The sequence below is a fragment of the Haemaphysalis longicornis genome, unplaced genomic scaffold (assembly GCF_048455015.1).
Source record: "Haemaphysalis longicornis isolate Haplotype H1 unplaced genomic scaffold, Haemaphysalis longicornis Haplotype H1 scaffold_8, whole genome shotgun sequence".
Classification (NCBI taxonomy): Eukaryota; Metazoa; Arthropoda; class Arachnida; order Ixodida; family Ixodidae; genus Haemaphysalis; species Haemaphysalis longicornis.
In genome coordinates this window covers 137845824-137990002 of record NW_027526445.1, presented here as the reverse complement: position 1 = coordinate 137990002, position 144179 = coordinate 137845824, and the positions used below count along the sequence as shown (strand labels likewise).

The 144179-nt window shown below is 47.7% G+C and overlaps 3 protein-coding genes across 4 annotated transcripts; 1 reads left to right on the top strand and 2 right to left on the bottom strand.

Moving 5' to 3' along the window:
• Window positions 1-45297: 45297 nt before the first annotated feature.
• LOC144149878 (alpha-ketoglutarate-dependent dioxygenase alkB homolog 4) lies at window positions 45298-48339 on the bottom strand. The gene has a single exon (XM_077681592.1). It carries the CDS (start codon window positions 48224-48226, stop codon window positions 47264-47266), a length of 963 nt encoding a protein of 320 aa, XP_077537718.1. The 5' UTR covers window positions 48227-48339; the 3' UTR covers window positions 45298-47263.
• A 1236-nt stretch (window positions 48340-49575) lies between these two features.
• On the bottom strand, window positions 49576-84323 carry Brms1 (breast cancer metastasis-suppressor 1-like protein). Of its 2 annotated transcripts, none has more exons than XM_077681593.1 (9): window positions 83887-84323; window positions 83334-83424; window positions 80922-81049; window positions 67717-67796; window positions 65351-65447; window positions 56320-56415; window positions 55409-55473; window positions 52503-52542; window positions 49576-50040 (listed from the first exon to the last, which is right to left on the bottom strand). In XM_077681593.1, exons 1-9 carry the CDS (start codon window positions 84014-84016, stop codon window positions 50030-50032), a joined length of 738 nt encoding a protein of 245 aa, XP_077537719.1. In that variant the 5' UTR covers window positions 84017-84323; the 3' UTR covers window positions 49576-50029. The 2 variants fall into 2 exon arrangements, with proteins under 2 accessions (XP_077537719.1, XP_077537720.1); XM_077681594.1 differs by having other exon boundaries at window positions 52512-52542; window positions 83887-84322.
• Window positions 84324-84544: 221 nt separating this feature from the next.
• Mrpl22 (mitochondrial ribosomal protein L22) lies at window positions 84545-99803 on the top strand. The gene is made up of 3 exons (XM_077680240.1): window positions 84545-84660; window positions 93990-94572; window positions 99597-99803. Exons 2-3 carry the CDS (start codon window positions 94019-94021, stop codon window positions 99730-99732), a joined length of 690 nt encoding a protein of 229 aa, XP_077536366.1. The 5' UTR covers window positions 84545-84660; window positions 93990-94018; the 3' UTR covers window positions 99733-99803.
• Window positions 99804-144179: the final 44376 nt, after the last annotated feature.

The window sequence follows — 144179 nt, the reverse complement described above, 5'->3', positions numbered from 1 at the left end:
TGAGTTGCGTGCCGAGAGTAGCTATTTCTTCACTTCTCCTTGGCATCCTTTTACGCGCACGATTCAGTCGTCGCTTCAAATGAATGATGTCCCTAGTTACCCATGGGCTGCGTCTTCCCATGCGTTTGGCCTTCTTAGGCACATATTTTTCTAAGCAGGCGCGTACAACTGACACAAAGTATTTCCAAAGACTATTTATATCATCTTCGACAGGGATATTATCAAGAGCGCATTCTAAGTAGTCCGTAACTGACGTGTCGTCAGCACGATTAAAATTATACACATGTACAGAGGGATTTCTTTCTAGTTGTATATTACCCATAGTTAAAGTTGCTACGACTGTTTTATGATCTGATATGCCATCCTGTATGTCGATATTACAATTGAAGGTCCCGTCTGTCAAGAAAAGCAAATCCAGGGTAGATTTATTTTGTCCTTGTGTCCTGGTTGGTTCTTTGACCACCTGAACAAGGTTATGCTTAAGCATGATCTCTAACATTGTATCAGCGCTAGGCTTTTCAACTAATCCCGTAATTCTCGCATTCCAATCGACACCAGGTAAATTAAAGTCCCCTGCTAAAATAATTCTACTTCTGGCATTCCTTATAGTATTTAAGTGCTGGTCAAGAGTACACAAAAACTCAACTGGGCTTCCGGGGGTTCTATAGATAACGCCCACCATCAAAATGGTGGTATCAAGAAACAGTTTGCACCAAACACTTTCATGCCCGTTTATGAATGACACAGTTTCATATCTGAGTGGCTTCTTCACTAATAGTGCTACGCCACCACCTCGTGTTGCTCTATCTTTGCGGATCACACTGTAATTGCCTGGGAATACTTCCTCGTCCTTAACGTCACTGTGCAACCACGTTTCTGTTATGGCAATTAGCTCCGCGTCGTGGAGCAAAGACAAGTATTCAAGTTGTTCTACCTTATTCACAATGCTTCGGGCATTTATGTTCAGTAATCTTATCTGTGGCTGCCTTGCGCGTCAGTCAACTTTTTCGGAAGCAAGTGGCCGCTCGTTGCGCAGTCTCACGCGCACGTTCTGCTCGAAATCCCATGTATAAGCAATGCTATTGATAAAAAGCTTATCGTGAACAAGGTTGACCTTTGCACCGGCGCCTTTCTCAGTCTGCGCCGATTTCCAAAGTAGCCTTCTTTTTTCAACTGTTTCCGGGGAGTAGTCATCAGAAACACTGATTTTCGTTCCTTTGAGTTTTTTGCAGTTCTTGAAGATTGCCACCTTTTCATTGAAATCGTACAATTTTAGTATAACAGGCCTATCACGCGACTGTTTCTTTTGACCAAGCCTATGTATTCTTTCAACTGACGAGACCATGACGCCAAGTTTCTCAGAAAAGATATTTTTTACAACCTTCTGCTCGATGTCCTCACGCGTTTCGTTTTCACTGGACACCAAATACAATAACATTATTGCGCCGTGCCCGGTCTTCCAAATCAATTAGTCGCTGCTGTTGATGCTGAACTGTTCGTTTAACGTCTTCAACTGTTCTTTCTAAAATTTCCACCCGAGCACATTGATTCATAATTTTAGTGAGGCTTTCTTCCAAATTGGCAAGCCTGTTGTCCATTTGATTTTGCTTTTCCAAAATTTGTTCCAGCAATTCTTCCACAGTTGGACCAGGGTTCATTTCTACGTCCCCAGAAAGCAAGACCTTCAGGTCCAACCACAACATGCTCAAAATCTCAAGACACTTCACAGGGAGCGGCAGCACCAACAGACAAAGGCAATTTGACCGCAATCGTGATACGGGAGAGTAATAACCAACCTGCAAAACAAGCCATGAGTGGTCATGCGACATTGCCGCTGTCGTGCTGCCGCTCCCACTGAAGGTAGTTGGTTGAGGTGCCAGCTTTATATGCCCGCTGCCCGCTGCCGATGTCACTCCTGCTTGATGGTCCGATTGGCTCATCCAAGTGACGTCCACCGCTGCTGTACTGGGCACCGCATTGCTGACGATAAGCGGCAGAATCTGCAAAACAAGCCATGCGTGGTCATGCGACATTGCCGCTGTCGTGCTGCCGCTCCCACAATGGGTTGTTTCGGGCTACACCCATGGAGCGTCATGGTATTTGGTGCCGTTAGCTGTAATTTTTTAATGCTTTACGTTCGCCGGACGTAACTCAAAACATTGGCCTAAAGTTCCGTTGGACGTAACTCTATAAACTGGCTTAAAGTTACGTCGGACGTAGCTCTAGTTTTCAATTTTGGGTTCCGTCGGACGTTACTCTAGAAACTGGCTTATAGTTCTGTCAGACGTAACTTTAGTTTTCAATTTTGGGTTACGTCGGACGTAACTCTAGAAACTGGCTTACAGTTCCGTCGGACGTAACTTTAGTTTTCAATTTTTGGTTACGTCGGACGTAACTCTAGAAACTGGCTTAAGTTACGTCGGATGTAACCCTAGTTTTCAATTCTGGGTTCCGTCGGACGTAACTCTAGAAACTGGCTTAAAGTTCCGTCGGACGTAACTCTAGTTTTCAATTTTGGGTTCCGTCGGACGTAACTCTAGACACTGCGAAAAATAAATTTAAGACGCCGTACGTCGTCACAAAGAGGCGATGGGAGAGGAAAATGGCCGAACAAAAAAAGATGATGCAAGAACAAGAGAACCTTGCACCGCGCAGCTTCCAGGCGCTGGGGAATGGCGATAGGGCAAAAAGTCAAGAGCGGGCGTCACGGTCGCAAAGCCGCACAGCCGGAAAGGTTATCAGTGGGAGCAACAGCCGAGCGGCGAGCAAAGGACGTTCTAAATCACGGGAAAGAGTGAGATGGGTTCAGATTGCCGGGGGTAACGGTGGCGGGAAAGGAAAGGTCGAGATGCAGTCGCGCGCATCGAGTAGTTGGAGCGCCGAGAGCGAGGCAATCAAGACGATGCGGGAGATGATGGAAGTGCTCCGCAAGGAGAATGCGCAGCTGCGCGCGGCAACCGAAAGGAACAACAGACAGATGGAGGAACTCAAGGAACTCATGAAGGCTAACGCCCGCCAGCAGCAAGCGCAGCAGCCACCGGCGCAGCAAGAGCCGCAAGAAAAGCCAGAAGAAGAGGAGGTCAAGGTGACCGCGAGGCAATCAACAACGTCCTCGGAGCCGGCGATAAAGAAAAGGGCGGTCGAAAACCTCCGCGAACGTAAGCTCGCTGAGCGAATAGACACGCTAGAAGGCAACGTGACGCAGCTGACGGCTCGTGTAACGAGCCTAGAACAGACGTGCCAAAGCATCTCGGAAGTAGTACACCAGACCGCCACGGCGGTTCGTCAACTAACGGAACAAATGAACAACATCCAAGCATGGATCGGAACTCAAATAAGACAGTGAGAACAACGGCGAAGAGCCTCACGGCGTGGCACTGGAATTGTAACGGGTTCGCAAGCAAGAAGGCGGTGTTGCAGCAGCACATACAACAGTTGGCGAGGAAACCAGACATTATAATGATCCAAGAAACCCTCGTAGAAGAGACCCGACTTCCCGTGTACAGGACGCATGCCAGCCCGCCCAGCCGAGCCGCAAGCGGCAAGGGACGAGGCGTCTGCACCCTGGTGAGGAAGGGACTCAACTGCGTGGAGAGGGAAGGCATCAAGAACTCACTGATCGAACACACGATGATCGAAGTAATAACTGGAAGGAAGAGGAAGGAGAGTACATTTTTCGTTAACATTTACAGCAGCCCAGCGCACAGCAAACAAAAATTCAAGTCAATCCTACACAAGGCTTGCAAGACCGCCGGAAGCAAAGACAACCTAGTAATCTGCGGCGACTTCAACGCTCCTTGCCAGGCCTGGGGCTACGCCAAGACGTCGGCCAAGGGACGCGATCTCCTGACCGACGCCACAGACGCGGGCCTCACCCTCGTAACGGACCCGGCGCACCCGACGCGGATCGGCAACTCGGTCAGCAGGGATACCACGCCGGACCTCACCTTCGTCAGGACGCCGAATGGGGGCCGACAGCCCGAATGGACAAACACCGGCCAAGACCTGGGCAGCGATCACTTTATTATTGAGGTGACGGTGCCGCTCAGGGGGACATCGGAAGAAAAACGGGTCCACAAAATCACGGACTGGGACCTCTACCGAAGCCTGTTACCGGCCGAGGAAGAGGAGATTCGGGACGTGGACAAGTGGACAAACAAAATTTTAGAGAAAGTTTCGGAGGCAACCAAGGAAATTGAGACCGGGGAGGAGATAGACAGAATTGACAGCCGCCTTGCCCATTTGCTGGAGGCGAAAAGATCAATTCAGGAACGGTGGCGAAAACAACGCACCAACCGCAGACTGAGAAAAAGAGTGGCCGAGCTGAATCGCACTATCGGAAAGCACTGCCGCACGCTTTGCCGGCAGCAGTGATACGAGACGTGCAACGCAGCCGACGGCCAAATGCACAGCGGAAGAACATGGACCATGCTCCGGCACTTGCTTGACGAAACGAAAACGAAATCACACCAGAGGAACAGCCTAGCTAAGATCCTAAACAAGGCGCTGCGCGAGCTAGGAGAAGAAGTGCGCAACCGAATTAACAACAAGTACCTGCCAGCAAGCCCCGAGGAGTCGCACCCAGACTATCGGGGAGCGGCAAATGAACAATTAGACAGGGACATCGAGGTCTGGGAGGTGCGGGCAGCTTTGCATGAGCTCAACTGCCGATCTGCTGCGGGCCCGGACAAGATCACCAACAAAGCACTCAAGAACCTCAACGAGGCGGCGATTGCGAGCCTGACAGCCCTCTTCAACAAATGCTGGAGGGTGGGTAGGTTACCCAAAATGTGGAGGACGGCGAAAACCATCCTCATCCCAAAACCGGGGAAGACGCCCAGCATCGAAAACCTCCGCCCCATCTCCCTGACCTCGTGCGTCGGGAAGGCGCTGGAGCACGTCTTGATGACCCGCTGGCGAAAGTATTTAGAAGACAACGACTTGTTCCCGGAGTCGATGATCGGCTTCAGGAGCAAGTTGAGCACACAGGATGCAATGATACAGCTCAAGACTGAAATCATCGATGACAAGACCAAGACGCGTGACAACAAGGCCATCCTGGGGCTAGACCTGCTGAGTGCATTCGACAAAGTCAAGCACGCGGCGGTTTTGGCCCAAATCAGCGAACTGAACATGGGAGTCCGGACGTACAACTACGTGCGTGAGTTCCTGTCAGAACGCACGGCAGAAATCCACGTCGGTGACATCACGCTCGAAGAGAAGAAGCTCGGAAGCATTGGGACCCCACAGGGCTCGGTGATCTCACCGCTGCTCTTCAACCTGGTGATGATCGGGGTCGGCCGGCGCCTGAAGTCACTGGCGGATGTGCGCCACACCATCTATGCCGATGACATCACGTTGTGGGTCCCGGGTGGCAGCAACGGGCACATAGAGTCGACACTACAGCAAGCAGTGGAAGCCATCGAGAGCCAACTTGACGGATCAGGACTGGTATACTCCCCGAGCAAGTCAGAACTCTTGGTGTTGCCACCGAAGGGTGCAAGAAGGAAGACGGCGGAAGAGGAAGCCGCGGCAAAAGACAAGATCATAATCCGAACCAGCAACGGACAGGTGATCCCGGAGGTCGGGAAGATCCGAGTGCTGGGCATGTTAATCGAGAAACGTCGCACGAACGGCGAAACCATCAATCGCCTTTCGGCTAAGGTCACCGCGGCCACACGCCTCATAAAGAGAGTCGCCAACAGAAAGGCTGGCATGCGAGAGGACAGCCTGCTACGGCTAGTTCAATCGTTTGCCATAAGCCACGTGGCGTACGTCGCCGCCTTCCATAACTGGCGGTTAGACGAACGAAACAAGATCAACGCGATGATACGGAAAGCCCACAAGGCCGCACTCGGACTTCTCGACTGCACGAGCACCGAGAAGTTGCTGGCCCTCGGCGTGCACAACACGCTCGAGGAGATCGGAGAAGCACAGCGAGCCGCCCAAATCGAGAGGCTCAAGGAAACCAAGACGGGCAGGGCCATCCTCGCTAGACTGGGTCTAGACCCCGGTACGAGCGAGGAAGAGCTATGCGAACAAGAAGACGTACCCGAAAACATCAGGAGAGGAATGTGGGTCTACCCCGTTCCAAAGAACATGGACCCCGAACACAGCGGAGAACGGCGGAAGGCTCGAGCCAAGGCCATGGTCGAGATGCACGCTGAGATGCCGGGCACGAGGTACGTGGACGCGGCAGAGTATCGAGGCAAGAAGACGTACGCGGCGGTGGTCATCGACGCCAAGACCGGCTCAACAGTCACCGCGGCAAGTGTCCGGGCACGTGAGGCGAGATGTGCCGAAGAGGTGGCTATAGCCTTAGCCATCGCGGACCCACACACCAGGACCATTCTGTGCGACTCTAAAGGGGCCGTGCGGAACTTCGCCAGAGCGAGAGTGTGTAGCAGAGCAGTGAGGTTGCTCGCCTCTCTGGACTTCGCGAACAGGCACGTGACAGTGAAGTGGTTCCCCGCACACGCGGGGAACGAAGTGTCAGAACGATATGTGAACCACAATGAGGCGGCGAACTCTACCGCGCGAGTGTTAACTGGCCGCGCGGCTGGAGCGAACCCGTCTGCAGAACTGTGGGGGGAAACCAAAGACAGGATGGGGACATATAACGAAATCACGACATACTATAGGATGAGAAGAAGAGAAATGGCGCCGCCGCACCCCGGCCTGGCCAGGGAGCAAGCGGTGGTACTAAGACAATTGCAGACGGGTTCCTTACTGACCCCGGTCATCATGAAGCATGTGTGCCCCGAGCAATACGAGGACGATACGTGCAAAGTGTGCCGCAGCGCGCGGGCTACGATGGCTCACATCCTGTGGGACTGCTCGGCAAGACCTACAGAAGCGTCAATGGAGACAAAGATCCCGCCGTGGTACCTGACCGCGGCGCGGAGCAGTGACAAGGACGTACAACTACAGGCCGTCCAGCAGATCCTGGCGGCACTTGAACAGCATCGCCCGAGCGAAAGCCGAGAGGGTCCGGCCGCCCAGCGCGGGCAGGCCGGAGGACCTCGACGCTAGTAGCGAGGGAGCTGCCTAGTAAAGAGCCCAGCCGGAAAGACGTAGGGCCGCGTCACGGCACTTCGGTAACGGAGGCCGCCTGCAGGCGATTTTAATAAAGTCTACACTCACTCACTCACTCTTTCTAGCAAGGCATTTTTGTTTGAAGATGAAGCGGACTTGAAGGGGGTCGTTGTAAGCTTGGTCTTACGGTAAGGTGGCTTTCCCACTTTGAGTGTTGAAGCACGTGCAGCACGTGAAGCACGTCCATCTTCACGACCAGTGAAGCACGTCCATCTTCGGAAGGAGCATCGTCGCAGAACATGGCTCTAACTCTTGTTAGAAACTATACCGAAACAAACTGAGTGACCCTAAACTAGAGTCGCCCTAAATTAGCCGTTAGGGCGACTCTAATATTACTGCGAGTTTTATTTACTTTTTAAAATTGAAGTTGTGAATATTGTGGAATTCCCGTCTGCTGCCAATACATGAACTTCTACCGGAGGAAAATAGACAGCGCCATGTTTTTCTACTACTGGAGTAAAACTCTAGTTCGTCAAAGTTCCATTCAGTTCATTAAACAGGAAGTATGCTCATTAGCAAATTACAAACAAATATGTTTCGCTTCGTGCACCTTTCGGACTACGGCGCCATCAAATAATACTGTCGCCTGCGTTGAGGCTCGGCGCCACAACTTTGCTGGTCATCCTTCTTCATAGAGTGAAATGAGCAGTGAATTTTTAAGTGCAGGGGACTTTGTGGGCTCGCCTTGTCGTCGTCGCTCGCTCGCTGGTCTCAAGTAGATGAAAAGAGAATTTATCAAAACAAGTCACAGCTAGGACCAGCTGTAGTTAGCTACTACACGGGTCGAAAGGGCACAGGACATACCCAGTGTGGTACAGAAACAAAGTGAACATCACACAAGTTCACAAAAAAATGACCGCGTATCTGCTTCTTTCGTTGCAAATGTCGTCAAAAGACGATAGTCTTTGTAGACATTTGCAAAGGAAATGCCCCCCTTTGCTTTCCCGCTCACCTCTCATGCTGTTCCTGTACCGTCGCTCTCATCCCAAGGTAAACACACTTAACGGTTTGCTCAAGGCGATTTGAATTTACCGCGTTCCACTGCTACAGGCCTGGTTCCTCGATGCCAGCGCTGCAGTACGGCGGAGACGCGCGCGAATGGAGGCGGCCGACTACAAGGTTAAAAGAACCGCGTTACCAGTGCTCCACATGCGTTCCAAGCAGAACGTGGAACCTAGCTAGTAGAACCTTTCGTTGCTGTTGCCGCGTGATTCCTCATATGCCGCCAGGAGATGGCGCGCGCAACAGCAAGCGGCGGTTTTCTGCAGTACATGTAGAATGCCATTTGCTATCCAAAAACAAGTGGCCATGAATTCTTTTGAAATAAAGGAACAATGTAAATATCCCTTGTGTACTAATTTCCTGTCTTATATTGGCGTAATGTCTTGTTCTTATTCAACAAAGTTGACAAGTATATGAACATATAAACCGGGCTTAGACGTTCACATTTGGCTGTGAGTATATAAGACTATTGCGCAATATTTATTTTACTTTGGCCGGGTGGCTGAATAGAGTCACAGACAGACCAAAATTTCTGCGTTTAAGTCGCCCAAGACATCGTCTTTAAAAACAAGGTCCACAGCCCCGAAGTAGAGCCACACACCGCGTTCCGTCGTCGCAGCATAACTCGGAGACTTCAAAAGTCAAGTGGTTTATATAGTCATCAGCATTCGAAACTCGTGAACCGCAGGCGCTTGTAATGCACCTCCCCGTTGTTTAGCGCTAAGAAACCTGAAGGTGCATTTGAGGCAAAATATACGTAATTAACAGGCAGCGTCCGCGTTCATTTAGTTAGGAACGCTCGTTGGGTTGGTTTTTACGATAGTAAGTGAAAAAAATTGGCCGCGTATCTGCTCCTTTCGTTGCAAATGTCGTCAAAAGACGATAATCTTTATCGGCTATTGCGAAGTAAATGCCTCCCTTCGCTTTCCCGCTCACCTCTCATGTTGTTCCTCATGCGTCGCGCTCCTCCCAAGGTAAAGACGCCAAAGGTTTGCTTAAATCATTTTAAATTTCCCGCGTTCCACTGCTCCAAACCGGGTGTCTCGATGCGAACGCTGCCGTACGGCGGAGACGCGCGTTAATCGAGGCGCCCTACTTCAACGTTTATAGAACCGCGTTTCCCTACTCCACGTGCGTTGCAAGCAGAACGTGGAACCTATCTAGTGGAACCTTTCGTAACTGTTGCCGGTTGATTTCTTAAAATGGCGCAAGAAGCTATAGTGGCGCGGGCGACAGCAGGCGACGGCGGAGTGAATCCTTTTTCTGCAGTTGATGAAGTATTTAATTTCGCAAAATTCAAGCATGTTTGAATTTTTTATAAAGGTACACTGCAAATATCAGTTCTGTATTGATTTGCTGTCTCATATTTGCGTAATGTCTTGTTCTTCTTCAACAATGTTGACAAGTATGAACCTTACACCGGACATAGACGGGTAGATTTAGCTGTGACTATATAAGACTAATGCGCAGGCATTGTTTTGCTTGGGCCGGGTGGCTGAATCGAGTCACAGACAGACAGGCAGACCAAAATTTCTGGGTTTAAGGAGCCCAAGAAAGACTATCGTCTTTAAAAAAGTGGCAGTGCAACGCCGGCACGTGCGGGAGGAAAAGCAGGCACAAAATCCCGCTGGCGCAGTATCAGGCAGGGGTCGCGCGGGCACTGCGAAGGAGGGGAATTTGATTTGCATTGGGTGGTACCATGCAGTGAGAGGATACTTAAACATGGTTAAAAGAAAAGGGGTTAGATACACCGTGGGGTACTGACTGTACAATTTGTAAACAACCGGATAACATAGACCACGTTTTTATACACTGCTGGATGGCGGTTCACTTTTGGGATGTTATGCAGCGAACTTTACACAAAGACTTCCCACTTACCCCGCATGGTATACGGTATTTACCCACAGAGAATAACGAAGGAGTCCCCTACGATTTAATAATGCTCCTGGGCCTTCACAGCATATGGAGGGCGCGCATGGCGTGGCTCCATGGCGACGTGGATGCCCGACCGGCCCGGCAGTTTCTGCGGGAGAGTGTCACGCAGTTCGTTGAGGGGCTGAGAGTCCAGCAGCCAGTACCAGATTGGTTGGATTTTTTAGAGCCGCTAATTTCTCTAAAGTGATGATTAAATAACAAAGCCTAGCCGGAAGCACGGCTGGTATGTTAATGTCGGTGTTTGTTGTACCGAATGCAGTGTGGTTATTTTTGTGTTGTAAGTGTGTGTTGATGACTGGTAATAAAGAAAAAAAAAAGAGAGGATAACGGCGCTAAAGCCCGTTATGGCGAACCACTGCTCAGTGCTTCCGACAGCTTTCACATTTAGTGGAACGGCTTTAACTTTTTGGGGACTACGTAACTCCCTCCTTTGGGCAGCGTTTCTTCAGCGCGGAAAGAGAATAAAGCCGGCTTAACGTTCGTTTGTCAGGTACATTTCCATTCTTACGAAAGCCCTGAACTCTCTGCCAGCACGGTACTTCTGCATCACGGTACGTATTTCTCCTTTACACGTGCATGTTGTATACGCAGGCCCGCCTCACTCATCGGCCTCGAACTTACGACACAATAGCGCAGTCAGTGTTGGAGTCATCGTTCATACAATTAGGCGATGAGGTAACCCCGCTCGTTTTTCAGGAGGTGTTACCCAGTCGTCAAGCGTTATCTGCCGCGTCGTCGGCGACTGTCACTTCATCATTAGTCTGCTCGATAAAGCATGCCCTACGGTCACTGAAAGGGAGCTGTGACTGAAAGCGTCGGCTGGTGAATGAAGATTACATTTATCTGAAACACTTTATCTGGTGTGTGTGTGTGAGTGTGTGTGTGTGTGTGTGTGTGTGTGTGTGTGTGTGTGTGTGTGTGTGTGTGTGTGTGTGTGTGTGTGTGTGTGTGTGTGTGTGTGTGTGTGTGTGTGTGTGTGTGTGTGTGTGTGTGTGTGTGTGTGTGTGTGTGTGTGTGTGTGTGCGTGCGTGCGTGCGTGCTTTTGGCGATCGCGTTAAGTAGATGAACCGAGGCATGTGGTTTAGCCATCACGTGTCATAAAGAAAATGCGACGTAAGGCCTGCCTTCGCAATGAAATTTTTTTGAAGAAAGTGCTTTTTCTTTACCCTCAACTTTATCGGAGGTCTGTGACTTGATAGTGTTCTGTCCGCTAACGACAGCACCGCTGACTTTCATCTTTCCCTGCCTTCAGCGATCATTGGATGGTCCCCGTTCCACGACGCCAGCTTTGTGCTCTGGTGGCCCCGGAGAACACATTCAACTCAATCTCCCTAGCGCCATGAGCTATATTAAAATTCTTGTTCTCACTTTTCAGCCACATCGAAAAAAAAAAAACGACATAATTATTCTTAAATCATTCTTTCGACAAGCAAAAAGATTACCAGAACATATATCTGGTCACCCGGCCACCACTCCGTCGAAGGGAACGAGGGGGCACACGCCGCTGCCCGTGGTCATACACACTGGGCCGTCACCCTAGAAGGAGAAAACAACGACCGACCTACCCCAAAGCCAGCATTACTCCACACATGCAGCGAAATCTTAGTACACTGCAAAAACGACCGCCGTCGCTTCCCACCATCCACTTCACAACTAACTCGCGTCGAAGAAACCACTTACCGGCGCCTACAAACCAATTCCTAACCCCATAACACCTTACTAAACGCTATGTACCCCACTCAATACCCTGCCACCTGTAACTTCTGCCATGTTGCTGGCACCCTATACCACGTGGTATGGGAGTGCCAACGTTCCCCAACTCTAACCCCAAATCCCAAACGTATACATGAGCAGTGGCATGAAGCCGATGACGAGCTCCGAGCTATCGGACGAGCGGCGAATGGTGGGACGGGACCGGACGGCCAGGCATCTTTGAATAAGGATGCCTCTCTCTGGGTGAAGGCTTTAAGAACATCCTCCTGCTCAGCAGTATAATAAATGCCTGTCTCTCTTTCTCTTAAAATTTGGGGGAACCGAAGTGAGCCCGTACATTTAATGTCAAACCCTCGCACGTTAGTAATGGCCATAAAGGTCACACGTTAATCATCCTGGCAGAGAATTAGTGTTCGGCGGCGGGTTTGTAACCCTTCGACGCCGAGAAGTATATGCCGCGAGACGACAGGGCGTGTCTGCTGATGTTCGTTAAACTTTGATCGGGTGCGGTCCACGTCATCACCTTTTAAAGTATTGGGTTACTCAAACGCGAAGATTTTGGTCTGTCTATCCGCGACCTCCCTTTCATCGAGAGGCCATGGTCTGCCTGCCTGTCCCTCCATCCAACCTTCAGGCTAAAAGTTAAGCAACTCGCCAAAAAGACGTATATTAAAGCAAAGCTTTCTACCTCTACCAACAACGGTTTCGTCGTGGCGTGCGCCACAAGGAGCCCCCAGCGCGGCTGAGGAGGGGGAGGGCGCTTTTCACTCCCGGAGCACAGCGTAGATGGCTCGGGGAATGGGCCCAGCGTTCCCCGCGTGCCGGAGTCTGCTCACCCCGGCGGGCGCGTCAGCGGTACCACCGTCGGCTTTGTTGTCTGCTTTAGCGGTGGTTGTTTTGGGCCTGTTTTGGCGCAGCTTCGCATCCATTGCGTGCTTCCTTCGCACGGCTTGATTAACTTGTTTGGCAGCACCTCCTGGGTAACCCAGACCCGACGGAATTAAACGGTCGTACGGCAAAGCTACGTTAAAGATCTGTTTGCAGGGTGGGAAAACCAAATGTACAAACCACATACAGACATCTCGCCGCTAGAGAAACGATGCCTTTCGCGCACTGCTTACCAGGAATGGGAGTCCGTTTTCACCAATTCGGTCGTGTTTTTATTTATTTATTTAAATATTTTATTTATTTATTTATTTATTTATTTATTTATTTATTTACAAATACTACAGGCCCTATTCGGGTCCAAGTAGGAGTGGGTACATACATAGTACAGCAACATTAATTACCGCTACCGCTAACATATATTTGATTAGAATCGAGATAAAGTTTTAGAATAAAAGTTATAGAATCAAGCTTTAAGAGGCATTGTATACAAAAGGCGAAAGGAGCAACTGGATCTGAAAAGTAGCGATTATAAAAGTTCCATCTGCTTTCTCGCAATTTCCAAACATAATAAACTAACTAGTTTAAATCTGTATAAATGGGAATCACTAAGCTCACAAGTCGAATTGTTTAGGTGTCTGCGTTTGTGTCGCGCGGTGGTGTCCCCGAGCTAGCACATCGGGATGGCTTGGTTCCGCTGCCTCACCCTTCAAAAGACGCTCTTCGCTTTCTTTCCGCCGGCACACGGCGGGTAGCAGGTAGGTTTTCACAGCGTCGTCATAGTCCTTGCCCTTGTGGCCTGAAGGGGTCGCAGTTACACACATTGAAAAAATTGGCTCCAATTCAAGGTGTGAAGGTGGTTGGAAAGCAAAGCTTTAAACGACACCCACAACAATTGCCCGTGCAACGTCACTTGAATCCACACACGTGGCTGTACAAAGACTGAAACCAGAGATTCTGCCATCCGTTACCTGGAATTCGCGGGGGCGGCGTCCCGAACGCAGCGGCGTCGGCCACGGCCGGGCTACAGCGGCGGCGTCCGCGGCTCTAGCCCGGCCGTGGCCGGCGCTGCTGCTGCGTTCGGGATGCCGCCCCCGTGAATACCATGTGGTGTGGTGTGTCTTCTAGCGCAATTTTATTTCCATCATGACCTGTTTAGCCATGAGATATGGCCGCAGCGTTTTCTTACGCTTTTGCCAGGCGAGGCGTGCGGCGTGATGGCCCACTCGCCAAGAGAGGAGGCGCAGAGAAGGTAAAAGTAAAATCTAGTCTTCGGCGCGAATATAAGCTGTCAGCTGAGTCATTCTACCAGAGTTAATTCCGTGGGGCTTGTTACGATTGAGCCGCCGCTGGGCTTCGTTTCAATACTCCTCGGCTGTGCGACGAAACCTCCTACGTGCGCCTTTCAAGCAGCGCCCCCCCCCCCCTGTCGGTGACTCACGCTTGCACGCCTCGACTTGTCTGGATCTCTGGCGCCTATCTATCGGCGCGATCAAGATTCGATGGCGTGCTGACGCAACACGTGGAGACCTGCCCCAAGGACACAGAAGCCCCGCGTCCGCTGCAAGAGACCTCCTCTCTCCCCTCTCTCGGACTCAGCGTGCGCCGCTACTACCGACTGCTCACGAACTCTGGAAATAGTGTTGTGTGTGCCTGTGCCGTTCGTGTCGGGTGCACATTTTAGAGGGAACGTTTGTTCCGACCGTTAGCGCTTTGGGTATAAATACGACCCCCCCCCCCCCCAAGCGGTGTATTTCATTCCTGTTTGAGCAGTGAATCAATGCTGTCACTCTGCTCGAGTCCTCTACTGTAACCTCGCCCGTCGGGGCATTGTTTTTTGGCTCCGGTTCATCTCTCTCTATGAAGTAAACAAGTTACGTTTTGCCTACGGCATATCGTTTGAGAACAGCGTGGAAGACGGGACTGAGCAAGTAACAGACGACACAAGCGCTGACGAACAACTGTGCGATTTTAATTCGCAAGAAAATATATACGCTTCGAGCTTCGCGATCGCTGCGCCGCCTGCCTCCGCTTCTCCGCGGCGTTGACGGGACTTGCCCTGCGTGCCTGATAGGGGTTCGTGTAGTATTTTGGTTTTGTTTCGCTTTTTTTCACGTTTCCTCGCCCTAAAAAAAACTTATGGTGACGTCTTAGGCAAAAAGTACGTCTAAAAAAGGTCACTTAAAAAGCAGCTGCGTCTTCGTAGAGTACGCGATCGCCTGCAAGAGTACCCGGGGACGCGGTTCTGCGCACTTCGGCGCCGCTCTTCCGGGCGTCGGCGACGGCAGCAACATATCGCTCATGTCACCTCCAAAACATCAGGCACAAATGAATTCTACTGTCACCTAGTTTAGACCTGATACTGGCACAATGAGAGTTTGGCTTCATTTTGCAGCGTGGACAACGAATGCGGCTTCGTTTCGAATGTATACGTCGCAGAAAAATATGTTTCGGGGATGTGATTACCCAATCCCGGACAATAACTTATGCCTTTTATAAAATGTAAACCATGCGAAAATCTTAAGTATATTCGAAGCCTGTGCGCCGTTAAATATGTGCCCACACGCCATATAGCAAGAACCAAGGCAAGTTAATGAAACCACGGAAGAATAAATGCTGTGCAAGTGCGGAATTAAGAAACATAATAGCTCCAACGGAAATGAAAAAAAAAAAAAAAACAGTGCAGCTTGTGACATGCTAAAGACGTTCGTCGAAACTTAAGCCAGGCAGGGTTCACTAACTATACGCGAAATGCACTGCTATTTCGCGAGACATCAGTGGGGGGGGGGGAGACGCTGTGTACAAATGCGGAGCGGAATCAAATCAAGCAATGAACGTTTTAGTAATCCCATACATCAATCTCGCATTCACTGTCGTTTTGTTTTTCTGCTTCAACGAAGAGCTGATCGTACGGCGGACGCATTTTTGGAAGTATACAGGGTAGGCTGTACAACAAGCGATGAAAGGTGTCGTTGGAAGAGTGTGGTATGTGATAAGACCCTCTGATTTCAGTTTCTGCTTTATTCTGCATGCTCCCTGTGCCATATGACGATATTTCGAAGAAGCATGCAGTCGCGGACACGGATTGTATTCTAAGCCCGTCTCCGCGCTGCTCGCAGAGGATATATGTAGCACATATAGGTTTGCGGGCGCTCACCTCACGACAAGACGACTCGTCGTGTGCTGATCCCCGAGTATAATTAGGCATTGTCCATCGTACGTTTGTTGAATATTCCCGAAATTAACACAGACTGGCTAGTAAATGGTGGTGATCAATATCTGAGGTATAATATTAATAAACGTAATTAGCATGCTGTCAGGTATGCGTGCTCCGCTCACTATGTAAGCTCACAATACCGATTTAAATCACAGTGTATAGCCGTAGCATGAACATCTGAGGAACCGGTGGCTACGGAGACACGGCTAGTAAATTCAGGCCAGTGTAACTACAATCGGCTCCATCATACGTCGGTGCCGCGACGCTGGCCTGTGACACACACCTGGCGCTTATACAGACCGAATATACCACACTTAGATCGCGTCAGAAACATTTGCACTCTCGTAAACACACCCCATTGCGAACAGAGTGACTGCTCCACATAAACATAGATTTCAAACGCCCGCAAACGGTAAATCTCAGTCGTGAACGTGCCGGCGGCACTGGGGAGCGGGGCGCGGACTCCCGCGGCTGCTTTCGAAACGGGCCGCTAGGGGGATTTCAGCGGCGCCCCTACAGGCCGCGCTCGAGGCGTATACATGAAAAACTAGGGGAAGAGAAGGAAAGAGACATAAAGATACGAAATAAAATTTTGACAAAAAAAGGTGATAGCAACTGAATAGTGAGTATGGCAACGACAATCTTTCGCCGCGTGACGAATTGAAGACGACTAGTCACGTAGGTACGCGATTTCTTTATCCAACAGGGCCACGGATGGTTCGCTGATACAGTCGCTCCCTTTCATCTTGATTTGGAAGGCCTCGAAGATCTCCCTCTCCCTTCGCCCGCGGTAAGAGGTGAGTGTGGCGCATTCAGTGAACCGGGGGGTGCAGCCGCACGAGGCGCAGTGCGCTCACAGCGTGCCACCTGTAGAAGACCTGACTTTGTTGGCGTGCCCGACAACCGATGGGCGGCGAAAGGTTTGCTTTTAGTTGGTTGGTTGTTATATGTGTTTTACGGAATAACTCCGGGTTTCCGTATGAGTATGAGAGAGGTGGGTCACGTGACTATTTTGAAACTACCTAGCTTTGTTTGTCACTGTGGCCAATCAGTGGCCTAGTGTGCGCTAATCAATGAGCCATCCTCCCTCTCAACTTGTGACGTCCCTGTTATGGGCGGGGTTTCTGGGGTAAAACAAAGGACATGGATGTTTTTTGGGGGATGGAAAGTTGAGAGAGGAGACGAGAGCGCGGCGAGCCCCGCTCGACCCGCGATCATGAGCCTTGAATGTTGTAAATACGTGGTGTAAATAAAGTGTACATATTGACATCTTGCTTATTGGAGTAGTCCGTCGTCGGCTACGTGCCGTCGGCCAACGAGCCAGCCATTCGTCGCTTCATCGGATCAGCGATCGTCGACTTCGGCGACCGATGCTGCGGAGGGTCACATTTCTCTAGTTTAACTCCAGGTGTCCGAAATACTAGCCTTTCACGTTTGGGCGTTTGCCTAGAGTACTACTGGGCGATAATGTAGGTTAATCGGGTAATTTTGCCGCAACTAAACACCTGGTAAAGCTATACTGTCGATTTGTCTTCGCGCATGGCAGCGATGCGGTTGTGTTTTCGGTGTTGTTTTGTCCCTTGCCTGACCAAGCCAAAGCCGTTCCAGTAAGACGCTTCAGAGTCACCTGTGAAAACAGCAAATTGTCGATCGGCTTAGACCTATAGGGTAGACCGTTTGCCCAGGACATCTCATCAAGCCCATCCCTCCGGAAAATGGTTGATGATCACCCTTATCTATCGGGATATTCATCCCCTGGTGGAGAAGCTAGCTGTTACGGATGAACGGTGGTGTGTGTTTGACGCGGCCCGTAGGCTTTAAAGGAGCCATGAAGAGAAATAGCAAATTTGTTTTATTCGAAAGATTTCGTGTTTTATAGTGCCCCCAGCGCTTGTCCGGATACAAACGGTGCTTTATTCACTGAGAAATTAAACAATTTAGGTTAAAATTTTGATTTTCCCGCTCAATCGTTCGTTTTCGTGGTCCCAAATGACATCACAGGAACCGACCGCTCTGCAGCCTAGAATACCTTCATTCACGCATCCGCCGTACAGGGTAGAGACACGTATACGCTGGCGCCGCCATTTTCGGTTGCTCGCTCGCCACCGAAGCAAGTCATTGTGTCAAAACCGTGCTAAAATTATCGCCGCAACGCGGTTTACTGAAGAAGTTTGAATCATATTGTCTGTTTCGCGTTGCTAGGTCTCGTGGGAAACGAAAAGAATAACGCGTTGAGCCCGTTGGCCCAATTGCGGCGGCACGGGACCGTTCAAAGGTTGTCTCCACCCTGTACAGCGATGTCGGTTTGTTCCCGCGTTTCTTTACGTTACCCGAACCTAGATGGCGCCACCATACCGTGGCAAGCGTTTGGTTTGTTTTTGCCCGCATTTAAACCTGGCTTGTTTTTGTTCTGGGAGAAAATATTCGTTCCCTGAAACAGTGCTCGCTCGACAAATGGGGTCACGTAAGACACCGTTGCTTGCGTCAATCGGCCAGTGTCGTCTGAGACAACCCCAAGCCCCGTAGTGCTGTGCAGCTAAACCAAGCATGCTGTGCGCAGTACGAACAGCAGAACGCATCAGTACTTCTATGTTTACATGTGTTTTCGTAACTTCCACTGTTTGTCCCATCATTCTTATTGCTTTGTAAAGAATGTGCCCTAAATTTAAGCGCAAATCGCTCGTTCATCTAGTTTGTAAGCCCTACCTAATTTTCGTCTGCTTCTGCCAGCCTCCGCCAATCGCAGAGCTTAGCTCATGTGACATCATAGGTTCTGTTGCGGGAAATGAGCTGGTGGGTCGCATGACCATTCCCGTTTTTCCTAATTATGTAGCTAATTTGAGCGAAGTTTACGTTAAAAGTGGTGTCAGTATAATTCTAATGAGACAATCTTTTGAATGAACCAAACTTGTGTTTTCTCTTCATGGCTCCTTTAACAGCGCACATGACCCGCCGATGGGCTTTCTTGCAGAGCCCAAAGGTCTGTTGTAAAGACCACTTTTAGGACTAAACCGTGCGATTCAGTACACGCTGCGATGTTCATGCGACTTAGAGAATGCGGTGCGGCCAGAACCCTCTAGTGCATGCACCGGCTTTCCGCGGCGGATTTTCGCTGCGTGGTTCGCGGTGTGATTCATTGCGACTCCGATACTGCGAGAGTGCTTTTGCTTGCGTGCGTGCGTGCGTGCGTGCGTGCGTGTGTGTGTGTGTGTGTGCGTGCGTGCGTGCGTGCGTGTGTGTGTGCGCGTGCGTGCGTGCGTGCGTGCGTGTGCGTGTGCGTGTGCGTGTGTGCGTGTGCGCGTGTGTGTGTGTGTGTGTGTGTGTGTGTGTGTGTGTGTGTGTGTGTGTGTGTGTGTGTGTGTGTGTGTGTGTGTGTGTGTGTGTGTGTGTGTGTGTGTGTGTGTGTGTGTGTGTGTGTGTGTGTGTGTGTGTGTGTGTCTTAAAGGTCTTAAAGTCTTAAAGTCTTAAAGTCTTAAAGCTCCGCGGAGAACGTTTTTCCCGTTCGAGCTGTCATGTTGAAAGCACGCCGGTGTTCTGCTTCCTGTAACATCGCTTTTCTCCACTCGCCATACATCAAACGAGGTAGGTAAGTTTGGAATCGACTTTTCGTCGTCGGAACGGAGGCAACTTTCTTGCAAGCCTCTCGCCCACCACGCTACCACGATGGCGCCGGCTGTAGTAGTCGTACGCCTTCGTCCTTGTAGCACCAGTAAGTAGGTCTTGGGGCTCCATCCCGAGTGTGTGACACTTAGGCGTATGGGGCGGTTGTCTAGAAAGGACCGGTTACAGTTTTCGGCTGGCTGGCTTGGAAATTATTGTGCCGATTCCGTAATGATTGCAGCTTGGCTCACGCGATCAAACGGTTTACTCGTGTACAGGGCAAGGTCATAGTCAAGGTTGCCTGCTGCGGAAGTGCGATTGACGACTCGCTGCAGCAGCCATTGCCAGTCGGGCGTATCCGGCCGTAAGCCAGTTTGTGATGGGTGGAGCCATAACCAGTAGTTTCATGCTATTATTTTTGAGACGTTCGATGAGACTGCAAAGTTTCGGAGCCAAGGTAATGGGCAGAATGTTAGATAATTTTGAGGGATCTTTATTAGGCTTTTGAATGGCGTGGACGTGCCTGAGCTTGAGGTTGTCCAGAACAGTGCCTATAGCACAAAGATCGTTGATGATGTCCAGAAGCACTAGGTGGGTAGCTTCGTACAGGTTGCGAAGATGTTGCCAAGGCAGCCCACCATGTCCCGGAGCCGAACGTGGTTTGCCTAGGTGGAGGGCAGCCTGTAGCTCTGCAAAAGTGAAGAGGAGATCTAGTTCCTTAACAAACTGTCATACCGGTAACTCTGTTGCTGGGGGTGCGTAGTGGGATAAGCGGGGAGGGGGGAGTCAGCTATGAGTTGCTGTTCCACAGCATCAGGCATGCCATTTAGAGTGAGTGTGTAGAAGCGTGGACTAAAGCTTGCGCTTGCCGGGCATCCCGCGCTACACACGCCAAAACTTGGACAGGCCGCCTTCCTTTCCAAGTGTCGCGCAGGGGCTGTGCTACTATTCGTTGGCCAGACATGTATAATATAGAATACACTTTCATATACGGAGTATGTCGAATGCATAGAATACAAAAAGAACATTGAATATTTTGGCAATAAAACTACTCGTGGGCAATAATTTTTGGCCTTTCAGACGCTCTTCTCCATGCAGTTAATATTAAGCTCTATCAATAGGGGCTTTATTTTGGGCATACATTGTGGTGCCTATTTCAAATGGCACTTATAGCTCTGAGGGCGTTGCTTTCAAATTTGGCTTCAGTAAAAAAAGAAAACCTACTTTGCTTATCAGCGGGAAGGAGTGAAGATAGCGCGGGCTACAGAATACTCCTCAAGTGGGTTAAGCACCGACAGTCACTTCACGCGGATAAGGCATGTAGTCTTGCATTTTTGAACGAAGCCGAATTAGGGAGCAAAACCCTTTAATGTATACATCCTCAGTTTTAAGCTCAAGGTTGAAGGAAGAAACTTTAAGGCACATCCAGGTCTCGTTGCCAAAAAGACAAAATTTCAACAATTGGCTTATGATCAGGAGTAGGCCGAGCAAAATTTTAGATTTAGTAACATAAAAGAGAAGGATATTGAAAAGTTTGCCAACATTAGTGTATTTTTTGTGCGTGCAAACGACGTCCTTAGAAGGGCTGGATTGCATTTCAGCGAGTTATCAGAAACTATATCTTTGAAGTAAAATCTTCGGCCCGAGCTTTGCTGAATGGCGTAAAGGACGCAACGGATAACCGTACGTTCTTTAGCTGTAGAAGCAATGGTATTGGTTACCTATCTTGAATTATCTTGAATATGTGTTGTGAGTGTGTCAGTTGTGACGTAGGTTGACAGCGGGTACCTCAAGCCAGAGCAATGGTCACTGGTGCTGACGTGTGCCGTGGGAGACCGAGACATGTTCGGAAGGCCTGCCCTTTTTGTATACACTGGAGTGCTGGAATAGTTTTGCTGCATGTACTGAAAATAACGGCAAATCTGTACGCCAATGAAGAGGGAGCCCAACAAGAGTGCATTGTGCAGTTTGTGGGCCTCACCTGTGCAACGCAGGGCAGCCTGCCAAGGTGCTAACCATGGGTTCGAGTGAGCCAAGCCGTATACGGCAGCGGCGGCCCTCGCCACGCGTGTGCAGTCACTCCGAGAAGACGCAGTAGCTCCTCAGAACTGGATTGAATTCCCGGTTTTCCACGGTACAACAGCCAGCCCTGGTATGACACTCCTTGCCGTGGGGCATAGAGGGGGGTACCTGCCGACCGTACGCGTCAAGCCACAAAGCCCGACCGCGCCGGGCAGTTAATCGGCAGCTGTTGGTCCAGCGGCGTGAGCCACCGAAGCGCTACGGGTGATCCACCCCAGATAGGACCGGAACCGACCACCAGACTGACCGAGCAACCAATAATAACTTTAATCACCTGCGCAAGCAGTGCGCGCGAAACCAGAGGGTGCATGCAAATCCGACTCCCGGTACGTAGCCGATCTCACGCTGGTAAGAAAACGGCGGCCGCTCAAGCCGAACCGAGCGAGCTGCGTGCGTGCACGGTACCTGGACGGAGCCGGGGCTCCGTCCAGGTACGATTCCTTATTTCTTGTGCCAATGATGATATGAGCCACAGGGAATAAGGGCCTCTTCTCCAAAGAACCTACTTTGGCTCTCCAGAAAAGGTCTCTGCCAACCGCTATACGCCGACAACATAGAAGTTTTTCGCATAGGAGACCATTCTGCCATTATTGCACAAGGGGCATGCGTAAGAGGCTTTTGTGTAACGCAAGCACTCCTTCGCTGCTAGACACGAACTTCCAAACCCTGGCTATGCAGATAATAAGGGGTCAAGCAGGCGCCATTTTGGAGCCACGCGAGCACAAGCCGTCAAGCACCGCCAGCTACCCAAAAATGTATATCGTATTTTTATTGCAAGCGACGTTGCCGGGACATTGCCCTCGACTATTCTGAAGCAAGGAATAGAGTTCACTTAGCGAATTCTCTCCCTGGATTCTATAGCTCCGTCTCCCTTCTGGGCTCTCTCTGTCATCCTGTACAGAAGATTTTGAGGACATTCTGGCCTACTATGAAGACAGCGATGCCTCGGCCTCTTACGTGGACCTGGGTAGGTGGCTTGGCAATAAATGCTCTATCTCCCTCCATCAATCCCAGCTAACTTTACTTTGTCGACTATGGTCTGGAGTAGCCCTCACGAAAACTTACTCCCACATCATAAGGATGGCCGCCAGTATGCCTCAAATGCCTGTGGCGCTGAAGATACTACACGATGTACACCCAAGAGCAGAAGTTTACGGACCATGAAAGCAGCAATTTTGAGTTATTTCTCTGCCGCACGGCAGCCCGGAGTACTATGTGCGGTAGTTTTCATTATTTAAGTACTTATACGACATCTCACATGCATTCGACAGTTTGTCGGGCTACTATAGGAAGAAAAATGACCTAAAATTGCCATTTCCCTGGTCCGTAAACTTTTGATCGTGGCTGTACATTGAATTTACGCTTGAAAAAGGTGTGTTTTCCACATAGCTCAGCCGATTTCACAGTTGGCCGGTAACAGAGTAGACTGTCCTAGGATATTCGACCCGACGATCGGTACGACGGGAGAAAACCGAAGGTGTCCTCTATTATACAACGATACTGGCTCACTAAGAGGGTTCAACTTAAATTGAGAACGACTCAGCGGGCAATAGAGCGGAAGATGACAGGTGCGACATTAAGGGACAAGAAGAGAGTGGAGTGGGTCAGGGAACAAACGCGTGTTAAGGACATATTAGTAGAAATTAAGAAGAAGAAATGGACGTGGGCAGGGCATGTAATGCAAAGGCACTAATGTAATGTACATTACATGTACATGTAATGTACATGTAAAAGGGCATGTAATGCAAAGATAACCGTTGGTCACTAAGGGTAACAGAGTGGATCCCTAGAGAAGGCAAGCGTGACAGGGGGCGTCAGAAATTACGTTAGATGGTCAGATGAAATTAAGAAGTTTGCGGGGGTAAATTGATCGCAGTTAGCGCGGGACCGGGGTAATTGGAGATTAATGGGAGAGGCATTTGCCCTTCAGTGGGCGTAGATAGGCTGGGGATGATGATGTTGATGGTGACTAGCTCAAATAAACGACTCTAGTAACCAATGAGAGGGCTATGAATTCATTAACCAAATCTGTAGGGCAATTTGGTGCATTATGATTAAAAAAAATAGAGCGTGACTTGGACAACGACGGTAAAGAAGGACGACGGGACAAGCGCTCACTTGCAACTAACATTTATTGAGGCATCGTCGCATATTTATACATGAATCATCAGGAGCATGCGCACGCGCACTTCGGTACACTACATGGAACGTCGTCCTTCTTTACCGTCGTGGTCCAAGTCGCGCTCTATTTTTTTGAATCAGGGCTATGAATGTGCACAAAATTTTTTATCCTGTTTACCGCTTTTCTCCTTCCTTATCATTTACCGACCCAGCAATTTTCCTGCAGTACGGGATAGCGAAATCTCCCTGCCTTTCCATTCGCTTTATCCTATGCCTCCTTCAGGCGCCATTCCGTTGATAATTCGACAACAAAGGCTGGCAACAATGTCTGTTCCTACAACTGCCAAATCTGTCTATTAGTCTCGCGTATTGACGCAATCTTCGGAAAAACACTTGTGTGCTCTCTTGTCGGCGTGGCGTTGCCCCACGCCGCTGCATCGATTGTGCTTTCCGATATCAGAAAAAAGTTGCGTCACGGTGAACGGAAAACATCCACCATGCCATGGCCTTGACCGCCCGGCTACTAACGACACGCCTGATTGACTTCTTTGTACACTGGTTGGGTATGGGCTTTGTGATATGACCCAGGACGTGGTAATGACTCACCTCCAGCTCGTCTTCTAAATTACCGGCATGATTATTGTTAACGCGTACCAGGAAGCAATTTTTAAGTGCATTGCGTCGTGTGTTGTAACCTTTACTTCCTTGCACTACCTATGACACTACACTCCGGCGAAAAATCTGTCGTTATTATTCATATCTCAAAGTTCCTACACAGTAACTTTATTCTGTTCCTTACACCCCTCACGGTAATGTAGCGGCAAAAGCAAAAAAAAAAAAGCATTTCGGAATAATTGCAAGAAAAGGACTGCTTTTCATTCTTGCAATTCTCGCGTATGTGACGAGTATGCGGATTCCGGAAACTAAGGCGTATGCCCTCCTATAAAAAAGGATACCGAATTGCGTTTGTCAAATTGTTGTTTGTGCTTGTATTGCACAGAGTGGCTAAAAGCATACTTTTCAGCGATTATCCGCTCGCTAACGTAGTTTTTAATTTATGAAGCCCGAAAGACAAAACATATTCCATGCGACATCTGCGGGCGGTCGCAACAACTACAGCAGAGATTAAACATAGAGATAATATACTGACTCTAGAGGGAAAGCGCGCCGCTGAGCCAATGCATTGGAACCGTACGACACACAGTGGCAGACATGATACAACGATTTGAAGGTTGCCAGCTGAGTTTTTGCTTACTAAAAACGGCGAAAGCGATGGGTTGTAATCTGGCAACGAGCTACTGTGGCATTTCCGCGTCCGGCTAGCGAAGTATGCCGGGATCATGGAGGAAAGAAAAGCTTTTCCTCCATGGCCGGGATTAATTGTAACATGGCGGACCGCTGGCCAGGCGGATTTTGTGTAGGCGGCGTCGACAGCATTGCGTAGTTTATCTCCTGTGGGTAGGTAACCGACGTGTTTTCGGTTTAGCGTGTGACTTATATGTACTGAGACTATTTGAGCAAGATGTGGCAACGCTCACACAACACTTGCGCGCAAGCTCGAATGCGACTGATCGCATGCGCGAGGACGTCAAGGAATCAGCTGATCCGTACTGGGGCGCACAGAAAAAATGAATCTCCGTCATGATCTCCGTGCATTTTTGCGCTGTGCTGCTTTGTTTGCCATTCTGTGACATTTTGCGAGTCGCTCAATGCTTTTCAAATGAAGTGAAGTGAAGAACTGTGGCTTTGTAGCTGAATGTAAAACCTTTGTTGACACACACACACAAAAAAAGAAAAACGTTATCGCAATGGCCAACGCTGATATTCCCGGTGAGTCGCGGCCCTTTGAAGCACAGGAACGAAAGAGCGCGGTCGATCGCAGGCCAACGGAGTGGCAGAATGCATGCCAAGGGAGTATGCGAAATACAGTCAGTGACGTGTCCCGTTTTCCTTTCCGTCTGTATTCGTCAAGTTCTAGCTGCTTTCCACCACTTCAAAGGGAAAGCTTGCGGTACTGAATGGGCAGTATTGAATGGGCAGTAATGTGCTGCACAGAGCGCGCGAGGAGAGAACATTGACTTGTTGACTTATTGTGATTGATTAAAAAAGCAACCGCATTTCGTTACCTATTTTTTCGTTCTACCTTCACGAACGTTTGCGCGAAAGTTCGAAGCACGGAGAGCTGTAAAAAGTTCCATGAATAAAACAACTGGAACCGAACAATTATAAAAGTTCCTTTTATTTCTCTTCCAACGGGAACAATCGCTGGCTGCCACTCCGTAGCCTGTAGTGAACTTGCGGTCGTCAAGGTCAGATCGGAATCGCTGTTCCGGCGTCAGGTCAGAGGCAATAGACAGGGTGTTTAACGTGAAGAAACGAATGACAGCCTCGCAAGCGCCCGGGGAGGCACTTGCTCAGCGCGTGCATCTGAGTTGTACCAGTTGTACGCGTTTTGCACGCACGCAGATCTGAGCTGGATACTGCACACGCACACACACTGCGCAAGTCAGGCGCAAGGGCCTCGCCACTTCCTAGCACACTTAAAGAAATCGAAACCAAAACTCAGCTACGCACTTACTTTTTGTTCGCAAATTAGAGCTTAATTACACTAAAAGTTTTTTAGAGCTAGTTTTAATTACAAAGGCAATTATTTGCAACTGTTTTGCTTCAGTTTTTTGTTTTAGTTAAATAATTAACGAACAACTTTTTACAAAACTGAATACAATTGATCTGGCAACCATGGGAATTGTATCATGTCAGCGCCCACGATTCGTACGGTCTCGGAGCTCGCTTTACCCCCCTGAGATTAAAAATGACGCGAAATTGTATTGCGGCATGGAGGAAAAAAAAGCTTAGGAGAGGCCCCCAGCTATCCCCGCGCATTGGCAAAAGTGTGGAGGAAGTCACGTGTTTTTGGCGGCCATTGGAAGTCGCGTTAGCAACGGCGTCCTAGCAACAGCCCGCCCGCCGTCCGCCAGTCATGGAGGAAAGGCAGCGCCTGCCTTGTCGTCCGATTGCGAAGATTGCTGCTTCGCTTTGCTGCGCTGTGGTCTTGCGGAACTCGAAAAGGATGCTGCGAGTTGCGACTGCTGCGCCGATGTGAATATGTCATTTAATTTCTACTTGCAAGTGCACCTTGTACCGCGTCAAGCTATTGCTCCGGTCGCGATCACGACGCGCCTATTGAAGTGCAGATATCGTGAACGCGCCGTCCGGTCGTACGCGCGGACACCCGTCTGGTAGATTTTCGGGAAGTGATACACGGTGTGCAGTACGTAGGCGACTTGCAACCGAACGATTCGCAACTCAATTTTTTGGTTATCGCCGCTGCAATATATAGTTTGCTAGGCCGGCAATGCGCGGCAGTGCTTTTGCAACTGTTACAAGGTAGATTCCCAGTTGATATAATTCCATCGTCCCTGTTGACTGGAAGAGTTGACTGGAAGAGTCCCTGTTGACTGGAAGAGTGCTGGATCTGGAATCTGGATCTTTTTGTGGTCTCGCTCTGGATTTCGCTTTTCAACGCTTCATACTGCGAGGTTAGTGTATGAACGTTTTCAACTGATATCACCTTGAATTTATTGACACTGAGACAAGTTGAAACTTGGCGAAAAAAAGTTTATTGACGCCACCCACCCTCTCATTTTTTTTTTACTCAATAAAACGTTTTGCCTCCTCCTGCTCCTCCTCCTCCTTCGCAAAAAATTCTATCGAAGGCACGCGAACAACGGTAAAAACATTCCACAATTTTTTAGCGTGAAATCTGCATGAAGTACTGCTTACCTATATATATAGAACGGCCGTTTAATTGACTAGTCATCTCTGGGATTGCCAGTGAAACTGCAACGCAAACTTGGGCACTTTCCAGTCCGGTAGCCGCACGGCGTTCGCCCACTGTTTGCGGCGTTCTCCATCGCTTGGGAACCTATAAACGGCGGCGATTGCAAACAAAGGATGAATGCACACCAATGTACAGCAATACTTGTCAGCGGAATGATGCACTAACCGGTGGAAAGTGACGCCCAATTCCTTGGGTACCGATCGCGACTTGCAGCCTGGCACCGAGTATTGCGGCATTGTTAGAGCGAGCCGCTTCGCAAACCTGCTGCGGCCACATTGAAGACGTGTAACAGTGTAACCGCGCGTTTAGGTTCACGGTTACGCGCTGCAAAACGGCCTTCTACCTGCCTATCAGCTGATTTCCGCCGGCTCGGCGCTGGCAGATGCAGACGACAAGAGAGGCGATAAAGGACGGAGGAGGCGGAGAAGGTGGACCGAGAGAGAGAGGCAAAAAGAGTCCGCCAATGGCATGGAGGGCCAATGGTCCGCCATTCGACTTACAGAAATGGCGTTTCCGGCTGCGCTGGGTGTGACGTCAGGGCCTCTCCTAAGCTTTTCTTTCCTCCATGTATTGCGGTATGATTGGACAATGTGAAAGTATGGTCCCTAGAAATTGTGCTAGTCTGCCGTCCGCGCGCTTTCTCTATGGGAAGGCGTGTCCGCGCCGCTGATGCACGCACAGCGCTGCGCAGAGGGCGCTGCGAGCAATCGGAGCGCCCGAGCGGCCGGAGCGAGAGCGGCCGGCCTGTGCCGCCTACTGCCGCGGAGCGCGAGCGCGCATCGGGGTTTGTCGGCCACTTAGAGCGATGAAATCGAATGGTACGAGGTACATCAGCTCACAATTGAAGGTACGATAGTATTATAAGACCTTTTAGTTTCACGCCCCAAGTTTTTCGCGAATTGGAGCCTCTTTGCGGCCGCTGAATTTCGCGAGTGAGACCGGAGGATGAAACCGCAACAACCAGCGTAGCCGTTTCACTACCACCGCTTGAACCATTATTAAAGTGAAGCTTTCTATGTCTCACTGGTGGCGTATGTCGCCTCGAAAAAGCATTGCAGGAAAGCCAACTGTCTCTGATGACGGTGATATTTGTGAGTAAAGTGAGAGGGAAAAAAAACGCTTCCCGTGGTCAGAATCGAAGCTGGCTCCATCGCGTTTTGAAGCCGACGTCTATCTCAATGCGCATTTCCAACATGGTCAAAGCAGTTTGGATTTGGAGAGGAGTGCAGCCAGAAAAATTATCCACTCTTCCACTCCGCAACGATGGTTGAACACGAAGCTTTCTTCGCGTGAAATCAAATGGCAAAGGGTCGATGTCAAATCCGACGCGATCATAAGTCCAAAATGCGTTCGGGTCAAAGTGAAAGCTGAATGAGTCAAATTCAAAACTCAGACGACAAGGAATCCCTCACAAGAAAGCTTCGCGTTCAACCATCAATGTTCAGACAGTGAATCCCGTTCAAAAAGAGTTCCCTGCGGCATCAGAAGCTGCGTTTCTTCCACATCGAAACTACCGGGTCATTTCCGAACGTCATTGACGGTGACAAGCACGCAGACGGCTGGTAGGCTGACAAAAAGGAAAGCGAAAGCTTGAGTAAAATGTTTTGCCAGCAAAAACTTGTTCCTATATACTTTGGGCAGAGTGCGGGGGGAGGGGGGAAGGGGGATAAAGCAAGGTATATATGGTCATGACAGTATAAATCAACCTCAATATTTTTACTCCTTGGTTTCAAACAGCCGCGATTATAATGATTGGCCATAACACAAATATTCTCCCGTTTTGCTTTCCCCGCGTGCGTCTCGCGATTCCCTCCGAGTGTGTGGGTGACCAAAAAGAACCTGTGCGATGAGGAATGCAAGCGAAGTTACTGATTTGAAGCGGGGTGTTATTAAAAATCAGTTTCACGTACCCAATGCTGGCGAATGTTTCAAATCGTGGTATTCACGAAAATTACAGGCACGCATAAGAGGTTTGATAGTACCCAATTTTTTGAAAATTTCGAGGTAAACGGAGTGTTTTAAGGGAAATGAGAAAAGTGTATGGCCAGATCACTGGAATAATAGCTAGTCCTGGTAACAAACGCTCCAATGCACAGGGACGCTTCCGGAATACAGGCAAAATAATTTTCAGAAAAAAAAATTTTTTTTTAGGTATTGCGGAAAAAGAACTGCGTGATGCACGCCTGTTTCGCCTTCGCATCTGGTCCCAAAAAAGTGTTTTCGAGCTTCTCAATGCCGCATCAACTGTTGGTCGCCAACGCTATATTCCATCTTACTGTGAAGCAGGCAAAGCTAATGCTTTTCTTGTTCCTGCCGTTTTTGGCACTTCTTGAGACCCGTCGTCGTCCACATGATCAGAAGCGTCTTCCCCAGCTATATCAACAATGTAGGCGTCGGACAGCACTCCGCTAACGGGACATCGGCCGCGCACAGTGCGTACCCCGCGCAAATTGGCCGTTCGCGACGGTGTTCGGCGGGTAATGGGAGCTTTTTAACCAAGAGCTTATCAGCTGCCTGCAGCGGATGTTGCATTGCGTCCTCTTTGTCAACATTTCGAGATATCCGTGATCCCCAAATGGACGTTTCGAGACAAAGGGTGGAAAATGTCGCCTATGGCAGGTATATGCACGGTAAACAAAGGTTTCGACTTAACCGGTATTTCGAGATATCCGAGTTCGAGTTAAGGAGAAATCACTGTATCGGATGACTGAAGGTGGTTAAACTTCGTATGCATGTGCACACGTCTTGTTTTTTTATTCTGAATTTACATTTAACAGATTCCCAGTTGACTGGACGTAACTGAGGGGGCCGCGAAGACGCGCCCTTAAGGGCCTCCAGATCAACGATGCGAAAGGTCAGAAGGCACCGGTTCGAGCTGCTTTATTTACATACATGTACAAGGGACAACATCTTGGGAAACTTGCAAAGAAAGACGGTTCCAAAGAGCCATACAAGAAAGCGGAGCGCCGACGCACCACACACACATTTTCAGGCGCTGACTAATCCATGAGTTAACAACGGCGGGGATATTCACAAAGAACGGTTGTTTGCTTGGTAATAGCTGAAGTGCCGCATGATGTTTCCAAGCTGGAAAACGATGCCGTGCCGGCAGTGTTCCCGAAGCTCCCGAGTACGTGCCGAAATCGAAATAGCGTAGCGGCACGATTCCGCGGTTTTTAGGAAACTCGATCCTTCATAATACGCGAAAACGTACTCCTGTCACTTCACGCTTCGGTTAAAACTCTTCGTACTGGTAAGAACCAACTTATTTGGCTAATCTGGTTTGTCGACAGAAGCGGATAGGGTTCGAAAAGGGGCAATTAAAATGGGCTGAACCCGCCCAGAAACAGGGCAGAAATACGAAGGCAGCAGCGGCACCGCAGAGCGTCGTCCGCCGCTGCCCATTGCGCCGGCCGGCCACCGCGCTCCGATTGACTGCAGCGCCGCCGCTGCATGCATCACGGAGGAGCCCCCTTCGCGGCCGGCGGACGGCAGACTAGCACATATTTCTAGGGACCATAGTGAAAGCTTTTCAAGTTCATGCATGCGCAATCGTGTTTCTGTCAATTTCATTTTTTTTTTCAGGGAAACTTTTAGTATTATTGTAACAAGCATAGGTATCGGAATGTCGTTCTTCAAGGGGTTTTTCGGATAGTTGTCCTCATCAGTTTCGGTTTTGCTTCCCTGCAACAGCTCGTTTGGCGTCCGGTGTCATCATTGGTCGCACATCCTCGATACCTCTGGAATCAGGATGCCGCGCTTCTGCCATGCTGTCGGCTGCACAATGGGTCGGGTAAGCCTGCCAACCCCGCTCAGGGCGATCAAGAATAGCATTATTCAGCGCTAAAGGAAGTACCGGGGAGTACGCAGTGGCTGAATTCTCTCAGCGCCATTGGAGATGCTCAATTAGGAGGCGTTATTCCCGCACCTTCGAAGCTCTCTTGGATTATCTCCGTAGTTACCACCAGGTCATAAAAGGCGCGTTGACACAAGGCCCACAGCCGGCTCATCCCGGGAAACTCGACTGTTGCTTAGGGTGACCAGACGTTCCGTTTTGGCCGGGACCGTCTTTTGTCCCAATAAACAATCAGGTCCCGTTTTCGCAGAACTTCATGGTTTCAAAATTGCGCCAAGCAGGTTGATCAAACCAGAAATGTGCAGACTTACTGCAAGTATATTTTACAGATATGACCTTAATTACTTTGATATGTTTACCGGGAGAGTAAAGTTTAGATCTATTCTTATCGATCTTTGTTATTTCTTGATCTTTCTTGCCTAAGACGATTTGCAGAGGCGTAATTTCATCACAGCAGCATTGTCAAGCAAAACATTAAAAAGAAACTAGAACAGTAGAACTTTTAATTCAGGTATTTCGGTCTCTGAGAGGTAGTTGTAACTTTAAAGAGATACAACAGGTATTTTCACGGCGCCGAGATTTCTCGCGTCGCGGAGCTGGCCCTGTGTTTTCCTAGAACCAGGGCTCTATAGTGAAGGGCGTTCTCTCTCTCTCTCTCTCTTTTTTTTTCCATTGTGAAACCGACGTGGACTTCACTTTGCTGTCAACATTGCGTGCAGTCTCCAGTAAGCAGGCCCAGGGACAAGTAATCCCCCAGTGTTTACAAATCACTTCAGTGCCTTCTAAAAATATTTCTCTGGACACGTGCAAGTCACGAAGAAGCACCATCACCAGGACGTCCTCCTCTCTTCACGAACCGAGCAAAGTCTCTCCTTTTTTTTTTTTTTTTTTTCTGGAGAGAAATAGACTTAGCGGTATGCGTCCTCATAGGTGCAACCCTGCATCCGTTTCGCGCAGAAATGCGAGCAGATACGGGTGTGATCGCCATGTCCAGCTCTTGAGATCTGGAGGTCTCCCAGGATTGATCCCCATTCCCCGCTCGCAGAACTGCTGAACCGCACTGAACCGCTCGCTGTACGCGAGCGGTTCAATGTTGGACTGGTCCTTAGCAAATCGTCCGTGTCAGCTGCTCACGCGCTGTGGTCTACAAAAGGGGCACGTGGCAGCAAACGTCGCGTGGCAGCGGGAAGGCCAAACGTGAATAAGTGCAGAGGCTAGCCTCTGCAGTGACCAAGTAGTTAGTGGTTTTCTTAGCTAAGAGAACCCCGACTCCAAGCTTCCGCAGCAGCGAGCGAGACTACTGGGGAAATCAGTTCCACGCGGTCGACGGACAGCGCGGCTGGCGCGGCGGCGGTTTTCCTTTTCCACTGGCAGTTCTATGGCTGACACCGGAACAAATGGGTTTACCCATGCCCTGTCCGTGTTTTGTGGATTCGCCGGGACGCGTATGCTCCCTGCCCACACGTACGGCCGGATCGCACCTGCCACGTAGGCTTTCTCTGGCCACTACCACTTCTTCCAGTATCCATCATAGAAAAACTGCTGGTGGAAAAAATGGCTGCGGCTTATTAGCTCAGCTAACTCCGGATATGCAAAACAAAAACTTGGCCTAGTCTGGTTGAGGCACTTTGTTAGCCTTTGATTTAGCTGTAATTATTATACCATTTGTCGGAAGCCTGCCTTTGTCTACGGTTGTGGTCCCGCTTCGGGCGTTTTCCGAGCCGAACGGCTTGCCTCCGCGGCGTGGTCAGACACCGCATGTCCATGACGGCTTAAAACCAGATCAAACCAGCCTCCAGCTACCGCACAACGCTCACAGAAGACGGCCCGGCCTCGCTCTCATTGATGGACAAGCTCGCATGCACGCGGCGAGTCAGGTGGTCAGGCGCGACCGGCTGCGGAGAGCGCATGCGCCAAGCCGGCAGCAGCGAACGCGACCGTCACCGGAGCTTGGCAAGGTGAGTCACGTGATACGTTGCCAAAGGGTATGGCGCAGCTGCGGTCAAATGAAGGACAAATTTACCGCCACGGTGAAACCGCGCTCGACGAGATTCAAAAGAGAACCTCCCCTGCGCACCGCCTGCTCTACTTCCACTGCGTATAACTGACCACCCCAGTGGGCTCGCTCGGTGGGTGCAGGTCCTGCTGTTGTGACTTCGATCAGGGTTGGCATTATACCCAGCCCCCTCCCCCCCAGTGACCCACGCTTGGCCTGCCCACTATTCCCAGCTATCATGCACCAAGATTTTAAAAAAGAGCAATGGCGTTACTCGAAGAAAATCTGGTGCGTAATGTTTGCAGTACTGTGGAGAAGCGGGCAGTATTTTTTTTCCTTAATGAGACTTAACTAAATAATTGTAATTAATTACCTAACTCGAGAATTACTGTCCTAGTCACTGAAGTGTCAATGAGGCACTTGCAGGTACCCACGAGGGGCATCTAACGCGGTATTTTCAGCGAAGAACTAATTGCGTACTCATTTATTCTGACTCATAAAGAAAACCCGCGAAATATGAAAAATACCACGTGACGGCGCTTCCGCGCGCATTGTAAAGCAGCGTCCCCAAATAAGCTGATTGAAAGCAACTGCTTCGCCTGTCACCCGCCCGAAGAGACAGCGCATAACCTTGATAATGGCATGCATGGAAGGAGCAGCAACAGCAAGATTCGTGGGGCGCGTGTGCATTCATTCTGGCTACCTCAGAGGCAGCCTGTTTGAGGACATTGCTTTACGATGCGCGCTAATGCGCGCGGAGGCGCCGTCACGTGGTATTTTTCACATTTCACGGGTTTTCTTTATCAGACAGAATAAATGAGTACGCAATTAGTTCGTCGCTGAAAATACCGCAGTTAGATGCCCCTCGTGGGTACCTACAAGTGCCTCATTGACACTTCGGTGATTAGGACAGTAATTCTCGAGTTAGATAATTAATTACAATTTATTATTAAAGTCTCATTAAGGAAAAAATACTGTCCGGTTCTACACAGCACTGCAAACATTACGCACCACGTTTTCTTCGAGTTACGCCATTACTCTTAGCTGGGACACCGTGTATATCACGCGCTGTTTGCGGACACCTGCCCCTTTTAAATTTGTCTGCTTCCCGCGTCAGAAGCTGATGCTGAACACCTAATGTAGACTTGCCCAGCTCCTAGAATGTAATGAATGCAACACCTTTAAGGCACAGGGCTCCATCTTTGTAGAACCCCAGGTCTTAAAGGGACAGGCAACCGATTTTCGAGGAGCATATGGTCTATTCCAAATGAAAGCGCATCACTTAAAATACCTAGAACTGAAGCGGTTTTGCTGAAAGGGTGATTGCATTTTTGAAAGCGACTTTTTTAGTCCTACCAGCCTTATGTAGGCTGCCAAGAGGAATGCTTGCAACCATGACAGCGAGTGGTACGGTAAAATGTATATTCTAGTTCACTCTAGTAAAATGCATTTAACCAGGGGCAGATCCAGATTTTTTATGAGAGGGGGTCAGCTTCTGTCATGGATGGTGATGATGATGATGAGGAGGAGGAAGAGGAGGGGAAACCTTTTTGACTTTTTCTAGGACCTGAGGGGTCATCTTCTTGGGGGTATAAATTTATGGGAGGGGGCAGGACATCCGGACCCCCCCCCCCCCCCTCTGGATCCGCCAATGCATTTAACTGTACGTGGGATGAAGAGAAGCATTTGAGAACTTATCCCCGGGATAAAACAATAACAAAATGCGGTCTTTGCTATACTTTCATCTGGTTTTTCAATATATTGCGTGAAGTATAATGCCCATACCACTGTCGTTTATTTAGACCGTGCAAATGTGAAGCTTCGCACCTGTAGTCAATGGAGAAGCAAGTGACTCGAAGCCGTCCCAAATGGCCGTGAATTTCAGCAATAAACTTGGAAGAAAAAGAAGTGTCTCGTAGGCCAAGCTCTGGTTCCTGCTCACTACTCCTTACCAGCTTGAGGGTAGGGAAGGATGAGTGGGACATTAGCAGTGGCGGTTAATTTGCAGACGCGCAGGGCGAAGGAAGGTGCACACGCACGGAATTGCTCCATCAGTGACTCATGAAAGCAACAAGTGATCCAGTCATCTAAATGTTGGACAAGTAGCCTAACAACACTTTAAGTTAACAGAAAATCGTTGCGGTCCTGCAATGCCCGAAACTGTCATGGCAGTGCCTACTGCACTTGCGTTGTAACACCATGCCCATTGCCCTTGCAAATGGCATGTGTCTAGCAAACTGCAAGGTGAAATCATGGGGCAGCTTCTGACAAAGAGCTCTTGCTACAAAAAGGAATCTGCAACACCCTGAAGTGGGCGTCACTGAAATTGCTGAAATTGCTCAGCCATACCAGCACGCCTTCACAGTGTGCTGCGGCCACCCAAACAGCGCTGCTGTCTCTGTGTCTTTCCGAAACGCATCCTTTTCATCATTGATGGCCAGGGTGACATATCCTCAAAGCCTGCTCTTTACCAGTGTCCTAGTTTGGAACCATCGGCGGTGCAGGTGCATTTGTGCGAGCAAACAGAATTGGTCACGTATCCAGCTATTTTGCTGCAACTGTTATTGAAAGACAATAGTCTTCTGCTGTCACTGTCATGTAGCTCCTGGTCCTGTCACGTTAGTCTTTCCTTCCCCCCCTTCCGTTGTTTGTCACGTATCTTACTCGTCCAATTGTGAAAGCAATGTGAAAGTTGAAAGCAATGTGAAATGGTTAACAGAAGGCCAGTACGCCTTCTGTTAACCATTTCACTGCCTCTCTGCAGCTAACTTAGGAAACCACATGCACACACCCTGCCACTCCCAAGAAAACTCGTGCAAAAAATTGTTGAAGAGATGTTGCGCCATCTGTTGAAAAGTCCCATAAATGCTCAGATTGTGTCAAGTAAATTTTAGATAACACATGAAGTGCGTTTTTTTTTCATCCACGTCGCTACAGTGACTTGTAGCGTCGCTTCGTCTTAGCCATTTTGTCTGTAGCAGGTTAGATGCGAGCAACCCAGGCAGCACAGGACTATTCGGCCTAAAACAGGCCGGTGTACTTTGGCCGGTGATTTTCTGTCCGGCCGTTTTCCGGCAGCCATGTTCGGCCCATGTCCAAATGTGGGCCTTTTGGCCGTATACGGCCATACTCCCATGGCTGTTTAACGGCCAGTGTCCGTCGGCCAGTCGGTTCTATCTCACTACGGCGGACAGTCGCATTACGGCTAAGAGTGCATTACGGCTGAACGTCGCAACACGGCGGAGAGTCTCACTACGGCTGAAAGTGCATTACGGCTGAACGTCGCAACACGGCGGAGAGTTTCACTACGGCTGAAAGTGCATTACGGCTGAACGTCGCAACACGGCGGAGAGTCTCACTACGGCTAAAAGTGCGTTACGGCTGAACGTCGCAACACGGCGGAGAGTCCCACTACGGCTAAATGTGCGTTACGGCTGAACGTCGCAACACGGCGGAAGGGGGACCCTTTCAGCCGATCAGCCGTTCAAATGATCTGCAGCTAGTTGCGTTCAGCATTGTGGCAGCTGGGCGTTACGGGCAAGAGCCTGGATATATATTTCGGCGTGTCTTTCCCGCATTTTCATTATTTTCCGGCACTTGCTTTATTTCGTGCGTATTTCGCGTGTTTATTTTTTACGGCTGAAGTAGTGGTACGGCTAAATAAGCGTTTAATTTTTAAATACGTATTATTTATAGAAGAATTTGAAGTATGAATAATATTCCTTTACTCAAAAAAAGGTCTCGCGGGGTTTATGCATAATTATCGCCCCAAGTCTATCCTTTTCTTCTCAGATAAGGTTTAAAAAAAACTAATTGAAACCAGCCTTTTTCGCCATTTTAAAAACATCCGCTTGCTTCCCCTTTCTCAGTTAGGTTTTCGTGCTGTCCTATGAACTAACATTATCACTGTATGCCTAACAGACAAAATTAAATCGTTCATTGACCGCTGTGACGCTGCTGCTGAGTTTTCTTAGAGTTCTCGGCAGCATTCGACACAAGGGACCATGCCGTTCTTTTCATTTTGCTTGAGCGTTATGGGATAACAGGTCCTGCCATAACTTGATACGAAGCCGTCTACTAATCATGCAACAGACATTAATTTCTACAGGAATATCATACCCTGTCACAGTTACTAGAGGAGTTCCACAAGGCTCGATCTTGGGCCCATTGCTCCTTTTAATTTAACAAATGATCTTCCTCTCTGTTTTAATTCCTCAATGCATACTTCATATAGACGGCACCACCGTCTTTAACTGCCATCAAAATAGCTGTGCCTTGATCTAAATGCTAAAGGCTGACCTGGTTTCCTTCCAACTATTGTGTCCTCTTAATTTAAGAAATTATCTTAACGTACCTAAAACTTGCTTTTAGATGCGAAGCAGCTTATGGAGATGACACCGGAGCATGAGATAAATTGGGTTTAATAAAACAAAATGAGTGGTTAACAAATGGCGCAGAATGGGCGAAAAGTGGACAGAGAAAACACTACAGCATTCAATCTTTCAGTCAATCTTTCAAACAACCCGCCGCAGTGGCTCAGTGGCTAAGGCGTTGCACTACTGAGCACGAGGTCGCGGGTTCGATTCCCGGCCGCGGCGGCCGCTTTTCTGATAGAGGCAAAAAGCAAAAAAGCCCGTGTGTTCGAGATTTCGGCGAACGTTAAAGGTCCCCAGGTGGTCAAAATTAATCCGGAGCCCTCCACTACGGTGCGCCTTGGGGGTTGTGGTTTGCGACGGGAAAGGGAAAGGAAATTCACTGGGGATATTTTGAGCTTCATCGCCTGTGTTGCGTCGGCGCGTAAAACCATCAATCAATCAATTAACAATCAATCTTTCAAACAGACAATCTTTTTACAGGCAATCTTATCGCTCTTACGAAATCTTTGACCGGCATTTGTCGGCGATTCAGGAAAATGCGCATGATTCTGTCTTGTGCAACGACTGCTTTTTTTTGCGTTGGCGGCTTCTGGCGTTGGCAGGTTCTGCCACAATGTGTATATTTTAATATAGCAATCTAAATACACTGAAGAACACAACTAAGGGATATTGCGCGCGGGGTTAGGGTTGATGGTATAGTGGCTCCTGTTTTTAATGCAAAAACGTGGAAGATATACGTTGGAGAGCTATTAATTAACAAATAAACAATAAAAAAGTCCCAGAAAACAATGAAAATGCGGGAAAGACACGCCGAAATATATATGCAGGCTCTTGCCCGTAACGCCCAGCTGCGACAATGCTGAACGCAACTAGCAGCAGATCATCTGAACGGCTGATCGGCTGAAAGGGTCCCCTTTCCGCCGTGTTGCGACGTTCAGCCGTAACGCACATTTAGCCGTAGTGAGACTCTCCGCCGTGTTGCGACGTTCAGCCGTAACGCACATTTAGCCGTAGTGCGACTCTCCGCCGTGTTGCGACGTTCAGCCGTAGCGCACATTTAGCCGTAGTGAGACTCTCCGCCGTGTTGCGACGTTCAGCTGTAATGCACTTTCAGCCGCAGTGAGACTCTCCGCCGTGTTGCGACGTTCAGCCGTAATGCACTCTTAGCCGTAATGCGACTGTCCGCCGTAGTGGGACGATGCCGGCCAGTCGACCGGCTTACGGTCATACGGCCAGATTCCAGCCGTAGGGCTCCGGCCATTCCATAGCCACCCGTGTACGGCCGAAGTACGGCCGCCGGAGGACAGCCGAGATGCGGTCGTCGGACTCCAGCCGGAATAAAGCTACCGGAATTACGGCCGTGCTACGGGCATTGGAGTTCAGCCACAGTACGTTAGCTGTACTGAGGCCGGTCACTGCATGTCGCGCAAGCAGATGACTCATTCACGCGGTGCAGAAGCAGCACAAACCCAGCATTTTGGGTCCAATGCAGCCACATCAAAGTGAGCTCGCGCGCAACCACCAGCCGTCAAGCTTTCAGCACAGCCTTGCTTAATTACCAGCCTCAGTTGACAGCAAAATTCATTTATTAAACAGTGCTCACAAATTGTAGTTCCTTTAATTGCTGCGCCTCTTTTACTGTCGAACACAGAAAATATTCAGTTCTTTGTAGAGCTTGAATAGATGTATTGTCCAGGTCCTGATATCCTCTGTGAGGCGGCTTACCTGTAATAAACGGGGAAAGAGGAGGGGGGGGGGGGGGGACGAAGGGCGCATACTTTAGTGGGTTGAATTTCGGAGAGATAAATTGCGCCGCTTTTAGGCAATTTCATTTAGGGGAATATTCCGGAAAACTTTCGTGCTATGACTACATAAACTATTTTTATAACAGTTGCTTGACCAATTTTGATGTATATAAAACCGGCGTGATTGCCTTTACGAAGCGTTTTGGTTCTCAAAAAACACTCAGGAGCACTTATTATAACTCCTTCACAAAAAAGTATGTCCAGTTTTTGCCCATTTTTCTTGAAAAGACATTTTCTACTTGATCAACTTTTCTGATGATCTTGCGCCGGGCTGATCCTAAGAAGGAGCGAACAGGTACTTTCATTTTCAATCTATTTTAATGTTGTTTTCATGAGTATACGTCCACATCACTTAATAGTCCAAAAGAACTTAATTTTGTTCTAATGTCATACTACGTTCAAAAAATTCTAGACGCGTTGCGAATGACGCTCTGCTTCAGGTGGCTGCACTTGTATCCCTTTGTGTTCACGCAAGGAAAGGCGTAAAATTAGAGTTACATAATTTGTTGCAAACCAATAACATAGAAATGGTAGCATGCATACAGAAAACCTTGCATACTGCAACGAATAGGGCAATAAATATTTTATTGGTCAAGGTTGAATGCGTAGGATTCTCAACCCGTCGGAGGCAAACTTGCGCCTCTGGAAGTTTATTTATTTATTTATATATTTATATTTATTTATTTATTTATTTATTTATTTAAGTATTTATTTATTTATTTATTTATTTATTTATTTATTTATTTGATGCCTGCTGGCCTTTGCATGCATTACAGAAGGGAGATACATAACAGTAAGCAATAAATATGAGACAAAATAACAAAATAATTCTACAAAGCGCGCTGAAAATCGTCAATATAAACAGGTAATGCAGTCATACGTGGAAGATAATTACACTGCAGTATTGATGTAAAATAAAATGAATCGCGCAAGGCGTCACCTTTAAAGGAAAGTTAAGAATTTGCTTTAATCCAGCGGTCCCACTTTGCGATATATAGAATGGCGCTTGGACATACTTCTCCCTTTCTATTCCAGTTTTCGAATGATAGATATTACGAAAAAAGTTCAACCTGTGGTTTCGTCTGTGATCTTTCACGTCCTGCAATTTCAGTTTACTTTTATTTTCTCTCATGCTAAGTTGAGCGTGCCAATTACCTAATACGAATCGCACTGACATATTCTGTATGTTTTCGAGCGTATCAACCAGCTCTTTAGTGTAGGGATCCACGAAAACACAAGCGTACTCTAAGATTGAGCCCACATGAGTGAAATACGGTTGTTCTTTTCAGTTAGATGGAGGTTCACTGAAATGTCGTCTCAGAAAGCCAAAAACATATGCAGCCGTAACTTTTATGGTGTTAACCTGCCTATATAACCTCTAACCACTCCCTAAATAAACTCCTAGTTATTTATATTCCTCGGCCGTTGTTAAAGCAGCATAATTTACGATATACGTATTCAATTGGAATGAAGGTTTTCTGGTAAAGGTGCCGTTAACACACTGTGTCACATCCTTAATCAGCACACCAGGATGTTATTAAATTCAAATAAAGCTGCAGGTATACGGAATCACGTTCGTTCGCTATAGTCCGGTAAACTACACAGTACTTTTGAACAAAGCTATAGGGCCAAAAGTAATAAAAATGAAAAAAACCAATTCATTCAGTTCATAGAATGAGATGTACTACGCAGAAGGTGATATGGAACACCATCATTTGCTTTTTTGCAGTACAAGAATATACAGTCAACCACTTTAGGCTTATCTATTGCAATAGCTAAATCGTGCGTGAACTCAACAATCTGCGTTCAGCAAGAAAATCCTGACAAAATTCGTGTTTGCTAGGATGCTGGCGATTATGTTTAACCAAATGAGTCATATCCCAAGAGTAGCTAAGCTCACCTTCAAACATCGGAACTAAATTAACAGCTAGGCTTCGTCAGGGACAAGGCTCTGTTGTTATCGCAAATTTAAAATTTATTTTTCTAAATAGGCAGTCGTAAAATCCCATGAAGTAACACAGTGCAGGGCATGAAGTTGATCCTACCAATGCACGAGTGAGTCTCTTCTACGTTTATTACCAACAACATAGTGCAACATTGCTTGTCGCAGTTCAATTGTAAGCAGAATAACTTGCGCTTTTGCCCGCACTTGCCTTTCTTTGGTGGGCAGTCCTTGACATGGTGGCGGTTTAGCTCCTGCGTGGTGGCCACTTGTTCGACGCCCTTGAAGGCCAGTTATTTTGGTGAACCATCTCCATCTCGGATCGGACATCTCTGCCGGGTCGATGTCTCCAATGCTCTCCATTTCTTTAGGGAGCGAATAGCCTCGAGATTATGCGTCGACGAAGCCGGCGGCCGAGGCGTGGTAGCGGCGATGACTGGCGAGGCTTAGCTCGCCCGTCGATGTGGCACAGCCTTCTTGTGGCAATAAATGACAGTTCGATGGCCTAAAAGGTTCCCTGCTAATGTCCAGTGAGTCCTTGCACCTTGCCCGGTCACCAAGAACACTCATTACTGTTTGACAAACGATGTTCGTTCATTTAAAACGTAGAAACACGGAGCGGATGAAAAACGCGTCCCCGTCGTTCGGCTCCCTAATGGCTTTTTCTCCCCCCAAGAAAAAACCGGTCGGTCTCCTTCGACACACGTCTGTGCATGAATTCTCGGCGCCCAGGCGCGTGCCGTTGTTCGGCTGTATGCTGTTTGCCGAAAAAATGACGTATAACCAGATAGCTTACGTAGGCCGGTCTCCTCTTGAACACCGGTTGCCAAATATTCTGTGGCCATTCGCTTGCCGTAATTCGGCCGAGGACAGCTAACCAAATGAAAAAATCACGCCATATCCACGGAATGAATGATGATAAGTGGAGCGAAGCTCGAGAGGGGGAGATCATCGGTAACCGTAACTCTCCGGTGAAAGTTCACCCATTACATCATTAAGAAAGACGTAAAACTGTGTGCGTACATTGTACAAATCAACTTTTATTTTGTTCTTGTTCGTTTGTTGTCGTTGTTGTAGGATTCGTGAGGCTGCAAGCAAGCGCTCGTATCGGCAGGCAAACCCCGATGCAGTGAGAGCTCGCGAGGCGGCTGCAAAACGCATCAAGCGAGCTCAGCCCGAAGCTGCCGACGCGTGCTTTAAGCGCGACTTTCTAGACGAGATATTTAGGGCGAACTTGTGCCCGAACAAGACGAGAGGAAACGAGCGAAGGTCCTTGCGTCTCGTTCGATCTCCGAGAACGACTGCCTGCGTTCGTGGCGTGATCTCTTGCGTGATCTCCCCCTCGGAGTGCACGTGCGCTCGCGCCTCCGTTGGCGAACACAGACAAGCTCGCGCTCCCGGTGCCGAGTTTGCGCTGCCGGTTGCAGCCGGTTCTTGCGCGTGCAACGCGGCCCACTTTGCGACATCTCCGAAAGCAGGCGGCGGTCACGTACCACGAGACACAAGGGATGGACAGACCCATGGCTTTAGGAGCTTCGCCCCTAAAACGTATATTCGGGGGCCGGTATCCTTCATAACACTGGTTGCCCGAAGAAAACGAACGCCGAACGCGCGGTTCACCGTTGAAACAACGAATGCACGGCAGCCGCGCTCCGGCCGGTCTCCTTTCGAACACCAACTGCCGCAAGAATACCAATATTCTGTGCCCGGTCACTTGCCGTGCTTCCGCCGATTACCCCTTCCCGAAGAAAAAAACGGATGCCCTAAGGCCGTACTTCGGCCGTTCTCTTTCTCAACATCGGCAGCCGTAAGAGAACTGAATATCTGGCAGCCGGTTAGCTGCCGTTGTGCGTCCGGACACGGGCGGACGGAAAAATACCGAAGCGCTGGTTGCCGAATGTTGGCCGTTCAACGCATGATCAGTGGCTGCCAGAACATGGATGCTGGCCGGACATGCCAGAAAGCGGCCATAGACGGGCCGGTCTTCGGACACACTTTCTGTGCCGCCTGGGAAAGCAGCAAAAACAGTCTCGCGAACTGCATGTTAGCTGCCAGCGGCCACTTTGTGAGGTGAGTTGTTTCGAAAAATATCATACTAAAAAGTTTTCCAAACGCCCAAACATCCTAACTAGCTGGCAAATATTTCTGTCATTAGTTATGTGCTAATTCACTTGTATTCCATAGAACTTTCTTTTGGATAAGGTGATCCTGAGTAAAGTGTTGCACATCCTGCAGAGCATTACTGCCATAAAATTTCCACCAAACGAACATGCAAAAAAAAAAAAATCCAGTAGCGAGTGGGGACCAGCCACATAAAAACTCAACAGTGAATTGTCCAAGACATTTTGTTTCTTTTATGCTTACAGCAGCCCATGCAGACATCTTTTGTTGAAGTGCTTGCTTTTATCTTGCCTCTGTTTGGCACTGTTTTTAAAGCGTATCTTTTTAGGTCATTTCCAATCATAAAGACCAGTCTACATGTATCCTTAATTAAAAGAATGCTGGTACTTTTGATTGTGTGCCTACGTGTCGCATTAAATATACCTGACATTTCTTTTACGCCAGAAAATGAATACACGCATAGGCCATGCCAACCCTTTTAGTGATTTGGAACGGTCCTGCCTATATATATGCTTCGTGCTCAAGCATTCTTTCACTTCAGCTGGGCGGCTGAATCGAGTGACAAATGGGCAGACCAAAATGTTTGTGTTTAGGACGCCAAAGAAAGACTCGTTTCTAAGAGAGGTGAACCTAATGCACTCCATTTACATCCAGCATAGCTTGGTGATATATGCAACACATTAAACTTCAGCCGATAGTGTCAGACACTGCACCATGATTATGTTCCGTCAGTGATTATGTGCTGTACTGACACATGCTGTAGTGAAGCTTTCAGGTGGCATAATCTCGCCTAAGCACTGATTACCGTATTTACTCGTGTAATGATTGCACTTTTTTTTGAAAAAAATTGATGCAAATTCAGGGGTGCATTCTTTACGCAGGGTAAATTTTTTGCGAAAAATTTTTTAACACAGAAAACGCAAGCAAGTTGTGGGTCAAAATTTTTACGACAGATTTCATGAGCATAATTAAAGTAACAAATAAAAACATAATAAAATTTCCGCACAGCGCCACCAGCTCCTTTGCAAAGTGACGAAAATGCAGTGTTTTCATGAATTGCAGAATGCACCGAAACGAGTTTGCTACGAGGTGACAAGAGCTCGACCAATAAGTCACTGCCACTGTCACAGTGCGGGACATCAAAACAGACAAGGCTGCCTATGCAGCAACCTGAGCGCGCTTTTATCTTTGTCTTGTGAGTACATTATGTGAATTTAGTGAGTTTCTTCTTCATTAATATTGAGCACATGCTTGCTGATATTGCTATTCTCGGCAAGTCTGCCACATTAATGTAGGCATGTCCTCTTTGAAAGGGAAGGAAACAGAGGTACGACCATTATAGCCTAGACTTGGCACACATACGACATATTGCTGCGGCTAGCTCAGAGGGCGCTCATAGCCTGGGAAATTAAAAAAATTCAACTTTGACAACAAACTTCAGGGGTGCGATCATTACGCGAGTGCGATCATTATGCGAGTAAATACGGTATAATACGAGACATGAGAGCAGACATTGCATTCCCTGCCTACGTGGCAGCAGTGACACAGAATTATTTCTTTTCTTTTTGCACAAAAGCCACAACTAGAACTCCAAAATGGAAAAAGATTAACCCTGCTGTACATGGCCATATGCAATGAAGTAGTACTGTGCACTGCTTGCACTCTTTCGGGCATTGGGAATGAGCGCATGAAATGAGCAATACACAAGGCTATTAATAAAAGCTGCATGTTAATATTTCAGGAAGACAATAATACAGGTTTCAGGTTTCTGCGCTTCAAATGCAATGATGCACAGCTGCAGCGGTCTCCGCTAAAACTGGCAAAGGCAATACAGAATCAAGGAAGAGAAGTTCAACTTGGAAACAATCTAGTGTCTGACGGAACACCGTCTGGTCAGGTAAAACGCATGTTCAACGATGAAACGGAGATCATTGACAAAGTCAGAAAAGCAGTTTGACGTTTCGGGGCTCCCTACGGGTACGTTGTTCACAATTGAATCTCGGGAACAACTGTGAACAAGGTACCCGTAGGGGTGCTGAAACATCAAACTGCTTTCTTGGCTTGGTCAGTGACCTCCGTTTCAGCGCTGAACAAACTTGGAAACAACTGTGCCCCTACAAAACACGCAAACAAGAACAAAGTCGCTGTTGCTATAGCGACACACTGCAGACGCTTTATGACCACGCCCTTCTTATTACCGATATAAGCAAATCAACTCGAAGACTAGAACAGCCAGCAAATGATTTTCTAAGGCAGGATATGGCTTGTAGAGCAATATAACTGGGGCTGGCTTGGCCTAAATTTGTGTACTTCGCTATTTGGCATCTGCGGGTGGTATTCACCACTTGTCCTAGCCAGCGCCCGTACTTGCAAGCAATGGTTTGATTGCTTCACACAACAATACGGCCGGACATGTCATTACTTATGCCTCTGGTTATTGTTTGTTTCGAGGTAACTTCTGGGCAATTGCCATCAGCTTGACTCTCTCACTCTCAGTGACAGTGTTTTGCATCTGCACTTTTTTTGTACTGCCACCACACTGGTGTTGTCCTGTTGACGCTGTCAAGCACAAATTTTGCAGTGCATTCGTTACAGCGCCTGTCAAAGTGAATCCAGTCACCTCTGCAAGCCATTTAGGCAGCCCTTCCCAAATAGCTATCTAACCTGTGTGCTGGAGCCAGAATTAAAGGATTGGTTGGCCGTAATAATGTGCGGTCTGCACTTGCAGCTCCAACTGATGTGGTGTAAATACTGCATACTTGTGGCATGCTCTCGCCTGCAAGCCATGGTACAAGTCAAGCCAAGCCAAGGCACTGAATAAAGACTCCTTACATGTCTTCTTGTCAAGTAACTGCCGTGCATATATATGAACACACATACACTTGGGTTTGCCTGTGTAACGTCTAGACGTTTTCATAATTGCAGGAGAAAAGAGTTGAAGCTTGCTATTAGCATACATTCACATCGTTGACCATGAGGTTACGTTGTCTATAAAACACCCCGTACAAATTTCTCCCCTTGTCTGGACTAAGATCACATATTTCTCAATGTTTGTTTACTTTTGTTACCGCAACACAGCTTGATCCTGATGAATCACCTCATTTCGTTGAAACTGTGCTCTCTTGGCATTAAGCACTGCGACTAAATTTTTTAGTGTTACCAGAAACCATTTTTAATTTATTGAGGAGAAACTAGGCCAGTATTTTTGTGCAACAAAGCATATGAACACTACATCACTGATATGCAATCTACAAGTGGAGCTCAGTAAAAACAGCAAGCTTTTTTTACTGCAAATTTTTTCAACGCGTCAAACCGCGAGGAATGCGAAATACTGTATATCAGGCATTTCCGATCACCTCATAAATGGTAATGAGACGTTTTCTGGACTATGAGAGCTAGAAAATCAGTGTGTAAGGCGGCTTGAGTCATCGACCGGGCTAGCTGTAATGAAACACAAGAAACGTCCCAACAATAATATAAATTCTTCCAATCTACCACACAACAAATAATCATTAACCATGTTGCAAGGACAGGCCGCTATGGCGGAACTAGACGGCCGCTTTACGTACAGTGTTCTAGAACTATTTTAGAACACTGTGCCTTATGGACAAAGCGCGCATTTGGGTATCTTTCAAAACAACGAAACTCTCGGGGGAAAACAGGGAACCAGCAACGTTCACACCCTCATCTTAGCAATGTCGAGCAGTTGCGCGCCGAGATCGCACGAGGCGCCTCCTTCGAGGAACTCCTCCGACAGTTCGCGCACCGTCATAGCGATGCGGCGGCTGGTGATGTCGTCGCGCAAGATGGAGTGGTGCCACTTGTAGCGAGCGTCGCTGTCCAAAACCAGCATCGAGCGCCGGGGCAGCGCAACCTGGACGACGCAGAGGCGAGGCGGCGTCCGCACCGAAATGGAATCCTTAAACTCGTCACTCCACGACTTGCACGCGCGCCTGTCATGCACCACCTGGCCGATCGCTGGCGCTCGCTGGAGTTCGTTCGTAGACGGTTCGTCGAGGAGGGCCTCGTCTGTGAGCATCCAGTGCTGTTCGGGCTTGGACAGCGTGAGCACGGTGTCGGACAACAAGTTAAAAGTGACCAGTCGCGGTCCCCAGAGCCACCAGTCGTCGTAGTGCGGGTCGATGCAGGAGCCGCGCTTGGGGCTGTAGTCGAGGTTGCACAGTTCGACCGCCTCGAAGTCCTTAACCCACCGCCGCATTTTCTGCTCGACGCTCGTGAAGTACGCCGGGAGCCCGACGAACTCGTTGGCCCGCACCCGCTTCTTCTTGAAGTTGACGCGCGGCCCGAAGTCCTGCTTGAGGCGACCCGACTGCGAGCCGACCCATTCTCGCGTATCGATGCCGTCGGCGAGACGCGATTCTTCGTCGGGCGTGAGGAACTCCTCGTACACTTCGATTCCGGGCACTCGTAGCGGAGGGGAATGAACTCCGCTATTTTGGGTGCCGCTCTCGTCAGTCGAATCGTCTATCCAGCCGGGCCAACAGAGTCCGCAGCCGGCGCAAAAGGTGAACGGATGGCGCACCTTGCGCTTGGAGATGGCGTGCTTGCTGGGCTCTCTAACTTGCTCGCATAAAAGGCAGGACCTGACGCCCTTGCACGAGCACTTGGGCTCCTCCATTGCGGGGTTTATGAGTTACTTTGCTAGCCGCGAAATAGTTCGCTTCCATGCACGCGCGATCATGACGCGAATGGAACTGTGGGCGCCGCCATTTTGCTTGCGTGGCTAACTTCCGTTGGTAGGTGGCGACAGGCGCTTCCGGCTAGTTGGCATGACAACTGAAGGTAAACAGATGGCAGCGGCCAAGGATAAGCCGAGGATGCGATGGGCGCTGCCTTTAAAGTCATTTACCTGCGTTGTAGTACCTGTTTTAGCCTCGAACAGCAACACTATGCGTTGAAGCGTGTTGACTGTCCGCTCTAAGGTGAGAATTGCCGCCGAAAAGAAATTCTAATTCATTTCATTTTAAATGTTCGTGTTGCAGACCGCTTTCTCGGTTAGGCGGGTGGGAGCTGTTGAAGTTCTTTAAAACCTTCGTAAAGAATAAGAAATAACATTTGATCGTGGAGCAGCAGTGCTCTTGGACACAATTTCGATGTATATTTGAAGAATGTGACCATTTGTAGCGAGCTGCTTTTAGTGTATAAATTGTATCGCGATATTCTCCTCCACAACTAGTTATTTCGGTTACGTAAACTTCCGCATTTGCAAGCAAATAAAAAGAAAGCATGGCTCAAAACTTACCTAGAAATCCGGGTACGCCAGTTGGGTGTAGTTATTTCTTACCACGTATGGCAGGTTTCTTCTATTGCAGAACTATTGCACCTGCATATTATACATAAAATAATCTACATGCATATATAATACCTTTATGCCATTTTGACAGTTCGATAAACCTATTTGACAAGCCACGAACGTAGACAGACCACGTGTGGCAAGTGTAATTTCCTTGCTAAAACTTGCCTAACACATTTGGTATATACAAAAGCCTGTGTGTATGTGTCCACGCATGCGTTGCTAGAGATCACTTGATTTGATAACTCGAGAACATGTTGAACTTCCAACACACCAGCAACGTGTGCATGAGGCTGCATTGCGATGTCGTTGCACAAGACCACAAAATAAAAGTTGCACAAGGGATGACTGTCCCACTTTTTAAAAAATTAAAGACTATTTCCATATGAGTGCTTGCAAATACTTTTTGATTGTGAACAAGTGTCTCTCAGATAGGATATTCCACTTCTAAGTAGGTAAAATCCTGGCACTTTAATTAAACGTGTTGATACGCCGTGCCCCACCTCTAAACCAACCTAGAAGATGCCAAGCCACCCCATTTCGTCCACCCTTTGATGCATTTGTCTATTTTCCGTCCTCCAAAGCTTAGAATTATTCTTTGTGGTGTACACTTACTCCAAAACAGCACATTTCTGCATGTTTCTTCTCGGCCAGCAAAGTAAAACACATCCACATCGTTGAAAAGTTTCATTTTATTTACAAACCAGCAGGGCTCGGAACTTGGTTGCAGCCTATCTCAAGCCACAGCATGGCATCTCACAGGGGTAGTCCATAAGAATGCTTTGGCAGCAACAAGTTGCAACAGGCATCCTTACTTTATCTATCAACCAATACATTAAAACACACACGCAAACCAAACACCAAGAACAGAAATCTCCAACAAAGGTAACATACACAGGTTCTAATAGAACCCTATGATGCTGAACAAAAAAACAATCCGACAAAAAAAAATGCATGCTGCCTGTACAGAAAGAAAAAAAAAAGGCCTGTGCTGTGCGCGCATTTAGTGAGCAGGTGATTTTGGTGATGACTTGAATGGCTCCGTCCCTTGCTTCTTTGTACAGGTGGGACGCTTGCTGTCCGATGGCTTTGATACTTTCTTCTTGGTGGTGGTTGGATCAGATGACTTTACACGAGGACTGTTTTGGGGGCAGAAAAAAAGAAAAAATAGTACACTCGCATTAGTGCCATGAAACAGCAGTGCCGCTCGCTCAGACACAGGGCAATGCTTACGTTTTGTTGGCATGCTTACGTCCTGTAGCGCGCAAAGAGAAACATTCTGCTCACTTCACGAAGCACTTGGCTACAGGTTGTGCAATCCTGGACAAATTAAACGCAAAGTATACGACCTGGAATGCCCAGATTGCGTGTGTTCTTTACCTCGTAACTCTAATTATGGTGCTGCAACTCGCTTACACTAACGATATCTGGTAACAGAACTTACGTAATATTCCTAAAGTTGGGCCTTTTTTCCTCTCTGCAGATCGTAAGCTTCAGCTCTGTACAATCCCATTTATATTAAAGCGAAGCTTTCAAAGCCTCACTTACACCTTAAATTGTGATAAGTAAAAGCACATCAAGTGCCTCAAAACAACAACAACAACAACAAAAAAACGCTTTCCTCGGTCAGTGGTCTATCTGACTACACCATTACGACACGGCTGCAGCAGTTTGGATTTCGAACTTTGACTCGCGCGGCATTTTAACAAAAGGGCGTTGTTTTTGTGTGTGCTTGTTTTCTTTGACCGCAACTCTACATTGGACGGGGGCAATGTGAGCAAAGAAAATTGTAAAATTAAAAGGAGTCTCTAATCATAAGCACCTGCATGGGGTGATACCTAAAAGAATGGCCATTGACTATTTAGGGTATCATGGCCGTGAAGGCATCAAAATGTGATTTTTAAAGTACGGTAGGCGATGTCTGTGGCTGGTACTAACATAGACACTCTTAATAAAAAGGCTGGTGGGAGATATTTGGAGTGGGACGGTCTGACTGAACTTCACAGTGGTGCTCCCGTAAAAACTAAAGGAACAAAGTAACAAGTACATTTGTTTCAGTACAAACTCGTTCAGTTACCCAGGAATGTTGCATACAAAGAGTATTTTATGGCCACTTATTTTAATGCGCAATGTGAAGACAGCCGTCCCTTTGCTCCATTAAATCTGCCGCATTACCTTTTAAGCACAGTCTCGACAGCAGTTCTTGCTTCATTTTATAACCAATGGCAGATTTATACTTAAAGTCTGACACCCCTTTTTTGTTTTTTTGCTATACTATTATAAACGGCCATAAAAAGGAGATACAGAGATGGCTGGACTAAAGCTTTAACGCGATAAAAAAAAAAAAAAAAACACAGAACCCATAAGGGGTGAAACATGAGACACCGTGCGTGTGGTGCAGTGAATGCAAAATGCTGGATTCCAGGCGCATTCCGTTGGGGAATCAATTAGGCCACATGATGGTGACCTTAAAGCACTATCACTCAAGACACGACGCTTGAAAGTTGATGGACATTTTGGGGCAGGCATTTGCTGCTGCCATCTTCCACAGATGATGGGGAAGAGAGGTTAGTGGTGGCTTTCCTATAACCCGCTTATACCCTATGCAGCAGACAATGATATCTCAAGTGCCACATTTCAAGCATGACATTTGAAGAAGGTGCTCTGCTCATCTCAACCTTTTAATTCAGCGCCTTGGACGAAAGCAAACTCTCGTTCGGAGCAGTTGCGCACCAAACGGTGATAATAATGATGACACAGTCATTGGGCCAACAACCAGCTTCAAGTGATTGTCAGCAGTAAGGAAGACATGTCCTTGCAAGTGCTCCAGACCTACACATTGGGCTGTTCTCATTGCTCATCATGGTTAAACTGCCATTCCATTTTTTTATTTTGTTTCAATCTCTACCAATGGGTACAGTTCTTCACCTACGTTACATGCATATTTAAAAAAATAAAATAAATAATAAGACTTTACTGGAACCAAAAACTGTTGAAAAAATGAAATACAGCACCTTTATTTAGGAGGTTAAAATAACTTCCAAGATTGGCACTGAATGGGCAAGTACTATACGCAAAATACCTTAAATGTACAGACCACCTGCTTTCTGAGCACAACAGCCCATATTAAAAAGAGATGAAAAGTAAGAAAGAAAGAAAACCCAGGATGAACACTATAGTAGTGGGCGGTGCCAAAATGTTTCCACAGTTCGCTGTTCACACAACCGCTATACTCGGTTACAACTCAAGAACGGCACCACCTCATGTAGTGTACCACTCCGCCAAAGCGCAGGACCCGTGATGTCAGTGCGCGTGCGTTTTGAAAGGGGTTTGCTATGAATGCGTCATATCGTCTGCTTTGTCTCACGCAGTTTGCTTGTCATCACTGGAGTCGTTTATAAGCATATTAAGTCCAAAAAATCACGGGAACGGCTCACGCCATGTTCAAAATATTCCCAGTAACGCCCTACTTGCGCCGTGCGGAGAAACATCCGGCTACGGTGATAAGGCACAGCGGCAACTTCCGGTGCCGTTCTTAAGTTGTCACCGAGTATAGCGAACAGAAAGGTTATCCCTCCAATAAGAAAAAAATCGCACAGACCAAACTTACTGTCATTCTTCTGCCTGGCTACCTTGAGTGCCTAAGATGGGAAAAATGCAGAATAGGAGAAGCAAAGATGAGAGAATAGAACGAGTCACAGCAGCAATGCACATGATGCAGTAACCACTCGAGAGTCAACAACCACTACACTTACCCACATTTCAAAATTAACCGAGCAGTAGTTTATTTTTTACTGAGCCTCTTCTGCAACATCCCTTCTGTTTAGCCCTTCACCGAGTTGCACGTCTAAATTAGACATCTTTTTTTTTACATAACATATGGTAATTGCTCATAATGTATGTCGAGGAAGCTGCGGAAGTCTGCGCTATAACTAAAACATGCACAAACCAAACCACATGTACACCCTCCATTTCAACGTTTTTTTATTCATCATCAAAGCTTTAATTTCAAATTTTTTTCTTTCACATCAGCTGCTGGTGCATGTTTCTTCAAAATTTCAGATAAGTTCTAAACTTCTTTTTTGTTGTCGTTGTTTTGGGGAGGTGCAATTGATTTCTTAATGTTGGAAAGAACAGATACCACAGTGGCCGAAGACTGGTCGATACCGCCAGTTCAACAAGGCCACAACGCTCCCATTCACCACTTTTCTTTCTTTTGTTTTTGCATGCTACCATGTTCGCCGGGGATGGAATAGGTGGTTGCTTATCAAAACACTGTTCAGGCAGAGAAAGTTCTTGGCACAGTGGCTAGCTATCTCCGGAACCGCGATGGTTGTAGTTATCATGCAACCTTAAATTGAATGCGCGAATGAAAAGGCGCATATTCTTTTTTCATGTGAACAACTGTTAGAGGGGAGCGGTGCGTACACTGCTTGAAGTGGCCTTCTTTTTTTTTTTTTTTTTTTTTTTTGAGACCTTACAACGCCACGCCACATCATGCTCTAGTTGATTGGCCAGGAACCAACAAGAAGTAAGATCCCATTCCAACACGGGCACAAGATTGCAACTTCCTGTACGCACCCAGTGCCACGTACTCGTTTTCTTCGAACACTCCTGTCATTTTGAGCAACCAGTAAAGAAGACCCGCTGCTTGGCTGCAATAGCCTAATGGGTAGGATCGTGGGTTTTGGCGCAAACGGCCTGGGATCATGCCCCAGCATTGCATAAATTTTTGAGAGAAACGTTTTTTTTAGCGCAAAATATTTTCTTGGCTCAATTATACACATTCTTTTTGTAAATAAGGTTGGTTTGGTATCACATAGGTCAGTTTAACAGTGGTTTCATGACATAACACATTTGATTAATGTTCTGCATTGCACCGGAAGTGCAGGTGGCTTGTGCCTATCTCGGAACGGAATATCGCCGACCAGAAAGCGAGACCCAATCAGTTTTCCTTTCAGGCAACTGGTGTGCTCATGTACTGAGTTTTGTGGCTGGTGAAATATGGTGATCACAAATACGCACGTTATACAGAGTCCCACACTACGAGTGGATGAGCTCTAAAAGGTCTGAACTGTTAATGGTTCTTGAGACCACTTCCTCACAACTGTTACCTTTTCTGTGTGCCTGGCCTCGCAATTTTGTTAACAGCACCGCTACGAGCATTCAACCTGCCTGCGTTGTTGCTTTTGTCCCTCATTCGGTCACTGCAGCATTAGCCCAAGTGTACAGCCATCAAAAGTGTTAACAACAACAAAGAACGAGGTGCCAGCTTACGCACAGGTAGGCAGCTTGCTATAGCGCCCTGGGTAATCAGCGAGTTTGTGCGCATGCGCTGGAGCTGCCGACTGCAGAAAGTCAGCAACGGGAGCACCGATTATCAACCGCCGAAGATGCGCCGGTGGCTATCGTAACCTGCCCCTCCGTGCACAGGTTGGCACCCGCTTCTTCGTTATTGTTAACACTTTTGACGACTGTACGAGGCATGCTGAATGCCGGTGAACTTGTTTTGGCTACATCAACCGTCCCTTCTACGAAAAGCCGCCACATTAACAGATGCCTGTTCAAAGAGACGCAAACCTGCATGCACTGAGGGTCAAGTGGGCAACGCCAGAAGACTACCTGATTTCCCACAGGTGCTGCAAGTTAGAAGAGTTGGATCGACACACTTGGTGAAAACCAGCACGATGGAACACAGACGGGACCAAGACACACGGGGGTGTGACGACTTATTGATTGATTATGAGGTTTAATATGCCGACACTGCTCAGGCGATGAAGTGCGCCACAGTGGAGGGCTCCGGATTAATTTTCACCACCTGGGGATCTTTACTGCACCGAAATCTTGAACACACGGCCGTTTTCGCTTTTCGCCTCCACCATGAAAGCGGCCGCGGCGGCTGGAAATTGAATCCGCGCCTTTGGGCACTGCTGACATGACGACGTATTACAAAACTCCCAACAATTTGCCATCTAGGCGCGATGACATATTACAGCAACTCCAAATCTAGCTTCATTCCTTTTTGCTTCAGCAGCGATTATGGATACACACATTATTGTAAGAGTGAAATTACCCAGCTACATTCCGGTGACAAGTACTTCACAGTTACCAGCTATACACACGCAAGACCGCATATGAATAGCTGTGCTGCCTAAGACACATACAGGAGGGAAAAAAAGGTCAATAAGAAAGTTTGTGTACTGTCAACCCACAATTTGGTAGCGTTAACTACTGCACACATACAATGGCGCTATAGTAGAAAAAAGGCATAAACTGCGACCTATAACTACGTAACAAGGACGACAACCTTGCTACAATGACGACAGTGGTTCCGGTTTCATGTCCGACCCGAATGCACATTCTATTTCAAAATTCTAGCTTCTAAAGATGGAAAAAGAAAGAGTGCCTACATGTATCGGACAGACAGGACATTCCTTTTGTTTTTTCACAACACATCCAAGAGATGTCCTCTCAAGAGTCGCCAAGAGCAATACTAAGTCCACCCACCTTTCTTATGGCCGTCCAGTCTTCGAGGATCTCGTTCTCACGCAGCATGTACACAATGTAGGGACGTGCACAGACGAAACAGTCAAGGTGAAAAACGAGAGTCCTGTGCTGTGCAAGCAGTCTCAGCTCTCGCCGCATGCACAAGCTACATATGCAAAGTGCCCCCAGTACAAACCCCTATGTACTGTTGATGCTGCACAGAGTGACTATCATATTTTCCAGTCTATAAGGCCTACCGTTGTATAGGTCATGCCCCTGCTGGTTCCCCTATGTGTGAAAAAACATCTTGATTTAGTTGCACATACAACATTTGGGGCGATACAACTGCTCAAGTAAACTTGCATGCGCATATTGTCATGGCTAAATGTGCGCAAGCAAAAGACGGATGATTTATTGTTTTTGTCAGCGAACCCTCATGACAGATATCTGCGGACCACTGGCATGACATGCAGGAAACTGTCAACAACTGTCGAGGCTCCAACGCCTCTCAAAGCTATTTCAGCACGTTCACCAATTTTTCGTAAATACTGACCTATAGTTTGCTCACAGGGACCTTGTGAAGGTTAAGTGCGCACAAACGGCTAAATTCCCCAAGGCCAACTTGTCATGCCACGACCCAGTGAGGGAGAGTTGTGTGAGAAAAACGACACTGCCTAATACGTTTTTGCCTTTTCGCGATCAACTGATGATGTGTCACCGAACAAACCCTGATCATAAGCTACACGTTTCTTACTTTAGCATATTGCAGTAATTAGCTGACTCTCTTAGCTTCTTCAGCATACCTTTCAAAATATGAAAATTAACAAATATTAAAAGAAACATACCACAATGAAATTACCAGCAGAAGCCTGATTAGTAACACACAGAGTGACTGACATGGTTCCTTCTCATCAAAAATAAAAAAAGGATATCTGAGACGGTGACCGGCTTTTTCCGCCTGTCCGTTGTCGACATTGGGTCCGTCTTGCGCCGGCTCTTTTTGTGGGTGACCTGTTCGGTCCAGAGATCTGGGAGAGGGTAAAAAGGGTGAGACGAAGAGGGGAGGAACATTTCATGTCACGTCATTATTTTGCTTCAAAGAGCAGGCAACACACAAAGAACCGCGTAAGTGCTGTTTCTCAAGTACCCAACCAAAGACAAATGATCGATTATTTCACCTACACATTCCATGTGGTTGAAATCTGGGAAGACATTTGCAACCCAAATTTGTGACAAAACAAGATACGTCGTTTGGTGCGCCTATCAGGTCCTCTTTGGTGGCGTTTAACCATTAAAAAACAAGCCCCTTCCTTGGCTATGTCACAAAATCTCCCGCAGAAATTGTGCCTCACGAAAGGTATTCCGTCACGACACACGGTAAACAGCACAACCGCCAAGAAGCAATCGGAGCCTTTTAATACATTCCCTCCTATGGTGTGACTCAACAAATATTCCCCTAACAAATGGACATGGAAAAATAATCATTCAGGTTAATTTAGAGCTCCTTGGGACCATTAATAAGTGCAGAAACCTCACACATGGTGTTTTTGTCCCCACCCACCTTTATTATAAAAACTGCCGGCACATCCAGGCACCCATGACCTTGTGATTAGCGGCACAAGAGAATGAGTGATTGAAGTGAAACAGCGTAAGGATTGTACAGAAAGGTGTCAACGATGGCGATTGTGGCTTTACCTTTTGCAACGGGTTGCCGTGCCTTTCACATGGCAGAGCAAGAAAAAAAAAAAATCCCCAAAAGAGCAATCACTTCTGCTATACTCGGTGACAACTTAAGAACAGCACCGGAAGTTGCCGCTGTGCCTTATTACTGTAGCCGGATGTTTCTCCGCGCGGCGCAAGTAGGGTGTTACTGGGAATATTTTGAACATGGCGTGAGCCGTTCCCGTGATTTTTTGGACTTAATATGCTTATAAACGACTCCAGTGATGACAAACAAACTGCGTGAGACAAGGCAGACGATATCACGCATTCATAGCAAACCCCTTTCAAAACGTGCGCGCACTGCCGTCACGGGTCCAGCGCTTTGGCAGAGTGATACACTACATGAGGTGGTGCCGTTCTTGAGTTGTGACCGAGTATAGGTGGCACTGCACCATGAGTCCACATTATGCTTGCTGCAGAGCACCCAATGTCCACCAGTGTCCCAGGCGCCTTTTTGCTGCCTCCACAAATTTGTCTCGACCGCCTCTTTGGTGAATCCCAATGCAGCATGTGCGGCCGTGGCGTGGGCAGCAGTGAGAAAAGCTGGGCAGTTGACAACCATGTGTGCAATAGTCTCTTCCGCTCCCCTACGGAGGATGCAAATCATTGACATGCCAGCTTAGCAGCACCTCGCCAGCAGACTGTTGCCCGTGGTGTTGTTGAACAGGGTCATTCAGCAAATGTCCTCCTTGTAGGTGCAGGATAGTGCCAGAGACGGCTTTGCCGTCGCCAGTCCCAGCCACTCTGCTGCCTCAGATCGATTCCCTAGATGGTTCACTGTCACGAGTGTCGCCGCTGCCGGCCCGAAGCAGTTGTAAAGCACTCTCATCCTCTTATCCACTTTGCTGGCAGGCTGTGCAGCCACGTTTATGACCAGCACCAGCACGTGAAGCCACCTGTTCTTGTAGCTCGCCTTTACCACTGCTCCCCTCGCTGCCAAGGCGGACCAGCCAACGTCCCCTTGCACTGCCTCTTTTGTACACTGCCCACGGGTGCTCCGTGCCAGTTGTACCACCGATTGCCAGAAATGTTCCTGGAACTTGCGAGTGCCTGAGGACAGATGCAGCATGGACGTACGTAATGGCAGTACGTAATGGCAGGCACGGCCACCAACTTCCATGGTGCCCCGGTCACCTCATAGCAGTTGTGAGACCACAGGGACTGCCGGACTAACAGGCCTATATTGCGAGCTGCTCTTGCCTTGAGCTCTGTGTCATGCTCGGCAAGGTAGTAGCTGGCCCCTCTGCTCAGCCCGAGTACTTCACTGGGTGTCGTCCTGTAGGGACTAGCGTAGGGGTCGACTGCAGTGCCCCCAGACTCCACACCATCACAACACACTTGGCGGGGTTAAACACAAAGCAGCATTCAGTCATGCCCACAACACCGGTGTTCAGCAGTGCCTGCAGTTCCCGAGGAAAGCCAGCGGGGACCACAAAATTGTCTGTGTAGACCAGTGCTGGAATGTGGAACCTCAACATCTGCGACATTCCAACGTGAAGCCATGGCCAGATTCCTCGAGGTGCCGCTGTATCACTCTCCCTACGTATATAATGAAGCAGAGGGGTGACGGAGGGCAGCCCTGTCTCAGCCCGTGCACGACTTCGACGGGCAATGCTACGTGGTCCTGCCAGACCCCCTGTGCCTGTACATTGACGTAGAGGGCTCAGAGCAAGCCCACATATCTCTCCTTCTGGTCAAACATAACCGGGATGCTCCCCAGGGTCTCCCAGTCAATGATGTGGTGGGCCAAGTGCGATTCCAGGGCTCTCATCCCCCCCCTCCTTAATCTCACCCCATTTCTGCCCCTTTCCTGCTCCAGTGCAGGTTCAGGAATGCCCCAGAGCTCACTTTCGTTGTGGTCCCCCATGTCGGCTGTGACCAGACCATGGGGCACTTTACAAGACCACCTGTGGCTTGCTGTTCCCCAACTCTGTATCCCTGGTTCAAGGCCTCCACCACCCACTGATGGGCCATGGTGTCCTACGTGCCCAGGCTGGTGGACAAGTTGACCTGCCCTGCCCTGTCGCTCCCCCCCTGCTGCCGAGGTCTGTCTCTGTAGCTCTGAAACCTTTCGCCAAGGGGGGAGAGGCTCCCCTAAAAAAAGAGACGAATGTCTGACGCTGAACGAGTCAGTCGCCAGTTTAGTGTAGTGGTCTCCTTCCGGGCCTGTCTCTCTAGGCCAGTGAGCTGCCCCACACCATTTCAAACCACAGGTCCAGCCTCCTGACACACGCTCTGGGCAATGTTGTTCCAGTGCTGGCACTGTCACCCTCACACCTCACCTCTGCGGCTGCACAGGTGAGGAACTGGCTGCAAGGGGACAGTGTGGTGGTGCATGTGATACCCTTCCTCAGCAGCACCAGCCCTACTCCTAGGAAGCTGTGCGAGGCCAGCGCGAATAATCCACCAGTCCTTTTCTGCTTCCTGCTTCTTCTGCATCACATCAGTCACCTCTTTGACTGTCACCTTTGCTTGCGTCCGCAAAGTGACGACTCCGTCCCTCCCCTCTTGACCGAGTATGGCCGGGGCTCTAGTTGGTAGGCATTCATGCGACCAAACAGCCACGCATCCCCTGGCTGGCTGCTGTCACCACGGGGTTCACGCATATTGTGATTGTGCACCAAACTGCTGGCTCGAGCATGACTGCCCCTCGGTCTGTGTGCCTGGTCGGCCACTTTGCTGCCCCTCCCTCACTGCTGCCTCAGCCTTTCTTCTTTTCTCAAAGCCTGCCCGTAGTGCATGGGCAGGAGGTCGACCGTGTTCAAGCCCTGGCTACTGGGGAGCTACTGCAGCAACTGTATGGTGTGGCTTGCGCTCACCAGACAGCCTCGCTTGGTTGCTTGCCTCTGCTTCTTCCTCCACCCCATTCTTGCACACCTGCGTTCGGGCTTTTTCCTGAGCAGTGGAGAACAGACACTCCGGGTCTGTCCTGTCCTCCCCATCCTCAGCTACTCCAGGCCAAGTCCGCCACTTGCACTCCTCTGTTTCCACCAGATGTTGCTCGTGTGTCCACTGTGCCTGTGCTTCCAAGGCTAACCCTTCATTGAGCTTCACTTCATATCTGCTGTTGTGCCTCCTACGGCCTGTTTCTGAGCTCACTTTGGATTGCTGCAAGCTCAGCTTCCAACTTCCGGAATGCAATGGCCATCGCTTGTCTGCAGCCCCTGCCAGCACCCGTAATCTTACGCACAGAACGCAACCATAATTTCGCGCCTCTCGAGCCTCTTTCCGGGTGCCAAGCTATGCCACTTTCAGGACAACCCAAGATTTGCAACCCACACCAGTCAAAATATCCTCGCAACCTTCAGCCACATCCAGAGCCATTTTTTCCTGCTCGCGGCACTTGTTCATTTCTGGGGAATCTTGGTGAGGCACGAATCTTATCTACCAACACCAAAAACACTTCATACGCTAACATACCACTAACAAACCAAATATTAACAGATGTATTAATAAAATATTCTTAAAGCGACACTGAAGGCAAAACCAAAGTTGGCCCAAATAGATACGCTGGCGTACTCAGAAAATGAATATACCAGTCACTGGGGCAGTACCTTGAAAATAATACCGTAAATCATCACAAAATGAAGCTATCAGTCACCAAGCAGGGAAGACGCACACAGCGACTGAACGGACATGCCAAATGAAGCTATCAGTCACCAAGCAGGGAAGACGCACACAGCGACTGAACGGACATGCCAAATGAAGCTATCAGTCACCAAGCAGGGAAGACGCACACAGCGACTGAGCGGACATGCCAAGAGTCAAGTGAGGAACACCAGAAAGAGAAGCATGCACACAAGCTCTCAAAGAAACACCTAATACAGTTAAACCTCGATGTAACGAACTTCAATGTAACGAAACCCTCGATGTAACGAACCACGGAATTTTTTGTAACTTCAAGTGTATGCACACCATGTATTTTCACCCTCTGTGTAACGAAGTCCCGTTTGCCGGAATTTCAATGTAACGAAGTTTCATGGAGAACTAGGCACGAAATTTAAGTTGTAGAAGATGCAAGCGCCGAAATGGGGTCCCAATAAAACGCGAACGGCGACACGGGTCGCCCAATGCCGCGGATGCAGCCAGCCACGGAGTCCGAGTAAGCCCCTTGCCTACAACTGCGTGGCGTGCATACACGGCTGGCGCACTGTTTCTGTCGAAGCTTAATCGGCATCAGCGTGAACCACACGCAGCGTTTTCTCCCTGAAAAAACGCAAAACGCGCCCCGCAAGCCACAGGCGCGCTGACGCAGCCGCGGAGACCACCCGCGCGATGCGGGTAGCTCCAGCGACCGCTTCTAACCGCTCGCTGAAACGCAACTCGAGGGGCAAATGAGAGGGGCAGGCGAGAAAAAAAGCGGATAACGTGGGCGAACTTTGCATTGTAAAACGTGACACGCGCCGCTTGCGAAAGCGCCCATCAAATATCCTCCGCGGTGGTAAGCCTAATCGCCTCTGGCGTTGCCGCCGCCGCCGCCGCCGCCGCCGCCGCCGCATACCGCCGCTTTGCACTTCGTTCGAGTTCGCTCATGCTTGTTGGGTTTCATCGTCCCAGCAAGCATTTGTGAATCTTTATAAGCCTTGCACGCGCGGTTTTTTTTTTTTTTTTTCACACCGGCATCCGCGATTGCGTGCCGGCGGCGGGAAGTGACTCGCGCTGCGCGCGGCAGTGGGAGGAGCCTGACCAGTTTCGCCATGGTTTCGCCAATGGGGAGGCGCGCACCCTATGGCGGGAGCTTCGAAGCGCCCGGGGATGCCGGCTGGCTAGACGACAAGGCTTACCGCCGCGGAGGATATTTGATGGGCGCTCTCGTAAGCGGCGCGTATGACGTTTTACAGTGAAAATATCGCCCACGTTATCCGCTTTTTTTCTCGCATGCCCCCTCTCGTTTGCCCCTCGAGTTGCGTTTCAGCGAGCGGTTAGAATCGGTCGCTGGAGCTACCCGCATCGCGCGGGTGGTCTCCGCGGCTGCGTCAGCGCGCCTGTGGCTTGCGGGGCGCGTTTTTGCGGGAAGAAAACGCTCCATGCGGATCACGCTGATGCCCACGTAGACGATTAAGCACCGATAGAAACAGAAACAGTGCGCCGGCCGTGTATGCGCGCCACGTTTTCTTTTTCAGGAAACGCTTCACGGGATGAATTCTTCATTATAACCGCGAATTTCAATGCAGCGAAATTTCAATGTAACGAAGTAAATTACGAATTTTACCGACTTCGTTACATCGAGGTTTAACTGTATCTAACATTTATACGTGGTATTCATTGAAAAGTTTAGCTGTCAATTTCTTCGTTTCGCAACACTAAAATGGCCACGGACATGGCCAAAGCGCCAGAGACATGGCGGGGCTGGTGCCACTGCGGCCGCACGCCGAAGAATAAAAATAACACCGACGTGAGTCGTCTGCTCCGTTTCAACCCGATTCTCAACATTGGTGTCAACAGAGTTGTTATTAATCGCACTCACATTGGAGTCGAGGCATTACTTTGCGTTCGGCGGGCTAGAGCTGGGAATGTCCAACCCATATCATGCGCTTAGCACGGACAAACAAGTACTCCCGTCCCATGGGTGCCTCGCTATTGAATACAGGCTATACATGCACAGGTATACCTCAAGTTGTGCCAACATTCACAAGCTGCCAAGTTTTCGGTGACAGTTCCAATGGTTATTTCAGGTTCAGTATAGTCGCATGCGTATTACCTCCAACTGTACGTATACCAAGGCTGCGCTACACAAGCCCATCGGTCGAGCCATAAATTTGAATGTACCGTAAAAACCCGCGTCTAGCCCGGGGTTTTTTTCTAAATTTTAGGATGCGAAATTTCGGCCCCGTACTATATGCGGATCCCCAAAATCTTCGGCCCGAATTCACAGTTTTGGTTTCGGTTTCGGCATTGGGCGGTGCTATCATCATCATCAGGTGTCTGCGCACTTCTGCGTTAGGTAGCGTTGATGGCGTTGGTGGCGTTAGTCCTAGAGACCTACAGGTACAGGCCCTGTTCTGTGGTTCTGACGTGCAACACTGGCCATTGCAATCACCTGGCGCACATCACGACGGCCACGGTTTTACTTCTGTGATTTTACGCCATGTCAGGACCCGCAGGCAGTACGCGACTGCCTTTAATTGGATTGGAAAACGTTTATTGAGCATAAAAGTGGGTGGCTTTCTTAGTCCAGATGGCCGTGAGCTAGCGCAGCAGCTTGGGCGCGAGCGATGAGGCGTTCTATTTCTGCTGCCGAAACCATCGGCAACTGTGTCACGGAGCGGCAGTTCGGCATAAATGAGCGGAGCATTCGTGCTTGGAGGAAGCAGAAGGAAGCCCGTTTTGCATGCAGTGGCCAGAGAAAAAGTTTCCGGGGACCAAAAAATGGAGCGTTTCCCGACGTGGAACGGGAACTGACGGAGTTTGTTCAGAAGCAACGAGCTGCACATCTCGCTGTGAACATCGAGCTGCTGCAAGCAAAGGCCAGGGAGATTCGCTCAAGACAAAGGCATTCAGCGGGCAGACTTCAAGGCAAGCAAGCATTGGGTATCTCGCTTCATGTCGGCGTACGTCAGTCTCGCAGAAGCTGCCAGAAAGCTACGAAGAGCTGCTTGTGGCTTTTCAGGCTTTTTTGTGGCCTCCATCTCAAACGCGCTAGATGGCACGGAGGATGAGGTACTGTTGAGGGACATTTCCAACAACGGAGCTTCGGAAGAGAGTGCATCAGACGAGGACGACGAATAATCAAGTGCGTAAATAAATGCATCTTTCTGTTTTCCTCGAACTATATTCGCGTGAAAAAGTTTTTTCTCGCGTTTGCTATCCCCAAATTACACCTCGAACTATACGCGGGTTTTTACGGTACTTTTCGACTTTTTGGATGAAAGTGCACATGCATGCCTACACAGTATTAGCACGCAAATGCACATGTGCTGCCATTCAAGTGTACCTAGGCACAGTTTCCACACTAGGCAATGGGCGCGGTTACAAGTGGAACTAACAGATGGCGCCAGGTATCAAGCCAAGTGCATCGAAGCGACTAACCATCCACAACGACTATTCAAATCAAGAGAAACCCTGACGTCGTCCTCGTTATGGTTGCACTGTCCGCTAGACGCATTGTAGGTAAAGCTAAAGGTTACACGGCAATGTCATTGTTTAACCACCATCGCCCGCTTCGTGCACCACCAAGTCGGGCGCACATAGAGCAACAGGTACCGTACTTACACCCGATTCTAACGTGTCCCCGATTCTAATGCACACCCGATTTTCCTGGCAAAAAAAATGAAAAAACTTCCACCTCCGATTGTAACGCGCACAGAACTTTGTGACCCAGATAAACGAATGCGACAAAAATGGGCGATTTATTTCCCGAAGTAATCTCATCTCACTCATCTTACTCCTTGTTGCTCTCCGAGAGCTCCTTGTCACTGTCCGCTGACTACAACATCTCGTCCTTGGTGCCGTCAAGCGCGTTCGCGATGCCACACTTCTGAACGAACGTTCAACCATGGTCGACGGGATCGTGGCCCACACCTCACACGCCCATCCCGCGAGCTTCTCCAGAGGAGCATGCTTCAGCCGACCACTCGTTTTGAGCACGTGAGCCGCTCGTAAACCACTCGTGGAAGCGGCGCACCTTCATTGCCGTTGCTGCCATTGCTGTTATCAAGTGCGCAAGTGGAACGATTTCACGGTTTGTGTGAACGCCGATAGAAAAGCGTAGGCACCTCGGCTTCCTGCATCAGAAAAATCATTGCTAAAAGCTTGAGATGGCGATGGGTGGGACGAAATTTCCGCAGTTTCGGTTTCGCATCTGATTCTAACGTGCATGCGATTTTCGGCCTATTTTTCCGGGAAAAAAGTGCGCGTTAGAATCGGGTAAGTATGGTACATGAACATGTAGGGCGGGGAAGTTGTTTCGTCGCATACGCTGAGAGTCTGACCAGTGGCTCCTGCAGTCACGATGGTTCACTTGGTAGGTTTTATTTTTCCTGCTAGACCACACCGCTGTCTCACTCGCTTCCAGTCTCCGTTTTTGGCACATGAAAAGTCATGAAATGGCGCGATGGAAGAAATGTGTTTTTTAATTGGCGATTTCCCGGCAATTAAAGCACCTTTCGGCGTCAAATAAACACTGAGAGGGCTACGGGGCAGTTCAACTTTCGTCTGAGCCCAGCTGGCTAGTTGCCTCCAGTGTCCCTTTAACACAACTTTGTTATCACCCGCACATGCGAGCGATGTGGGGAAACGTACCTGAGGTGATGTCGATGCTGTTGCGATCCTCTTCGAGCCGCCTTATCTTCTCCTCCAACTCGCACCGGATTGAGTCCCGAAGCAACGCCCGCTCGCTCTGCAAGGGCGACAAACCCAAGACGTTCATTGAGCAGCCCCACCAATTTATACGACTTGAGATCCAGCCTGGCTTGCTTGTTTTAAGGGGGACTGCTAATTCACGACTTGCTAATTCACGACCCACGGACGCGAAAACCATCGTGCATTGATGCGAAAATTTTTACAGACCCATGAAAATGTCCCTGATGGCCTATATTGCTTTATCTAGAGATGTGCCACCTTTTACTGAAATAAACAAATAAGACACATTTTGGTTAACGAAGTTTTCACTAGATGGCACCAGCTGTCTAGCAAGTGATATCTCAGTACAGAAGTGACATATCTCCAAAACAAGCAAACTATGCCGTTGTGAACATTTATCTGTATTTGTAAAACTTTTCATATTGGTACAGGATGGTTTTTAAGGCCCTGTTTCATGAAGTAGTGAGTCCCACACGAACATTAACAAGTGAGTCCCTCTCAACGCTGCAGGAGAAAGTGTCTGCTATCTGAGGCTTGAACATAAATGATTTGCGCCATTAAATTCATGCCACCATGCTTCACACACTAACTGAACGGCTCCAAACAGAGCTAAAGCATCGGTACCGCACCCTTTTAAGTTAATATTTAAATCACTGCATCAATGACGACGTTACGCTTACGCATACAGTAGGCTCTCGATAACTGAAACTTCCAAGGGACTGAAAAAATTAGTTCCATTTAACAGGAGTTCCGTTTACTGCGAGAGATGTGCTATAGTGCAAATTTATGTGTATACACACTCTTAATACCATTTCATGGAACTCTAAGCAGGTGAATGTAGCATAGAGTTTTTTTCAGAAAGCAAAAAAAGTACAAGAGATTTAGGCACAACATCCACAAAGTTTATTTGGCAACAATTAGTCACTGTGCACTAAAAAATGCATCATTTTTTTTTTGTTTGTTTGGGTCCTTGCAACTGCATATTCAGGATCAGGATCTTCAGCAGCTGATGCTCATGGCAATGGGTCTGACAAGAACTTTTATTTTCGGTCCTGTTTACACGCAGACGCGGAAATTTCAGTTCTGATTACCAAAAGTTTTTTTACGCTACCTGAATACAAAACCAACCAACTTACAGGCTACCGATCCGTTTAGTGGAAATTCTTTAAGCCATTTTCGTTTATCGAGACTCTACTGTACTGAAGTATCCTTGCTTTGTTCTTTGTATTTGATAAGCAATCTTTCTTTCGCAGGACTGCACGATTATTCTGACGGAGCAATTCGCGGGCATGCCTACCGAGCACTTGGCTTTCTTGTGCCGCTTCGGTGTCTAGCGGGAAAGCTGTGACGAGGTGAACGTCCAATGGCAACAACTTTCAGCACCAACAATGCACCTTGTAGTTTCTTTCCTTCTTGGTTTTATTTTTATTTGTTTATTTATCTTTTTTGTGGCTCCGCTGCACCACTGGGCAATGGTGACCCGTTATAAAGGGCATAGTCACCACCACCACCACCATCACCAATGCAGACACACACGTACTGGGTGCCGAGGGCTTTGCAGATTTTACGGCTACCTCTACAGACTCCTGTACGCAGTCGCAAGCTTAATAAATCCAGCTTAGAAATGTTGGCAATGAAAAGTGACCCGCTGCTCTCATGGTTTAATAAGTTTTTGATTGATTGATTGTAGGGTTTAACGTGCCGACGCAACGCAGACGATGAGGCGTGCCGTAATGGAGGGCTCCAGCTTAATTAACCACTAAAATCACATCTATTTTAAATCAAGCCCCTGAAAAGACATCAACTGAACGTGCTTCTCTCAAACCACATCCTTCATCAAAGTGCTGGGTGCCCCAGTCAACCATGTTGGATTTGTTGTTCCAAATTGTTTCTGTGTCCCTTCCCCCCTTGAGAGTAGATGCCCACCCTGTCAAAATTTTCTAGGTCAATCCTAAGCCTTCTCGACCACAAAGAATTCAAAGAATGAGCTTTACATTCAAATGTGACAAAAATATTTTACAACAGTAAGAAAGAAAGGTGGTTTCTCTACCTTTCCGGCATAAAGCTTTTCAGCCACGCTCGGGACGTAAGTTGTAAACTTAATTTTTTGCCGCCTGCGCATTTTCGGCTTGGCCTAGAAAATTTTGACAAAGACTGTAAATAGCGTTCTTCCTGCTTCTACTCGCCTAAAATGATGTAAGCTGCAGTTTCTGCAGTAAAACAGGCTGGCTGGTCACACTTACATGCCTACACACCACACAACAAAAAAAGAACAAAAGAAAGGATAGAAGGAAAAGAACCCCTACCTCAAAGTTCTGAAACGCCGCTATCTCTTCCGCGTCGTACTTCCTCTTGATGTTCTTGAGCTTCATCTCTCGCAGAATACCTGCGTGTGAAAACAATAAATGCGCACAGCTTACCACCTTCAAAAAACCTCTTCAGGCCGCTGCCTAGGGGGAACCAGCTAGGGCGCCTGAAAGTGTCAACACTTCGCGCTTTTTTCTTACACATGGTACCACTCGAAGCAACACCCGCCGTCAGAAAACGCAAATTTTGTCGGCTCTCTTACGATGGCAACTTCCACTGTGCCATCATCTCGCGACCTGACGAAATCCGCCAATGTAAAGCAACTTGGAAAGCTTGGCAGCTGATAGACAAGCCTGACAACGAAAGCCGCCATGCAGGATAGTTCTGCACTCAATTTTGGAATGCCCTGAAATCTCAAAAGTAGCATTTTTTTCCTCACTCCAATCACATTTCAAGTCTCCTGCCAAAAGCTGCGAGCGATCGCACCATCTGCAGAGGCTCTATTCGCCCCGAGATCAACACAGTCGACCCCTGGCGCAAGACACCGTAAAACGCGTGCTGCACATTGATGGGAAGGGGGGGGGAAAGAAGCCAGAATATGTGCACTTGTTTAGCAGCACGCAATAACATACTGGAATCTTGGTACCACTGCTAGCGGACTTCATCTAGGATTGCAATAATCAGCGGCCATTGCAGGATAACGCACTCGTTCATTTCCGCAAAACATTGTCACCGCTTGGGCGTGGAATGTGTTAAAACATTGTTTTAACAGTTTGCACTTTTATTTCGAAGTGCATCTTTTCTTCTTTTCAAATTTCAAAGAGCACTTTGTTGATGGTGGCGTGGTGGTTATTTAAAGGACAAAAGTTAACTGCGTGCAACGGGCAAGAGATGATGAGACTCGTGCGTGCCCGTACCTGTACCTTTGCTACACCAGTGCAAAATTGTGCCGTGTCCTTTTAGAAAGAAAGAAACAAACAAACAAAAAAAGAAGCAAAAACAATTATGCTGCGCACAACCCAGGCGCTATCGCCCATGAATTAATGGGGACGTATTTTACACACGCAAAGAGCCCATGTCAGGTAACTGTACCGTTCTTTTTTCAAAAATAAATGTCCTTTTTGGACAGCCATTGCTTTATACTGTGCGACATTCTCAGTTATTTTTGTGTATAGCTTAAAGTATATTTTTGTGGATCTCTCAGTAAAATTAAGCAATTGTAAGTTTGCGTCTGTCCTCGTGTCTCATTTTCACGAGACCCATTTCAAATCACGACACAAATCACCTCGCACAGGAACATGTTTTGCTCAGCATAACTGAATGCCTAATACAGTAGGTCTTAACACCTTGAGGTGAGCCTAAATTTACAGAAGAAGTACCGATAGCGTCATTTTCTACAGCGTCTATGTTGTTGCTTGCACGTGGACATGCTGTGTCCCATGACTCACTGTTTTTATTATTATTATTTTTTCTGCAATGCTGGCTTTGGACACCATTTTGAGAAAGGCGAGCCACAATTCTGGTACAGTCTTGTTCCAAAAGGGTTTTAATCATGCCAGGTCTACTTGTTAGACATGCGGGGACTGTCAGAAATAAAATTTGGCACAATAAAGCAACGTTTGATCCAAACCAAAGCTCACTAGTGAACAGCTGGTGTCATTTTCAGGTAATTATCACCTCTCAACGCTGTTGGATTACAAAGCTGACAAAATTTGGTATTTGACTTGCTAAGAATCTTTCGAAAGAAAAAAAAAAAATTGATGGTAATGCAGCATATACATAAGTGGTATGTTTTTTTGTCAAGTGCAGCAGCCCCGCACCCTTTCGCAAGAACACGCGCATCTCAGCTCACAAGAAGAGCCATTAAAAATCTCAATGTCGCCGGAGGGGAAAAATTTCAACTGATTCTAAACATGCAGTGCCTGGACCACGGTGTAAGAATATTTAGGTGTTGACACTGCGCGTGACGGCGCGGCCAGATCTTGTTCGCCGCTCCATGCGTTTCTCCGGAACGCCACCAGAGTGCGCCCCGCCACGAGGGCCTGTCTGCTCGCCGAGCTATGGCAGCCGTAATGCAGGTGCTGTGGGATCGTTCAGTGGAGCGGCGTGTACGTGAAGTTTTTTAATTGCAGATAGGCACAGAAAGATTGAAAATGCTTTCGACACCAAATAATTGTGGGCTACTTTCATTTTTACTCACAGAAACTGCAGCAGTGCGCGGAACAGCAGTGAGAACGCGGTCGTGCGACCCTTCCAGCTCGTTGTCGAAACGCTTCTATTGCGAATGATTTTTTTTTTGTTCATCCGCACGACTCCCGAGAGCGTTATTACTTTACCGCCTTTTCAAATAAAAGGTTGTGCTAAACGCACAAGCTCGCCCTTTTGGGCCGAAGAGCCTACGCGTAGCATAAAATGTTGCTTGAGCAGTGTAAATCGCCCAAGGTGTGAGGTGGTAATGCCCGCCGTGTAGAGAATATGTTAAAATTCGTCCAAATATGGTTCTTTAACGTGTCCAGAGACGTCAGTGACGCTTTGTTATTTCGCCTGTATCAGAAATGCTACCTCCATAGCTAGGCACACAACCCGCGCTGTTTTGTTGTGTAGCGTGACGCCTGCGCTGTTGTATGCGCGAGGGCCCGGAACGAAGCTACACCAAGACAATACATATGCGAAATTTTAATGGCTAAGGCACTGCAGTGCTGCCTACTCGACGCGAAAATGGTCAGTGAAAATTTCCCAGGCGTTTCTCTATCAAGCTCGGCTTTCCCGACGATAGCGACGGTGCTTAGCGGTTGTCTATCTCACGGAAACACGGGCGTGCACGCCCAGATATAAAATACTGAGGCGACTCTAAACTGGGATTGGCGGATGTCAGTTTGGAGTAATTGCAGTTGGCGTGGTGGTAAGGCGACTTCGTGGACCACAAAATTCTCCACCGAACTTAGTAGGGTCAGGGCAAATTATACAGCTTTATAAACGTATTATGGTAAACCAAAATGTGCAGCGGGTAAAAACTGGGCCCGCGATGGCTGTATAAACTTAACCGCATCGCTGCCATGGCATACGGCGTGTGGTGTGCATGTGTAAATGCTTCTTTGATAACACATGGAAGGTACCGGTATCGGTAGCCTCAATTATTTCTAATAAATTTTGAACTTGGGCTAACTGGTTCTTTCGCACATTTTGACAAAAAAACTGCATGTAGACAAGAGAGAATAAAGGAAAACACAAGAGCTCATGTTTCTGTTTCCTTTCTTTGTCCTTATCTATGCACGGTTATTTTTTTTTTTGTCAAAATTTGCGGAAGCCTCAATTATTTCGTCCGGGGACCTTGTGACCTCCAGACTTTTGATATTGTGAGATTTTACTGATCAGGGAGCTCAATCGAACAACATAATTGTAAGACTGACTGCGGCATCAGCGAAAGAATGCAACCGGTGCCTGTTTTCTGTACGATTTGAATAATCCAGTTTGGTTTTAATTTGGAGCCTTGCATTGCTGTGTCTATTCCCACAGTGGCGTATCCAGAAATTATTTTCGGGGGTTGCTATACGCCACAGGTAAAAAAAAAAATAGATCCTGCGGCGAAACAATTTTCGTAATGCCTGTGTTATTTGTTTCGTCGACGTAATATCTGCACAAAAATACGGATACGTATAAGAACCATACTTCTGAACAAACCAACATTTTTGTTATCCTTTTTTTACATTTTAATATAACGATTCGCTGTGTTAATAGCATTGCTCTGTCTAGGCCCCTAATTACCCATGTATACATTCAGCATAAGGATAAAAATATTATTTTTGTTCCACGAAGGCCAAAATAGCCGTTATATGTAACACGAATTTTTCACTACAAGTCGCCTTTCTTGCTGGAGAAAACACAATGCATTACAAGTGCCGTTCGCAGAGATTTGCCATCGAAAAGCACATGGGCCGCGATACCCGCGCACTGCGTCGCCTTGCTGTACCGCGTGAATTCCACAACGCTCACTGCGGCTGGTGCCGCAGTGATCGGTGACGAACACAACATGGCAGCTGAATCATAATGTCTACTCCTCACTCTGGAAGCAGAAAACACCAAAACGCAGCGTGAATGATACGGAAAGTCAAGCACGCCGCGCATCCACCGCAGCTGCGCCCGCTACTCAGCAAGCGATAGCCGGCCCCTCATTCGCAGCGCCCCCGTTCTCCGCCGCGGCGGCCGGCGAGTGTCAACACCTAAATATTCTTACACCGTGGCCTGGACTAACCACTGAGGTGCATTAGGTGTTCGAGAAACGACAACACGTTGAAATCAGCAATATACTCCAGTGATAAGCGGTGATCGATTTGAATAGGCATGGTAACGAAAGAGTTAACTAGTATCTTCCTAAGCAACATTACACAATATTGCAAACACAGGTCGCTGCTGTAGGCACCTGTTAGATTTAAAAAAGAACAAAAATGGCTAACAGCGTGGCCGTAACAGAAAATTATGCTCAAGGTCCAACAAGCTTGAATTATATACTGCGAGCTAGTAATGTAATTTGCAATTTTACTTGTGATAAAAGCCTTAAGTAACTGACCCGACATTGTTGCTCATGAAACATGCCTTTAAAGTTGATAAAATTTGGCTCAACAAAAGCTGCGTGTAAGAGACCCGTTTGAACTATTGCGTTTATACCTCTCCGCTGGTTAAAATTCATAAATTTTATGTTGCCTTCTTAATTAAAAAAAAAAAAAGAAATCGCAAGCTCTATAAACAGTATGGGGCAGTAAAATGCTGTTGCCGCTTCAGGGCACTCCACAAATGCAACTATGCGTCATGTTACCAATAAAAGCGACATACTGTCATCGTCAAATGAATTCCCGTGATCAGGGCTTCCTGATATGTCCCTATTTCTGTTCTTATTCAATGTGCATGGTCATACTAGGGAAAGAACGAGCATGCTACGATGATGATGGTTGGTGTTTAATGGCGCAAGGCCGACGAGGGCAAAGAGCGCCAGAGAAGTTATTTAATGAAAACAAGTGATTACCACAAAAGCTATGTATAAAATGTGTAAACTGGACAGAGTAAGATCAATAAAGATAATGGTGATGGCTGGTGTATAGGGCCAGATATGATTACGCATGATAGGAAATGAGGTTTAAAAACTTAACATCTGACAAATATTTAAAAACGCGTTTCACAGAAACCATGGCATCGTCACCTAGAAACAGAGATGGGTGTAGGGGAATATGTTGTCTGTAGAGTTCTCTGAAGTGTTTGTGTCGTGTTGTGTCAAGTGCCTTGCATTGTATGAGTATGTGGACTACGGATAGGCCCTCCCCACACCTGCTACACAGGGGTCTTGGAGATCCCGTGAGCAGGTGCGAGTGCGTTACATGCGTATGGCCTATCCGTAACCTAGCTAAGGTAACTTCAATGTGCCTGTTGTGTGAGTCAGTAATGTATTGTCCCAAGTGTGGTTTTATTACGTGTAGTTTGTTGTCTGTCTGTTCGCTCCAGTCTGCTTGCCAAGTTTTACGGAGTTGTTGTCTAATGTGTGGCTTGAGGTCTGTGTAAGGTAGTGTTGCCATGTCGACTGTGTTTCGGAGTGCAGCATTGGCGGCCATTTCATCCGCCACTTCATTACCGCCAATGCCAGAGTGGCCTGGCACCCAACATACAGTCAACCCAAGGTTTGAAGAATAAGCTACCATAATCGTTTTGAAGATAAGATTAATGACATGGTTTTTTGATGACTTTCCGGATGATAATGCACGGACGACGCTCAACGAATCTGTATAAATGACGGATGTAGGAATATGATGTTCAACTATGTGACTTACAACTAGAAGTATGCCATATGCCTCTGCTGTAAAAATACTTGTATTAACATTCATTGTTTTACATGCTTCAAAATTAGGCCCATGCGCAGCACAAGACACCGCAGTGGACGTTTTAGATGCATCGCTGAAAAACTCTGCAGCCCTGTATTTATTCTGTAGATGCATGAAATGCTGCAAAATCCCACTTCTTGGTGTCCTGTTCTTGTTGTATTGTACGAAAGACAAGTCACATGCCACAGGACGAAGATGCCATGGTGCTACAAGATCAGTGTGAGATGATTTGAATGTGTCTAAGAGGGAGACGTCATGAATAGTCATCTCGTCCCTCACTCTCTGCGAGAAAGGAACAGCAATAGATGGGCGGTTTAAAAAGAGTTTAGTTGTGGACGTATCATTAAAAACCGGTTTAAAGGGATGGTTATTCATTGATGAGATTTTGGAGGCATATAGGAGGTCAACATAAGTTCGCTGGTACGCTAAGCACCATTTGTCGCACTCTGCATAAAGACTGTGGACAGGACTGGTACGGAACGCCCCACAAGACAGGCGAAGCCCTAAGTGAAGCACTGGGTCGAGCATTTTAAGTGCTGTTTTTGTGGCTGACCCATACACAACGCTTCCGTAGTCCAACCGTGACCCTACCAACGCGGCATAAAGTCGAAGCAGGAGTTGTTTGTCTGCACCGTACGATTGGTGAGACAGGATTTTTAGAATATTCATTGTTTTTAGGCATTTTTGTTTAAGTCGTTTTATGTGGGGTATGAATGAGAGTTTCTCGTCAAACACCACACCCAAAAACTTGTGTTCTCTTTTTACTGGAATCGAGTCACCAAAGAGTTTTACGTCGGGATCGGGCAGGATGCCCCGCCTTTTTGAGAATACAACGCAGGTACTTTTAGAAGGATTAAGTTTAAATCCATTTTCATCTGCCCAGCGAGAAAGTTTATTTACCCCAAGCTGGACCTGACGTTCACAAATGGATATGTTACACGATTTGAAAGATATTTGAACGTCATCTACATACATCAAGCAGGATATGGTTGGCGGCAGTGCCTTTCGGAGAGAGTTCATCTTAGCTATAAACAAGGTGCAGCTCAATACGCCACCTTGAGGCACGCCATTCTCCTGCACGTGAACATTTGAAAGTGCCGAACCGACCCTGACACGAAATGTTCGTGAAGACATGTAACTACAAAGAGTGTTCAGCATGTTACCCGAGATACCAAAAGCTTTTAGGTCTCTAAGAATGCCGTAGCGCCATGCTGTATCATATGCCTTTTCAATGTCAAAAAATACTGTCATACAGTATTGCTTATGAATGAATGCATCCTTTATGTAGGCCTCTAGAGAAACCAGTTGATCATTTGTGCATCGCCCCACCCGGAAGCCTGCCTGGCAGCCCTCGAGAAGACCATTGTACTCAAGAAAGTACACGAGCCTACGGTTTATCATCTTCTCGAGGAGCTTGCACAGGCAGCTTGTCAAAGCAATGGGCCGGTAACTGGATGGAGAGGAAGGGTCCTTCCCTTCCTTTAGGATAGCCACTACTATGGCCTCCCTCCAAGAGCGAGGAATGTGCCCCGAAAGCCAAATCTTGTTATATAGGTGGAGGAGTGTTAGAAGAGTGTCTGAGTGTAGGTGCTGTATCATTGTGTATGTGATGTTGTCTGGGCCTGGAGCTGAGGGTTTACAAGTGCTCAGAGCGGTCCTCAGCTCATGGAGTGAAAACTCCGAGTTATAAGAGGAGGTTGACTTATCATTATCACGTAAAGACTTCTTTTCAGCCAATTGTTTGTGTTTCATGAAAGTGCTAGTGTAGTGTGCTGAACTGGACACGTGTTGGAAGTGCTGTGCGAGTGTGTTAGCCTGGTCTTCCAGTGTGTCCCCTGTTGTACTGACCAGGGGCAGGCTGTGTGTCTGTTGTCCTTTTAGTTTGCGTATTCGTGTCCAGACTTTGCGAGAGTCAGTGTAAGAGTTTATGGATGTTACGAATGAGCGCCAACTCTCTCGTTTTGCCTCACGGCGCACACGTTTTCCCATCGCCTTAGCCCTTTTGAACAATAAAAGGTTTCCCGACGTGGGGTACCTGCGCAGGATACCCCACGCCTTGTTCTGGGCCTCTCGCGCCCGCCTACAGTCCTCATTCCACCACGGCCTCCGCTGGTTGCGCGGGGCACCAGAGGCGTGGGGAATGGACTTTTCGGCAGCGTCGAGGATGTGCGCCGTGAGGAGTTGGGTAGCTTCTTCGACGTGTAGGTGTCTTATGGATGTGTGGTGTAGTTTGGATGTCTCTGTAAATGTATTCCAGTTAGCTCGTGCTTCATTGAACCTATTATGGGAAGATGGACTGCATGGGCCTTTACCTATGTATGTGAGTGAGGTGGGGAAGTGGTCACTACCGTATGGGTCAGTGCCCACACCCCACTCGAGAAGAGGAAAGAGAACTGCGGAGCCAATCGACAAGTCAAGACATGAGTATGTGTTGTGTCCTATGTTACGGTATGTAGGCTGTTTATTGTTGAAAAGGCATGCTCCTGAAGATGTAAGGAATTTCTCTATAAGGCGACCTCGGGCATCCGTGCGAGAAGAGCCCCAAAGAGTGTTGTGAGCATTAAGGTCGCCTGTCAGGATGTATGGTTCGGGCAGCTGGTCAACCAGCGCCTCGAAGTCAGAGCTCGAAAGTGAGACATCAGGAGGAATGTATATGGAGCATACCGTTATCAACCTATTAAATATTATTAAGCGTATTGCTACAGCCTCAAGGACGGTGTTCAAGGTGACAGGGTGGCATGCTAAGGATTTGCGGGTGATTATGGCAACACCGCCAGAAGAGTGTGTGCAGCCATCCCTGTCTTTCCTGTATACCATGTAACTATTCAAGAAATTTGTGTGTTTGGAATTCAGATGTGTTTCCTGGAAACACATTATACTTGGCTGATTGGCATGCAGAATCTCATAAACGTCGTCAAGATTATTCAGAAGGCCTCTGCAGTTCCATTGAACAATATTTTCTCTTCCCATTATTATGTGTTCAGAGCTACTGGAGTGTGATTATTTATGTAGGGTCTTTCGGGGCTTGCACTCTTGGAAGGGGTTTTCTGGCCTTCTCTACTGGCCTGGACGTCGCAGCCCGTTCCTTGCGCTGCGATGAAAGCCGGAAGGGCTCGACGTCCATGTCGTCATCTGAAAGCAAGGGGGTGCCCAGCGGACTGGGCCCCCTTGGCGTGGTACCCTTTCGGGTGTTCTTTGCCTGCGCTGCCAGTGCCGAAGGCGTGGGGAGCACCACAGGTGGCACAGGCAGTGAGGCGGGGGAGGGGGTCGCTGCGACTGCCTCCGTCTCCATCTCCGTGCCCTTGCATGTGCTTTGGGCCGGTGGAGAGGAAGCAGTGGATGCAGCGGCATCCCCAACAGACGTTGTTGCCTCCACAGCCGCTGCTGGGTGAGCTGGCGGTGCAGAGGCTGGTTGGGCTGCCTGGGGCAACCCTGGGGGGGGCGGCGGCGGGACCAAGTCCGACTCGCGGTACTGGGTCCCCGCCGAAACTAGACGCCGCTCCGCCCCCCGGCGAGCTGCGTCGGCGTACCTCCCCAGGGGGAAGGAGGCGAACCTCTTTCGCGCCTCCGGGAAGGTGATGTTTTCCGTGACTTTGACGTTGATGATTTTCTTTTCAATTTTGAATGTCTCGCAGGCTCGCGAATACGCGCCGTGAGGTCCTTTGCAATTCACACAAAGCAATTGGTTAGAGGGACAATTATCAGAGTGATGACCTTGTTGCGCGCACTTGGCGCAGGTTAGTTGGCCCCGACACGAGTTGGTACCATGCCCGAACCGCTGGCACTTGTAACAGCGCCGCGGATTCGGGATGTACGCTCGGACAGAGCACCGGATGAATCCTGCATTGATATGGTCTGGAAGAGTTGCACGGTCGAAAGTGAGAATTATGTGCCTGGTAGGTATTTCCTTATTGTCTCGTCTTATGTTTATCCGCCTGACTGCCGTCCCACCCTGATTTCTCAGGCCTTCTAGAAGATCGGCTTCCGTCTCGTTTGCCAGATCTGACTCTGAGATCACGCCCTGTGAGCTGTTGAGGCTGCGGTGGGGCGTGACCTTGATGCCAAGATCGGCAATACGGGTCTGGCTCAGGAGGCTTGTGGCCTGTTGCTGGGTGGTGACTTCTACCAGCAACTCTCCAGTTCTTTGCTTTTTGGCTTTGTAGTGTTTACCTATTATTCCTTCTATGAATTTTGTAGTCAGAAAAACGGACATTGAGGCAACTGGCTTGTCTTTTTCAAGGGATTCGATAATCAAGAATCGGGGATAGTTATCAGGTTTCGGGAGAGTGAGAGTTGGAAGGGGTGGGTACGTAACATCGGTGCGGCCCCTTTTCAGGGACCGATCGGGTTTGCGGGGGGGTTTTGATTTATCCATGTGGCATTGGAAAAAAGTAGGGGACGGGGGTACTTTCGTCTCAAACCTTACCCTAATAGCTTGAGAGGTCCCGGAGCTCCCTGCCTGGTGAACAGACAGAGAGCCCATCCGCCGGAGCTTGACCTGGGCTCCGACGGCCACCGTTCGTGGTTTCTAACCCTCCACCTATAAACACATCGCCACGGTTGGATCCAGCTTATGTTTGGGGGCTCGGGGTCCGCGGTATCGCCAGTACCGTCACCATGAATACTCAAGGTGCCCCGTGCGGGGGAGCATGCTACGAGCCGGGGCGTACAGGATCATGGTCATTATTTCGGCCGTTCAGTGGCTTCCGATTGGCGGCCGCTTTTTTGGCGCAGTAATTAAAGCTTATTGCCGCTTCCGTGCAATATCTTGAACGTTGAGGTACCAAACTAAAGCACACCACTCTTGTCTGAGCCTTTCATGCACAGATACAGCGTGAAAAAAAAAGGCCTGAAGCGCGCCCACAGTGTGCATTCGTTGCCCCCAGTCAGCATAGCATCCACACTAGCTGCGCGACGCTGCGGCGAATAGGACTAACTAAACGTATTATAAAACGTTTCTTCCCGTATTATAAAATGGGAAGAAACAGTGTGAGCAACAGAAGAAAGCTTGTTGGAAAACAGCTGTCGCTTTCCGCGATCTACACAGTATAGTAAACTTATTCATGAAAAGTACCTACTCTCATGTTTGTACAGTAGCACAAATGGTTTGCTTACAGATGCATTGCCCCTATGAATGATAAAAGCTTCGTAAATTTCTTGTAGGGGTTGGTCAGCCTACAGCCCCCCGATTTGACACTGATCAAATTTGGGTTCGCACCAATGTGCAGTTAGGTGTCTGTTGGCATTCACAAATAGTGAATTTGCATGTTCTAGAAGCCAAACATTGGTGAATTTTCCGATCTGGCCAATGTAGCTTTAGTTACAAGACAGGCATTGTCTAGTGACGGCTGTTATCCGACACTTGTAATTTGTATTTCGTGCATATCATGTTGTCCCCAGCCCACCCTTTCTACTGCTATACAGATATGTCTTTAAAGGCCATGCAGACAAAATACAAGTTTGTTTTATTTGAAAGAATCCGTGTTTTATAGTGCCCCCAGCACTTGTCCAGCAACAAACGAGCCTATATTCACTGAGAAATCAACCAATTTAGGTTAATTTTTATTTTCGCGCTAAATCGCGTGTTTCTGTGACGTCTGCCATCAAGTCGTAAGTGCATGTATTCAAACGAACTTCCAGCGCGTCATTCGGCTCTGCAGCCTTGGTTGCCGTCAGTCCTCCCAAATGGCGCTACCATACTCAGCCACGGACCATTGCCCGCCGTTGTTTAGTTTTTGACCGTATTTGCACCTGACTTGTTTTTGTTAATGGAGAAAGTAAACATGGGGCATGCTCGACAACTAGGGCCACGAAGGACAACGTCGGTTACGCCAATTGGCCAGTGTAGTGTAAGACAACTCCAAACTGGCAGACAGCTGTGCAGCTAAAACAAGCATGGTGTGCCCAATACCAGCAGTTGTGCCAGTAGTACTTCTACGCTTACGTGTATTTTCGCAACTTTCATTGCTTACCGCAGCATTTCTACTGCTGTAAAATGAATATGCGTTACATTTAAAAGCAAATAGCTCGCTCGGCCAGCTTACAAGCCTTGTCTAATTTCGTTTGCTTTTGGCGGCCTCCGCCAATCGCAGAGCCGGCTGGTATGACATCATGGGTTCTGTCGCGGGAAATGAGCTAGTGTGTCTCATGGCCATTTCCTTTTTGCCTAATTGTGTAGCTTATTTGAGCAAGAAGTGCGTTAAAAGTGGTGTCAATGATTCTCAAGTGGCAATCTTTTGAACGAACCAAACTTGGGTTTTGTCTGCATGGCCCCTGAAGTAGGTTGCGTGAATTTTGCTCCTGGATTCAGACCATAGGGACCTCCGGAATGCAAGACTGGCATGGATTCTCAAAGCCCACCACAACTCAGTGACTCTAGAGGACTAAAGATGGAGAACCTAGTGAATGCATTTCAGCCTTCGACTCGGAAGGACGCGTTATAGGCATGTACTGAGGCCTATGCGAGTAATTTGAGCTCGCTAATTACAGGAGTAGCGAGGCATGTCCCCGTCAAATGTCATCTGTGCTTGGCAGTGTGAATGCACGTTATGTGCCCAGTCATAGTAACCGAGGGGAGAACAAAAAAAAAAAAAAAAAAAAACAGACGCAAAGGGAAAAGGATGAAGATAATAACGAGAGAAAATGTTTGACATTTAGACACACACACTTTCACAATCACCACCACCACCAGCCTATCTACGCCCACTGCAGGGCAAGGGCCTCTGCGATGGATCTCCAATTATCCCGGTCTTGTGCTCACTGCGTCCAATTTATCTCCGCAAACTTCTTGATCTCATCTGCACATGTAACTTTCTGGCACCCCCTGCCACACTTTTCTCTAGGGATCCACTCTGTTACCCTTAATGACCAACGGTTATCTTGCCTTCGCATTACATGTTCTGCCCACGTCCATTTCTTCTTCCTAATTTCTACTAGTATGTCCTTAACTCACGTTTGTTCACTGACCCACGCCACTCTCTTCCTGTCCCTTAGTGTTACACCTATCATCTTCCGTTCCATGGCTCACTGAGTCGTCCTACATTTAAGTTGAGCCCTTTCAGTGAGCCTCCAAGTTTTTGCCCCGTAGGTGAGTACCAATAAGATACTCACCTTTCGCAATCACTACAACCACCAAGAGTGCTTAGGTGTTCTCGCAATTTTTGCAAACAACACCAACCTACACCTGCGTGCGAACCAGCGCTTCAGCGAAATTGACCTGAAACACTCTGACCCATGCCAGGGAGAAATCTCAGTGCATGAAAGTACTGCAAGCTCACACCCCGTGAGCAAAGCAAACGGGGCTGTTGTTGCCCACGATTCATGCGTGCCAAGCGCACCTGCGACCTCGATCCGAATGCGCATGTTGTCCTGGAGGTCTTCCAGGGGCTGCAGGTACTCAGGCGCCCGGCCCAGCTTCACCTCCTCCAGCTTTGCCTCGATCTGGTTCGCTCGCTCCAGGTACAGCCTGCACGGGGGGGGGGGGATGAGTGAGGAGAGTTACATTTGGCTTCCCCTCCGAGTCTGCAAACTTCCCTCACCCAGTCTGTCTCAATCGTATGTTTCCCCACTCAGTGCCCCGTTGAACTCAAGTTCGGTTCTCAACCTGCCACTTCATCTTTTATCACAGCACAGTGCGAACAGAGCTCCAAACCTTCGCCCTCTCCTGAGTTGCGGGAGAATCTGGTGATCTGGATGTCCAACAATGCCTGGGCTCCAGTACCCCACCCACCTTGTACAGTTCAAAAAAAAGTTTCCCTACTACCACTACTACACACGGCTTTTGCCAGCTCAGAGCAGATATTACAAGAGATGCAAGAGACCTGGGATGGGGCATTAAGTAACTTGGTAACCTGCCCCCAAACACTGCATCACCTTCCAACAATCCCCAAGACAAGGTTCCGAGTAATCTCAGGAGCTGCCTTGTTCAGTTTTATGCATCACTTGTTTTTTTTTTTTTTTCATTTCGGGATTTGCTTTTACGCAACGAAATGATTCAAGCTGTGATAAGTCACCATGTATATTTCCAAAAGCTAATTTCCGAATTTCAGATTTTTTGTTCTTACCTGCCACAGAAACAGCTGGAGTAAGACGTGCACTTTATAACATGGACACACTCAAGGGTTAACTGCGAGCAACGTTGTGTTTGGTGATGTGGGGCTCGACAAAAAATTGGAAAGGCATTTGAGGTGGCATTGAAGTTTGGGTTTACCGTAAATCTAGCCTACACTCGGGTACAAGTTTTCATCATAATCATCAGCATCATCAACCAGCGCAGGTCCACTACAGGACGAAGGGCTCTCCTATTGACCTTCAAGCCCTCCTGTCCACTGTTGCTTCTCCAGTCCACTGTTTACCTCCGGATTTCCCGATTTCATCCCTCCATCATGTTATTGGCCTTCCCCACATTCTATACCCACCCACCGCGGTGGCTCAGGGGCTAAAACGTTGTGCTGCTGAACACGAGGGCGCAGGTTCGATTCCCGGCCGCGGCGGCCGCTTTTCTGAAGGAGGCGAAAAGCAAAAACGCCCGCGTGTACGAGATTTCGGCGCACGTTAAAGATCCCCAGGTGGTCAAAATTAATCCGGAGCCCTCCACTACGGCGCGCCTCATTGCCTGCGTTGCGTCGGCGCGTTAAACCCTACAATCAATCAATCAACATTCTAGACCCATCTCTTGGTATCCACTCTGTTACCCTAATTGTCAACCGGTTCTCGGTTCGTCTCACTACATGGCCAGCCGAAGTTCATTTCTTTTTCTTTACTTTATCTACGGTATCATCTACTCAGAACTGCAATAACTCATGTAGTGTATCACTCCGCCAAAATGATGGACCCGTGATGTCAACACATGCGCCCATTTCTAAAGAAGATTGCGCTAATGCACGTCATCATCCACTTGTTTTCACCTAGTTTGTTTTCCATCAGCGTTTAATTTATTTTTTTTGCCGCCATACATTGGCGATGTAGGTAACAAAAGGCTGCTGTCAGAACTACAAACTGACGAGGAGGAGGAATCATCACCACAGTAGTTCATAACAAGAACAAGTCCAAAAAATCCCAGAAACACCTTGTGTGAAGTTCCTCGTGAAGAAACACCATGTGACAGACGCGATTTCCGCTGTTGTTCTTAAGTTGTACCTGGGTATAGCGATTATTTTAAAAAGAAAACGCCCCGCCAATAATCCAGTTAAGTTGCTCCCATTCTTTCAGCTGGCAGACTACGAGAAGTTCTTGTGCCCTGCTCAACAGATGGCACCAGGGCAGCCATGTCGATGAAGCTACGTTAGGCAAGTCTCCCAGGGCAGTCAGTGCGTGGTCCTGTGACTCGCAACACTGGTTCTTTCTTCAGCACACTTGCCTCTCAAACCTAAACAACGTACACCAATATGACGATAAGGAACTTGCCACAGTTCAACGTCATCCAAGTTGTCTACATTACGTTGTAGGCTATGGAAGATAGCGACAAAAATGTGAGTTAGAGACCCTAATTATTATTTACACAGTACAACTAAAATGTCAATTCTCAGCCGGATGAGCGAGTTGAAGTTGGCGAGCTTGCAAATGAACAAGCCAGCAGTGTGTTATGGTGACACGAAAAACAAAACAAATGTGTACAAAAACATAAGAAAACTACAGGGCCCAGACCGACTCACAGTTGATAGCGAGTAAGTTTCGGTCCGCCACAAACGGATGACAAAAATGGGGCATGACGGGGGAAAAAAAAGGGAGGGAGGGGGGTGATCACTTACTGTTCCTTCAGGTGCATGAACTGTCGCTCGAGGTCTGCCATGTCGTCGATGCACTCTGATCGCCGCCTCTCGCAGTCGACTTCGTCCATCTCTGCATCGCATTTTAAAACGTGAGAAGCCCAACAGTTTACGGGTCACATCCAGAGAAGCTTGCAATAGAATATCTGCTTTCGCGGCGTTCGTCCGAGTCTAGCTGATTCGACTTTTTTTTTCTCGCTAAAACGACTCGCAATGTTCTTTCCAAACTTGCTTCTAGACCATGAAACCAAACCGCAAGTTCTCGACATGCTAATCATCTCCGAGTTTGCTCCCGAAACCACCGCGCAATGAGCTGTTACTTCTCGCGGCTTAATAAAAAGCTTCGCCGCGCGAGAAGGTTATTTGGGCGATCAAACAAGCTAATTATTTCTCGAACAACTATCCAAGGTAGCTGTATGCAAGCTCTAAAAGACCCATTTAGAGTAGACTGTATGTTAAGGCCTTGCCGCCCTTTTTGAACAGCCCCAGAGCGACCAGCTGACGCTGGGGGTGCTCGCGATCGTCAACAACCTACCCGAGCTGTCATCCTCTTCGGAACCAGACGACGAGTCCGAGTCATCGTTGCTCGTCTTCTCGCTTTCCGGCGTTTCCTGGTCCATCTCTTCGCCCTCGCTGTCGTTGGTGCACTCTTTGACGCTCGGCATTTTCGAGCTGGGGTCAGCCGAGTCTCCCGCCGACGCGAACCAGAGAAGACGCGGCGCTCACCGAACGCAGCACGAGCGCGGCTGCCGGAGAATCGTCTCGCTCTCGCACGCCAGATCGAACGGCGCGGACTCCGCGGGCTTTTCTAGAAACTACTGGAACGCGTTCTCGTCGAGTTCGAACGGTCGGCTCGAGGAGGAAAACAGAAAACACGCTCTGCGCAAAGGACACGCGGCGAAACAAGGAACAAACAGCCACACACAAGATGCCGGATTCCGAACGCAAAACAACCGGATGTAGCAAACAATTCGTAGCACTAAGGGTTCCGGTTGACGCATTCGAGTTGCCTGGTTTCATGTCTGTTCGCGAGTTAGGGTGCGTTCAAATATGGTTAAATGCACCTAAAACTTGTTCGCTACAAAAAAATCTTTTATTGCATTATTTTATGACAAAAAACATACTACAGAAAGTTTTTAGGTTTTGAAAAAAAGTTTGCGATTATGAAATTACTTCTGTGAGTGTTGAAAGGGCATTTGCAAACTGCACATGCAAACATGGCGGCCCCCAGCAAGACTTGAACTGTTCGGCATCGTGAAAGTAGGAAGTTCTCGCTGACGGGTGAAACCGGCAATCGGACAGTTAAAAGGTAAACACGTCCAGGTCTTTCCTGCACTAAAGGTAAAGTTCAGATAAAGCCGACTTTAAACTTTCATTTGGCTAGCCCGCGTTCGGGCGACCACACCGTTTCGGCGCACGTTACGTAACGTTTGCTTCACGGCTCACGATGTCGCCGGTGCTTTGCCTGTGCGATGCTTCCGTCACCCTGATGGCCTTATTTTTTATGTGCCTGGCCGTGGTACCCTTAATTAACAGCTGAAATTAACAGCCTTTTGTTGCGCGCCTGGTAACCTCCGCTTGGTAAAGTTCTATCTCGCGACTGCCGAATGAAACTCGAGCAAGAAATTGTTTGAGCGATTGTGGTTCGTGGAGGGACATCATGAAGCACTTAGGTTGTATTGGGGACGTTTTTTTCACGCCGTTTATGTGATAGGGTTCATGTGTATTCGTGATAGGGGGTCAGCACGCGCTCTGGCGTACGGGACTCTGGCCGTCTGCCCTTGGCATAGGCGAGGAAAGATTATTATTAGATAAATTACTTATTTGTTTGTGATCGTATATCATTGTAAGAGAGAGCCAATGTTGCTCCTAATTTCTAAATGTAAATAAATAAATCTGCTGTCCATTCACAGCGCGCTATATTGAGCTTAAACATGTATGCTCGCACTTCACTAATTTTAAATGCAGAGCATTTCAGTAACTCACGATGTCACCCGCGTTGACGTCCGTCGTAGTCCGCACCGTCGTTGTCCGCCCCCCTCCCCCTACACTATATAAAAAAAAATACTATCCGGCGCCTGGTTTCGATCCCTCGACCCTGCGGGCGGAACGCAATGTACATGGTGCTCTACCCACTGCGCCACAAAACCGACACAGAATGGGAGGCTACGAACGCGCCTTATATCCTTGACTCATTCAAACTACGTCAAGAAGCTGCTGATACAACGCATTCACTACCACCAACTCCCCAAACACTAAACGTTAACGCAATACACCCACCCCCTATGCGACGCATTTACTCGAGTCCCCCTCGCGGGGAGATGGGCCCAATTTTTTATTTTTTTCCCCTGCGAAGTGGTTACAAATGAACGATTTCAAATAAGTCATGTGGAAACGGAAAGGCTGTTAGGTAAAATCACCAACATTTCTGATTTATGATTCACTTTATAAAACCTGATTCTGTAGCACCTTGGTTTTGTGAGAGAAGGTCACCTGGGAAGTCAGTCCGTCACCTTTGTGCTGCTGAGCACGAGGTCACGGGTTTTATTCCCGGCCGTGGCGGCTGCTTTTCTGAAGGAGGCAAAAAGCAAAATCGCTCGTGCGTACGAGATTTCGGTGCACGTTTAAGAACCCCAGGTAGTCAAAATTGATTCGGAGCCCTCCACTACGGTGTGCCTCATCGCCTGCGTTGCATTGGCGCGTTAAACCCTACAATCACTCAATCAATCACTTTGTCTCCTGCTGTTCCTATACCGGTCGTCCTCTCCCGTCATGGCCCAAGCACACTCCTTGAACCTATTTTTAACTGGTCACCAATCAATTTCACTTGAAATTTTAATTTGGGCCTCACACACAGAGGCTGCACCTGGACTACAGAGTGCCCCATAGTGGATGGCTGCGGTTTAATTCAGGCAACAAAAGGATGCATTAACATTTGCAATAATCTCTACATGTGGGCTTTCATTCGTTCTGGCTCAATCACACGAATGGCTGCTGCAGCCACAAGTGAAACCTTGATGGACTTGATTGCTGGCTAGTTGGTTCATGACGTATGAAGGAATAAGTTTGCGCAAAAGACGAGGACGAAGATAGAGAGGACAAGACGAGAACAAGATGCACTCGTCTTGTCCTCTCTATCTTCGTCCTCGTCTTTTGCGCAAACTTATTTCTTTGTATGAAACCTTGACACTCGTCTTGTCCTCTCTATCTTTGTCCTCGTCTTTTGCGCAAACTTATTTCTTTGTATGAAACTTTGACTGTGCACTTAGTAGCGCAACTGCTCAGAGGGACTGCCTGGCACATACGCGACGTATTTTTGGAGGTTTTTGATGATGACTCAATTGTAAAATCTTACTCTCTTTGAAGACGTCACGAAGACAGGATTCAGCTTTGTTCAGTTTGAAAGAAGGAGGCTTTGGAAACTCAGTCAGCTCCATTCCAGCCATAAAAGGCATTTTTTTAACCCAGAAATAATGATTCATTATGGGGTTTAATGCTCTGACGCAGCGCAGGTGATGAGGCGTGCCGTAGTGGAGGGCTCCAGTTTAATTCTGACCACCTGGGGTTCTTTCACGTGCGCCGAAGTCTCGCACACACGGGCGTTTTTGCTTTTTGCCACCATCAGAAAAGCGGCCGCCGCAGCCGAACACGCGTCCTCGTGCTCAGAAGCGCAAACGCCTTAGCCACTTTTAACCAGAAATAACCCGAGAAATATTCAAAAGCTTTCAGATTTAACCCTGGCCAGCTCTAAACCCAGTCGTCATGGTGTTAACTCCAAGTTGGCATTCAAGTACTAGTATGATAAAACTGAACTAGACGCCCCACTACAATTACCCAGTCATGTTTTTTGGCGGTGGCTAATTACGTCGGCGGCCGCCAATCAAACGAACGAAATTCTGTTAAAGTTGCTGGAGAGTGGCCACTTCTGTACAGTCGAACCTCGTAATAATGAAGTAGTATCGGGACAGCAAATTAGTTCCTTATAACTGATATTCGTTGTAACAGTAGACGTAAAAATTTGCTATAACAAATCGATAGTCTGGCTCGCACAAAAATACTTGATGCTAAAATGGCTTTTTTAAGGCTCCGAACCCGCTATAAGCAAGGTGACCCTTACCTTTCTCCTTGTTGCACTTCAAGTTCAGTGAACCAGAACGTGAGTATGCGAAATTACAACGGTGCAGAGTTCACTTGACAAAACAGGACTGCGTCCTTATTTATTTGATGAAGGATGTGATCTTCGTTTGGCGGCTACACACAGCACTGAGCAGGATGTAGTTTTCCACAGTGTGCACGAACAAAAGGGCCTTTATAGCCGGTATTCAATGGCGCGGAATGCATGCAGGCAACCAAGTGTGCGCCGCCATATCTGTGGCCAAGCGTCTGTTGCTAGGCGATGTTGTGTGCACGGCCCGCAGGCCAGGCACCCCTCTTCTCCTCCATGCAACTGTGTGAGTGCGCCCACGGCTGGGCTAGAGCAGCGGCGTGCGTGCGTTGGTGGCAGAACTTCACGTCAAGACTGGCCGTATCAACACAGTGTGCGCCGCCGCTCTAGCCCTGCCGTGGTGCGCCGTCACTCGTTACGCCGGGCTCCGCAGGATGGCGGTACTTGTCCATGCTAAGCACGACTATGAAACAATGACTGTTTCACGTTACAAACGATACCTCACTGAACGCAAAGTATTCCCTCGAGTTCAATGTGAGTGCGATTAATAACATCTCTGTTGACGCCACCGTTTAGAATCTGATTGGAACGGAGCAGATGACACACGCCGGTGTTTTTTTTTCTTTGGCGTGCGGGTGCAGTGGCCCAAGCCGCACCGTGTCCTTGGCGCATTGGCCATGTATGTGGCCGTTTCCAGTGCTGCCAGGCGAAGAAATTGACCGCTGAACTTTTCAACGAATAGCACCTATACTTCTGCAGTTTCGGATGCCGGAGGGTCTTTCCAATTAGCTTCTCAGCCTCCTGGTCAAATATTTCTTTGTTGTGTCTGCTATCGCACGCGGCTCTCATGGTTTCAGCTTTGTTATAAAAGAATAAGTGTCATTGAAATAAAGCGTGAGCGACCAAAGTTTGTACTTGTTCGCTGTATCAGTGTTCGTTACAATGAGGTTCAACTGTATACGTTTTCGTTAACGTCTTCATTATGTGGTTGAAGTTTGTGACAGAATTGGTGTCATAGTTATCGGGACAAATCAGTCTTTTAGAACCATATTTCTTTTTTGTCTTCATCGCCCTTTATAAAGGGGAACACGACAACGCAAAGCCTTGCCTACTATTAGAGAAGTGCTGCGAAGCCATGGAAAGCTTTGGCACAAAGTGTATGGCCACTAGCGAAAAGTTAAGTTTGTGTGCAGCGCTAAATAATGGCGCTGCAAATGCAGAGCCTCCATGTAGCATCGCTGGCGTAATTTCCTCCCATGTCCATGCTGAAAGAGATCAAGATAGTACCACAGGGGCTTAGCGTTTCACTGCAGTGCAGCATGGCACTACAAGATTTGTTTTTCAGTGCAGTGCTTGAAGGCTCAGGTTTTTCTTTCCCCGTTTTCTTCTTTGTGACCAAATTGTTGTGTTTCAACTGTTATTCTCATTTTCTGTGTGCGAGTTGCCAAATGAATGCATAGACACATCATGTGTTGTTTTTTATACAGTCTAAATTAATTTTCGGGGCAGTAAGTCATTGAGGGTCTCCCAAAACATGAGAAAAAAAGAAAGGCAGCTTTATTTTGTGTGGATTGCCAGTGTAGCACCCTTCTTGTGAGCAGTGCATAATGTTTAGCTTGTAGTGAATGGTACTTCTTAATGATAATTCTTAGTGAATGGCCTGGTTGCGCTGGACCCAGACAGAGAGAGTAAGCCATCATTAAAACTGTCACTCGCTAAAAGATGGCCCGTATAAATTCCATTCCCATCGGGAGATTTCATCGATTGGTTTGGTTACTTTGAGCAATAAATCTCGTGTAATTTTTTCGTTATGTAGTCCAGGGTTTGACGGAATTACATCTGGTCAGGTGGTGAGTTCATAACACAGTTCCGGTCACTGACCAAGTAAATTGAGAAAAAGCAAACAATTCGGATACCATACAGAATCCTTGATCACAGTGGTGATCAAGGATTCCACATGGGATCCGAAACGTCAACTTTTTTCAATTGACTTGGTCAATGACCGCAACTTTGATATGAAGGTTTTTCATTATGATGGAGCACCATTGTCAATTCTTGCTCCTTGAAATTATTGCACATGTAATTAATACTACATAACCTACATTGCAAGGGTACTGCAGATTTGAGTGGAGCCTGCTACAGAGCAACTTTTCTGCAAGAAGACGCTTCTGTTTATGTGGGCTCCCAGTGGGAAGGACGTCCGCTGGATGCAGTGTGTCTCTGGATGAGGTTTTACTCACCGGACCTGGTTTGTTGACTTGGAGGCAAAGGCGTGAGGTGCAGGCTTACTTGTTGTCTGGGACAGCCGTTCTTGTTTACTCTGACAAAAGTATAAAAATTGATTGATTGATTTATTGATTGATTGTGGGGTTTAACGTGCTGATGCTTCAAAGGCAATGAGGCGCGCTGTAGTGGAGGGCTCCAGATTTATTTTGACCACCTGAGGTAAAAATTGATTGATTGATTTATTGATTGATTGTGGGGTTTAACGTGCTGATGCTTCAAAGGCGATGAGGCGCGCTGTAGTGGAGGGCTCCAGATTGATTTTGACCACCTGAGGATCTTCAACGTGTGCCAAAATCTTGAACACATGGGCATTTTTGCTTTTCGCCTCCATCAAAAAAGCTGCTGCCAGGAATCGAACCCCCATCCTTGTGCCCAGCACTGCAAAAAAGTATAACGATAAAAGCACTTGTACCCACGAGCTATTCGCTCTTTCCAGCGACGCTAGTGACGCCGCGTGGAATTTGTTCGAAGGCGGGAGAAGGTGATCGGCGGACCGCTCGCCCCGGCGGAGGCGGCCGGCGGCATCCAGTGATGCCAATTTAGCGGATTTTCCGCTAAATCTGGCGGATTTCATTTTATTCTGACGGGGAAAAAATTAGTCTAGCGGCTAGTGGATTTTTTGACGGGCCATTTTTATACATAGCGGATTTCTGGCGGATACCTCACGCAGTGCACCGATTCAAAATCACCCTGCAAGAAACCATTTCCGTGTCCTCTAAAAATGCAGAAATTGCTTAACTTCAGGGGTTAGGAGGGCTCCTGTTCACTTGCTCCGCCTATCTCAGACAAACAAATCCGTAAGGTTTCAAAACGGCTCTAAGACAATCGAAAAAATTCAAAACCAGTGGAGCAAAATCACCCTCCTGGACTGGAATCAAATATCGTCCACGCAGTCGTTCTGGTGTGAAGTTCACTTCTATAAGGACGCCTGCGGCGAAAACCCGTTCGCCGAGCTGGCCGGATTTGCCATGTCGATGCTCGGGCTGCCGTATTCAAATGCCGAAGTAGAGATGAGGTTTAGTCAGCTTAACATAGTAAAATTCAAGCTGAGGAACAAGCCGAAGCCCGAAACAACAAACTCCATCCTCGTCGTAAGAGCGGGACTGAAGTGACACCAGAAAAGTTGTTTTGATTACGAACTTCCCGCAGCAGTTGTTAGTGCGATCGGGACATCTGCAAGGTATGTGCAACCAAGTCACCTTTCTGGTCCCTCAACGAGTACCAGCGGTCCTGTGGAGATGGTGTCACACGACGACAGCGGCGACGAAGACCTCGATGTGGTGGTGGTGGTGGTGGTGGTGCCAAAAGAGATGGCTCATACCCACTCAGGGGGATCGGCCAGGAAAGGGGCGCTCACAGAGAAAAATTACAAATAATTAAAGAAACACATTTAAGGAATTAAATAAAATATTAGGGAAATATATACAGAAAAAAAAACTGCTCAAACATGAGACGTAGCATCAGGAAGTGTTGAATCCAACATAAAATAAAATAAAAAATATGTTTTTCGTTGACCTGTCATTTCTTTTTTTTTTTCATCAGTGTGAACATTTATAACTCTTCGCCTCTACTGTGATGAAGTTGACCAATGACGACCACCGCAGCACTGAAACCTGAAGTGTTCTGTTAGACTCCTTGGGAGACTCTTTTATATATTATTTCAGCTCTCGTAGTTTTGGGGAGCTTTTAAGAATGATAAAGGTATTTATCATACGAAATTGCACTGTTATTTTAAATAAAATAGGCCCTAGCGGGAAATTTAGCGGATATGTTTTAGAATCTAGCGGAATCTGGCGGATTTCTCATTGCTTTTTAGCGAATGTCTGACGCCCAGCGATGGCAACACTCAGTGATGCCAACCCTAGGGATTTATCCCTAGATCTAGGGGTTTTTTGTCTCTTTTAAAGATTTGGCGTCTTTTTGTGAAATCTAGGGATTTTTTAGAGTCTGTTGAAATGAAACGCTATGCAGCTTAGTGACTGGTGTTGCTGAGCAACCACGCGTTTTCAACAATAAGTGACTGCAAAGAATGTAATTTTTTGCTAATTTCTATTTTTCATTTCTAACTTTCCTTCGCTATTTCTATTTTTTTCATTTAAAATAGCATTGGTGTTGTGCAAGCCGAGAGAGGGCGACTGTCGAAGGAACTTGTCCGAACTTGTGAAGTGCAACTGTGGAAACTCTGAGGTGTGCTGTACACTCGAATGAGCTTTTCCGAACTTGTCTTCACGAGTGACTACTTGGCTTCGCGAGTGAAAGTGCAATTGTGACTTACAGTGCACGGAAAAACGCGCGAAATTCACCTCCACCGCGCCTTCACTGTGCAAAGTGAAGGCGCGCTCAATGTGAAATGGCAACTTCTGTACGAAGAGTCGTTGAGCAAAGAGCTGCAGTTGCTGCTAGTAATCTGTATCTTAAATCTAATAAGATTCAGAGCAAACGAAGCGAAGAGCAAGCTGCGTTTAGACTAATAAAGGTGAATGCCAACTTGCGAAAATAAAAAAAAATGCAATCTGGGGATTTTGTCTGCTATCTAGGGATTTTTGAGGGGTCATTCTAGGGATAAAGCGTTGCCTCAGGTTGGCATCACTGGCAACACTGGCGGCATCCATGCGGCCTCGCACGAGCAAAGGGAAAACAGCAATGGGAAGTACAGTAATGGACAGTGCCATATAAATAAACAAAAAATATAGGCTAAACGAGTGTTCATATTCTCTCAACTTTCTTGAAGCTTAGAAGCTGCGGTAAACTAAAAAGGTGTGGACCTCGTCGGTGACTGCGGCGGAAGAAAACGCAAGTCTCTGGGACCCACCCACGCTAAAGTTCCGTCATCAGCTTAGTCGATGCCGATGAAGGGACTTTAACCCACGCGTATGTGGTGCTTAAAATACGGCTGCCACAATTAATAGCTAGTGCTTTTGCTGTGAGGGCGCCGCTTCTGTAGGCGTTTTGTACAACCTTGTGATCGTCATTTTCGGATACTATTTACATTCATTGTCGCATAATGTGTCCCCGATCTCGGCTTATGTGTTGTTAATTGACTCAATTACCCTGCTTTCAAACAGAGGCTGTCCAATATCCGCTTGCTTTTATTTTCAATATAGAAACACATGAAAACTTTCTGTACGCGAAGGTGAGAAGCAAATGTGGTGGTTCGTGTATTGAGTACTGACTGAATAGTATATAAGTATGTTGAAGCAAGATGTTTTAGCAATAACTTTGGGCCTGGTAGTTCAAATGCAAGTTCTAAAATGTGTTTGGAAACCCCCGTTTTTGTTCTGGTAATAAGCATCGACGCACTTGAAAATCTTACCGGCAGTCAAATAAGCATAACGTAATTTCAGCCAGAAGATTTCTCTTAAATTAACTATCACAAGTCAAAAACGCAGCTGCAAAGTAATGTCTCAATTTTCATGTATGCTTCAATATCGCACGCCAGTGTATGCTACACGCATGGGTAACTATGTTGGCTTATGTTATTTTTCTTCATATAATGCCAGCATGTTCGCTTGTTTACCACTTGATACGACGTAATGGGAGCCTCATCTTCGAAGTTTTACTGCCCAAAGTAAAAACTAGGTTTTTCTACACCCATGCAAAACACTGGAATATGCGCGTATCGCGCTGCATGGTGCGCATGGTCTTCTGCGAACACGGGGGGAAAAAATTAGAGCGCCTGAATTATCGTACACTGCGGTGACGTACACTGCAATAACGTCCAAAAACTTAGCTTTGCACATCCTATAGCAGTTTGTTTGCCGAATGAGGGGGTATTGTTCTCAAACGACTTTCGTGCGGCCTGAGCCGTGCACAGCGACTGCGTCGCATGCAGCTCCTTTTACGCCGCATCAGACACCCTGCAACGAATCCAATGTTGTCTCGCATTCAACAACATATGCCTGTGTTCATTTTTCAAGAAAGTAATCGTTTCTAGCGGAACTGCGGGGATTTTAGGTCGCTACTGATGCTGGCACGCACGTTACCACGGGGTCCCGATCACCGTCGCGTCCGCCATTACCGTTTTCTGCAGCGCCACCTGTAGGGGCTGGAAAGAGCGGATAGAACCACGTTAAACGTGAATAGTTCGTCTGAATCCATTGGCAGCCCTCATGAGCCATGCCTTGGGGCGCTCGTGTGTGCAGCTTTGTTTCGTAGAACCGCTGTTCCAACCTTGGTCTCTCACACAGGTGTTGATCCGGCGACGCCAACTTCCACCATGCTGGCGTCGTGCCGCCTCACCCTCCTCAGGGTCCTATCCCTTCCTTCCGCCGCCGCAGCGACGACGACGTTAAACCGCCTCGCACCCGCCCTGCAGACATCTCTGCTCCCCAAGAAGCACTTCGGCGTCACGGCGGCCGCGCTCAAGAAACACGACGCTCTCGAGGGCGAGCTACCGGGCCCCCAGAAGTGGCCGCTGCAGAACGACCAGATCCAGCCGCCCCCGGAGGGCCCCTCCGAGTCCCCGAGGGAGGCCTGGGTGGTGCACTACCGGAGCCAGATCCGCTATTCCCCCAAGAAGATGCTTCCCATCGCGCAGATGATCCGCGGCATGAGCGTGGACGAGGCCATCAAGCAGCTCTCCTTCGTGCACCGCAAGGGCGCCAAGGTGGTCATGGAGGTGCTGCGAGAGGCCCAGGAGCTGGCAGTGCGGGAGCACAACGTCGAGTACCGCTCCAACCTGTGGGTGGCCGAGTCCTTCTGCGGCAAGGGCGCCACCATCAAGGGTATCCGGAGGCACGCCCGCGGCAAGCTAGGGATCATCCAGTACAGGTGGGCGCTCGGTCTAAGGGCACCCCATTTTGTAAGGCCAGTCCTCAGGGGTGGTGAATGTTGTTGGGTCCGGGGAGGCCGACCCGAGCCGAGCTCCGTCGCCTCCGACATACGTTTGGTAGCGTGGTGTGAAGCGAGTGGCCAGCCACTGTTGCAGCCGTGAAGAAGTCCAGAAGCTGTAGGCTAACGTGACTGTTTACTTCATAACGAGAGGTGAGCCGACGCCAAAGAATAACGCCCCGACGGGGGAGATTACAGTACAGGACTCGAGCAAAGTGACAGCATTGATTCGCTGCTCAAACAGGAAAGAATTACAGCGCTTGCGGGGGCTCGTATTTATACCCAAAAGCGCCAACGGTCAAAACAAGTGTTTCCTCTAGATTGTGCACACTCCACGAACGTCACAGACACACGCAACACTTTTTCCAGAGTTTGTGAGCAGTCGGTAGTAGCGGCGCACGCTGAGTCCGAGAGAGGGGAGAGAGGAGGACTCCGCTGCGAACGCGGGGCTTCCGTGTCCTTGGGGCGCGTTGAAGCCTGTCTCGTCGGCAACCGCTGAAGTTTTGAAACGCACCGAAAGATAGGCGCCAGAGACCCAGGCTTGTCGACACGTGAAAGCATGAGTCACCGACACGGGGGGCCGGCTTGAAAGGCGCACGTAGTGGAGGCTTCGCCGCACAGCCGAGGAGTGTTGAAACAAAGCCCAACGGCGGGCTCAATCATAACAATGTCGTAGCCTTGGTCGGTCGTTGCGTCTGCCCTGGGGAAAACGAAATTTTCAGGTGCTTCCTAGCACGAGTTATTGAACTAGTAGTTAAAGTAGTTAAAGAATACTAGTAAAATGATCAGAATTGGTCAATAAATGTAACGGGGAATCCCTAGAGAAGGCAGAAAGTTAATTGGGCAGATGAGATCAAGAATTTTGTGGGGATAAATTGGTCACAGTTAGCACAGGACCAGGATAATTGTAGATCAGTGGGAGAGGCCTTTGCCCTGCAGTGGGTGTAGGCAGGCTGGTGATGATGATGATGAGTTAAAGAGGTACCCGGTAAAATTCAAAGTGGTGCACACATGACACAACAAGCGAATGCGCGAGCGAGCGGCGCAAATTCACAAGCGGGTGCGGTGCCAAAGCGGCGGTGTCGGGAGGGGGTTCAGAAGGAAAACTACTCTCCTCCTCCCTCTGCTTCTTCGTAAGCGGTGAAGCCAACTTCTTTTCTGATTGGTGGAAGGGATGCGAGGTGCATCGTGGCTCACAGCACTGCTGTTGGTGCGGAAAGCCAGCGGCTCGCATTTTTGGTGCACGCTGTAACCGGCTTCAATCATTATATCCGATATCTCGGCACTGGAGCATTGTAATAGCCGGCTTATTTTACCATAGATCGCATGGTTGTCATAGTTGTTCATCGTTATCTGATATATTGAAACAGCATCGTTATAGATGCCTTCAACTGTAGTGTGTAAGCCAATGTGCTTGAGTAAAAGACATTAGAGTGCGAATAAGTTAAAGCACGAAAAACACAATGACAAGAAACGAAGGACGACGGGACAAGTGCTCAGTTGCAAGTATATTTTATTAGGAGCGTTGTCTTAAATAAAACACCGCTCATCGCCAGGGGCAGGTGCGGTTGAGTAAGTACAGATGAACAAGTGAAATGGGCACATACAAAGCGAAGCTCCAAAAAAATCCATTTCAGTGTCGCGCAAAAGCACGGAAGTGTTCCTGACACACTGCTCACCCTTTCTCCTAATATAAAATGCTTTTAAAAGCTTCCTGGCCTTTGTGTTATCACTCCTGTCAAGAATTCCAACCTGCGCAAAGAAAGCTTCGTATTAACACTTACATTGTTAAGACAAAATTGGCGTTGATTGCTATGCTTTATTTGTTCGAGTTATCTGAAAGCACCTTTGTAAGTCCTCAAGCATAATATATGGTAATGATAATAATAACAATACTAATAATAGTTATAATGATGATGACAATAGTGGTAGAATATTTTTTGCTCCCCCGGAGAAACAATAGTTGCGGTGCCACTGATGAAGAAGCTGGTTCGCCAACTAGGACACTGTTGTGGGGACGTTTGCTTATCTCGTAAGGAAGCTGGTTTCAGGAATTTTGGGTCTATTGCCAGTTGAGCGTCAGGAGCAGTGGTATCCGTGCTGTACCTGTTCTCTGTCCACCTCAAGGGCACGTTGGGTTTTTTTAATGCAAAAGCATTAGTGAACTTGCTGTGTTGAAAATTTCCCATGCCTGGTGCGCAGAGGGCACATGGAATAGCGTATGGGTGGCATACAAATGGCTCGTCTCTCAAAGAATAAAAAATAGGGTTGGTTGATTGATTTGAAAAAGAAAGGTTGGGTAAATTTGGGCCTCCACGAGATTGAAACCACGCGCTTCCAGAATGCAAGACTGACACGCATCCCCAATGCTATCTCAGCTCAGCAAATCTAGCTACCCTAAAGGTAGACCGAATGGTTGAGTTGTAGCTTTGGATTTGCTTTGCAGACATATATTGAGAGGGAAAGGGAAAAAATGGTCCTAGTGCCAATCTAGAAAAAAACGGTCCCATGCTCTGGTCAACGTGTTTCCTTTCCAGTTAGTAGGATCTGAACATTTTTTTTTTTTTTTCGTTTCGATTTTCTCCCTTCGGATTACAGCTAAGGGTTGAGAAAGAGATGGAATGCTTTAATATTCATATATAGGCCAGAAATAAAGCTTCTGCAGGCCAATATCTAACAGTTAAGTGTATTGGGTAGACAGACAGACAAATGGACAAAACGGTTTTGTGGGTGGACGGATGGATCGTTGGATAGATGGATGGATGGTTGGGCTGAGCATCAATTAAAAATTTTTAATCTAGTTAATCGGAAGGCAATTATCGATTAATTGATTGGTTTATCAGTTGGTGTGGATTAGAGAAAGATTAAAAAATAATGCCAGATTTGCAGTTCCAAGTCTCTTTTCTTGCTATCAGGTAATCAACACGGAGGCGTTGAAGTCGTATACGTTCCCGCGTTTTAAAGCGATACCATGCATGTATGCGTGTGTGCGTGTGTCCGTGTGGGCTAAACAGACCCTCGCGTAGAACAGACGTGGCGCGAACCCACCTTTAACTGTCGCTATCTCTCAAAGAAGCAAGGTCGGCGCCTCTTGTCTTTGACTACATGTGGTTGCCGTTCTAACCATGGTATTATAAGAACGGTTTGTTGATATGTAAGGTGATGCCCTAAGACAGTGGTTCTCAACCATAGTGTGTTGGGGACCCCTTTCGGGCCTGCAAAAGTGATGGAGGACCCCACAATGAGCTGTGTCGATTCGTGTCATAATGTCGAATAATTTCGAGCAGCTAAAGTCTCCAACATGTTTCTCAATGTCCGCCTTTTGTGTCGGAATTTTACGTCAATGTGTGTGGTATTATCAAACACTTTGCTCTTTCAGAACAAAGTCACCAAAACAGCTACATGCTTTCTGTGTCTGGCTTTGCCGCATACCTGCTGTGTTGTGCAAAAAAGCCAACGTAAAACTTGTGTTGTAGACGCGAAAAAATTCAACGCTCAGGTCGTGCGGAGAAGCCGCCTTTTTGCATTGCCAGCAAGGTTTGCAAAAAGGAGAAAAAATTAGGGGGGGGAGGGGAGTTTTGAACAGGGCTTCGCGGACTCCTGAAATTCCTCGCAGACACCCCCATTTGAGAACCACTGCCCTAAGACATGCTTACGCATAGTTTTGTGGACTTGATATCTGGCCTACTTGCCTTGTGTGAGTTCAACCGATTAACTGGTTAAAGTATTTATTCGCGAACAGTGCATTGATCGAATTATCGGTAGTTTAATCGATCAATTACACACCGCTAGGAATTGGTGGCATAGATAGTATAGCCTGAAAATGAGACACCTGAGACTCAAGCTACCAGAGGTTCAAAATATAACATAAGGGGACAACGCAAACTTGGCCGTAGGTTAGTTGTTCATACCATGTTTTCTGCTTAAAACACAGAATCCGGTAAGAACAGTGAAGGAGACGTCATACCCCAGTCCTCTCCCCGAACGCATTTTGTGCTACCAATTTTTTAGGGACCAATTTTTTAGGGCCCAATTTTTGCGGGGCCACTTTTGCCTACCTTGGCTTTGGGACCATTTCTTCTGGGACCGAGTTTTTTTTTTCGGGACCATTTTTACCTGCACCCATATTGAGGTGTGCGTAAGTACTTTGGACACTCTAATTACTGAAGTAACGATTTGGGTACAAGCAAAGTACAGCCCGCGAAAAGTCCTTTTTGCTTCGCGATGCCAATGCAGAAGGATGAAATGGAAAGAGTGAAAAAAAAAAGATGCAAAATAGAAAGCATGATGAGAGTAATGTGAGGACACATTTGGCTTTTGCGATCACTTCATAGGAGTACTGTCACAAAATTTGCAATATTTTAATGTAAAGAGCTTCTTTTGTATATGGTCATATTTCGCACCAAGTTTCAACCACAAGCATTCAGTATAACATATTTTAAATCATTTCTAGTCATTGCACACACCAGGAAGCTCGGAACAGAAACCCTTTTGGCGTTGGCGTCAGCATGCTGCTTTGAGCGCCTCGTTGCGAACGGCCGACGTCAGGGCTCCCGTGATGTTGCCGATGCGCCGGCTGCTGTAGGCGCGTGCTTCTTTGCCTTGTTAACCACGTCACAACAGTTTTGTGACTGACGTCATGCAGCCCAGGCACGTGCGACCACGGCTGGTCAGGACGCAAGCATGCGTGCGTCCAGACCAGCCGTGGTGCGGCAGTAACCGTGACGTCGTGAGCACCGCCCTGTCGCGACGGCCATCTTGGTGTTCGTTTGATCGAAACTGAAACAGACATGAATAAATCGGGCTGTAAATATTTATGTATGCTGCGATTGACAGTCTAATGTGCCATCTAATGTGACAGTCTAATGAGTAGGCACCTGCTCAGTAAACATTCACTCTTTTAGGTGTCCCCGAAATTTATTTCTTTGAGGTGTGACGAGTGACGTGTGTGGATGCTCTTGCAGGTTCTGCCACTACTTTGTACGGCTGGTTGAGGGACCACCCCCGGAGCACTACTACGACCCACCGCTGACGCCCTCCCAGAAGCTGCAGGAGTTCATACAAGAGCTCAGGGACCGTAGGATCATCTACAGCCTTTGAGGGACGACGGCCAGCCATTGGCGTCTTCGTCGTTTTGTGTAATATAGAATAAAGATTGCGCGTTAATTGGATGTGGGTTGATGCGAAAAAGAAATTTTGTGTTATTGGAGTGCAATGCGCAGTTCTCGCAGGTGCTGATTGATTGAGTGTAGGGTTTAACTCGCCGACGCAGCGCAGGCAATGAGGTGCCCCGTAGTGGATGGCTCCGGAATAATTTTGACCTACTGGGGATCTTTAACGTGGGGTAAAATCTCGAACACACGGGCATTTTGCTTTTTGCCTCCATCAGAAAAGCGGCCGCCGCGGCTGGGAATCGAACCCGCGTCCTCGTGCTCAGCAGCACAACTCCTTAGACACTGAGCCACCGTGGCGGGTTCTCGCAGACACTGAACAGCTGCGAGTGTGATCTTTTTGAAAATACGGTTAATATTAAAATGAAATATTATTTATATACATACTGAAATTTTGAGATTTACTCTTATTGCAACATTATATTAAAATTTAAAATTGTCAATACAGTTTTGTTAACTTGAAGTCGTAAAATCCATTAAAAATATTGAAATAAGCGGGTTTTGCGTTAAACGAAATGCAGAGAATTTGTGACCAGGTCACAGAAACCAGGGCTAGTGCTGGTAACAAAAGCTCCACTGCACAGGGGAGCTTTCCTAATACAGTTGAACCTCGTTATAAGAGACATGGATGTAAGAGACAAATGGGTATAAGAGACACTATTCACCCACATGGTTGGCTGCCCTATCTTTCCCATTAAGTTGACCTCTTTTATAACAGACATCGGATGTAGAAACTTGGTTATAAGGGACAAGTCATACTTGAACTTTAATCGACAATCTCGCTTGTAACAGCCACTTTAACTTCAGATGCAGTGCCACCAGTCACTAATTGCAGTTGCTTCCATTGTGGAAACACAGGTAGACGACAGACGCCTGCAGTCGCTATTAATTGTAACTCCAGCAAACACACAGTGGTTCAGTCAGCTATGAAATGACGATGAGAAGACCTGCCAATGGAAATGCAACTTACTGAAGTGGTTGAAGCTTACTGCCATTCACTGGAGCGCGACCGCACATGCGGGCTGTCCCACTTGCATAGCTCCCAATCAAGAAGCATCGCAGATGTTGAGTCCTGCAAGCGTAATGAGTAGCCTGAGCACACAGCGAAAGAAGCTGTGCGCTCTGGCTATTCATCAGGCTTGTGAACTCAACATCTACGATTCATCTTCCACAAACAGTGAAAGGAAAGAAAGCTTGTAGAATCGGTTGTAAAAAATAGTGTAAGTACAGTCATGAAGCAAACAAAGATTCAGAACTGTTTCATAAAGTCTGGGGGCCAAACATAAATTAGAATGAATCTTTTGCAACATGCTGTAGCGTTCTTTTGAGCTTATTTTAGTCATACTGTGCCCACACTGAACCATGGGTTGATCAGTCAGTGAAAACATGGTACCCTGCTTATAAGAGACATCTCTTATAAGAGACAGAAACTGCTCCCCGGTACGTGTCTCTTATAAAGGGGTTCAGCTGTAAAGGCAAAATAATTTTAATTATTATCGCAGAAGAAAACTGTGCCAGGCTGGCCTGTTTCGCATCCCAGAAAAGCGTTCTAACTTCTCAAGCTTCAATGCGTCGAATGAACTGTTGGCCGCCGCCCCTACCTTCTACCCTGTTGCGAAGCAGGTGCAGCATGTTTTTTGTTTTTGCCGTTGTAGAAGTAAACACTTCCGGAGCCTCCTCCCCGTCTGCATGGTCAACTGCGTCGCCCGCAGTTTTCTCAGCGATGTAGGTGTCGGACGGCATTCCGGTAACAGGGACATCGGCATCGTACAGCGCGTACTCCGTATAAATTCACCGTTCACAACCGCTTTCGGGGCGTAGTTTGCAACTAGGCATTTGGACGGAGACGTTATCAGCTGCCTGTAGCGGATTTCGCTTTGTGTCTTCTCTGTCAACATTTCGAGATATTTGTGGTCCCCTGACAAGATAAAGGGGAGAAAATACATGGGAGGTAAATGCACGGTGAGAAAAAGTTTCGTCTTAGCCGATATTTTTAGATATCCAAGTTTGTGTTAACTAGGGACAACTGTATGAGTTCTTTGGAATGTTAATTAAGGGCATTCTGGCTGCTTAGCGTAACAAGGGGGGAGTTCTTGTCAAAGAACCTGAGAGCTGTGAGGTGAGCACGGCGTTGTCGCGGACTTAAACATCACTTAGTTCTATAATTGTCCTCTTTTCCTTATTTTCGATGTCTGAATTAGAAAAAAATGCAACACAAACAGTTCCAAGTGTATTTTCACCAATGACGCGTTCTGGATTTTACAGAAAAAAAAATTGAGTTGACTGGTTAGGCTCATCTTAATTTCGCAACCCATGTGTTTAAAAAAAAGTATAGGATCCTCTCTCTCACATACTGTACCCTACTCTCAGTACCTACTGCAAATTATATGGCAGTATACAAAAAGAGTGAAAACAACACACAAAATGTGATCTAAGGTAACTAGTTAGGACAAAACAAAAGATACCCTGTTTGCATTATCCGGAGCCCAGCGTAATGGAATGGTGCAAAATGTTTCACTGGCTGAGTTAAAAATGGTTGTTATGAGCAATTTATGAGCAGAACAGTCTCAACGGAAAAAATGCTGTGAAATTGATCTTTTTGTTATTACAGCATCATTATTGCCCAGCATAAATTATGCGTTCCTTATTCATCTCCATCAATGTTCAAATGGCTTTCTACTTCAATACACTCTTGAAAGCGCTGCAGTTAAAAATTTCCTGGGGCACTTAATTCTGCCTATGGTCCCCTTGATGGCATATAAGCATTTTGGCTGGCACCTCCCATACATATAAATCCACCTGGTGACGTAGCACCTATGCTATTTTGCTATCCTTCATCCATTTTAATCTATCTTAATCCTCCTTGATCTGTCCTAATCCACCTTAATCCCACCTTGCTAATCGTTACTGTCAATCACTAATAAATTCATCTTTATACACCTTGATTTCACTTCACTAAGAACTCTCAATCCCTAATCAATCATTTTTTAATCTTGGTAATCATTAATCACATCCTATACACGGCTGGCATGCTTTGGTTTGCTTCTGGCCTTCCTCGGGATTTTGTAGGTGGTGGTGGTTTCGTCGGATCAGGCGGTGTTATCCTGGCAGGATGTGCCTGCAATAACTCCGCCCGAGCGCCACCTGATCAATCAGTATTTGGACACTTCACCACGAGTCCGCCAGTTCCGTCTCCTGAACGAAGCTAAGAACACGTGACACTTCCCACCCGAGCATCCAATGTCCCTTTGGGAAGACAATGTGGTCGAGAGTGTTGTGTGGGGCTGCCAACTTTCGCATCGCTGAGGACATTGGCGTCCGTTCTACATCATGGTCTCAGCAACACATTACCTAGTGCGCATCCTTCAGCCCTGCACATGACGAACACAGAGGTGATCACACAACGCCCACTTTGGATAGCCAAGCTGTGGTCTTCGCTGAGCCCGTTGAGATGCGGTACAGCAAAGTTGCCTCCGATCTTGTAAGTTCCTTTGTGGCACACTGCTGATGATACCGGAATCTCCTAAGCATAGAGATTTTTGTATGAAACTCTATGCTCCCAAGAGCTTGAAATGGTCGTTCACTGGCGGCCTGAAATTGTTCCAGTAATAACAGTCGCTGCAAATGACAAGCGGCCTCGTTGCCCTTGATGCCGACATGGGATAGAATCCATTGAAACTGAACATGGAAACCCTTTTGTGCAAGCCATAAGGAACGCTTTTCGGGGGGATCCTACGCTGCAAAACTTGTAGTGACACTCGCGTCAACGCCGCGGTCATTCAAGGTCACTTTCCAATGAGATATGTAAGGCTCTTGCCTCAATCATTAAGTTATTCTGGTTACTGTTATCTGTGGACCAGCGTTAAACCTCGTTACATGGCAACGCGGTGGAGCCCCAGGCTGGCTTCAGCTGGGGCTGCTTCCTTTAAAAACTCGCAATGCAAAGTTTCTTGCACACTGTGCCACTAGTAGACTGTCGATAAACGGAACTTCAAGGGACCGAAAAAAATTAGTTCCGTTAACAGGAGTTCCGTTTACTGGGATAGAAATGTGATAGTGCAAATTTATGTGCGTACACACTCTCAATACCATTGCTTGGAACTCCAAGCACTAGAAGGCGAATGAAGTTTAGTTTTTTAGAAAGCAAGGAAACTACAATAGGTTTAGGCACAACATTCACAAAGCCACATGAGTCACGTTGCCCGAAACGACCCAGCGCCGCATGCATGCATGGGAGGCTGCAGGGGTGGTCGGCCGACTGAAAGCGTGGCCTTGTGCGCAGCCCCGACAGCGGGCCCGGCGAATCACGGGATGCGCTTCGAGGGGTGTGTCGCCGGGGGCGTCTACGGTCAAGAGGTCACCTTGCACATCCTCCACAAAATCGCTGGCCGAAATTAGTGAAGCTTTGCTTCAAAACTTAATCGATTGTTCCCTGCCGCAATGCCATGGGTGTCTCGCGTATACCGAGTCGCGTATACATACCGCAGCAGCGGACGCAAGTTTCGCTCAGTCATGCTTCATTCTATACTGAGTTCTCACCGTTCGAATGCATCTTCGGCCTAGAGGTAAGCGGTGCCAAAAAAGCTAGAGCAGTGCAATATCTCTTGAGATTTCAGCCACAACTTAGTGGCTGTGCTCTAAAGCTTGTAGCGGCGGTTGGCACCTAGTCGCAGATGAATAGAAAATAACGGCGCCTGTAGGGGCGCCACCAAAATCCCCCTAGCGGCCCGTGTCGAAAGCAGCCGCGGGAGGCTCCGGCCCGCTCCCCATTGTCGCTGCTGCTTTTGCCGCACGTCTACCATTTGTATACGTTGGAAATACATATTTACGCGGAGCAGTCACATTGTTTGCAAATGTATGTATTTACGAGAGTGTGAATGTTTCTGACGCAGTCGCAGTAATATTCGGTCTGTAATAGCGCCAGGTGTGTGTCACAGACCAGCGTAGCGAAACCGGAGTTGACTGTATTTCCACTGCCCAGATATTTACTCACAGTGCAGCGTTTCCTCAGATGGTCACGCTACGGTATACGATTTAAATCGGTTTTGTGTGTGTGTGTGTGTGTGTGCTTACATAATTTAGTGGAACGTACACTCATACATGACAACACGCCAGTTAAGCTTGCCAGTATCATACTTCAGATATTGATCACTATCCCGGACAAGCCAATATGGCGTAAATTTCTCGAACACTCTACGACAGAAGTACGATGGATAATCCAAAATTGTAGTCTGGAATCAGCACACGACGAAAGTTTCGTGATGGGTCGTCTTGTCGTGAGCTCGCAAAAATATCGGTTCGTTTAATCTCCGCGAGCAGTGCGGAAACGCCCGCGACTAAACTCTTTATCGAAACATTGCCACATGACACAGGGAGCAGGGGTGAGACAGCCCAAACAGATTTGGGAGCAGATTTCGGAGCAGCAAAATTTCGGTTTTGGAGCAGAAGAATCTTGATTTGGAGCAGTTAGGGAGATTTAATACACCGTCTTGTGAGCTTAAAAAATCATTATTTCAGCTATTTGCGGGGTCAAGTGCACATTTCAATAAATTTTTAATACACAGAACACTGAAACAGCCTTACCTGAAGGAGTTTTAAGAGTATCACAAAGTACTAACTGCACTACCTTTTTCCTAACTAGTGATATTGTGTTGCGGCTGCACGCAACACTGACAACAAAACTGCCGTTAACATTACAGAGTTTTAGCAGTCCGTCTGTTCCGTTGGTTACTTTGTTACCGGGTTGCCGGGAACGGTCTGCGCCTGCGCGCGCGGAAGGGCGAGGAGGCGCGGACAAGGCGAAGGCAGGCCCGCGGAACTAATCCCCTTACCGCTACGAATGCCCAAGTGCCCAGACGAGTCCCGGTCAGCACGGTAACTACGTACACGACGGAACAGACGGACTGCTAAAACTCTTATCAAATTTAAGGGCTCCGCAATTCTGGCGTTTTTTTTGCCGTTTTAATGCTAAAATTATTATTTTTGTAATCCCGGGCTGCGTTGTACGAACGACTGTAGTCACGGCAACAGTTGAGCAACTTCGAGCTAACGGTCGCATAGCCCAACTAGCCTACCTGTTTCAGTCACCGGGGCGCAGGTTCACCCTATGGTCATTTGAGTAGCGTTACTGTTTAGCCACCTAGATTTTGGCATTAAATTTACTTTGCATACATCAAGTGTTATAGTCGCGTCCTATGGCAACAGTGTAGTCCTGCAGCTATTGGGCGCTGCCTGAACAAGTCGCGGCGCCGCAGCACAGCCCGCAACCTTCGTGTCAACCGTTCCATCCCCGAGGCTCGCGATCGCGCTTCGAAGCCCAGCAACACCTCAGCATTTTATAACACCACAACGAGCCAAAAAACTCACTTCACGAACCCGATTATAGACGCGCCCACCGCGTTTCGCAACTCAAGGACAAACCACGCCGAAGTCGTAGGCCCCACATTTCAGTGAACTTTTTTTCGAGCCGCGCAACTTCCCGTAATCTCGCACCAATCTAAAACCATATCCCCGCGTTAACGTCACTGTTCAGAGCCACAACAGATAGAATGAATAGACTGGAACCCAGCTGGTAGCGTAGCATAAACCAGGGAAAATATCGGCGATGCGCAATGAGCGCGTTGGTAGCAGCCAGATCAGGCGGCGGCCATGTCTGTTGCCACAGCGATGCCTAATCGAGAAGGCCGTTTCAGCGAACCCGCACGGAAAGCGAATCGAGTTTTAGAAGCTATCGCTTGCTTCGTTTCAGTCTTTCTATTTGTGCCATTTCTGTGTTTGCGATTGACCGACGATAAAAGCGGTGACCGGGATGCTGGAGGCTTTCGTCCCCGCCGAAACTGACATGATCATCAAAATGCGTGCCGTTGAGGCTCTTCTGGAGCAGTTTGGCGCAATTTTTGCCATTTTCGTGCTTTTGGAGCAGCTTGGCGCAGGAAAATGGAATTGTATCAGAAAGGCGCAATATGCGCAGCTGTCTCACCCCTGAGGGAGCCTACAAAATCAAGCACAAACCGAAATCAGAGGGCCATATATGAAGTACCACACTCTTCCAACGACACCTTCTATCGCTTGTGTGCATTCAAAAAACAAACGGAAAGTGAACGCACAGCTAGTGTGTGGGATTACTAAAACGTTCATTCCTTGATTTCGCTCCGCATTTCAGCGCAATCCCCACTTATGTCTTGCGAAATAGCGGGGCATTCCGAATCTAGCTAGTCCTACCTGAATTAAGTGTATACTTGAACGTCCTTAGCATTTCAGAAGCTACACTGTTTTTTTTTAATCCCGTCCGAGCTATTCCACATTTTCCGGACTTGAAGACCATTTATTTTTCCGTGGTTTCATTAACTTGCCTTGGTTCTTGCTACAACGCGTGAGTGGGCACATATTTAACAATACACAGCCTTTGAATATAATTAACATTTTTTCGTGGCTTATACTCCCACAAATGGCACAGGCAGGAATTGGGTAACCGCATCCTCGAGACATATTTTTCTCCGACGTGCATATTCGAAACAAAGCCGCACTTGTTGTCCGCGCCGCAAGACGAAACACACATCTCACTGTGACAGTAGCAGTGGTAGCAGGTCTAAATGGAGTGGCAAAACAATTCACTTGTGCCTGACGTGTTCGGAAGTGATAGTGATGATATGCTGCTGCCGTCGCCGACGACCGTAAGAGCGGCGAGGAAGCGCGCAGTACCGCGTCCCCGGATAGCTTCGGTTGGTGTTCGAGCACCCTACCAAGACGCAGCTGTTTTTTTAAGGCGCCCTAAACGTACTGCTTGCTTACAGACATTACCATAACACCATGTTGAGTGCGCGGAAAGACAAAAAGAAGCGAAAAGAGTAAAGTCGTTCCACCTAACGTGAAAGCTGTCAGAAGTGCACAGCAGTGATTCGCCATGATGGGCTGTGCCGCCGTCATCCGCTCACTGCTACCATAGAGTTTATCAATATGAGTGCTACCCCTCTAGCGGCCACCACGGCGAACTAAAAATGGCAGTAAGGCACGCCCCCAACAATGCACAACACTCGTGCACAAAATATCCTGGCCCTGCAGTCTCTCCCGCACTCTCCCGTCACCCCTACCTTTCACATGAATGTCATGAAAGCAGGCGCACGTTCTCGTGACTAATCTGCAGTGTTCGAAGCGTCCCTTTTCTGTTTTTTTTTTTTTTAATTTTCGTTACCCCCTCACTGAGCAGCCATGTGCTTAGAGTGAACTATTCTAGTTCACTCTATGTGCTGGCAGCGTGGTCAGCCTCAAACGTCTTTGCCCCTTTTCTTAGAAAGCCATTATTGTGTGCAAGTACGAACCCGCCACGAGGTGTCGAAAGAGATAGAAAAAAAAAAGAAAGAAAACCTGTAGCCGCTCCCTAGGCAGAGAACTGAGGGGTGCCCTTTCGTTTATTTTGCCCGAGGCGCCTGCCAACAATGGCGGACCGGCAGCCCGCGCATGCGCAGATCGCTACTGGAAAAAGGTCCATTCAAATTTCTCGCCTTCGCAGTGCTCGCGTGCCCCCTGCCTGAAACTGCGCCAGCGGGTTCTTTTTGTGCTTGCTTTAATTTCGTGTGCTGGAGCTGTTTTGCGTCATTCCTAACGCGGCATTTTTTCTTGTGCGGCTGGAGCCTTTGCGCGTCATTTTGAACTCACCATTTTTTTCTTGCGCGGGTGCCTTTCTGCGTCGTTTTAACCGCGCCATCTTTTTCTTGCGCGGCCGCTTTTTTCGCTAACTATGGTAAAAACCATCCCAACGAGCGTTTCTAACTGAATGAACGCAGGCACTGCCGGTTAGTCACGTATACATTTTGCCTCAAATGTACCTACAGTTTTCTTTGCGCTAAACAACGGGGATATGTAGGACAAGCGCCAGCGGTTCACGAGTTTCAAACGCTTATGACTCTGTAAACTATATAAACGGCCCGTAGACGCCGCGGAGGAGTAGCGGCAGGCTGCGCAGCCATCGCGAAGCTGGAGGCGTATACGTACCTTCTTTCTGAACTGAAATGAGTATGAAACTTGCCTGTGCCGCAGGTGTATCAGTTCAATCTCCACCGTTGCAGCGGTCACATTGCCGCATACCCAGCTCCAAGTATTACGTGGGCTGGCCTTGGTAATTTCCACAGTGACTTCTACCTCCCTAAGTTGTCCCTTTCCCCAGCCAATCTGAGGGGGGAAAGGGGCAGCTATGAAGAGGGTTCTGCCGTTCTTCTTCCCCCGTCCCCAACTGGGGCAAAATAAAGTTCTCCATTTATTCACTCCAGTCAATAGTTCGGTCTATTGGCCAAATGTGGTGTCTCTTTCAAACTAAGCTACACAAAAGCCAACGCTTCACTGTCTGCCGAATGGTGCACGCTTTATAAGCCCTTATATATAAAGCTCTCCATGAGCCGTTTTGTTTATTTTATTTATGTTGAGCAGAGCATCTTGGAATTCTAGAGAGAGGACGTTTTCTTTATAGTTGGCGGCAGTGGTGGCTGAGGGTGAGGTGTTGGTATATCGATAAGATTAATACAAACTATATAATATTCCAAATACTTACTAAATTCACTCAAAACATTCTATGACACCCTACATGGACATGAAGCCAGAAGTCTGTTACAATGACACGAGCTTCTGCTTATTGCTCATGGGCGCAGAGCGTATCACGGTTAGATCGTTTTAACAAACATCAGTCTTTGCAGTAAAGCGATCAAAATACCCGCTATACGTGATCCCAGCCGCACACACAAACGAAAAAAAAAATAATACTTGTGTCGAAGTATTGCAAACTCATGTTCGACACGGCATCGTATACCCACCGTAGAGCACGCCACTTCGAGGCGAATTTCAGCTCTACCGTGGCCCAAAAAGCCGCCAATTTAAGCCATGATCGCTTAAATTTGTCGCATGCAACAACTTTCCCATTTAAAGTATATTACGGAAAAGAACGTCCCAAGCCAGCAAACAGGCTAGCTACCAGAGGGCGCTGGGCGTGCAAGATGGTGGCGCCCTCATTGGAACTATGGCCCCTAAGGACCATATTGGAACGGTCTATATAGGAGGAGCTTGTCCGTCGTCTGGTAAAAATAGCTTGACGTAACGCCAAGCGGGGCCAATGCGCGGCGCATCTCGAACCGGCCCTGTTTTTCTAGGTGGTCTTGCGCCTGGTCGGTGACGTCACAGCTTCCACAGTGCTTTGGAGGCGCGGTGAAAGGGTAAATGCTCCAGGCCTTATTGCGAGCCCTTTTTATTGAACGATAACTCGGCTAATATTCAACGCTTTTATACCATTGTTGCGGCAGGACATTCCTTGGATAGTACTCCAGCGATTGCGCACGTAAAATCGCAACCTTTCGAACCCTGTATATGGACCCTTAAAACGTGCAGAACGTGCAGGAGTATTCAGAACATTGGATTGGGAACAGGTGGGAGGAAGGGTTAATGGAGAATACCTCAGTGACCTCAGATTTGCTGATGACGTTGCTTTGCTAAGTAACTCGGGGGACGAATTGCAAAGCATGCTTACCGCACTGGACAGAGTAGAAACGTGGGCCTGAAAATTGATATGGAGAAAACTAAAGTAATCATCAATAACCTCCGGACAGCACAACGGTTTGAGATGGGTGGCGAGGCAGTAGAAGTGGTAAGCGAATATATCTACTTAGGCCAAGTTGTGACCCCGGATCCCAACCATGACGCAGAGATAATTAGAAGGATATAAGAATAGGGTGGAGTGCATTCGGCACGCATTCTCAGATAATGAATGACAGCCTACCATTGTCCCTGAAGAAAAGTGTATCACAGCTGCATCTTACCGGTACTCACCTACGGGGCAGAGACTTGGAGGAGGCTCATAAGAGGGTTCAACTTACATTGAGGACGACTCAGCGAACAATGGAACGGAAGATTGTAGGGGAAACCTTGAGGGACAAGAAGAGAGCGGAGTGGGTCAGGGAACAAATGCGTGTTAAGGACATATTAGTAGAAATGAACAAGAAGAAATGGACATGGGCAGGGCATGTAATGCGAAGGCAAGATAAGCGTTGGTCATTAAGGGTAACAGAGTGGATCCCTAGAAGGCAAGCATTGGGTGGCAGAAAGTTAAATGGGCAGATGAGATCAAGAAGCTTGCGGGGATAAAATGGTCGCAGTTAGCACAGGACCGGGGTAATTGGAGATTAATGGAGAGTCCTTTTCCCTGCAGTGGGCGTAGATAGGTTGGTGACGTTGACGATGACCCAAAAAATTGGTCTGCAATTCGGGCGAGCAATCAGCGACTCGCTTTTTCCCGGCGACACCGCCGCGTTTAGGTAGTATATCGCGCCCCACAGCTCGTACGCAGCCAGCTAACGCCAAGGACGATGTAACTGATGCCGAGAGAAGTACGCTGTAAATTCATTATGAAATACTTGAGACGTGACATGCACGAGACTGTGCGTGCAGGGAAGCACCTTGTAACAGCGACGGAAGCGCGTCGCTCACTTGTGATCTCACCACGTGTACTGCTCGCCTTGACTGGTAAATTAATGACTACGTGAGAACGGTGATCAGATGGCTTCGCCGCACATGCTTAAAAGTGCTGCTATGATGTGCAGTTTGGCTTAAGCAGCGCCTATTTCCCCTAGAATGTTTGTCATAGTTTTTCCGGATTCAATTAACGATCACTGACGTAGCCTGTACTCTGCATGGCTGATAAGTTTACTTTTTGCGAAAACTTGTCCGCAATGTATGGATGGTATGAACGCGAGTTTTTAACGCCTTCGAGCGGGTTTGAACATGGCTATATTTAGTTTTTATTAGGACCTCGGCGTCGGAATTTATTATTGCAACGTGGGCTCTTGTCTGTTTACAGTGAGCCTTCCTTCCTCTAGCATCAATTTCGAAACTCACGATTGCTCACAGAAGGCGAGGCTGTGTACGAGGCGAAACACGTCGTTAATGATTTATGATAATTGGGAGTTTTAGAATAGGAGACCCAAGCGTTAGGGCCCCCAAGTAGTTAGGGGAACCAAAACGCAACAAGCGCGCGCGCGTGACGAGAAAGTTAGATGGGCAGATGAGATAGAGAAGTTTGCGGGGATAAATTGGTCGCAGTTTGCACAGGGCCGGGGTAATTGGAGATTAATGGGAGAGGCTTTTGCCCTGCAGTGGGCGTAGATAGGCTGCTTCTGCTGATATTGATGATGCTGATGATGATGATGATGATGAAAACGTGCAAATGATGATGTCAGCGTACAACCTTCGCGTTACATCGGTTCCCGACTGTGCGTGGGATTTACCGATTTTTTTCTCTGCCCGTTTCTCTTTTGGTCATTCCGTTTCTTCTCCGTATAACTCAACACCTTGGAACATTTCGGAACTCCACACTTCGGGGAGAGTTCTTTTCTTCTACAATATACTATCTATTTCATTACGTGCCCGCGCAATGACTGCTTAACAGTGCCACCGCCATAATCTTGAGGTGAGTGACGCAATTTCGAAGCGCCTGCAAATATCACTATATCGTACGGCTGATTTCCACATTGCCATTTATGTTGCGACACCTCTTAAAGTTTTTTCTTGAAAACGAAGCTTTGACGTCCTCAATGATGCCGTTGTACGCCAATACGCCCTGCAGGAAAGCTAACTTTCTCTGACGATAATGATGAATCATCGTGGCTGAAGGGAAAGGAAAAAGCGCTTCCCGAAGCCGAAATCGAACCTGCGTCCTTCGCGTTATGAAGCCGGCGTCTATCCGATTCCTACATTGCAACACGGTCGATTCCAACGGTCGATTCCAACGCCAAGCAGCAGGTACCGATTCGCGCCGTGCTCCCAAAACCCAGATGTTAGGCCTAGGGCGTGCTCACCCAAGAGGCGCTGTGGGTATTGTAGAAAAGTGATGCGTACCTCCAGAGTAGCCCACACTCGCAGTGTAGGATTGGCCAACCAAAAAAATCGATCCCAAGAAAGCTTGGCGTTCAAACATTGTCGTCGTTACAAGGAGGGGTGCACGGTTTGTGCTCAGCACGGATGGTTGAAAGCTAAACCTAAGAAAGACGCCACCATATCACCCTTAACAGCTGCATTATCAGCGTCCCTACACACTACCCAGATAAATAACGGACAGAGAAATGAAGACGGCAACCTAGCTTGTGCAGAGACGAGACACATCATCATCTATATCATCACTGCCGCCTCATCCACCTACCATTATCGCGGCCAGCTCCGTCGCCACCTCGCTTGGGCCAGGCCCGCGCTTCTGCCGAAGCGCGCCTCCCGGGCCCTTCTACCCGGCACCCCAGAGACCGAGTCGACCGCCGCACCAGCTTCTGGCAGCGGCCTTTCGCGGACGGGCTCCCGCTCCCTCCCGGTGAGGACCATGCTGTATGGCAAGGCGCCCGGCACTATGCTGCCGCTGAACAACCGCCGCATCGGCTCGCCAGCGCCGGACCTGCGCAACCCCAAGGTCCGCATGATGATCGCAGCCGGCATATTCGTTCTGTGCGTCATCGCGGTGGCCATCGGCGTGTCGTATAGCCGCCGGACCGAGGCGGACTCGCTCAGCCTTCTGCAGAGCCAAGCGCTGGCGCGGCTGGCTATGACAAACTTCAGCCTCGCCAGCCTTACCAACGGCTCACTGCCTCTAGCCGCTGGCTCGGTGAACGCCAGTGTCCTGAGACTGTTGGGGGCCATGCTGGGCCGTGGCCCCGAAGTCCAGTCCTGGGGTGCGTGGAAGGTGAGAGAGACGAAGTCGCCCCCGGAGACGATCCTTCAGCGTGCGAGTGGTGCGGCGAAGTCGGGAGTTGCGACAGAAACGGCTTGAAGAAGGCCGGCGCGATCCGCGAGTCTAGAGAGCGGAGGGCAGCGGTTTCTTCTCGACGGCAGAACTGTTTGGTGTCGACGAGAGGCGGGGCATCACTTATCTACCACCTTGAATAAGAAGTTCCATCACCCAGCCCTCAATTTTCCACAAACTTTTATCGCTGGAAGTTCTTCGTTACAGTGCGCTCAGAGCTTACAAGCCACACATAAAACAAGCTCATTTGCCACTTGTTTCGGATGCCTGTTCAGAATTTTACCTTGACCTCCCGGTGTGTCCTTTAAATCGCTTTTGTGATTCGCGTATCGAAGTGAGAATTTTTAACAGTCCTTGTTATGTGGAAGCTAGGTTATGAGAACGGGAATGCTCTTTTTTTGTTGTTTAAGACCTTACAGGAGACGTAGTTGGCCTTGACAAATTTCATGTGTGGCTGATGTGCGCACACTCAGATGAGCACATGTGCTGCACTATGTGCTGTATCGTCTTTCTTTTCAGAGATGGCTCGTTTGCCTTATTTGTATGGAAGCTGTGCTCCAATGTAGTCGTATCGCATGAGCGACTATGCTAGAAGAACCTTGTCTTGATCTTGGGAGGTTTAACGTTACAGTGATGACAGTACAGTGTAAGAAAAGGTATAAATCGCTCTCAAAACGACACATTACCAGCCTAATTTATAGACTTTTTATTGTGCCATTTCGCCGCAGGGCATCAAAGGAATGGAAGGATAAGGAAGAAAAAAATGGCTGCGTCTTAGCTCCGCAACCTTGGATATGCAAAGCAAAATCTTAGCTTAGTCTGGTTGAGCATTGATTTCGCTTGGTTAACCTTTGATTTAGCTGTATCGCCGACCACGTCTCAAAGCCGTTCGGTTCCGTGCAACGCTCACAGGAGGAGGCCGGGCGAACGCGGCGCTCATTCATGGCGAACGCACCGTTCCTCTTCGCCGGCCGCGAGACGAGTCACGTTGCCCGAAACGATCCAGCGCCGCACGCATGAGAGGCTGCGGGGGTGATTGGCTGCATCGGCCGCAGCGGCGGTGGCGACCGCTGTCGGCGCCCGCAGGCGCCAACAGCGGGCCCGGTGAATCACGTGATGCGCTTCCAGGGGTGTGTCGCCTAGGATGTGCCTCCGGTCAAAAGGTCATTTGCGCATCCTCCACGAAATCGCTGGACGAAGTATACTCGGTGACAACATTAAGAACGGCACCGGAAGTTGCCGCTGTGCCTTATCACCGTAGTCGGATGTTTCTCCGCGCGGCGCAAGTAGGGCGTTACTGGGAATATTTTGAACGTGGCGTGAGCCGTTCCCGTGATTTTTTGGACTTAATATACTTATAAACGACTACAGTGACGACAAACAAACTGCGTGAGACAAGGCGTACGATATCACGCATTCATATAGCAAACCCCTTTCAAAACGCGCGCACACTGACGTCACGGGCCCGGCGCTTTGGCGGAGTGATACACTACACGAGGTGGTGCCGTTCTTGAGTTGTAACCGAGTATAGTAAAACTTTGCTTTAGAAAGGAAAGTGATGGCCGCGGACGGCCTGGGCGATGTCTTGTGGCTACCATGTTCCGGGTTCGGGCTGGTTGGAGTCCTGGACGTGTCCCTAGGAGGTGGTCTCGTGTCGCTTCCGCAGCGGAAGCAGGGCAGTGGGGGCAGGTTGCATAAGTCACCACAAGGCTAGGAGTTCGTGTTGCACGAACAGCAGGACTCAGTGCAACGCCCAGGCAAATTCTCCGGAGCGTGACCTCCTCGCGGCAGGTAGAGGGGGGACTCACCTGTTTACATTTCTGTGGGACCTTCTACTTAATTACGTACGGAATTTAAAAGTATCGCACACCGATAAAAATAGCTTTACAAATGCATATCAATGTTAACAACGCCCCAGTTGGCTTATTTTAGAGACACCTAGGTAACTTCTGTACTGAAATACAAAAATTAAACTCGTGCTTGCGAAACAGCTAGCGCCATCTAGTGAAAAATGGATGAACCAAAATGCGTTACTTGTTTGTTTTTTATCTCAGTAAAGAAGCGATGTATTTCTATGAATTTCTATGATGTATTTCTACGATGTATTTCTATGAACATTTCTGTGAATTTGTAAAACCTTTTGTGTCGGTACACGATGCTTTTGAAGCCCGTGGGTGATGAATTAGTACGTCCCATAAGGAGTACGATTAGGCGAGTTCCAGGAAGGTCCCGCCAGGAAGGTCAGGCCACACACACACACACACACACACACACACACACACACACACACACACACACACACACACACACACACACACACACACACACACACACACACACACACACACACACACACACACACACACACACACGCACAAAGGCACGCACGCACGCGCGCCCACACACACACACGCACACAGGCACGCACGCACGCGCGCCCACACACACACACACACGCGCGCACGCACGCACGCACGCACGCAGTTTCGGTCGCTGGCTTGCGGCTTCAAGCTTCGTTCGGACAGTCATGTTACGACGATACAGAGCTGCGAGAGGGCGACGTGATGACCACTCGACGCATATAAAAACGCAGGAGCAAAGAACTTGGTCCATCGGAAGCAAATTACTGCCCACTGAAGAGCGGAACCGGGGATGCTTGTCGCGCTACTTGCCGCCATGTTGGAAACGCAAGCGGCCTCACGTACGCACGCTATTTTGCTGAAATAGCGTCCACTATTCTGACGTCCGCTAAACGCAGAAGCGGCTTAACGTACGGCGCATGCGCAGTGCGAACGACGCAAAAAATAGCGTTCGCTAATTGTTTGCGTACGGCTGCGTACGTTATTCTAAAACTCTCTACTGACTTTTCTGTAGTGCGTTTTGCGGGGCGAATGATGCCAAAACAAAACAAATTCCGACTGCAAGAGGCATGCTTGAAGTTAATTATGAAGAACCGCTTCAGCTCATCTTTCCTAGTTCCACAAAAGTTTCCCTCCTAATCTGCAGCATTTTAGCTCAGCTGTATTAACTGATCATTTGTTTCTTACTGCAATCGTAAACCATTTCGTTCTCACCTATTAAAAGTGTGTTTTGATTAACAACAGCCGAGACATGTCAATGTACACAAAATATTTCCCGAAGCATAATCACACGTCGATGCAGCGTAGCCGTGACATAAGCGACGTGGGATAGCGGCTAATTGATGTCACTGAAGATAAGATGATTATTAATATGGAAGAAAAATAAACAATTCAAACGGGATCGCGGAACGATCCTCAATAAAATTAGGTCCGTGCAAAAATAGGTGGACAAAACTGCGCCTTTTTATTCTTGACGTTTCGTAGAATTTCGATTGTGTTGTGGTTGATTGTTTTGTGCGTTTTTTCTCAACTATTCATAGTCTCAAATTTTTATTTGAGGAATAAGTGGCCGCAAAGCTACCTTTTTACAGTGAAGCTATATATATATATATATATATATATATATATATATATATATACACATATATATATATATATATATATATATATATATATATATATATATATATATATATATATATATATATATATATATATATATATATTGCTTGTTCATGTCCTGGTACATCAGCAGAATTGTGAGGAAAATACGTTTTGCAACAAAGTCAACTCTCTCGCGACTGCTTTTCGGCTGGTCAATTTAACGTGGACAACTAAAATAATCATGGTGCAACGTGGCGACCCTTTCTTTACTGCGAGTTTCATTTGCTTGTCATAAGTAGTTAGTCGTGGGGTAGAGTTGGAGCGTTTGGAAATTCCAGCCTGCTGTCGATGTGGGCTTTTACGGGAGGGTTAGGGTTAAACGTCTGTACCATTCGTTTGACTATAATTATCGCGAAAAAGATTAAATGACATTTGACTGCTGAGACAAATATACAACGTCAAGGAGTTTCATTTCAGATTATATTACTGGCAATTACCAGCCGCAGTTTTAGTACAAATAGCATGAAGCCGCCGCTCCTAAGCCGCTTGAGCAGCACCACAAAGGCACAATGAAACAGACCGGCGCATGTTTGTCTACAAGGATAAAAATGCAGCCCTTCTAAGTCTCATTCATAAACTGCACTGAAAAATATGCTAAATTGTAAATTACGAACAACATTGCTTTGTTTTTTTCTAAATACTCGTTCAGATTGCGGTACTGCCAATACGCTCGTAAAACAATTATTGTGCATTAGTCTTTCTTTTTGCCACATTATTTTATTAGTAATTTCTCAGTTTATCTTTCCAATGAGATCTTGTGTGCAGGGCTGTGTCCCAGTCATTTGTTTGTTTTATTTCTCTTTGGGATGGGGAGGGATGGGATGGCGTGCGGAGGCGGAACTTCCTTGGCCATAACAGCTGCCTGATTGTGGACCCTGTGGAAAAGTACCCGTGGATTTCCAACCTACCGAAGAAGCGTACCCTATTGCGTTATAAATGTCCCGTGGACGGGTTAGGGAAGCAGGTAGGATTCTGCGGGCATTGCCAAACAACAAATAAAATAAAGCCATTTTCTTTTCTAAGACATTTTATGGTTCCATTTTGACACGCAAATCGTCTCACAAATTTCAAGCAAGAAACACTAAGTCAGCCGGCCGTGTTTCTTGCCATACTTTTAAGGGAGGTCATCGCACAAGGGCTGTCATACGACATTGAATCGACCTTGAAGGCCTTGAATAGTTCGGCCACCTTCACGTACTTCTGGGCTGGTTTTGCCAATCCTCATCTCCAGCGGTCTCTCAGTAGAGAACCTCAAGGAAGCGACACATGTTGGGGCGACAGCATTGTACGTGGGCTTGTAAACCCTGTGCCAAGCCTCTGCGGTGTTGGGAGTCCTAATGTGCGCTTCGAGCACTGTTTCGTGATAGTTCCACAGCCCAACTGGAAGGCGAAGCTCCATGGCGCCATCGGCCTGTCGGCCTCCCAAATAAATTTTAATCAAATTAGTCCATGATTGGCGGGAGTTTTCGACGCAGGGAATTTGAAAGTGTATCGAACACGTGTTGCACTTCAGTGGGAAGGGGGGGAGGGCAGAATAGCTAGAGCTGTGTGGCACGTAAGCTAAGTTCGGGGTCGTTTGCAGATACGCCTTGAAGGTCCTCTTCCTGGGTGCACCTGTATACGCATTCCGACAAGTAATAGAAGCATACCCGAACACCGCTACTCGGGAAAACTCTATCAAATGCGTTGATCGCAGCCTGCTCAAAGTCTAGAAGCAAATGCCATTACTGTGCGTGTACAAGGCACTGAAAGCCTGCGTGTACGTATTATAAGTTGTTCTTGTAGTGACTATAATACGCAGGTGGCAGCACACAGCCATGTGCACAGAAGTGGATGTTATAAACCTGAAAAGAAGGTTCTCGTGCTACTTTAAATGTGCCAACATCGACCCTCTCGTTGTTACTCTTCAGCCCAACCCAAATTTGGGGGCTGAAAAAAATCAGCATGTGCTCTGCAGCATTTGCGCCACTGTTGTAAACCAAAAACTGGCTGCCGTCGTTATTTAGCGCGTATTCATCGGGGATCGTAATTTCATAAACATAGGAGGGCAGCGGGTGGGCGCTTTGCTCTTCGGCCCGCGAGCGCCTGCATGAAAACAGAAATACATACGTTTCATAAAAAAAAGATGGCCAGAATTCGCTGTTGTCACTGCAAATGTCGTCGAAAGACGACATTCTTACACGGCCCTGCCTCTTCTTTCTCACCGGCCTCCGCTGTTCCCCTCATCTCTCGGTTTACCCATTTCAGGTTTGCGGAGTTCAGTTTCGGCACGTTCGCACTGCTGCGCCATCTGCTGAGACTGCTGGGACTTGGCGCTCGAGCCACAGAATCCTGGAGCGCCCACCTTGTTTGCACTTCAAGGTTGATACGTTATTTTTAACGCGTTCTTTTGTTATTTGCTCTCGCAAAACCAACTCTACGTCTCTTCTGAAATAAAAAAAAAATAAAAAAAGCACTTTTGTATTGATGTTCTTTCTCAAGTTAGCCCAATATAATTTTTTTAATTCAACAACGTCGACAAAGATGGAGCATCTTTTAAAACTGGTGACCTGTTGTTCTCAATAAAGGTTTTATTTATTTACAGCGGAATATCAATTTTAAAACGTTCTTCACGGGAAATTTAAACGTAATTTGGATATGTGAACTGGTTGCTCTGGGCCACGTCGAAGTCCGTTCTCGCGTTTTGTAGCCCACGAAAGACTATCGTCTATAAAATTTAGCGCATTTGACTCCAGCCGTACTCCACAGCTAACGCTACAGTAAAATTATCCACTTAACGCTAAACATAAACAAACAAAAAGAACCATGTAAAAATGAAAATTGGTATGGCATGCACCTCCTTAGGTCCCGTAAATGAACGCAGATAGAGTGGTTGGCTTCCTTTTTTTCAGCAAAACGAACAGCTCCAGCTCCCCTTTTCTTAAATACCGAGTACGTACCCACAGCACCAACCATGTCATGCCCTGCGTATGGACAGGAATGCGTAATTGGCGGAGTTAACTGAATTAATCGGTACAATGAAGCGAATGAAAAAAATTCGTCCAAAAAATTTAAAACGTTTACATGACGAAAAAAAAAAAAACAAGACCAGTGGTAAACGTAAAATTAGGAAATCAAAAAGACGAAGGTGATACACGGCCCTCGCACGACAAAGACAAAACTAAAAAATGACGCCTCGAAAGGAGAAACCTTAAAACGAAAAAATGCCATGACAAAGCAACTACTGCCTAACGTCCTCCGTATGAACAAAACTGCATAATGGGCGAATTCAACCCGTTTAATCGGTATGATTTGAAATATTGTAGATAACTGGACGGATCAAGGTATTCGACCAATTATTATTGCAAACGAAGTAAAAATAATATTATAATGTACGAAAAAACTAAAATGGCGGATTTAAGCGTAGTCCTCCCAGGACGATGTACGATTAAAAACCCGCAAAAAACAAACTCAAACACAAATAAACAAATTGTAAGAAAGCAGATACTGTGTTACGCCCTGAAGAAAAATACGCCATTGGCGAAGTATTGCGTACTTACATGCAGAATGTATGAAGTGCTTAAAAGAAGCGGCGTAGGAATGCTAACGCACAGGTAGAATTTGGCTACATTCTTTACCCGCCGCGTTGCACTACTGAGCCCTAGGTCGCGGGTGCGGTTCTCTGCCGCGGCGGCCGTTCTTCTGATGGAGGCGAAAAGCAAAAACGCCCGTGTGTACGAGATTTCGGCGCACGTTACAGATCCCCAGGTGGTCCAAATAAATCCGGAGCCCTCCACTACGGCGCGCCTCATGGCCTGCGTTGCGTCGGCGGTTTATTCCCTGCAATCTGTCAATCAATCAACTTTGGCCGGGCGGCTGAATCGAAGGACAGGAAGACAAACAGACATACAGAGCGACCAAAATTTCCGCATTTAATGAGCCCAAGAAAGAAAGACTACCCTTCTAAAAAATACTGATGGTGGGGAGGAGCAGGCGCCATTTATCTCGGATAGGAATAAAACCCCACCAAATTATGACAAGTATAATTTCCGGCTGAACGCTGAAAATCTCAAGCGAACAGTACTTGAAAAAAAAAAAAATATAGCTATGTAGGTTGCAGAAAACATTGCAGATAGCTTTGAATGTAGTGCAAGAGCCTTTTCAACCTCTCATTCAGAAACACAGTAAACCCAGTGTAGTAAGTAACTGCTAACGACGATAAGCCCGGGGCAGAAGCATGCGACAAGATACAACAGGTGCGTTCGCTAATGAATTGATAATGACGCGGTATGTGCATTGCGCTATCAAGGGAAAGCAATGCCCACAAATACGGAATGCCAAAATATTGCAAGATCTTCGTCGTCATTACGTTAGGAAGACATAGGTTGCTTTGCCCCTGCGGTGGCGCTTAATTACGCAGCTGGTATTGTAGTTTCTGGAAAGTGGAAAAAAATAGTTACTGTCGCTAACGAAACGAAGTAATGAATGAGCTATACATTTCCTGGCTACTGTTATACAAATAGATAGGCATTTTTTGGCAAGGCCGCATAGATTTTTACTGGTCTAAAATACCGTAGAAATACGGGCAACAACAGCTGTAATAAACAGGTTTGATTTGCGTGCTTGCAACTCCTATGTTAACAACACACGCGAATTTTTGCTGCCTCAAACGCTCGCCCGAATTCGTCTTTGTATCGAAACGCCCGTGACCCGAAACAGGTGGTGCACGGAAGCCCACGTTTCAAAAGCCCCGTCTCATTTGCTCCGCACCGGAAGCTCCGCGGCTTTTGCCCCGTTTTCGAAAGCCCCGGACTCATGAGCCCCGGAGACATTTTCCCCGTCTCATTTGCCCCGTTTCATTTGCCCAGTCTCATTGGCCCCGTGCCGATTGCCCCGCGCCGAAAGACCCGCTCTTTAAGCGCCGTACTCATAATCTAAGCCCAAGCTATTCTACGTTTTGTTTTTTGTTCCTGATGTTTCTGTTCGGCATAACTAATGAAACGAAAACTTTGACCGAAGTAGCTGTCTCGTCTGGTGGTGAATGTTTTCCCGAAACGTCCGTGTACCGAAAAGACCGTACCGAAACACCCTGTACCGAAAAGACCTAGACAACACCTGCATCCAACAATGTCCGGAGTGTTACTATACCGAGCTTGCAGAGCTAATTGACGATGGGGACACCGGGGCGAAGAAGGAAGAGGGGCACGGTCGTTATTGTTATGGAACGGGACGCGGACGCGAGGCCATGGCTGAGCCGGACCGATCGAGGTTTATTATCTTCTTTCTCCTCTAGCCCCTTCTCGCGATGACAGTAGGCGGTCGCCCTCCTCGTCTTCCATAATTCCGCAACAGTTATGACAGCGACGCGCCGAAGGGTGCAGCGAGCAAGCTTGTTCCTGGAGGTGGGCGACACTGCGTGGAACGAGACCGGGCATTGTGTCCTCGGGGGCTTCTTCGGTGGCTTTTTGTTGCGCACAAAAGGGATTGTGCCAGCTCATGGTGCATGTATAGCTAAAGCTATAGTGTACATTATACTAAAGCACTGCCGGGCATCGGCCACAGAATCGACTTCGTCGGGACGGCCATCGTCGGGAATAAAACAAACCTGGAGGAAGAGGCTTCTACTTCAGGGGTGGCACATTCAGCGACTTTCACAATACTATCATAACAATACCTTAATCGCTAGTGTGGAACTCTTACCTTTGTGTACGCGCAGGGCTGCGCTCCCTATTGTGAGATACCTAACGCATTGAAAGGCTATCAGAGGCCGCAGCAGCCTGACCACAGTCCCCCCTGACAAAGAAAGCTGGTTGTGAAACGTCGGGTTCTCCGTTTATTGTATCATTGTTTGCGGTGTAATTATCGCTTTTCATTTGTAACCTCCCCACCAGACAGACCGAAGCAAAATGTTTACCTTCATTGTACGTAGTGTGGGTCCTACGTATAATAAATTTGGCCAACCCAATTACCCCTTGGTTCCGCTGAATGACGACCATACTAATTTGCGGCACCACAAGCACGTGTGCATACGCACTTTTACAGACATTTCTAAGGCACCTCATCCCGGGGCGCAGAAAAAAAACAACTAACGTAGCTTGGAAGACTGCCGACCATTTCCTTCGTGTTTTCTGTGCTTGGGGTTAAAGGCAAGTGACATCGCGTTTTTGCCTGTACACGGGAGTGACTGGTATTTTTACGCACTATCCATACACGCGTTAGGACGAGTTAAAAGAGAGATAGAAGCGGCAGCTGTCTTCAAAAAGGTCCATTATCCTTCCACGACGATATCCTATACTACTCGGTAAGAAAAATCTGTCGACAACAGTATGTGCAAGTTTGTTTAAACGTCACAGCGCTGCCCCCGTGAAACACTTCGTAAGATTTTCTGCATTTTCGGGGGCAACAGAATGTTTGTAAAGTAGCTTTATTGCGATAGTGGGAGTGTGCCTTTTAGTTCGAGAAAATAACTTGCAAAATGAATCGTAAACGCCTGTTGATTTCCTTAGCTGATGAGCATGCGGCAAAAAAGGGGAATCTAAATTATAAAGTCTTGCCGTAAATAAAAAGTTCTGCAAAAGGGTTTCATTAGTTGGCATTCACAGGGCCTTGGACCGCGCGGCGGCGCTACCTGCGCGGCGGCGGTGACGCCATACTTGAGGTTACACTCCGCCGCGCGGGCAGCGCGTTTCCCGACGCGAAACGTTGTTTGCGGCGCGGTGCTGGCAAGAACGTTCGTGTGGACGGTGTTTTTCTCTGTGTGATTCATGTGTTTGAGAATGCCTCGTGGTAACCAGTAGCCAGCATTGTTTTCGCTGCGAAATTACGGATGCGCTGTTCACGTCTCCTGCAACCGCAGACCCGAAGCAGGCCGCACGACAAAATTAAAGCGCCGTGTTTTTTTTTCCTTTTGCTGTTTCGAAGCGACGGCTAGGGCAGTGCTTGAAGGCTGTCTGTCTTCATTCGACGAATTCCCAAAGAAGTTATCGATAATATGGCTAATCAGTACCGAATCTGTTGGAGCCCGTTTCATTCAGGTGGGCCCCGGGACGATGGGCGTCGGAGCTTTCACCTCGCCCCTCGTCACATGTTTGAAACATTAGCATGCTTAAAATGTTCACAAATTAAGATAGCCGGCGTACTTTATAGATGAGACGAACCATAAGGTTGACACATAACACAAGGCTAAGTCCGCTACAGGCAGCTGATTAGGTCTCCGTTTGAACGTTTAGTTATAACTTTCTCCGTTTACTTTCTAAATCAGCTGGTTAAAGGCGCGGGTTCTATTCCCGGCCCTGGCGGCCGGTTTTCTGATTAAGAAGGCCCGAAAAACTCCCGTGTGTTTGAGATTTCGGAGCACGTTAAAGTTCCCCGGGTGGTCAAAATTAATCCGGAGCCCTCCACTACGACACGCCTGCGTAGTGTCAGCGCGTTAAACCTTTTGATCAATCAATAAATCAGCTGCGTAAGCGAAAACACCGCAGCGAGCAGCAAATCTTGCTGCGCGCAGGCTGGGAGCTGGTGCCGGGAAGCGGCGGCGGTTCAGTGCTGTGATGATGATGATGATTAAAGGCCTCCCCTTTGAATCGGGGTGACGTCATGCGCCATCTTTGCCTACCTTAGTAATTTAAATTTAGTTAACCCTGAACTCATATTTCTTGTTAATTCTGCCCTGCCGCTACCTCTGGCTGGGATGACACTTCATCGACTTCTTCCCTGCTTTTTTTTCCATCAATACTCTAGCCACTGCTTAGTAATGCCTACTGCTGACCAATTTATGCTTCCGTCAACTGATTTTAAGTCCAGTGCCTCAGGAAGTAGGACTTTTCCCCAATTCTAGCTCGCTGAATCTTTTAGCATTCTGTTACTGCGGGGTCGATTGTTTCTTGATCCCTGCCACATCCCACACATGTCTCATCCTGGGACGAATATTTGCACACGTAAGTTCGAGTTCTCAAGCACCCAGACCGGGCCTCAAAGAGCAACGCACTACCTTTATTGTTGTCATAAAAGTTCTCTTTCCGGATCTCTTGTTTGCTTGCTTTATAGATTCCAAGTGATTCCTTCTTTTCCATCCTCTCAGCCCATATGATCGTCTCTGTTTCATTCACTTGCTTTTTTTACGGCCCCCCATTGTTTATTTGCCGCGGTCAAGTTATAGTCGCCAGCTTTCGCGTCCTCTTCCGCCAATGGGTGTCCACACTTTTAAGGTAAAGGTGCCTGGGCACTCTGGCTGCCCACTTCTTCTCATCTAAATGTCTAAGCCGCTCCTCAAAGCGTATTTTACTTTGCACTTCCGTCGCCTCAAATGAAGCCCAACCCATATCGCCTTGAAGTTGTACCGCCTCATTCGTAGTCTTACTGTGAGCTCCCAGTGCTAATCTGCCGACTGCCTTTTGGTTAACCCCCAGTCCCGACAGGATATCTGACTTTAAGCATGATACGGCATTGGAGAACGTGAGCGCCGGCACCATTAGCCCTGGGCCAAATGCCTCGTACTACCTCGTACTTATTGTATCCCCAAAGGGCTCGATGTTTCATTACTGCTGCGTTTCGTCTCCCTTTCAGTTTGAGGTGTTCCTCATAGGCATTCAGCTAGCCTTTTTCTTCATTAACCCAGATTCCCAAGTATTTGTACTTGTTTACGAATGGTATGGCTTCCTGTTGAATCTTTAGAGGCGGCCGGCGGCGACCGCGCGGCCCGCAGAAACGAAAGGAAAATAGTAATCGCAAGTATATTAATCGAAAATGCCGCATAAATAATCGGAAAATGACAAGCTTTCGCATTCTCTCAGATTTCTTGAAGCTGTAGAAGGTGCGGGTAAATGAAAAAGTTTTGAACCTCATCAGCATCTGCTGCGGAAAAAAAAACGTAAGTCTTCTGGGCTGCCGCCCTTAAAGGGACCCCGAAAAGCTTTGTGAAGGTGGCAATCAAACGCATTCAGGTGGTAGAACACATAACCGGGGATTTTTGAGCCAAGTGTGAGCCCCATACGTTGTACAGATAATTTGTAAACAATTTTTGAAGATCGCCTTTCTCAGCCGATGAGCGCGACGCCGCAGCGAGCCGACCGCGGCTGACGCAACGGCGACCGCGGGTGACGCAACGGCGATCGCTGCTGACGCAACGGCGAAGGCGCCCCCTGATTCGCCCAATCGCCGGCAAGGTCGGCCGCCGGCGGCGTCACTGCCATTGGCTTCCGGCTGTTCTCCCTCCTTCCTGCGCGATGCCGAGGCAAAGGCGGCAAAGGCGGGTCCGCAGTGATTGACGCGAGCCTAGGCGCAGGAATGTAGCTAGCTGCTTTGAAGGAGGCAGAGAGGGAGGAGGAGTCGATCGGCAAGTGGGGAGAGGTGCATTTAATTGCTTCTGGCGCAGCTAATACTGAATTTAGATCAATAATTCCAACGGCATTGCATCGCTATATTGGTGCTACGTGACAATACAGGCCTTTTGTAACTTTTACAGAAGGCTTTTCTGGGTCCCTTTAATAGTGGTTTGCTGGGTGCCAGTTTCGTAGTCTGTTTGTATAACCTTGTGATCGTCTTTTTCGGATACTATTTACATTCTTTTCCGTGTAATATATCGACCGACCTTCGTTTATGTGTTTTTCAATTGCCTCAATGTCACTGCTTTCAAACATATAAGCAGCCGAGGCTGTCCAATCCGCTTGGTTTTATTTCAACAAAGAAACAAATGAAAACTTTTTGCACGCGAAGGAGAGAAGCAAATGTGGTGATGCGCTTAATAATTAATGACTGGATGGTATAAATATTTATGTCAAAGCAAGATGTTTTCGCAATAACAACAACTTTGGGTATGGCAGTTTTAATGCGAGGTCTTGAATGCATTTGCATGGTAAACTCAGTTTTTGTTTTTGTGATAAGCGTAGGCGGACTTTTATAAATCTTACCGGTAGTGAAATCAGCATAACGTAAATTCAGTCAGGAGATTTCTCTTAAATTGATTATCACAAGCCAAAAGCGAAACTTTAAATTAATGTCTGTAATGATCATGTTCACTTCAATATCGCACGCCAGTGGTACGCACACGTAAATACGTAGGCTTGTATATATATTTTGTCATATAATGCTAACATGTTGGTATGTCTACCACTTGATGCCACGTAATGGGAGCCTCGTCTTCGCGGTTTTACTGCCTGAAGTCACAACTAGGTTTTACTAAACTCAAGCAAAACACCTCAATACGCACATATCGCCGGCACATATATGGTGCGCATGGGCTTCTCTGCTCAGCATGCCCACAGGAAAAATATTAACACAACTGAAGTATAACGTATACTGCAATAACGTCCCAACGCGTAGCGTTGCCCATCCTATAGCCAAATGAGGCCGGTCACGGTATTGTTCTCAAACCACTTCCATGCGGCCTGAGCCGTGCGATGCCGCACCAGACACACCGCACCAGGCACACTGAGACGAACCTAATGCTGACTCGCATTCAGCAACGTATGCCTCTGTTTATTTGTCAAAAAAGTAATTGTTTCTTGCCGGACTACAGGCTTGTATGCCACTACTGATGCTGGCGCGCATGCTCCTACGGGGGCCCAATCACCGTCTCGTCCGCCATAGCCGTTTTCCGCAGCGCCACCTGTAGGGGCTGGAAATAGCGGATATCGTCCACGTACATCAATCCCGGCATCCGTTGGTCCACCAACTCTCTATTGCTTCAGTACGACAAGTCAAAGCCTAATCCCACTCACATCCAATCGTCTTTCCATTCCTCTTAATGTAAAGTGTGAACAGCCATGGCGAAAGGGAGCACTCCTGCTTTAAACCTCTTCGAATGTGCACGGGCTCTGTGCCCGTACGCCCTTCCCATGTAATGTGCGCCTTGTTATCCTCATATATTGCCCTGAGCAGCCCTACAAACTATGATCTAATCCCCTCTTCTTCTAGCATATGCCACGACAATCCCTATCTACGCTGTCATGGGCTCCCTTTATGTCCAGAAACATAGCCATATTGGTCTGCCCTGTGCTGACGAAATTTCGATAATCTGGGTTAATACGAAAATATTGACTTCTAAGCGCCGACCTCGCCGAAATCCATTTTGCAATGCCCTTAAAATACGGTTACTTTCCACCCACTTCAACCACTCGAATTTTATGGCTTGCATGGCTAATCTATAGAGCACTGACGTGACTTTAATCGGCCTGTATGAGCTCGCCTTGTCCTTCTCTCCCTTGCCTTTATAGATCAAACTCATTCTGCTTTCGCGCCATTGCGTCGGCATCCTCTCAGATTTTATAGAGCGCTCGATGGCTGTATACAAGTGCGCCTTTCCCGCTGGTCCAAACTGCTTGATAATCTCTATTGGGATTCCATCCGGTCCTGTTGCCGTATTTTTGGAAACTTTGTGTTCTGCCTTTTTCCAGTCAAAAAATTTGATATGAAATTTTTCATCTGTGGCGCTCCTATTGGCCACCTATGTCCAGTTAACAGATATCTCGCTTGTTTGACCAAAAGTATTTGCAACGACTCCATGTATATAGGTACCTTAATGCGCTGTCCCGCAGGAGAGCATTACCGTCACCATCCTGTATCTCACCCCTTTAGTCGTCGTTCCCAATGCTTTTAAATGATTTCAGAATTTTGGGGGGGCACTCTCATCCTTCTTACGTAACCTGATACCCATTTTTCACTCGCACTTTTAATCTTCGCTAGGTTTTGCACCTCTAATTTTTTTTTCACGGTACTGGCTCCACCATAACTACATCTCTTCATCCTGATATCCCACTTGTTTAGCATTTCTTTGCAATCTAAAAGCCCATTGTCGCTCTTCAATAGAGCCAGTTTATTTTCCTTGTCCCACCATCCAGCGTTTTCTCCCTTACTTTGTTTATTTCTTTTTGTATAACACTCCCAACCTCGTAATATTCCCACACTTTCGTAGGCTGGGAATCTAATTCTCTTTCGGTGCTATTGACAATGTCTGCTATCTGTTTTTTTTATGAACGTTTATTTTGCCACAGGGCATCTGTTTCTAGATTATTTTGGGAGCCTAACCTCCGCTGTTTCCCGCCTAGCCCCTCCACTTTCAAATTTCAGGATTATACGCCTATGGTCGCTGTCCAGGCTGCTTTCTCCTTCTTCATCTATCGCTATTTGGTTCAACCGCTCGTAAGTGTGCTTTGAGATCAATCCGTAGTCTATGCAAGACTGTCTATGACCGCAATGCCACATTATCGGCCCGTCGCATTTATGCTCTCGGTTAACTATCACCAGCTGCTGTTCTTCCCACATATATAGAACTAGGGAGCCGTTATAGTCCGTATATCCATCTAGATCCTCAATTTTGGCATTTAGTAAGTCTCGTACTAATGTCACCTCGCCAGATTCTTTGAATTTGTTTATGCCCTTCCTGTGGCAGTCTACCCACTCTTTATTTTGTTCTCTGGCGTCATTTCCTGTCCACAGATAGGCCACTCCCAGCCGTGTCCTTTTTCCAGCCACCGTTCCATAAACCCATAAATGCTCCTTACAGCCTTTATTCTCCCTTTGCCAATACCCTACTCGCCTAATCAATATGCCCACGCCCCCACGTTCCCTCTACTCTGCCGCCCTATTGCACCCCACCCACACGTAGTTATCTATCACTGGTGGCTCCTCCATATCCCTCAGGTGTGTTTCAGTAAGGGCGTACATGACAATTTCATCTTTTTCGAATTGGGTTTGTATGTTAATCCATTTTTCCTGCTTGCGGCCGCCTTCCATGTTTATGTAACTTATTTTAGTCACATGGTTTATTTTCCTTCTCTTTACTTTACGTATCCGCCTCCGTGCATCATTGCCCCCTCTCTCTCTCTCTCTCCTCCTTCCTAAAGCCTAAATATAGGGGCTTTCTCCTTCCTGCCTTTCGCTACCTCCTCCACTCATGAGTGTCCGCCTTCTTCTTGAACGTTCGGGGCCCCCTAAAAGCTACTGCCCGGGCCGCCAGTCACCGCCCTACAGGCTCAGCTAGGCGATCGCTGAAGTGTACGCCGTCGTACACATGCGCCCTCTTCCGGCCTGCACGGTCCCGGTTCAGGTTCACCGCCGCAAAATTCATCGCTTTACCCAGGGTCCAAAGCTCCCTGTTTGCGCAACCACAGCCCTTCTACGCGGATCCCTTGATTCTGAACCTCCGGTACCGTGCAGACCTCAATCTACACATCCTCCGAGACCGCTCTCAGCTCGTTGACACCTTTCGCAATCTGCTTCGCGAACCCTTCCCCGCGTCCCTGCAACACATCGTCCATCATCTCATCATAATGAGCTTGTTTGTGTCCACTGCAGGACGAAAGCCTCTCCCAAAGCTTTCTAGCCACACCAGTGTCGTTCATTGCATCCACAGCTTTTGTGCCGTACACATTACCAGGCAAGAACGCAAACCCCCCTCCTTGTCAGCTGTGGAAAAAGGTAGATCAGTCAAACCGGAAGATGCCTCAATGACCGCCTGCGGGAGCACCATAATAATGTTAAAAATAAAACGGTTGGTCATCTAGCCACTCACTGCAACCGGCTCCGGTCTTTTCGGTACAGGACGTTTCGGTACGACATTTTTTCGGTGCACGGAGCTTCCGGTACACGGGTGTTTCGGTACAAAGACGAAATCTGGCGAGCGCTTTCAGCTGCGTGTGTTATGTTCTTATTTTAGGAAAGGGGATGGTTATACGGCCTTGCCAGAAAAAAAAAAAGAAAAAAAAAAAACGTCGGTTTATGCGTTAAATATCAGCCGGGATATTTGTAGCATTTAGACAACGTAGTTGTTCATTGTTTTTTTAGCGACTTATTATCACCAGTATTTTATATAAAAAAATCAGTGACAGTATCATTGTGTTTTTCACTCGTTTTTTGACGGCTTATTATCAACTGATTTTTATTCAAAAGTCAGTGAGAGTAACTATTTTCTTTTTTGCATTTTCTGGAGTCCCTACGACAATGGCTGAGTAAATGAGTGCCACCGCATGGGGAGAGGAACCTGTGATTTTATAAAGTAATGACGAAGAGGTTGAAAATTTTTGGCATTCGTCATTTGTGTGCGTTGCTTTCTTCTGATAAGGCAGGTACTTGAGGCGTTACTAGAAATGCATTACGGATTGCACCTATTTTGTCTTTCCGCACGCTTCCGTCTCGACTTATTCGTAGGTAGCAGGGACTGTGGCGGGCTTATTGTGTCTGTGAATCAAAAGTGGGAAATGCTGCGTAATTTAGCGCTACTATTCCGACTTTAGCGCCACTATTCCGAATGACAATTTGTTTCTAACTGCACTGTAAACCATTTCATTCTTATTAATAAGATAGATGTTTACTTAGTTTAACAGCACGGAAGAGCGCTTAGTGCGCAAGAAATATTTTCCGCAGCAATCATGCACGTCAAAGCAGCGTCCCCGAATAGGAGCGACGTTGGATGGCGGGTAATTGATATCTCTGAAGCTCACATTCGGTACTTTTGTGAAAAAAAAAAAATAACTTCGCTACTAAGAACAAAAATTAAAAAAAAAAACGTCTATAAGTAATTGATTAATCGATTCAAAGAACATTTATGCGAAAAGTAAACAAATGAAAGAGGATCGAGGAACTATCCTCAACAAATATTTACAAGAGAAATCGCTTGAAAAGTATGCGGATTTATAAGTAGGCGTTAAATAATCACAGTAAGAGCACAAATGCAGTCTTAAAAAAAATAGATCCTAAAAATCCTGAAACGAAAAAAAAAAAAATCAAATCAAAACAAAAACAAACTGACATGTTCGTGCACTGCAAGCTCCCTAAAACCCAGAAGTTTTTTTTTATTCTGAACCGAGATTTTGGACCTAAGCGTCTGCGGAGTCCGGAGGGACATTCACCCTAAGGGCCAGCCACCTGTCTTCCCCGAAATCCTCTCTACGCACGGGAAGTAGGCAAGGAGGGTGCATGGCGCCTGCTTTCGCGGAAGCTCTCCTGAAACGCTCGCCGTTGGATCGGGCCTCCTTGCCATTCGTGCCGCTAATTACGCGCGGCGGCTTCAGCTGGCCAAGGAAACCCGTTCGGGGTGCCAAGGCAGGGTTTTTTTCCCCGCAGAATGCGCCGAAGCGAAAGCGATCACGTGGGCGACGACGTGGAGGGGAAACGCGAGGGTGTCGATGAAAAATCCTTCCCCACGAGACGAGGAATATTTGAGTACTATTTCTGTATCTTTGTGTGCGCTGCGCTGACCCATCGGCTTCGCCGAGGCGGGATTCGTTCCCTGGTAGTCAATCCCAATGCTTTCCCCCTTTTTTATTATTTTGTACGAATGTAAATAAGTGCACATAAACTTTTTTGCGGTCTTCATAGCCCTCATTTTACTTTGTCGATGTAAAGCCTCGTACAAGGCAGAGCGCAAAGACCTGCAAGGCAGAAAATCAACGAACACTCACTCTGTTCAGATTGTTTCATCAACACAGAGAATGAAAGATTGGGGCTGTTCATTTGAATAATGAAATTTTAAACAAGCTCAACGAAAGTAAATTTTGAAAAGCCCACACAAAAATTTCTACCGTAAAATCACACGAATGGTTTTTCTAGATGGACAGTTTTTCTATAGATCTGGGGGGAGGAAGAGGAAAGGTTTAGAAAACACTAAGAGAAGCTTCTTGCCATGATTTGTGGAAATTTCATAATTTAGGGGCGCTTGTGACCAGAGCGGACTGACAGATCCGCGGCCTTTACGGGCCCCCATGCGTTTGAAGTACCCCCAAATGTATGATGCGGGCTAATCAAAGCTCTGGGCAGGTGGAACCCCAACGCCTCGAGGCCTATTCTCGCTTTCCTTCGCGGTGAGTTAGACCCCCTCAATCGGGGTTCTATTCACAACAATGTAGCTTCTAAGGTAGAAAGCTGGGTCAGTTGGTTCATAGTATTTGGTTGGAACCAGTGTTTAAGACGCTACACAAGAGAAGAATACAGAATACATTCTTAAGAATACTCCTCACTCTGGATAAACCGGGGGGACACGCGTTGCATACCCTCGCACAAACTCCGCAGTGCCCCTTTGTATTTCTTTGTGGCTGCTGAAGTCCTGGCTTCCTCCACTGAGGCCAGCGGTAGAGAGGAGACGGGGAACATGAACGAGGGGAGGGGGTTAAATAGCCTTGTTGTAGGGAGAATGGGATTCTTTGACCGGCACGGCGTCGCAGGGTTCCTCGAATAGTCGAGGGAAACGAGGCGCTGCCGGCCAAATACAGTAAATATGCAGTGACTGCGCACAGAGGATATGATACGCAGTCATCTGTCTCGACTGCTGGCAGTGGGCCGGAAGGCTTCGCGACGATAGTTTCCGTGCCCCGCTGGCTTGGTGACCTCATTTTGCGTCCGCGGGTCCTTCCAAGTGGCGTGCGTTTTCGACTGTGCAAAGCCTGCTTTACAACCGACCAATCTGTTAAATTGTCACTGCACTCCGATATGTAAAAAAAGCTAATCACTGAAGGGGCGCAAACAGCCGAGAAGACAAAATTCCGCCGGGAGATAGTGAGGAAGACAGCGTGTACGCACGAGCTGTCGAGGAAGACGACGACAGGGTTCCAGACTTCGTCGGCGTCAGCGACCTCTCCGACTGCACCCTAATCCGTGAGTGCCACATCAATTAGTTGCGGTATGCAGCGACCGTTTTGTTGTGCGAAGTTTGAGGTCATGGGGAATGGGAGGGGTGGAGGAGGGGCAATGACAGCGCGGAATAATTACGCGACTTTTTAGTATCAACGGCGTACGCGTCACGAGCGCCGGGCGTAGAAAATGCTTGCAAAAGTTTTTGTCCATAAAAACATAGTCACCGTGGTTTGGTCAACTGTTTCAGCGGTACTGGTTTTTCTTCAAGGTCTCCAATTATGGCAAATGTATCTGTAAAAGCATGCGTGAACTGAGAAAAAAAAAATGTATTGTGCGAGGCATGCTGAAAGCTAACAGGCGGGGAAAATTAGTAGCCCCGAAGGCAGCTGGAGCCCTAGTTCCTTATAGATGGCCTGGTAACTTTCCTGAGAATTTTTTTCACCATGTCCCCTCGTAGTAGCCGGACGCGCTGGGATGCAATAAGTGTAGCAATCTTGTTAGTTCCCGCGGCTTCCCGAACTGTTGCCACATTGGGTCAAGGTAGTTACAAATTCATGGCCTGTTTTTTCGGGGTTCTAGTTGAAACAATAAAGATTTGTCATTTATGTAGCGCCCACTGGAGCCATTTATTTCTAATTGGACTGAAGATATACGCATGACTCCGTAAGTTGTCGGTATATGTGGGCAGTGTTTTTCTGCACGCTGCGTCGAGAGTTTAGCACTCCCAAACGGTACTCCCAAATTAGCCGCTCATATTACTGCATATGAGCACCATAAATTCAGTGGTTTATTAGAACAGGGCTTTACTGCCCTTTGCCGAAAGCGACCCAAGCCGTACACTTCCAGGTAACAAAAAAGAATGCTCGGAATATATTGAGCGATTGCTTCTGAGAAAAAGCTGCTCATTGTAAAAAAAAATAAACAATGCTGTGCAAGCTCAAGTACAAACCCTAGGCGCCATGAAGACAAGCGGGCACTTCGGCTTCGCAACGAGCGTTTCAAAAAAACTTGCGAGTCGACTGGCCTTCAAAATTAGAAATGTCATTCGAACTGCATGGAAGGAGTTCCACCGATCTACACGACAATTCTCAAAGGCAGTTGAAAAGTTCTCGCACTCACCCGCTGTGTTTTGGTGTCGGCGCTGCTGCCCAGTTACGCTCTCGTCACTTGGCAAAACATTTTTAATGTCAGGCCAAAGAACACCTCTGTGAGCGACATAATTGATTATAACTTACCCGCACGAGAAAATACGCAGCTTTTTTTTTCATTTTTTAACCGCCGGATTTGAGAGTACCAAATTACCTTGTAACCGTAGATCAAGTGATGGTAAACAAAAATAAACGAACAATTATTAATAGCGCGCTCCCTAAAAATTACCTTTTACTCTAAATAATTATTTTTATAAATACGGCATAAAGAGACTGCGTGCCAGACCAGAAACGTTCGTGTTTCAAAGGCCTTCGAGATTCTAAAACGTCAGTTGTCGTGTTCTCTTGACAGAAATGGCATTTAAACCACATGCCTTCGAAGAACGTCGCGCAGCCGCTCAAAGGTGCCATTTGAGTCAAATGACACTCGATTCAAAGGCCTTCGCAACGCTCGTGTAGCAGGGGTAACTGTTGCCAAAGGATTTCTTAGGACGTGCGTATAACCGTTTCCCGTAGACTACAGGGTGTTATGCGTGTATAGCCCTATACAAATGCTGCTTGAGCGTTTCGAAGGCCTTTGAATCGAATGTAATTTGACTCAAATGACACCTTTGAGCTGCTACGCGACGTTTTTGAAAGGCGTTTGGTTGAGATGCCGGGATCCGGTCATTTCGATGCACGGCCATTCCGGTGCCGGACGTTTCAATGCGGACGTTTTGGTGCGCGGGCTGTTGCAGGCATTCTTTTAACATTTTCACTTTAATATGCACATTTCGTCACTTGATATGTTTTTACGTTTGAGAGTTGTGTTTTCACCGCCGTGAGCGGAAACAAACGCTAAACCGGGGCGGAGCATCAGCGCGTAAAGGCCAATTTCGGTAGTAGACGTTAAAAATTAACGTTGTTAATTTATTTTCGTTCAACCTACTGCTTTATTTCAACATTCATGCGAACAACCGTAATAGTGTTACCTAAGCGCTTTGATTTTACTTCGCCCGACGCTGCAAGACGCTGCTGCTTTTAGTCCATTCCTATCTCTCCTCCCCCACACCTCCTTGCCAAACCACCGCGAAAAAAAAAGAGAAAGGAAACGAGCTAGCCTAAGCACGTGTGCAATCCCTTTTAATTATTTTCGCTGTCGATATCATCTTCGTTGCATTAGGTGTCGGTTCTAAACAACGATCGCACTAACAGTGGCGCTGCTGAAGGTGTGTGTGTGTGTGTGGAAGGGTGGGGGAGTGAGCACTGCCGCCTACCAGTGCCCTTGATAGAGAGGGGGGTGTCAGTTGTGCTTCTTCATTGTGTAAACTGAACCTCGAAAACTTGAAGACGATTGTCGCAGCTCCCGTCAAATAAGCCTATTCCATTTTTCTCTTCCTATAATGGAAGAAAGCGAGGTAGTGGGGGTGTCCATGGCATGCGCCGCTTGAAAAGTTAATTGCCGATGGGTCGATCGAAGGCGAAGAAAGAGCATTCTTTGGAGGCGGGCGTCGTCGGCATGACTGCGACGCGGAGAAGGGTGCAGCCAGCAAGCTTGCTCCTCAATGGGGGTGACAGGCGCCAAGGATACTGGTCATTGTGTCCACAGCGGCTTTTCGAGTGACTTTTTGTCGCGCATTAGAGAAATTGTGTGAGCTCATGGTGAATGTCTAGCTTTTTATGCATCAATACAGTGACACTTCGGGGGACCTGTAAGGTTTTCAGGAATAATGACTGAAAAATAAATCTAGGGGAGATCGAAACCTAAAGACGGAGGTGGGGGGGGGGGGGGGGGAGTCTGGGACAAAGAATTAAAAGTAAATGAAAGTACGCGTGCAAACACGAAGGTTGGTTCGCTCGAATACGGGAATGAGTGGTATTTGTACGCACAACCCCTACCATCTTTATCACCACTGAGAAGATATCGAAGGTGTAGCTGTCTTCAAAAATGCCCATTATTCCTCTACCATATCCTGTTGACATCTCTGGTGAAAAGCTAGTGACAACAGTGTTTGAAAATGCATTTTAGCGTGAGAGCGGATCCCACATAAGAAGATTTTCAGAAGATTTTCTGCATTTTGGGGGACAACTGGATGTTTTCAAAGCTGCTTTGTTTTAGTGAGAGTGTGTGTTTCATTCAGAGAAAACTGCATAAAAATGCATTACACCATCGTAAACACCGGCTAATTGTTTTAGGTGATTTGTGTGCCGCAAAAAAAAAAAAAGCGAATATAAGCGCCTTGTCGTAATTAAAACTAAAAAAAAACACGTGAAAAAATGTTCAATCACTTCGCTGCATAACAGGTGTTCTCTGCACAAGTAGTAAACAAAAATATACAAATGTTCCATTTCTAACAATAACTTGCAAGAATCAAACGCGGCATCAATGTAAAGATGCAATCACTGCGCTAGATTATGGTCCATCACTCACGTTATGCGGAAATAAAAATGTAACGACCTTTTCAGACAAGCAAGCACCGATGATTCGGTCGCCGAAAAGTTTGCGTAGCGAAATGTACGCACCGAAACATCCTGCAGCGAAATGTGTTGACAGAAATGCCGTAGACCCGGTTGAAATGCCATTTGTGGCAGAGAAGCTTAACAGCCGACCGCAGAGAGAATCTCGAAGGCCTTTGAAACGCGAACGCTTGTACTCTCTGGCGTAGGTTTTGCAGGCCGTAGTTACAAAAATAATTATTCGCGGGCAAAAGTTGGTTTCTAGAGAGCACGCTCCTATTAATTTTTCGTTTGTTTTGGGTTCCTATCACTTGGTCTACGATTAAAAAGTAATTGGTCCGGCGTTGCAAAAAATAACAAAAGACTGGCTATTTTACGTATGTTTTCCTCGTGTGTGTAGGTGCGTAAGTATCGTCAAGCTGTTCCCAGCTTTTTTAGTGATTACCTTGTGTAATGTTTATTACGCAACATACACTGAAATTGAAACTGAAACTTCTCAATTTTTTCAATAATACAGGGTGTTGCGACGATAACTGGAACACTTTAAAAATTTTTCATGAGCGATCCGCCGTTCTGTTCGCTCTCAAACTTCACACAAAGGTCGCATTTTGTGGTCTATTTTGTTTGACACCGGGAACAACAACGGTACTTACCTGCTTATTCTGAAAATAAATAAAAACGATTTTCGCCCATGGGAAAATGGCCGCTGATTTGGACGTGCGAGCCAGCACAAGTTGATGTTGGAACGACGGAACCACCTGCAGACTGAAACGCATGTTTGGGATTCACGTACGGAGCCAACGGGTGCAGCAGACGATCAGAAAATGCACCTAGAAATGAGCTAACAGACGATCAGAAAACCCGGTTTTCTGGCTCGCACGTCCAAATCGCCGCCATTTTCCCATAGGCGAAAATCGTTTTTATTTATTTTCAGAATAAACAGGTAACTACCGTTGTTGTTCCCGGTGTCAAACAAAATAGACCACAAAATGCGACCTTTGTGTGAAGTTTGAGCGTGAACAGAGCGGCGGATCGCTCAGGAAAATTTTTTTAAAGTGTTCCAGTTATCGTCGCAACACACTGTATATGTTTTTCTGGCCCATTTAACTCTGAAACGAAATTTTGTGTTATTTTACGTGAAAAAACCGGGCAGCAGTGGCTACACCAAAACATGGCGGGTGACCGCGGATAGTTTCAACTGCCTTTGAAAAGTGTCGTGTAGGTCGGCGGAATTCCCTCCAGTTCTAATGGCATTTAAAATTTTGAAGGCCGTTTGTGTCAAATGTCCTTTCAAAGGCTCAGTTTGTTTCCTACGAGGGCCTCGCAACATCGAAATTATTTCGTGAACACAATCACAGATACCGGATGTTGCAACAATAAATGGAGGGATAATTATTCTGGGATAGTTGCGCCACTAGCACGAAACTAGTTGTCATTCAAATGCAAAATAGTGAACAGACTGTTGTGGCCTGTGTTTTTTATATCAAATAGAGCGTAAGCACCCGATTTTCTTGACAAATTTCAGCGTAAGGCTTGCTCAGGCGTGCTCACTGAAGTGGCGCAGTCACTCTGTCCCGCTCAAAGGGACAATGCACGCTGCGCTGCCGGTTTTCGTGACGTTGCAATGGGCGAATTATCTTTCGCGTTGATCCGGCGTGTCGCTTCCCCCCATTATCGGAGACTTCTGCGCATTGTCCTATTGCTGTTGTAACATTAGCCCTTTCATTCTCGTGAAATGCATCTTCGGCGATGGACGTGATCTGTCAAGAGAGCCTTCATTATGAGGACGTGACTTGTGGTTGGAGTGGTCTTTTCGCTAGTTTGTCATTTTTTATGGAGTTTCGAAGTGGAAGCACACAGTGAAGCCGGGACTTGATTGATTGATTGTAGGGTTTAACGCGCCGACGCAACGCAGGCAATGAGGCGCGCCGTAGTGGAGGGCTCCGGATTAATTTTGACCAACTGGGGATCTTTAACGTGCGCCGAAATCTCGTACACACGGGCGTTTTTGCTTTTCGCCTCCATCAGAAAAGCGGCCGCCGCAGCCGGGAATCGAACCCGCGACCTCGTGCTCAGCAGCGCAACGCCTTAGCCACTGAGCCACCGCGGCGGGTAGAGAGCCTTCATTATGAGGACGTGACTTGTGGTTGGAGTGGTCTTTTCGCTAGTCTGTCATTTTTTATGGAGTTTCGAAGTGGAAGCACACAGCGAAGCCGGCACATCTGGAAGAAACGCTGTCGCATGTCTGATAACCGCGAGAGTATGTACAGTCGCGCTCACTATGACCTTCTCCGCTCATTAGTATTCACAGCTTTATATGACCTTTGTCTGGCACCCGGGGTTAAAGACCAAGTGCGCATTAGGAGAACAACGTCCTAATGAATCAAGCCTTATCCTAACGTATATGCCCATAGACATTGTTTGGACGATATAATCGTCTGAATACTAATGAGCGGTGTAGGTCATAGTGAGCGCGACTGTACGTTGGTTCGTGAAGCATCCGTGTATATATGCAGTGCGAAAATAGAGTTTTAGCATAGCGTTACCGTGTTTGCTGTACAGTCTACCGTGCTTGCGGAAGTCCACTGCGCATGCGCGAGAGTTACCGCGAACGTAACTTACCAGAACAGGCTTTTTCGTGGCCGGGCAGCTTCCTGAGCAGACGGAGTGTACCCCTTTGTATTGATTACAGCAAATGCAGCGCGCTCGGCGCTCGATGCTCGGTACAGCCGACAAAAGTATTCTTAGTTGGTGTTGTTTCTGAAGTTTGTCTTTTTAAATGAAGTTCTGGAGCACAACAAACGGGTTTTCTTCTTAGGTAGGCGAAAAGAATAGCCGCCCTTACTCGGGGTAAACCTCCCCGCCTGAAATAGCTCAGATAAGCTTCTGAGCTCGCTAAGTGCTTTTAGGCTTCTGAAGTTGTGTTGGGAAGGTTGGTGCAAGTTATTGAGTAATTACCAGGACATATTTTGCTGATTTCTTGTGGAAATATTTAGCGCGGGCGTAATATCTAGTTTACGTTGATTTCAATTCTACTCAGCAGATGGCGCCGCCAGCATGCTCGTTTGAAAGCTCTATAGGTAGTATTCATTGAAAGGTCCGTTTGGCAACACAAGCGCCACGGACATGGCGCGGCTTGTGCCACTGCGGCCGCACGCCGAAGAAAAATATTGCCGTGAACCATGCATTGGGTTTGTTTATTTGTGTTTTACTTTTGCCGCACGGCTGCGCCGGTCTGTGTTATCGGTGTTGTCTGTGTGCCAAGGGAGGCGCGTGTTCCGTTCTTTCTTTCTGAGCCGCATGTGTTATCTCTTCTGATAGGGAGAGCGTTTCGAACTAACGTGAACAGCCTAGAATAATCTTCGTTGATCTACAGTTCTGGATACACTTCGACTATTCCAGAAACCCTCGCGCCGAGTGATAGATTCCCGCAGAGAAGATGCCAAGGCATTCGAAACGTCGACACCAGTGTACGCACGTCACTTTGTTGACTGCTGTTTCGCTGCCTGTGTATGCTTTGAGTTGTTAGGGGAGCACAAGCTCGCTCCAATAAACTTGTTTTTTCTTTAAGACAGCTGCGTCGTCTTTGGATACGTGACATCTGGTAGAGGTGCTGGTTAGCATAAAGAGTGCGTACACCACACCTCCACCAGATGTCACGTAGCCAAAGGCACCGGCGTGCGTGCGTCGTCTGCTTCGTTTCAACTTTGTTCTCAGCGGTGGTGTCAACAGAGCCGTTATTAATCGCACTCACATTGGAGTCGAGGATTACTTTGCGTTCGACGGGCTAGAGCCTGGAATGTTCAACCCATATCATGCGCTTAGTACGGACAAGTGCCGCCATCCCGCGGAGGCCGACGTAACGAGTGACGGCACACTCACATGGTTGCCTGCATGCGTGCCTCGCTATTTAATACAGGCTATAGTTGATGGCTACAGTATTCCCGAAACAACTAATGTTATTGTGAACGCTTCACCCGAAAAATGAAAAAGTGAAACATTTCAGCTCCCTTAAACGAAAGCAAATAGACATTAGCAACAAAAACAAAAGTTTGCCTGATCTGCTTTGCACTAATTCCTCAGATGTTGTCACCTGCACAACGGCGGCCGGAATACGCAACCGCAAACGATGTGCTAAAACGTGTCCTACCGTTTTCAGCGGTAAACGGAAGCTGCGGCGTCCGGTAGCACGGTAAACGGTAACGCAAACACGGTAACAATATGCTAAAGCTATAATGAGGACGGGGGACGCCAAAAATGAAGATTGCTAACTTCCAACCAAGTTTATTTCGGAGAGATTATGGATATATACCCCCGAACGGCGAAAATACACCAAAAAGAATCATTTAAGAACCCGCACTGGCCAATCGCGAACACTTTATCACCTCAGAAAAGTTATCAGTTCGTAGCTGTTTTGCCCAAAGCCCAAATGAGGGGGTGCTGACGCATTCAGGCCCTAATCTACGTATCTTCCTCGTTACGATTATTTCGGGCGTTAGCCCACTTCTGTTTTTCTTTATCGTGAGGCGTCTTTGGAAAATCAATTAGCAGGAACAAGTGCTGCAATGAAAGGCCAAGAAGCCGTCGCGACCATTTTTGACGTCACAGACATTTTCTTGGAGCTTATGATGAATACAACAGCCAGTCCGCCCTACATACGGCTTACCCCATACTTGTATCTGATAGACGATATTTTCTGCATAAGAGACCAAGCGATTTTTACATTTCTTGGTACAAGCTCGGTTTCTATGCGGGTGTGAAAATTCCATTTTGCACAAGTTGGCCAGCTTTTTCAGGACAGAAAAAAAACTATTTGAAAACTGGCACGCGCTCGGATCCTTTTCGAGCTGCGGGATAATCCATGAATATACCAAACCCCAACAAGGCTAGGCTGAAGTAATATCCAATCTTGTGGAAGGACTTTATCTGACTTCTAAAGCTTCTTTACCAGGGTTTTTACTACTGAAATCTGCATGTGCGGAGGGCATCCAGTGCTCGAGAGCCGCTCAGATGCCTCATTAAAACTAGTGGCCATTAAACCGGGCACGGCTTGGGCAGGGCGTTGCAGAATAATAGGTTGGCAATGTTTTTTACGCGTTTCTAATTCGCGGAGGGCAGCAGGTGGAGAGGTGCGTTGCCCCTTGGCTGGTACGCCTTGCAGATCTGGGTATAATGTGGAAGGTGAATGATATGTCTCAAAATCTAGTATTTTTTGTTGATTTTAATTTGGGGGTGAGGGGGCGGGACAGGGGGGCTAAGGTTGCATACACTTACTCGGTAGCTTACACGCACCTTCGAGCTTTCTCTTGTGATATTGGCGTTGATCATGGTTTTTGAGCTGGACGGACATCAGAATTCCGTGTTGTGCAAAGCGAATCCGCGCCTATGACACAGAGCAGAATGCACGCACGGGCAGCTTGCGCAAGCATAACAAACAATAGCTTCACGTGATTACTTGTGGGGAATCAACGTATGTGTTAGAATGAGCGTCGTATCCACAATAATATCCATTTGGCTGGAATTTCGGTAGAGCCTTTATGTCTAGTGTACGTTAATGTGTTCTCCTTTGATGTTCTTAAACAGTTACCTTATTCTCAGTCAGGTACCCATTCTTGATGCATAAAGGTCCTTGGTCTGCGTAAATTTAGGCGTGTACTATATTGTAACTTGCCTGTGCCGGGCATTAGTTTACGTATAGGCCGCATTCGTAGATGAGGTAGAGCAAGTCGTTACAATGGTCCCTATTCAATACATGTAGAACCTTAAATTTAGCAAAACAGGCACAGTAAAGGGTGGGTAATTCGAACTAAAACGGGGTTCTGAACTAGTTCGAATTAGTGCGGGTTGGCGCTATGGACGGCCATCACTCCGCGCTGCGTTGGAGTCCCCAGGGAAAGCACGCCTGGACTTGTTATCGCGAATAACACCTGATGCGCCTGGTGATCTACAAAATTAAGAAAATGGCGCCTTGCAAAGACGTGCGCTGGAAGATTGGCCGTGCCTGAGCGCCGGCTGTGCAAGCGAGAACCCGCTACGCACTGGAGGTCGGTCATGAGAAGGCTCCGCTAGTCAAGCATTGTCTATAAGTCAAGTGCACTCCACGCCTTGTGCGCGTTTGCTTGTGCTTCTCTCTCGTTAGTTAGTGTCTCTAGTACATTTTGTTTGGTTTTGCAGCCCAGTCCACTCACCACGGGCCGACTTTCATCTCCGAGGAGATGTGTAAGCCAGGGGCGGCTGGTTTTAATTACCCTTCGTGAACAACGACCAAACTTAATTACCGATAGTTTTCCCCCGTTTAAATGCACAGTGTCGTGCAGGAATCGGGTGCCAGTTCCAGTTTACGAGCTTTTACCAGTAATAACGCAAAGACGGAGGTGTCCGACCATGCTTGCGGATAGTCATTTTCCGTGCAAGTTAATGAAAATCTTGCTGTGTTTGAAAGTTTTTCGTGACATGTGAAGAATGAACTATTATGTCCAACTGTTTCCACCATTAGTCAAGGATGTACAGCCGGGGAGTTAATAGAGAGTTTTAGCAGTCCGTCTGTTCCATCGTTTACTTAGTTTCCGTGTTGACTGGAACCCGACTGCGCCTGCGCGTGCGGGAAGGGCGAGGAGGCACACCCCACCGTGACGAATGCACGGGCATGGCGGGAGCCGGCCCGCGGAACTAATTTCCCCCTACCGCGAATAATGCGCAAGTGCCCAGACGGGTCCCGGTCAACACCGTAACTATGTAAACGGCGGAACAGACAGACTGCTATGCCGGATCACGCGAGCGTGTGGATAAAAGGCACCGATGTGCACTCTGAAGGCCTGGCGCCTGTTGTCGAGGCTGACGCGGCGCGCATGCTCGTCCTTTTTGTAGCGTAAGATACACTGGCCGAGGTTGAGCAGTTTCGCGTGGACCCTGAAGGGCCGTGCTGCGCAAGCGCGAGGAACATTGGATTGGATTGGATTAA

Excerpts from the sequence above, each read along its gene's own strand:
- LOC144149878 (XM_077681592.1), bottom strand. The coding sequence starts at position 48,226 with ATGGAGGAGCCCAAGTGCTCGTGCAAGGGCGTCAGGTCCTGCCTTTTA.
- Brms1 (XM_077681593.1), bottom strand. The coding sequence starts at position 84,016 with ATGCCGAGCGTCAAAGAGTGCACCAACGACAGCGAGGGCGAAGAGATG. Across the intron at positions 67,797-80,921 it reads CATTCGGATCGAGGTCGCAG|GTATTCTGCGAGAGATGAAG; the intron begins GTGCGCTTGGCA and ends TTTCACACGCAG. Across the intron at positions 52,543-55,408 it reads ACTGGACGGCCATAAGAAAG|GCACTCAAGGTAGCCAGGCA; the intron begins GTGGGTGGACTT and ends TTCCCATCTTAG.
- Mrpl22 (XM_077680240.1), top strand. The coding sequence starts at position 94,019 with ATGCTGGCGTCGTGCCGCCTCACCCTCCTCAGGGTCCTATCCCTTCCT. Across the intron at positions 94,573-99,596 it reads CTAGGGATCATCCAGTACAG|GTTCTGCCACTACTTTGTAC; the intron begins GTGGGCGCTCGG and ends ATGCTCTTGCAG.